The sequence below is a fragment of the Rhyacophila brunnea genome, unplaced genomic scaffold (genome assembly GCF_057557595.1).
Source record: "Rhyacophila brunnea isolate RB1 unplaced genomic scaffold, BYU_Rbru_1.0 scaffold_14, whole genome shotgun sequence".
NCBI lineage: Eukaryota > Metazoa > Arthropoda > Insecta > Trichoptera > Rhyacophilidae > Rhyacophila > Rhyacophila brunnea.
Genome location: NW_028232796.1, coordinates 22,049,380 through 22,193,558, shown reverse-complemented (window position 1 = coordinate 22,193,558; position 144,179 = coordinate 22,049,380). Strand labels below are relative to the sequence as shown.

General features: G+C 33.6%; 2 protein-coding genes across 4 annotated transcripts; one reads left to right on the top strand and one right to left on the bottom strand.

Annotated features, from left to right (window-relative positions):
- The first annotated feature begins 5,869 nt into the window (after positions 1-5,869).
- On the top strand, positions 5,870-8,012 carry LOC147075718 (uncharacterized). The gene is made up of 2 exons (XM_085941790.1): positions 5,870-5,924; positions 6,989-8,012. The coding sequence occupies exons 1-2, from the start codon at positions 5,913-5,915 to the stop codon at positions 7,796-7,798; spliced, it is 822 nt and encodes a 273-aa protein (XP_085797916.1). The 5' UTR covers positions 5,870-5,912; the 3' UTR covers positions 7,799-8,012.
- A 22,582-nt stretch (positions 8,013-30,594) lies between these two features.
- LOC147075717 (uncharacterized) lies at positions 30,595-139,474 on the bottom strand. Of its 3 annotated transcripts, XM_085942042.1 has the most exons (7): positions 139,416-139,474; positions 133,761-133,795; positions 133,147-133,344; positions 32,793-33,031; positions 31,972-32,308; positions 31,413-31,540; positions 30,595-30,916 (listed from the first exon to the last, which is right to left on the bottom strand). In XM_085942042.1, the coding sequence occupies exons 3-7, from the start codon at positions 133,230-133,232 to the stop codon at positions 30,735-30,737; spliced, it is 972 nt and encodes a 323-aa protein (XP_085798168.1). In that variant the 5' UTR covers positions 133,233-133,344; positions 133,761-133,795; positions 139,416-139,474; the 3' UTR covers positions 30,595-30,734. The 3 variants fall into 3 exon arrangements, with proteins under 3 accessions (XP_085798168.1, XP_085798169.1, XP_085798170.1); XM_085942043.1 differs by lacking the exons at positions 133,147-133,344; positions 133,761-133,795; positions 139,416-139,474 and adding an exon at positions 111,024-111,190; XM_085942044.1 differs by lacking the exons at positions 133,147-133,344; positions 133,761-133,795; positions 139,416-139,474 and adding an exon at positions 34,133-34,405.
- Between the last annotated feature and the right edge of the window lie 4,705 nt (positions 139,475-144,179).

Below are 144,179 nucleotides of genomic sequence, written 5' to 3'. Positions count from 1 at the left end.
CTCAAAGAATTGTATGGGTCATTTTCTTAATATAATAACATACTTACCTACATATCATACGGTTTTTCAAAAATGTAATAATTCTTTGTATGGCAAAGAGCGCCACTAGTTTTTCTGAGAGATAATCTATGAAAGAATAATCATTTGTATTCTGTTAACTGCTATTTTTTAAGTTAATTTATTTTCTTTGTAGTAGGTACTTGTGAATATAATATATATTAAAAATTTTCAATTCAAATAAAAATAGAAATTAGCTTATATTGTTGTATTATTAAATCAAATATATAGCTAGAATTCACTTATGCATTGTCACGTTGCAAATATACCTAATCCAAAACTAGGTAAAGGGAGCATATATAGTCTATACGACTAAAACAAGAGACTGATTTTCTCTTTCTGTTATGATAAGTCAAGAAAATAAAATGCAATTTTACATTTCATATCACCAACCATGCTATCATTTTTTCAGTAGTTTGGATTGAATAAATGGAAAATCTCACAAAACTTAATAATAAAGATTGCCAATCTTTCACCTATCATTGATTTACCAATAACCACTGAAGTAAAAAAGCATTTTTCGTGACCCTATCCAAACTACCAAAGCCCAAGCGAAACTATCCATATATATATAGTAAAACAATATGTCGCTTTTAATTACTGTTATAATCAACAATTATACATGATATATTATATTGAATGTTTGACATAAAATTGAAAATCTTATTAGAATTAGGTACTTTCGACTTTTCGATTTGTGTATTTGTAATGTTTTATACTTGGAAATTATACTGCAAATATCAGCTTTATCACAAATTCATTATATACGAGTAGTAAATTAATATTGTCACATATTTACTACACATGAATCAACAAACTTTAAACCAAAAATCGATAATGATAAAAATAATGATCTCGAGATTATTTCACCTCATCTATCTCACAACACATCTCGTATTTCATTAAAATAAATGGGTCAATTTCAACACCTCTTCGTAACACAATCCTGGCAGAAGCCTTGTAGTAATTACGTACATTTTTCGACCGTTAATGAAGAAAAAAAACTTAATGACCGGTTGTCTATACCTACATTAAAAAAACGTATATATTGGCACTCTGTTAACGATACAAATAGTTATAATTTTGGGGGGAATACAAAGTGACCTCTTGTGCGGTCATTAGTTTACTAAATGCGCGAGAAAATTCTTTGTTATCAACAAACAGATAATATTATTTTGAGCGAAAAAGTAAAAGTGCAAATTTTGCGCCAGCACCGAAACAGGTGTTGTTACGTACAGTATGTAAACGGTTTTAACATACCAGTCAAAGCATTCGTCAAAATACAATAATTATTATTATTTGAAATGTATGTATTTATTCAACTCCTGGCACACTTGTTTTATATCACGAGAAATATAATAATTGCATTATTATACCTACTACTTATAACACTATGGAATACAGAATCGAAATTGTAATTGAAAATCGGTACAGATTAAATTTAAAACGTAACCATTTATACTCGGGTTTATTTAACGATTTATATACGATATTGCAATGCCTAAGTTATATTATTTCGAAAAGTAAATCAAAGATACGTATATTCAATGTATTAAATAATATTTAAAACTTTCACGGTTGCTTGTTATCGTAATAGACTTCTTCTTTCCACGACGTTTCGGGCTTATTGCAAAGGTTTTTTCTCATGATATAATATATCGAAGTGTACTGTAAGATATTCTATGTTTCACAACAATAGATTTATTAACAAAAAGACGCTTAACTATGGCCTAATGTTAATATCCCGTAAATTGTGCAGGAAGCTAAAAAACTAATTATTTAATATCCCGTATCTGACTGTTGTAACTACATTCTTTTTCTTTCGATCATGTCCGATCCTAATATGATCATAAATGGACCTCCACAGAGTAGAGGTTTGTATTAACTACATAGCATGCCAATAACCCGTTACGTAACAAATGGTAAAGCAAAGCACATAATGCCCGATATACTAACATCCAATAAAATGTGACATAATATATATAAAGATAAACATCCAAATTTGTTATATTACTTACTGTTTTACCTTTTAAATAATTCGAAAGTGACATTTTGAAGCTGCATTCTACACACGTCATGCAACACGCTTGACGGCTTAGACTATTGGTTCCCAAAGTTGACTGGGCTCCGACCCATCTAACAAAAATTTCCAATCTTGGGACCCACCTCTTAGCTGTCTTAGAGAAAAGAGGGCATACATATTGGTAATGTTCAGATTCCCTAGTGGCGAGTCGTTAATGCTGTCTTATTTGTTCTAATTGAAATAAAAAAAATATGTTTTATAAGTGTTACCAATATGAATGAAAGACTGTTGAAATAAGAAACGCAACTTAAAAAAATATATATTACTTAAATACCTACACCTGCAAAGTTCTTTTACAAAGTTATTTCAATGGGAAGGATGTATTTGTTTCTTATTTTTCTTCATTGCAGTTTTAGCATCAACTTCAACTTTAGTTACTTTTAATCGCAGTGAGTTTGATATATCCAATTTATTTCGGTATTTAGTTTTAATGTTAACCATAGCCGAAAATCCGACCTCACATAGATATGAGGTAGTAAAGAGGAGGAGGACTTTCATAGCTTCATCGAACAGGCAAGGATAATTATCAGCAACTGAGAGCCAGAATTTCGTTAACTATTTACCATTGAAACTATTTTTCGACGTATCTTCTGATAAAGCTAATGAGATACGAGGCATATACAGCATTTTCATTAATATTAACGAAAAGGGAAACAATATTTGTTGAAGATTTCATATTCAGCAATTGTGCTGCCATCTGTAGTGCATTGGCAATTCAAATTATTATTATTTTATCACAATATTTTCCGTAACTTAAGTTTATTTCATTTTTTAGGAATTATGAATACATAGCTGAATGAAATATCAAATTTATCACTTCCTATTTTTTTAATTCATGTATACAGTGGCGAGGGCCCACTCAATATTCGCTCGCGACCCATAGTTTGGGAAACCATGGCTTAGAGGCAAGATATGGGCTATTACAGATTTATTCCTGCAATTTTCACATTCGGGAAATTACTATAACGGCTGTATCGTTTTTGTAAAAATAACTACATATACGCTAATTTCGCAGTCGATGGGCAGTATTTTTGTTGATTTTAGTTCATTAAAAAGTCATTTTAGTCATATAGGTCAGATACGGGAGCAAATTTTTAGGTATCAAATTTTAATTAACTCGGTATACGGGAAATTGGCTATAAAGCTTTTTGAGTGAAACAGAAAAACATTGCAGATTTTAACTTATCTTTTCATATTATAGAATAGATTATAAATATTATATTGTTACGTACCATCTCCGTTCATGGATGGAGTACCTATATTATAGAATGTATAGCTGTTCACAGTATCAGTGATATTTTCATAGACTTTTTAGATGATTCCTGGTCAACCGTCCGCACTCTATACACAGACAGGAAAAAGTATTAGTTTGAATACACAATTGTATTTTTTACACATCCAGCTGAATTAAATCCCATGATTGATCTACCAGACCTGAAACGCATTAAAAACACAGGATTTTTATACAACATTAAACATAGAAATGGTCGATACTATAGTTACTAGAATTCAATATTGATAAATGCAATCTTTTGTCGTTTACCAGAGCCTCAAAAGTGTTGTTTTTCCAATACTCGATGCATGGCAGAGTTCTGTCACGAATATCATCTGTAAGGGATCTTGGCATTACGCTTGAGAGTAAACTAACATTTATTAGCCATATAGTCACCATTTGTAACAAGGCGCTTAAAATGTTGGGCTTCGTCATGCGTACTTCCCGGGTGTTTTCGGATGTTACCCACCACCATATTCCACCTACGTGAGAATGAGTATAGGTGGACGTTGTTTTATAAATTCTTAAAATAGGGTCTGCTTAACTCATCCGGTGTACTTCCTTGTACCTATCTAATTTATATTTTTGTATGTACACATTTCTACTTTTTAATAACTTACTATATAATATGTATATTTCTGATCTATCTCTTTTTTATGTAATACTGTTTTATATTTCTTTGTTTATAAATGTCATGTTGTGAACGTCTTAAACTTATAATTTGTAATGTCCACAATATGTTAAAAATAAATTAATTAAACAAATAATTTATTGTGGCTGACGGTACTAAGCTACAAGATCGATCTACGCGCTAAACACAGACTGTGACGCTAGACTGGGGACAAATGTGTGATCTTGTGGTTGCTCAATGACTCAAAACTGAAGATTTATAAAGTTCATGTATGCATTTGAATAGAAAATTAAAAAAAATGTATTTTGGTAATTTTGTACCGTCATAATTAAACACAATTCTATGATTGAATGAAAGGAACGGACATTGCATGAATGCTGTTATCTTCATATGCAATCATTGGGCAAAGTTAATTATGGTTATCTAATCGTTCGGCAAATTTAACTGATATTAATCCACTTCAAGTGTTTATATTTTGTTTGCTATAAGTAGAAACCCCAACCGATTTTAATACCTACATACATATAATTATTAATATATGCATCATATTATATAGTTATACGTAAATGTGAACATGTTATATAATGACTGTCTAATTACAGTTTTTGTATGACTTGTTCAGTATTGTAAAGATTACTATACCGATCGATAGGGATTAATCTATCCACTGCTGAGTGAAAGCCTCCATTAGCTTATTCTATTCATCTCCTCTTTACTACAATTTTCACAAATAATAATTCTTAAAATTAGCTGCTTTTGGGGCGACCGTTCAATACTATTTCCCAATTCCAATAACAAATAAGCAATTTAGGTTGGCAATTCCTGATAGTTTATTGCTTGTAAATAAATAACGGGATATTTATAAATTGTCTTATTTGAAAATGGAAAATACCTCATTACTTACGAATATATTTCGATAGCATTCAAAAACCTTTCCTATCCTCACCCATGTATACCTTATTGTTTTTTTGATATTTTCGGCAAGCAGAGCCAATGGCCATTTACACAACGATTATAGTAATAGATATTTTACGAGGATTGGTTGTTAACAATTTTCCCGAACCATTGGGTCCTTTCACTGGATTATACACACATTTAATAATCAGAAAAAAAACAAAGAAAACAGATGTGGGATCAAACATGACGTACACTGTTATATTGAATTCATTGACCTGACAGGAAAACTTATTTCACTTGTTTCGAGTGTTCTATATTTAAAATTTGTTTTTATTTTTTCCGATTCGTTTGCCTCACAATCAAATACCTGTTCAAGTATCATGCCTCCTTGATACTCGTGATGAATTTTAGTCTCACATTTCTTTCCTGCTGATGATTTGACGTTGCCGTGGCTACTAATATCATTACTTATTATAAATATAATTTACCATTTCGTCGATTATAAATGTAAGCATTTTTATAAATAAAAAATGTCATTATCATTCATGCAGTCCTCACAGAAAATAAAAATAATCGAAATGCATTTCGGAGAGAATACAAGATATCTTACAGAACACTTAATTAACATGTATCTTGGGAAAGGTATGTACTTTTAAAAAACACCTTAGTAGTTAATTGTGTCTACTCGCGGGCCACGTGTTGTTCTCGCATGGAGAGGTGTCAAAGCCAGATCACGTGTATGCATTCAACCATCGGCAAGTGGATGTGTTTTTCGGCTTCCTACGTGCATGCGACTCCCCTTCTCGTGGAAACTTCTAGACATGGCTGCTCCACAAGAGATCCTCGGAGGAGAGGGCAAAAACCCGTCCCACTGAATATTAGACTGGCATCTCAAACAGTATAAAAGCTTTACACTTCGACCATCAGGTATCATTGTATCGTGATCTATAATACCTTACAAAAATCTCAAAATGGCATTCAAGGTATACCTATAACATATATTTATATACATAATAAGGCAATTTACTATTTCGATGCAGTGTTTATTAGCATTCTGTTTTTCTTTTTCAGTATCGGATAAAAGTGTTTGTGAAAAAAATAATCCACAGTTTCTATTCAACAGAACGACACGTTGAATATTAACTAATTTAATAGTGTTAGTCTTCAATTTTTAGCAGAAAGAGAATATTTTATAAAATAAAACAAAATATACGTCTTATAGTACTTTTTAACATATTGTTCTAAAGATCAGAAGAATATTTTCAACTGTTAAACAACATAAAGAATCCATTCTTCAGGCTAATTATTGTCTGGGATAATTAAATTATTTGGATATTGTTAATTACACATTCTCGATGGAAATAAATTATAACACAAAATTAAAACAATATTTATAGTAAAATACACTATGGAATAATAATTTAATAAAGGTCATTACCATTTTTTCGTTTGCTCGGCTGTGCTAGGAATCTTTATTTAAAACAATAATGAAAGTAGTCCAAATCATCGTTAGAAAAAATGACTATGTAATTAGCTTTTTTTTTAATTATTTGAATCGTACAATCGTTGGAGTAATTTTTTAAACAATACGTATTTATTTAGTTGAACAGTCAACAAAATTCACAGCTAATAGATTTATGTTATGTAAAAGTTATGCAATATACTTACGACTAATTAACAAGTTTATTTATTCGGTGGACAGGTAATTTTTAAAGTTGTTAAGTAATGTATCTGTCCAATAATAATTCATTAACTTTTCAATATATTGTTTTACAATAAATCTTTAAAATAATAACACTGAATTTATAAATTAATATTTGGAGTATTTATCAACAGATTTTATTTAAATAAATTCAATGAAAATTTAAGAAATGTAGTTTTTAAAATTGTTACAATTATATTTTTCAATTTAGATAAAAAATACCGTTTTTTATCCATTTTATAAATAAGTAGTATCTAGCTAGTAAATAGACGTGTCATTTATAATTTAATTAACAATTTAATAAAAAAAAACAATGTCTTATTTAAATATTTTTTTGATCCCCAGCTGATCGTCCTTTTCGCCGCCCTGGCTACAGCCCAGGCTGGTCTATTAGCTGCTCCAGCATACCAATCGTATGCCGCTCCAGCTCTGGGCCACTATTCAGCCGCCCCTGCCGTGTCCTCGGTCTACTCTTCAGTAGCTTCCCATGGACCCTCATACGCATCATACGCCGCCCCATCATATGCATCATACGCCGCTCCGTCGTACGCATCTTACGCCGCCCCAGTCGTAGCTAAGGCCGCCTATGCCGCTCCCGCCTACGCATCTTATGCCGCCCCATCTTATGCATCCTACGCCGCCCCGGTCGTAGCTAAAGCCGCCTATGCCGCTCCTGCCTACGCATCTTATGCCGCCCCATCTTACGCATCTTATGCCGCTCCAGTCGTAGCTAAAGCCGCGTACGCCGCCCCTGCTGTGTCTTATTCCTCAGTTTCTACCCCAATCGTCGCTAAGGCCGCATACGCCAGTTATGCCCCAGCCGTCGCTTCTTACGCTCATGCTGCCCCAGCTCTGAGCTACGCCGCTCCAGCCATCGCTTCTTATGCTCATGCCGCTCCAGCTCTGAGCTACGCCGCCCCTGTTGTAGCTAAGAGCTACGCCTCCCCTCTGCTCTCGAGCTACGCCAGCCCAGCTTACGCTTCATACGGACATGCCGCTCCAGCCGTCAGCTACGCCGCCCCAGCCTACGCTTCTTATGGACATGCCGCCCCCGCCTACGCTGCCCCCATCGTCAAATCAGCAGTGGCTTATTCCCCAGCCGTAGCCGTCTCTCACGCCACATACTCCGGACTTGGAGCCAACTACGCCTGGTAAACGGTGATGTTATGTTAGCGGCGGCCCAGCTGATGATTGACTGACTTCTTCACGGCTTCAGACCACTAGCTGACTCTTCGCAGTACCTTCGAAACAACGCAGAGACCGAGGCGGCGATTTGTTCTCACTTACTGGGAGGACAGTCTGCCTTGTGTGCTATTTTGTTAATTTATACTCATTATACATTTTAAGTAATAAAAAATCGCTATTATTTACTTGTCTCTTTTATTTTCTAAATCACATCAACATATTTCCACAAGTGCATCAATGTAAAAACATAACGAACGACGATCAATTTATTTTCAAATCAACCAATCGTATTGACTGCAATTAGACAAAAAAAAATCTTTATCATTTAAGTAAGTATCATTACTGATTACCATACAATTAACAATAATATATATAACTGTATTATTCTGTCACGTGATATAATATTTATGATGTAACTTTTTAAACACTTTCTATCACCGTAATCCAATTTGGTTTATTAAAAGTAAATTAATTATAATAAATAGTTATTTGGAAATTTAACCATGTCAGTTACCAATGTCTTCAACCATTTCATAACTCATTGACTACACAATACAAACAATTAAATAATATCAATAGCATTAAATAATGACAATCAATCTAAAGTTATATATGTAATTAATTGCACATAAAGACATCATTTATTATTACGTAATTTTTATTAAGCACAGCTAATATTATGCTAAATATAAACCAATAATTATATCTCTACTACCCTAAATTTGATGTCGATTTGTTGGGCCAGTAGGTACTTACCTTTACTTCACATGTGTTCAGTAATAATTCAAAAATATTATGTAAATCATTAGAATCACTACAGATATTCAGTTGGTATCCTACTGTGTATTTACTGTCATTAAACACAATAGTATATTCATAGACATGTCGACAGGTCATTAGACAGACACTGAAAGATAATAAATGTGACCGTAATATATTAAAGACAGTCCAACCTCTTTGGGTCGTATAGTACTGACATAAAATTCATGTCTAAATAAAACACGGTTCTTATCGGTTTACACTTTATAGGAAGCCAGCAGCAAACAAATTTTGAAAATAGCCGATATACTGGATTATTTGTTATGTTATGTTAGGTTTTCATTCTTGAATTCATGAATTTTGCCAAAATCATCTATGAAAATTGAATTAATGTTCATATTGAATCTAATACAATTGGAGACCGTATAGTATACGGTCACCTCTTTCCGATAGAAAGCTTACGGCAAACTGTGCCACGGTAAAATGTTTTACGTACAATTTACATGTAACCCTCAATTACACGATCCAAATATAAAGGATAATTCATACTACAATACACCAGTGGGTCTATTCTATGCTTATCGACCGCTAAAGTGATAAAGTGATAAATATTATCAAACTTAGGGTAGGTTTGTATCAAAATATTAGCACTTATTGTAACAATTACACGAAATTGGTTTTTATTGTTGCAATAAGTGCTATATTTTAACAGCACATATCTTGCTGCTGTTAAAATATCGCACTTATTGCAACAATAAAAACCAGCTTCGTGTAATTGTTACAATAAGTGCTAATATTTTGATACAAACCTACCCTAAGTTTGATACTATTTATTAATTTAGTGTTCAATAAGTATAGAATAGACCCACAGACATGTCTAACGCATGGATGGATGGATTTTTGTCTATCCATAGTTGTGAACAGCCGTCGAAATGGACCGGAGCAAATTTTTTAAAATTATATTCCCATTCATGAATTATTAATAAAATATTAAATTCATTTACATTACACAATTTCGAAACGGTTAGTAGGTACTTATATAACAGGAAAATCGAACACATTTTAATGTATTCTGAAAAATATCGAGCTCTATGGTTCATAACATTTTCTATTTTGAGCGCAGGACGTGCACATGTAAAAATCGTTTAAAAACCAAATTTAAACCAATGAAAACTTACCTTATAATCTGACCTTACCCGATTACTTTGTAGTACCATATCTCTTCTGACAATCACATGCACGTGGCCGATCTAACGCAGTCTATAGATTTTCATATTTCACGTGATCCCCCCCCCCCCCCCCATTAAGTGTGTACATGTCCTTATTGTCAATGGACACTATAGGCCCATTTTACAGCTTTAAATAATCATCTCAGCACTCTCCTTTCAAAGATATCCATCTTTCTCTCGTCTTTTTTGCTAATTGTCCGGCATTCTGATCCATACATACTATATTATAGTTGTTTTGGTGTTCTATGAGGACCATACTTTATAATAACTCTGACAGACATCATGGCATAATATTAATATTATGTCCGTTATGCTAATCCAAAATAAGTCGTATTACGAAATGCATACATACGTTATTCAAGGTTGATATTTCACATGAAACTAAAATATCTATAGAGTATATCATTAGTACCTAAGAATAATATGAATATTTATTATTTTTAAACCGGCAACATAAAAATTCAAAGCATGATCTTCACTAATAGTGTTTACATACTATTCAGTAGAGCGCTGTTTCATAAATTTCCAGACATCTAAGAAATTTGGCACCTAGCCTTGGTATATTTTTAACACAAAAGAATAATATTATTTTCTTTCGGAAAAAATCATGCGCTAGAAATTACAGATAATGCTGGAATATCGTTGAACGATTGATTGGTAGATAAAGTCTTGGAGCTCCAATCTAATTTCCTGTTGGCAGAAAGATCTTTGATATCAACTGATAATAACTTTATAATATTTTTTGCCATCAAACGCTTCATATTGCTTTCCTATGAATTTATCTTCCATTTTCTCTACTAACGGTGAAAAATCTGATTCAAATTAAATTATTTATTCAATTTATTTATTTTTTAACATATTGTGGACATTACAAATTATAAGTTTAAGACGTTCACAACATGACATTTAGAAACAAAGATATATAAAACAGTATTACATAAGAAAAAGAGATCAGTAGATAAATTAGACAGGTACAAGTAAGTACACCGGATGAGTTAAGCAGACCCTATTTTAAGAATTTATTAAACAACGTCCACCTATACTCATCCTCACGTAGGTGGAATATATCAACACCCGAAGCAATTTCGTTGAACATAGTTATCACCCTCCCAATTGGCATTACCAGTGGCAGGTTGGTTCTGCACCTTGGGAGAATAAACAACTGATGATTACGATGAGATAGTTATCAGTGACACACAGGTCAACACTGCCCAGAATGGCAGAGTTCTCATTTATACCTCGTATAAGTATATAAATATATTTATATATGACTGCGCTTTTTAGTGAACTGTAATTTGGGATGATTGTAGATGTGGATGCTGGGGGAGGTCGGTTTAAACGGGTGTCGATCCAGGCACCTGAATGATGTTGTTCGGCTGTCTGACTGGAACAGGTCCCGGGTCATGCCCTCACACACTAGTATGCAAATGGTTCTGTTTATCACACGCACGGTACACTGGGGTTTTGGGGTTAATGATCACACTCGAAATATATTAGTTTGAAGAACCACCCTGTATGCGTTTACGGCAAGAGCCGGTATCACGGTTACACTTATGAATGTGAATGATGATGACGAGTTTGTATGAATCATGAAGATTGTACAGATGTATTTTGTATGAGGCACCTGTGCCACGCTTGATAGGTGGTGACTGGTGACTGAGTTCTTAATGAGCCTCGAATTGAATTATCGCTTGGACGACGGTCACACTGTATCAAGTTGACACGGTCGCGGTTTACGAATTTATCAATCACGGTCGACTGATGACCCGTGACTGCGTTGATCGCCTGGACTTGCGATAATAATTTGGATTATAGGTAGAAGATAAATTTTGAGATTGGCGCCTATATATATAAATAAACATATTGAACAGTACATACAGTGATGCCACAGGATGCGTGAAACTCCACAAACGGTCATGTAAATTCCCCATTAACAAAGGTGTCCGGCAAGGTGATACCATTTCACCTAAATTATTCACCGCTACTCTTGAGGACTTATTTACTTTTTAATTTACTTTATAGGATTGACGAACTGGTAAAGTTCGGCTGAAATACGTGGCAGCGAATGACACAGGACTGAGAGAGTTGGAAGAAGCTTGGGGAGGCCTTCATCCATCAGTGGATTGACCCCGGCTGATGATGATGATGATATACCTACTTATGTAATAGTACATAACAAAATTTTGCTTTTTCCCGTAGAGAAAATAAAGTCTCCTTTATTTGGCACTGTCATTCATTGAGACAGTTATTGATGTAACGTAGCCAAGAGAATCTTCTTTTACCCATATATTTGCTTCCATCAACCTACCTAGTAACGTCTCGTGGGCGGGTCATGCTTTACTTAGGGCGGCAAATTAAGGAAAGTATATGAATAATACAACTATCTAGATCTAGAATATATTTTAAGTATTCTGCAAAGACGATTTTTTACTGCGGCACTGACGGCTACTAACTGACTTTCAATTTTAGTTGGCATTATTAAAATAATGCAATTTAGTAAGGAAATAATTACATAAATATTGAAACGAAACGTTGGGTGCAAGTATTCAAGACTGCATAGGGGCGGTAATTTACCCTCTGACATCACTGCTTCTACCTTACTCAACATTCTGAGTTGAAGTAAATTATAAATTGTGGTAAATATGGTTGAAGTATGCAGATTCTCTACGCTGAATGATAGCTATAAGCTCGCTTGGCATATTGGTTGATCTTAAAACCTCCCAATTGCTAATGTAATCATCTCAGAAAATCCTCACGGCACGCTGTTACAGCCAAATCTCAAAAGTCTACAATCTTCTTATGGTCCATTCCATCATACTCCAGGTTTCGACTCTATATACCAGTGTGGATAACTATCATGTAGATTTTAGTGGACCTCTATTGAGTGCCCAGACGTCTCGGTTACAATAATGAAATGTTTCGTTTTCTCGAAAATATTTCAAGCTATAATATAAACTTATAAACATGATTATTTCCATTCTTTTCTTTATTTTTCATCTCCTGAAAATGTGCGATCCTTACGGTCGAGATACACCAGCCGCAAAACGAGGTCTATACTGACCAGAACATGATCACTATCGACTGACTGCCATTTTCATATATTTTTTTCTCTGCGAATACATGGCCAGTGCCGTCCGTCTAGATCAGGGAACTCAGAAATAATATTATCTATTCTGTGGTCTAGATAGAGAAGGGCAATGTAGGTGTATTACCCTTTAAAGACAAGACAACGCGGACGGCACAATCGGATAATAGGGATCTTAATAATTATAACAGTTGTTCATCGCTAGATTCTAAGTGATGAGTGTCTGGGTAATGGTTATGTACTCGGAAAAGTGTGGGAGTCCGCCGTTGAAACGACGAGAAGCTATAAGAACTATGCGAGATACAGCTGGAAGTTAGGACAAATGCTAAAAGACTACCATATATTATTTAGTCCAAGACTTGAATTTGAATTTTGTTCATCTTCAGTATTTTACTGAACAAAAAATATTATAATTTTATAATAGATGTTTCATGAAAAAAAGACAACAGGCACCAAAATAGGTATAAAAAGTAATACTCAACCGGGCTAGAGATTCTACTGTCTTGGTAATTCAGCGTTTTGTCGAAGGGACCGTTTTGCGTCGAACCCAGCACGAAAAAATAATGAATATAATATAAACAAAAGTACCTACATCACTATGTACGTCTATATGCGTGAAACCAAATTATTTGGTGCCTTTATTATATTAAGTATAGTGTAAAAACCTGTAAAAGAAAAACCTGTAAAAATCCTAAAATCAGTGTAAAAACAGACAAATTCCAAAAAAATATGATTTTTTTTTTATTCATGTAAGAAGACAAACAAAATAAGTAGGAAAACAAAAATAATTCAAAACATTACTTATTAAAAAAAATTTTCAAAAAACACAGACTGTCAATCGCTGCGTCTGACAATCGCGTACGCTTTTGAGACACAAAATACCCTGATGTTGCAATATTTTCGCTCATTTTGAGTCGACGTTGAATTAATTGTATTAAATGCACCGATCGGTCTTTGAACGTTTTGTGTTTTCTGTCCACCTTTTTCATATATAAAATCGTTTTTACAATCATTATTTGATAATAAAGAAATCCCGAATCCCGAGGACAGATTCTTGGATCCGGGATTTCCCGAAATGTTAAAAATTTCAATTCTCGAGATTTCGGGATGGAAAATCTCGAAAATTTCTCGAGAATTTCCGTCGGGAAATTCCCGAAACCCATCTCTAGCTATGAGGTATTAATCATTTTTATTAAGATGATATGCTTTAAATAATTTTCTAGTATGGAGGCTTCGCCACTGGTATATAGATACTTCCAAATAGAATAATATAATTGAATATATTGCCATAAAACTAATATTCTATTATAAACTATTACATAGATACAGCTTTTTCATGAAACACAGCGAGTTCCATATACGGATCAGAACAGATCAGTTAAATTGAACATTCAGTTACACCATTTGATTTATGGCGAACGTATTTTATATAGCATTAATATCACATCGCTTGTACCACGTCTAGTTTACAATTTTCAGCTTTCGATGTGAGGCCGTAGGGAATGCATAACCGAATGAATATATTATCAATACCGGTATTTTTTAATGAATACCGGTATTCGTGAAAACATAGAAAAAAAGTATTTATCAATAAATTTTAATATCCTTATTAAAATCTATTTAAAATATTATTTTATAGCAACCTACAGTACCCACCTACATTTGTTATGTTGACCTTCATAAATATGTATAAGTAGATCATAATGTGTAGAACTGCTGATTTTTACAAATACTATATAATTAATACTAATAAATCCGGGTGCAGGAAAATCTCTCTCAAATTCAACCGACGCTTAATTATTGTAAATATTTGCCAAGTATGTTTTCTTTTTCGAAATAAATATTAATTCATCGCGAAAATTTCATAAGTATATTTGAGGGATTTTGTTTTATTATTTTCTTACAACGTTTTTATTAGCTCGTATTCTTATTTGTCCGGTGGTTGTTTGTCCAGTACAAATTTGCAATCGATTTTTAACTAACTTCCCGACTAGCTAGACATTTGAAACTTTTAGAATATACCAGAACACGATGCCAATGCATTCTTTTAATACGTTTAGCCATCTTTAAGTAGAATTGAATTCATTTTCAGTTAATTCTGTTTTGTATGAAAAGTTATTTCGGAAGAAATCCGTAATCCAATCCACTATTATTGGTTCCTAAATGGGTGGTCCTAGCAACTAAATTATTAATATATACGTGCATTACTATGGAAATCAAAATGAAATGTCAAAATAACATCTCAGTATTCTATATTATGGTTTGTTTGTTTGTTTTTTATTTACTTCATATCAAGTACAAGTTTGAGCATATTGAGCATAATAATTCAACAGAAAATTTAAAGACGTTGTGTATACAAAGTTATTTTTATCTTGTAATTATTTTTATTTAACTTTTGTTGCTTTTAGTCAATATATTTTTGTTTTGGCAGCATAAAACTTGTGCACTAAATATAAAATACCATATTATAGTAGTAAATAATAGAAAAATACCATTAAATTCATTTTCGAAAAACATAAACGTGTATGATTTCCTAATACCGGTATTATGGTTTTATGAAACCGGTATTTTTGTATCGGTAAATAATTGAATACCTGTATTGCAATCCCTATGTGAGGGTACGAAAAATGCTGTTTTGTAGTATAAATTGTGTACTAATTAAAAATGCTTACAGCGACATAGTATACGAGTTTAAAGCTGACTTTACAGAATCATACATTTCACACGTATGTCCAGTGTTGCCAATTGTCATTCACAAAAATATGCCATATAGGGTAAGGAATCAAGCTAGATGACAGAAAAATTCTAGATTTAAAAAAAAAAGAAAAAGTGAACAGAAATTACTATATATACTATTATAAATTTTGTTTGTTACAACTAATGTCATAGAATTAAAAATGAATCCAAGTACTTATGTAGCATTTAGTTTATGAATATGAGATATAATATTACAGTAAATATATATATATATATTATTGATCTATCTGACTGTAACGCAGCGTAATACAATACAATACACAGACACACTCTCCCTCTGTCTGCGCATTGAAAACATTGAACGCAACGACAAGAATTTTGACAGGTGGCATTGCCATCAGGTACTTGGCCCACTTCACCCACTTGATTCATATACAGCACTCTACAAACATAATCTCTTCTTCATGGATAAAAAATATTGGAGTTTATTCATATAAATAATATAGTTATGATTAGCGAATCCAATCCCGAGCCAAAATTCTGATCCCGGGATTTCAGGATTACAATTTGACAATCACGGGATAGACATTTTTTTTCATTGTTAATATAAAAATTTTATATTTACAAATAATATTGATAAAATTGGTCATAAATAAATCTAGTATAATTTATACTGTTTAAGACATTTATCGTTAAGACGGTACTTCAGTGAAACGGCAAATAATTTTCAACTATAGGTGCGACGAAATTTCGGACTGACTGGCAATCGGAGAGCGAAAGCCGAGCTGTGAACACGTCAATTTCTTTTGTGATGGCGACGAGGGAATTGATTCTTAAATCGTGTAAATATGACTAAAAAATGTTACCCATTTACTTGAAAAAGAAAACATGTCAATGAATATATTATTATTATTAGTAATAGAACAATAAACATAACATTAAATGGATGCATGTTGACTTTTTATGACAAATTATGTTTTGTTCTGCAGGTGTCATTTGCACAATCTTCACGTCGCGTAGTTACAATCGTTGTTGACCGTGCCCCAGCTGAAGTATAGCCTTAATATTGTATACGTTCAATCTTGGAAATTCATAAGTTTAATGGAGTAAATAATATTGTAATATAAATAATAATGTGAATTTAATATGAGATTGCTGTTTCTGATAGTAAAGACTTAATGAATGGGTAGCGCACCGCCATCTTTATATTAATAAAGCCTGAGCATAAATTTTTGCACAAGCAACGAGTGGTCCACTGCCATACTATTTATTGATAACGTACTTGCAAGCAGAGTTTGGTATTCTATAATGACCGAAGAGTATAAATAAGTTATTAGTTATTGTCGTTTAGAATCGACTGTCACATTGACAAACGTCCTCGTGCATTATGATATTATTATACACAGAAGAAGTTTACTTACTTTGATCGTCACTTCCAATTATTAATAACACATAACCACTAAATCAGATGAACTCCAAGGTCTCCAAGATACGTTAAAATAATCTGAAAGAAATCTGAAACTAAGAATACTCCGACAAGCGAACACGACAGACGCGTCAGTATGAGCACTCTATAGACAATGTCAGGTCATCCATAGACAACGGGAGGGGCGAAAAGTAGGACCAGCCGTGTAATGTATCGGCTTCCTTCTTCAGTGGGCAATAGTTAGCGAGATTTAAAATAGTAAAGCAAATCATGGTGTACTTATGGCCTTTCCGCTTCATAAATCTAATTAGTCAGCCAAATGTGAAACTGCCGTAAAATGTATGAGATCATGGTGGAATTACTTTGTTAATAGTGCGAAGCATTGTTTTTTTCCAATCTTTCTCATTATTTATTAATTATATATATTATTATTTATTATGTGAAAAAATAAAATGAATCGGCAACTTATTTGTTATTAAAAGTATTTTTCTGTTATATTTTCGTTTTTATTTTATTTTCCATAAAAATTGATAAAAACATCAATCCCGAAAGTTTCGCGATTATGTTTATCAATCCCGGGATTCATAGGTATCGAAAATAGCTCGGGATCCCGGGATTGGAATCCCTAGTTATGATAGTATAAGTCATATTAAATATTATTAAAATTTAGTTATCAATTTTTCCTCATACAGATTTTTGACGAGAAGATGACCATAAAATATAATGTAATAATAACGCAACTGTGTATGTAAATATGTAACAAATTCACATTTTTTTTTTACAATAATTATTATAAGTCTATCTTTGACTTAAAATAAAAAATATTTTTCTTTTTAATGTTTATTAATTACATTTATTTATTATACAGTTGAAAACGTGAATTATCGAAATAATGTCTCAAATTGCAAGCTTCGTATTTTTCCGCAAGGTGCCTCTGGTAGGTAGAAGCATCCCCCTTAAAACACACATTTAAAATAAAAAGCACACAGATATTACTGTTTCAATATGTTTCCTATTTTGGGCCAATGATTCCACCAGGACCAAAGTCACCGCACATTACGGTAAGGTAATAACAACACATTCCTGATACGATACATTACACTCACGGTGGGTACAATCCACTGGAATACAATGGAATAAAGCCACAAATAGGGGTTTCTTGAATTTTTAGAAAATGTCTCAAGGGTTCCGTTAAACAAAAAAATTTTAAATCATTGGTCTATGGAGCCAACAGATAACATATTAATTTTCCGACCACTACCAATTCAACCACAATAAAACATTACTGTCATCAAGTGTTGTAATACAAAGTAATACAAAAATGTTGACCCTTTGTTGTTAAATGTCGTGCTTTTCTAGTGGACACAATTTATTGTAATATCATTCTTCTTCATCTCTTGTGACGTTAAAACCCAGGATGGGCCTTGGCTACATCATCTATTCTGTTTGGTCTTCGTTCTTCTTCTTTAGCTCTTGCTCCCACGATATCTGTCTAAGATAACTACAATAAGAACAGTCTTAAACTATAGATTAAGAAATAAGATTAGATATTGTCCAGCTATGTGCGGCTGTTTTCTATGGGTATTTCTTACTTAAGCTGGCACTGCAGACCATTCAGGTCCATAGTCAACTGCACAACCGTCCAGGAATCTCGAATCCGAGCTCTCTCTCTTTCTATCTCTCTTTCTTCTGACACATTCAGCCTATCTGCATCCTTCTTGTTCTTGACATTATCCGCCCATACCGGGGTCGGCTAAGGGGTCGAATGCCTACTGTTGCCATTCTCTTGCTCTCTTTCAATTCGAAAGCAGCTCTTCTCCTGTAATCCAGATAGGATTCTGCGAGTGAGGCCGATTCTTTATAATATTATGGCGAATATTATATTGTATAGATCTACCATCATAAATTGGCATTTCAGTGAGGGCGCTAGTATGACATTGAGAATTTTACCATAACTAACAAAAAAATGGTAATTTATAATTTTTTATTGGTAGTAGATTTCTGTACAAATATTATGCAATCCATAATTCGAGAAACATGTTGTAAAATTAAATGGCATTTATAACAAATTTATCCTCGATAGACAATTTTAGTTTCAAATTCGACCGGCTGCCAACTTACGATGGTAGATCTTTATTACAAAATATTAATAAATAATTATTAATTTATTACATCCTAAGCGACATCTATGGTACCTTTGCATAACTAATATTATGCTATTGTGTGTTTAGTGTACTATTTTATTCAAAAGATGTCGTTATACATAATTATACAACAAAAAACAATAGAAAATTTAAAAGAAAATCTGTGTGAAGCTCAGCAAGTAAAAATCAACTTTAACTCTCGTAATAATAATAAATTTAAATATAAATCAATGAATTTTTCATATACAGTACTCTCTCAGTAATCCGCCACCCCAAAAACCAGACAAGTGTCCAACATAAAGACAATGAGACAACATAAAGTGCATACATAAAAAATATGGTAAGAATTAAGACAGGTATTTCGTAAAAATAGTTTTTTTGAGAAATTTGTACTGGCAAATTACGGTTTTATCAATAATAATAATCAAAGTACGTATTTACTAAATTATACATATTTATAAACTAAGTTTATTAAGGCCGTACATCAGTTGAGGCACGGTCTAAAAAGATCGTTGCTAGGCGATGCGCGGATTGCGGGTCGCGGGTGCAAATGACGCCTGTCAAACGATATATTATTTGTCATATAAATCCAACATACGTCCATTTTATGTTCTGTTTATTGTTCTATTAGTAACAATAATAATATATTCATTGACATGTTTTCTTTTTAAAGTAAATGGGTAACGTTTTTAGTCATCTTTACACGATTTAAGAATAAATTGGCCCGTCGCCATCACGAAGCAAAGTGACGTGTTTCTAGCTCGACGTTTTCTCACTGAATGCGAGCGAGTCCAAAATTTCGTCGCGCCTACATTTGAAAATTATTTGCCGTTTCACTGATGCGTCACCTTAACTAAATCTCTCTTCTTGGTCGTGCACTCATGGCTGAGGATCGTGACCACATTTAAATTTCGCCATCCTTTGAGCGACCAAGACTTCTGAATTACTATTGACTGACTATTGAATAAAAATTATTGAACAAAATTTTTCGTGTGATATGGGCTGTCTTGTTTTAAAGCCGAAGATAAACGACATAATTCGAACCTGCATTTGGGCTGAAAGCGATTCAAGCCGTCGTTCTGGTTCACGAAGAAAAAATATGTACCTATTGCTATTTCACGCGACAGATGAACATTTTTGCTGTTTCACACTTTCTCATTGCAAAGCATTAATCGAAATTAGATTACTGGGCGCTTTGGGACGAGGGCCATGGGATGGCGCTCCCATGAACGTATAATATAATAAGTATTTAAAATACCAAGTTAAAAACACATATTAAAAATTGTTTTTGTATATGAATTAATGACTACCGTAATAGATCAGAACACTTTTAATAAATCAAATATAAATGAAATATCTTCTTTTCGCAGTGGGTTTTCATCGCTCAAACGCTCCCAAGAGAGCTCCAAAGTGCTTTTCGATTTTCCACTTATCTAATCAAACTCAAAAGACATCGTACAATTTGTCACGAACGAAAATTTGCCACGACAAGTGCGCAAAGATTGAGGCCGCCATATACATTTTACCCTGTCGTATTTGGCTGAACACATTTGAATATATTATAAAACAAATTTGAAGATCATGTTGGCTGTTGCAGCCAGGCTGCGGGAGCCTGGCTGCCTAGTGTACGGCCAGCCTAAGATTTTAGAGGGTGATTTTTTAATCTATTCACCTTTACCCAATGACATTAATATGGACGAAGCATCTAGAAAATAAAATGACACTCACTTTGTGTCGGGTCTGCCGGATGGCGAAATTCATATTTTAATATCGGTACGCTCAAATAAACATTCTGCTTGCAAGCGGTCTGGCGACACCGCTGGGTCTGCCCATACAAAATTTCTGACTGTCAGGTTTCGACTCCACCGTTATTATTGTGTTACAAAATGCCAATGTGCCTAGTTAAAAATTGTAAAAAAATCTACTAAACACTCCAAGAAAGATGGGATATCACTTTGCATGTGTTAGTATTATTTATTATTTATAAAATGCCATTTTAAGATATTGATGAATGTTTATTCAATGCAAACAGGAACCATTGGACAGTCAGTCGCGTGTGATTCGCTCGGCTCACTTGCGTCTAATCTCCGAGAAGTCGTAAGTAACCGAGAATCTGTTTCTAACGCAATGAGTCATGACTAAAGGCCGGATCTTTCGAGTCTTTAACCGTCAACCCATAAAAAAACACATTAAAATGGTGGACGAATCCAATATCCGAAGGAGACTTTTGCCCAAATGATTCTTAGTATGGATTTCTACAATTAGTCAGTTGTTTTTTCTGGCAGCTCAGGTGCGATGATAATTATTGTAATTAAAATAATCGTCTTGCCAATATTATAATGCGAAGTGTGGCCACTTCAAACGAATTCAAATTCGCAAATCGCAATTAAAAAGATCGCATTACAAAATTGATGTTTTGTTTTATTGCAGGTAAGTAATGGTAAACCATTTTTATAAACTGCGTGTAGAATATGTTTTTCATAATTAAATATCGAATAGCTTTTGCGTACCTACCATTAATATAAATACAAATATTGAAAGATTTTGTCCGCTGACCCGTTTTATGTTCTAAATGTATCATATTGATACCTATTAGTATTACCAAGTGACAATACCGATATCGCAAAAGTACCTACATATCTTTTATTTTGTTAACTGTTAATTCATGGTGGAACTGCATTGTATAATTGTTTAATTTAATAAAACGCAATTTTTTGTAGTACTTGTACCACTTTTAATCAATAAATTAGGACCGGTTTCGTCCGCCTCAGAGGGAAATGAGTTCAGCCTTTATGCCTTCAGTTGAAAATGTCCCTCTGAGGCGGACGAAACCGGTCCTAATTTATTGATTAAAAATGGAATAAGTACTACAAAAAAATGCGTTTTATTAAATTAAACAACAATACCTACATATCGATAAAAAAGTCATATACTTATTTATTTATTTAGATATTTAAGTATTTTGAGGATGCTCTGCCCAATCTGGTCTATTTGATTATAAACTATTGACATTGAAGAATTTCATCAAATTGATCGTAAGAAATTTCCTCTTCAAAATACCAGTGGCGTACGGTCTATAGAATACATATGTAGATGCGAGACATCCCTGGAAATATCCGTTTGAATAATTAAAATACCTACTATTATAATATTGTGTATTGCATAAGCCGTAATTGCATTTTTCTAAAAGGTTTGCAGTATAATATTACTTCAGATTTTCACTTATTGAATAGGTTTATTATAAATATTACGTATTACGTTAATATATTTAGATTTAGAATATTCCAGAGCTACTAATCCGCAATGCCACACACTAAACTACTCACCGTGATTAAATTAGTTATAAGACCTTGAGTAGATAAAATGCATGCTACAGACCTACAAACTTATCTGAAGAATGGGATGGGGGAGCCATTGTTGAAAACTACCCAATCAAGACTCGTAATTGGACAAAATCTGACATTTTTCAAATTTTGACCAATTTTCAAAATGGCGTCCTATGGTAGTTCGTAGTTCCATTTTTGGCCATTCTACAGGTAAGTTTGTAGGTGTGTAACGTTAAAAAAAAGTCCCGCCGTCCCATTTAATACTTCAGATTTTCACTTAGTGATTGTATTGCGTTAATATTTATTGTTGTTTAATTAAAAAAACGCTTTTTTTTGTAGTACTTATTCCACTTTTAATCAATAAATTAGGACCGGTTTCGTTCGCATCAGAGGGATATTTTCAACTGAACAAGGGAAGATTCAGTTGAAAATGTCCCTCTGAGGCGGACGAAACCGGTCCTAATTTATTGATTAAAAGTGGAATATGTACTACAAAAAAAAAATGGAGCCATTGTCGAAAACTACCCAATCAAGACTAGTAACTGGATAAAATCTGACATTCGAATGAAATTTTCAAAATGGCGTCCTATGGTAATTCGTAGTTCCATTTTGGCAATTCTACAGGTAAGTTTGTAGGTGTGTAATGTTAAAAAAAGTCCCGCCATCCCATTTAATTCATTGTACGCTAAAGGCGCGCCGATTAGGTGGCCATTCGACATAATTAGCATTATATTTAAATGTTGTTATTAAAAAGTAATTATCTGATATATGATTATATTATGTATTTGATTTAAATACTTACATATTATAAAGTGTAAAGAACTATTCATCACATAAAACGACTAGTACCTAGAATCTAGATACATATTTCATTAAAACACTTTATATGTACTTTCGTACTTTTTCCACATTTATTCCATAATGTTGATATTCAACCGATTTTATCCTAATGGACATTTTCAATTGAATAACAGTACAAAATATAGGTAGGTACATATTATTGCATAAAAAGTCAATTAAGTATAGAGGACGTGGGAGTCGATTGTTTACTTGAACTAACTTGTTGGTGATATTTGTCCTTATTTATTAAATGACTGATTTATATACATTAAGAAATAGCGTAACTTCAAAACTGTGAAAAATTTGCTGTGTTTAAAATTCCACATAGGTGTATGTATCAAAAAAGGTTCCCGACCAATGACAAAAACTTGAAGACGATTTTATTGCTTTTGTCGCATGATACGTACAAGAAGTCCACAACTTAAAAATGAATTATTTTCCATACGATAGTATGTATCATCATCAGCTGTAGTATATACCAATATTGTATATAAATTTATGTTTACATTTTAGATATAATAGTGCAACCATCTATAATACCGTGGATTTACAAGAATAAAATTACAAAGCAAAGGATAATCTTTGCAATGTGCTTTTAAAACAATATGAACGGCAGGTTTACATAGGTCGTAAGTGCATTTGCTAGTCACGCAGCCTTCGCTATCGAGGCTTGATAATTATATATTATATACTTACACAATATTATATATGTGACATATTATAATATTTATTAATATTATATTTCATCCATTGTTGTTATTTTTAAGTTAATAAGTCAAAAGAATAATATCAACTAAGATTTAATAACAATAAACAAAAATGCAAAATGTACAAAGTGTTTAAAAGTACCTTATATACCTTCTAGAGGAAAGTGGTATAATGGTCCCTATATCTAACGGGTACGAGTGGCAAAAATATTAATCAATAAATTCTAATTGATTTATGTTTTGTACTAGGTATTCTATTAGTCATTATTTACGACCGGGTTATGCCTTCTGGCTTCTTCGTGCACTATGCGCATCACCGATCGTAAATGCACATTGACATAATAAAAGATTGTTAAAACCTTCTTACCTATTAGTAAAGGATCAAGTAAAAAACAAATTTTGATTATCTGAAGTGTTTGTGAAAACTCGTAATGAATATATTACATACTATTAATACATTCAATAGGTAAGCCCGTTAAAACGTCATTTCCCGTAAACAATGGAACCAGCTAATGTGAAATATCACGAAATATACCTACTCACTAAATAAAAACAAATAAACAATTTTAAGCTATAATCCATAATCGTCAAAACTGAAGTGATCTCGGATTTTAAGAAAATACGTAGATCAGTTAACAAACGCGCAGGTTAAGTTTTTTTTGTTTTTTCTACCATATTACTATAACATCAAATTATAGTTTCATGTGTGAACTCCCAGATTGGATAAAGCAATGAACTATTAGAACCAAGGTCAACTTGTTAAGGCAAATGGTAGGCACTGCAACTGTGTTATACCTATTTATATCTAATATTTTCTTGATAAAATAATTTATTATCAATGGTATTAGGTACTATATATATACAATGTATCAATGTCGACTAATTATGATTGTATCATTTTGATAACTTCCGAAATAAATAATTATATCGGGTTTATATATTTCATTGAAATAATACTATGATATATAATTTATAGTATTAGGGAGTAGCAATTAACAGAAAACGCATGTACTTACATATTTTGCATGATGAATATAAAGTGTTTGAAAATGGCCTATAAAAATGTCAAAAAAAACATTACAACATCAGTACCTACCTATATATTAAAATTGAATATCTCAATATGTCCAACCACTTGCTTGAAACACAAAAGTACGATTTGAAGTATCTTTCGTACGAAACTTTTTCTAAAGGGTTTCATTAACCACGTAGGTCCGATATTCCCCATTTTACCTATCCATAAATCCATATAATATAATAATATGTTTTCATATTATATATTTTCGTAGTATCAACGTAATATACGAAATCATTCAGATTTGGTACGATTTTAATAATACACTAGCTGTCAGGTCCTTCTCATTATGGGAGCAAGTGTGATTTGTTATTTGATAGTGAAAATAAAAGTAGTTTAGTAGAAATTTTAAACTTTGATTTCAATAATAGGTATATAAAAAGTGGAATATTATTAAATATTATAGATATTACTATTAACAACTAATTCTTCCACTCTATACGTAAGCGCTTCATTAATTTCTCTAAATAGTATAGTATATCTACTAATAGCAGCGTTTCTATATAATTAAGTATCGATAAAGTCTCTTGCACATATTATCAATATCATTTATTTCATATTTCATTGTACCTACTACATCGTACAACTTATTTTTCTGAAAAACATAGGTTCCATAAATTATTAACGCATTTTTTAATTAAAAAATGTTGTAATATTCGAGTCCGTCCCAAAAAAAAAAGGACTCCAGATGTCCGGTGTCTAGTCATGACACTAATATGCCATTACAATAAAGGTTATATATTATTACTATAAATTATCGAAGCTTGTATCGCATAATGGAAACGGATACGTCAATGGTCACGTGACATCTACCTATACATCTGTGAATGACTTTCATGCACAATTTCTTGTGCGCGCCGGGTATGAAGTGAGTCGTCCATTTAATATGTCATTGCGCGTTGGCGTATTGTACCGTGTAAAACTGCCGTGATTGCTGAGCGGCAACACAACGCCATCTCTATCAGTCAAATGGTGGTGCATGCGTGCTTGTTAAATTATTTTTCATTATCATATATATTTTAGTTACTGTGTACATTAGTTATTTTTTAAATTGCACTGTTTGATGTCGAATACATAAAAAAACATTCTAATACTTTTGAAGAACGCCTTCATATTAAAAATAGCGGTAGACCTGTGCCTAACCTAAAATTAAAACAATGCGTTTCAAAAACTAAAAAGTACGAAAGAACATTCAACATAAAACAATATGAACAAAATTCATGGCTATGTGGATTATGGATGTGACAAATTAAATGCACTGTTCTGTTTTCCATGTCTCGTGATTGACAAACATGTGATTGAAAAATTTGTGTCGATGAAAAACATGTAAGTACTTAAAAAAAAAAGTGAACTCCCAGTAAAATAACTCACCGATCGCCACTGCACTCTGGGATATATACAATTTGCAAAATGATTAAAAAAAATCAAAGATATAAATTATCGTTTTATGTACATACACCTCAATGTGACAAATAATTTTTCTTCGGAACTTATACAAGCTCGCATTTGAGTATCAGTTCCTATGATTGATTTTCAAACAATATCCAACAGTTTGTTAAACGACTAAGCACTGATATTCTTGGATAGTTAAAAAAGATTCCGGGTGTTTTTTAAGATCTTTAATGTAACTTTCAAATAAACCTTTTGAGTTGGTTGGTAAATGAACCAAAATACAATTCCTTATTGACTTTCTCTATGCATCTGATTCTTAGTGGATAGCTATGTATTTGAAGAGTGCCAAACCATAATGTTTCAAGTGCCAGAAAATCAATTGTTCAGGAGAGACTTAAAACTGTTTAAATAAATAAATAATGCATAAATTCATTCTTGCAATATTTATTATTGAACTTTCATTCTTTTGTGAGGTATTATAATCATTCAATGAGCAATCAATGAATCGTAGATAATAGAAAAATAAATTTAAAAAAACAAGATGAACAAAACGTTTTAAGTGCCATCACAAGTGCAAGTCATAACGTTGTATGTACCACTTTCCTTACACAACAGTAAGGTGAGTGGGGTGAATAAAATAGCCTGTTTCCTCTGGATAAATAAGGCAACATGGCAGCAATATCTTTCTTTTTCTCCGCAGACAAAGGTATAGGCGTTTCCTTTGCTGCAATTTCCATGTTTTGGAAACTCAGCTTAGTGACCCCTGGTTTCAGCACTGAAGTTGTAAGCCATGGACTCATTTAGCTATAAGGCCCTTTTGTTTGAATTTTACCAAAACTCTCAGATATTACCCTGATCATCATGGCTGTGGATGGATGGGGCATGGATCAGCATCAGCTTTTTGGTGTTAATCATCTCTTTAGAAATATCTATACAGTTAAAGAATGTCATAGTACTCACTACCAAGAACGGATTTTTCTTTCCAGCATTTGCAACAAGCTCAATTAGGTCTGCCGGAACAATAAGAGCTGCACGTCTTTTCTGCTTTTCAATAACCGCAAAATCCCGATCACAATATGACAAAAAGGTATGCCCTTTCACGGGTAATTTATGAGTGATTTCCGAAAAGTATCCTTTGGCAACTAAAGTTAACAGCATTTTAAGTCAGCCTGGTTTTTGTTTTGGCCTGCACAATTATCAGATCACACGACCAGTTTTGGTTTGTGAGTAATGTATCCTATCTCATTACACGTAAAAACTTGTACAAACAGGAAGCTATTTCATTGGATCCCCTTTGAACAACAGTTTCATTCCACAGAAACAATAACTCCCTTTCCTTCGTCATCCAAATGAATTCCCATATTGATGCAAGCAAGCTGTCGGCTATAATACATTTGGGTATGAGTTAACGTGGGGAGATACATCGCTTGTTGCCCGAGTCGAGGCGAGTCGAGCCCTCTTGATTTAATGCCACCTCTACTCATTTCATTTCTTGCAGCTTCAGCTGCCGGTGATGAAATTCCAATTCCTGCTCGGTACGGCGCTTTGTTTCTTCTGTTGAGGTGGTATCAATTTTGATTTTAAGGGAGTCACGTGTAAGACATGTATCAACTCTATCTAAGGTTTGTATCTTTCAACCTGAAAGAAACAAATCAAACTAAACCATAGACAATATACGTGCAAATTGTATGAGTAGAAAGTAGACCGGAAATGGTTTGAGATTTGACGTTTGGTTCAGTGTATCATTGAAAATCAAACCGTTCTCGGACCATCAGAAATGGTTTGACGTTTTACGTCAAACCAATTCGGACGATCCATAGACTAATGGCAATCTGTCAAAATGTTGATAAGCATTATTCGGCATTTATATATCGTGAGGTGTTCAAATTAATATTTTAGCCATTTACACAATAGTAGTTCACTTGAATTATGTATATTATAGATTAATAATCAATACATAATATTCATAAGTAACCATACGCGAACATGGCGCCGCTTTCGGTCTAATTATCTCAAAATCCAGCCATATTTTCTATGCATAGTTTGATTTAATATCATTACTATAATAATTATGTCAGACCAAGAATTTATTTTCATTTTATTTATATTTTGTAACGGAGATTCTAAACTACAAACTGTGTTAAATCAACCCGGAATGATCTTTATATTACCTAACGAATTTTATCAATTTAATAGGTTCGATTATCGTCTAAGTCACAATATCATACTGTCGACATGAACAAGTGGTCAATTATGAAATTTAAATTAACTAAATGGCTACCTATTCATGAAGCATTCTTTATATTTTGTACATTTAAAATGAATGAATACGACAGTTTGTTAAATTTGTATTATTGTAGACCACGATAGGAGGTTAGAATTTCATAACAAGTTGACGTTTCATTAAATATGTTCCTGTTTTAGAGACTAATGTTATGAATTAATTTTAAGTACTGGCAACATTAATTAGTTGTTAGAAAAGCGTTTCCGTGGACATTCTACCAAACGGTTCCAAATCAAACGGTGCCATTTGATTTGTTCAATTCAGGTTCAATGATACGAACCTCTAGGGGGCATGAACGAAAGGTTAAATGCCGTCAGAAATATTTCATTGAACGATTGACGAGATACAGGCAGCATATTAGTTCCACCACGGTGCTGCTTAATTCTCTATAATTTTCTGTTGGGTGAGTTGTTTCGGTAATAATGACTTTCCTGGGCTGGTATTGAGGATATAAAATCCATTATTCTTTGTCTCCATAAGCCAGAGCGTCTTTGTCTTTTTCCACTGTGACAGTGCAACTAATAAGGCACTTACAACATTATGACTTGCTACTTCAAGTTTTTATTGCTAGGAAGCGGCATTTCAAAATTATTTTAAAGGTGCAAGTAAAGGCCTGCAGATACACCGCAAATCACGAATAATACGCATTTGAGCCTATGCGGCACTTACAACGTTATGGTTTGGCACCCTTCATTTGTTCTCAAGCCATCACCAATACTATCTCTTATCATAATTAGAGGAATTTTTAAAATGAAACAATTTTTTTATCATGGTATAATTTTTAATATCTCATCACATATTTATTAGTTTCAAGAATAATTAAAAATCAAATTTAATACGAATGTCAAACATGCTTAACCATAACAATAATCATTAATATTATTAATGGAGAGGGTTTCACATTGTTTGGACAAATAATAAATAAAAGTCATACATTATATTATTATTATGCGTTAATATCATTTACAATATGTCACTGGCAATACTATAAGAGTCGTAGCCTATGAGAGAATACAAGAAAATTATCAACAATTAATTTCAAAACAAATTGTTTATCCCATTGACTTACTGAAATAAATACTTGAAATACTAAAAGGTACTCTAGATATTTATCATGAGATATAATGAATGCATTAACTATTGAGAAAAATAGACATGTTAAAGTAGTATCATTATTTTGTCTTTAAAACGAAATGTCCCTTTTAACCAGAAGTAGGACATTAACAATTTATTTCACTCACACATACATCAAAATCATTTGCCTTTTTGGACCTGCCATTTTGAATATTAAGATGTTCATATCTTACAACTAGATCATTTAAATAACTATTAATTCACATCGACCCTGCTCTCTATAAGAATGTCAAATATTTTAAATAATACCTACAATCAAGTTATTCGCAAAACTTGATAACAAATAATTAGGTTGTTATAATAATTTTATGACCTATCTAAAACATTATCATAATTCCATTTGTTATCAGTTCGAATATAACTTTCCGAGGGCAACAAAGGGAATTTACATCCACAATTAATATTAGACTATCCGGAATAATTTGCGTGTCGAATCAATACTATAATCTTTAAAGCCGGATTCGATTGCCAAATTTAATAATTAAGATTGATTCACACCCATCGATGGTAATAATTTATATATAAAAATACATAAATGAGTTCTTTTAAAATATATTAGTATATTTTCTTTGAATTTAAATTAAAATAAAGCTGAATACCGAGTTCATAATTTGTCACGCTCAGATATAAATAACACATTCATTTTCAACTTCACGCAGCATTCAGCTCATCTCGAAAATAGCATAAATCATTTTTGCATTTCACATAAAATTTCTCCTCAAATTCCTTAAATAATTAACTATTTACAATACTGCATACTATTAGTTAATAAGATCAATATGTAATATCTAGTGAGGGCGTAGCTCGTTCACATAGACGTGGGAGACCAGAAATTCATTTCTCGAAGCTCTGAAGGTTTAGGCCGGTAAACTTGAGATTTAGCCGCCGCCGCCGCGTCTTGATTGCTGGAGAATTGCTGGGCTAATTTCGTTGCGTCAGCATTTGATGTGACACCCGCCGCCAAACTTTCAACGGAAGCCGCAAGGGAAGCTATAAAAAAACAAAACCGGTCATTTAATTATTACAAAAAACACAAGGACCTATCTAACTATATTAAACACTGAAATGTTTGGATGCCATCCATATTCACATAAGTCATAAACACAATAAACCATGTACCAAGAAATAATGTCATGAATTATCCAATATGAAAAATGTTAATAACATATTTTGTCGAAAACTAACCAAAAGATTCATGAGAATGTAGGTATACTTATTACAAACTTTTAACTGAATATGTAAAAAAAAATCATTAAAGATTATTTCTTTTTATTATCTTTCTGTGCTAGAAACAAATGATGGGGTTAAATTAATATTCACTTTCCTCTCAACAATTGGATCTAACCCGAGCACTGAACACAATATTTTCAAAAACTTTCTAAACCAAGAAATAAAATTTTTATTCTTATTAATTGACCAAATTAGCTTGAGTAGGGCTGTAAACAATTCATTTCCAAAAATAAATTAAAATATAATGTGAACATACCGTGGTCTTCCTCGTTGATGGTAATAGATGAGGAGTAAGCTTCTCTCTGTTGTCCGAGCAATCCAGCGAGAATCCAAGACCGATTTCCAGATACATCTGCTGGAACTTCGAAGGGGCTGGTGAAAAACCTGTTAATATAAATTTTGTCTTATTATTGAACATCAATTAATATAGTTTATTAAGAATTACGAAAGAATAATTTATTATCTAATGACAACGACAATGTTAGCTAACTCTTTCTTACAATCTCTCTTTTCATTTTTTTAGTTTTCAATGGTAGGTGAAGATACCTACATGATATGTTAAAAAAACGAAAAATAAAAAGGTCAGAACTGAAGTCCTATGACCGTCCTAAGATGATAATATTATGAATAAAAGAAGCATTACATTTTCAAGAAATCTTTGGTTTGAAATATACTCGGATACAGTTGATCTCAAAGCATATGAACATATGAGGATATTATAAAGGACGTAAAATGAACATTGTCATGTTTCAACAACTATCCGCAATCATGTTTTCATTATGGTTAAATTGGTATAGAAATAGAAATCAACCCACCTATTGACAATATTCTTATTCTTCCTCTTAGAGCCAGGACTGCCGGGGGGAGAACTGAGTGGAGTGGCCGGTAAACTTTTGCTCCCGCGTCTCATGTTGAGGTATGCGGGGCTGGGGGCTAGAGAATCAGTTTTGGTGGCGGCGGCCGCATCAGCGCCTTTGGTGAATTGAAGAGTTCCATCCTCGCTGATGGGCTCCACAGACATTCCTCTTGAATTGCTACCCCGACTGGATATCATCTGGTGTGCCACCCTCACAATAGACGACCCGCACGCCGCTCCGTCTCCCTTGAAGCCATCATCTGTGCCGGCCGGTTTAGGTTTTACGGATGGGGGACCTGCATATTAAACAAATGATTTGTTAACACTTTTAGCATTACAATAGACACACATACAAGCTTCTAAGAGACCGCACATGAAAATTAATATAAACCCAAAGTTATTTGACCATTTGATAAGAGTTCTGTTTTGCACGTTTAATTATCTCCACCAAAGTTAATGCATTTTTACAACAATTCACATAAATTTAGTATTTCTAAATTAAATTTGAAGTATCCAAGTACTTTTACACATTTATATTAATTTTTAAATAACTATTTTAAGCATTTCATGTAACAACTACTAGTTTAAATCGTTGTAATTTAATAAGATGCCCGTAGCTCAATTGGAAAAGTATACTGGCGCGAATTCAGCAGATACAGGTGGTTCAAGTCCCGTCGGGTGTTGTATTTTTTTTTATGCATGAGAAGTTTTCAAATTATGTAGGTATATTAAATTTTTAGTTGCAAAGACTATTTACAGACTACATAATGTCAGACGTACATTTGCTAAGTGCCCCAAAGGGTACTCCCGTGATAAACTGTTGGCAGGGCTGAGTGTGTCTGGACCAATCAGGGCCCTCCCTCTTGGAGTCGGCCTGCGGAGCGGGCTGCGACACCCTGACTCCGCCGGTCTCCTGGGTTTTGGCCCCCGAATTGAATAGCGACCCCGTGTTTGGGTAGCGGATCAGGAAGAAGGAATCATCGTGGGCAGGCGGTGAAGCAAACTGCGCATCAAAATCACTGCAAATAAAGAGAGAGAAAATTACATTCAATGAAACAAATACCTTTGCTTTAATTAACCACACCTGTACCTATATTCTTAAGTTTAAATCATTGGCCTATAGAATTGATTTGTTCATGTTTATATGTTATTAAAGTGGTATTTCTTATAATATGGTCAGTTTTTATGCCAGGATATAGATATGTTTTCATATAAAATGTCAATATTAAAACCAACACATTAGAATAATAGATAGGAGCAATTAATGATGAATTTTCAATAATCACACTCATTGCAATGTAGGAAAAGTTCATTTTTTATGATGTCTCCTTTATTTTGTGCTATGATCTGCAACTGATGTTGAAAGAAGATCTCATAAAAACTACAAAATGATGTTCTGAAAAAACATGTTTTATACCTAGCCATTATCCACAACAATTTAGGTAGGTACCAAATTCATTTAAAAATAAAACATTATGGAAATAATGTCATTGTAGGTAGGTACTATCCTAGTTATTAGAATTTAAGTAGTATTCTGCAATACCAGTTTTATAACAAAAACATTATCACTCTAAATCATAAAAAGTCCATTCCTAAGCACCTATTTTACGAATTTAAAATTGGAACATAGTATACCATAGATAAAATAAAATATTAGTTTAATATGACATGGTACATAGTCACAATGTAGACAAAGTACCTAATTCTATGAAGCGAATTTAAAATAAATTGAAATTATTTTTTAATTAAAAATCGGCTAATATTTCACGAATCACGAAAGTGAAGAGTAACAGCATTTTGTCTGGATGCCTGTATGTAGATTACGTACTCAACTCCCAGCTGTCATTTTCTCACTAACCTCAATCCCAAATAGAAATTCGCGAAATGTTTATTCTGAGTAATAACTGACATTATAATCAGGTGGTCGTGTAAAATTACAAACACCTACATTATGGTATATTTAGTAATAGATTCTAACAAAGAGTAACCGTAATTTCTAAAATAATCTCGAACATTATCGAAAAAACTCGAAAGCATTACTTTGAAAAAACAACTTCCAATAATGAATTAACCTCTGAAAAAGACAAATCGTAATAAAGCAATATTAAGCAAATACACACCGTATAAATCTGCCCATATTTTCTTAATTTAATATCACTTTCTTATAAAATAAATCACAGTTAAAATTTCAGTCGACTGCAGACTTAAAATTATTATTTGACCACAAATTTCTGATGTCGACGTTTTGCACAATTTAGTATTCAACTATTAACACAAAAGAACGGCAATTCTCTTTCACAATTATTCACTAAACGTCAAAACCAACCGAACTATTTCAATAAAATACTTGCAACAAACTATTTTAACGCAGTCACCAACGGCCCGTTTATATCGACTGAAATTTTGTTATCACCGATTACGCATTCGACAGTCGCCGGGAAGAACACACCTAGCGTTCGGATTTGAAAGCACACCAGAGGGAGGCAGCGATATCTATATACATACACTAATTACGGGTGAGCGAGAGAGAGAGAGAGACACTCAATTAGATAAGATTTTCTGAGAAATTTGCACACATTAATATTACAAGGATGAAAATTCGTCCTATTTTGAAAATGTTTGTGACGAAACATATTTTTGTTTTACATTGAATGACGTAGAAATACAATATTTTTCAGAAATGGGTCATCGGGCAAAGTGATAAATTTATAACGACACGAATAAAGATATTTTTGTGATACCAACCAATAATATAAAACATAATACCTACCTATAAGTAGGTAGGTATGTACCGACTACTATAAGCACAACACTTTTACATATAATTTATAAAAAAAATATTATGCAACCTTGATTGCATAAGCACATAAACCATATTGATCCAAACAACATTAAATGTCGAGGACAGGTTTTATAAATATAAAATAAGCCGGTATTTACCTGTATTTCATCAAAATAGCAATGTAACAAGAACTTCAATATTTTATATTATATAGTAAAAATTATTGCCCATATTCTATCAAATCGTATTACAATAGATAATAACGTTAATGTACCTACAATTTTCTTTAAATATAATATATTTTTTTGATTATGTTTCCTGTTATTTCGATGTTCGGTGTTGTCAAATTTTAAATGAAGGAACCACAATCACAATGTTGCCACTTGCCAGAGAGGGTTGCTAACGACGATGATAAAAAATATTGACGTTAGAAAAATTCGCTATAGAAAGGTTTTACCATAAAAACTGAATATTATTATTATTATGTGTATATTATTTTATTATTAATTATACCAGGCTGGCTAGTCTGGGCGTTTTACTGATTTATTTTATCTACCTAATGTAAATTATATTGAGAAGATTTTGAAGTCGGAATAGTGGGGTATAAATATTTACCTTCTTTTCTGTAAAATAAAAGCAAGAGTAGGTACCAAAATAAGCTAATTATGTTTTTTTTTAATAAGTTTAACTACGGCTGCTAAATAATATAATACAAATTATCTCAGATTCATTCAACCGGAAACGTGACGCATGACTGTATTCCGGCATCATGAATCGAAGATGACGTAGTGGAAAGTAGAACTAACTATCTATTTACATAGATACTTGAAAAAACAACATTGGAAAGACGCATGACGGAATTATGTCACATCCCCCATCATCAAAACGGTGCCACGCCTGTTATAATATACTTCTTATTATTAATTATTACATGAGATAATTAAATAGTAAGTAGGTATTAGAATATTATTATGAAAAACATAACAAACTACAAAATAACAATATTATTAATTAATATTCTGTAGTAAGTATGACTTAAATCAGCATGTTTAACTACGTAGGTACGGAGTTGATACAATACATTGGCCTGAAAATTATTTTATTCTACCATTTCTACCCTGTAAGAGTGAAAGGAATGCAAAAAAATCAAAATAAAATTAGTGTTTTTTTTTATGAAAAGTTGGCAACATAAATGTTTCTTTTATCTAGGTAAACATTATTATCATTTTTTGTTGTACATACGTTATCTAGCTAAAAAGCATGTAGGTCGCAAGCACGGCTTACCTCTTCAGTATGGTTGCAATAAAAAAACTATATTGGAAAACCATTTCATTTTGAGATTACCAAAAAATAATCCATAAATATGTAGTGCTGCCAGATAATGGTAAAGATATCAATGTCCCGCCCCTGGACAGTTTAGCTATGCGGTTTCCAGTTAACTAACAATACAGCCTACCTGAGGCCTGATGCCTAATGCCTCGTCGTGCCCATTACTTTTCGCCAAAATAAGCCATCATTATCTTTCCGGAGACCCAGGACGATGTATCTATAGTCTATGCCCAGGACCTATTGTTTGTACTCAATTCTATTCAGCATTCTGAGCATATTAGGATGCATTACTTACCCGAATCCAGACATAGGTACCTACTTGTCTGGCCGTAGAAATAATTCCTTAAGTAAATTGCCGCCACTGTTATAAAGTAACTAACATGTTTGAATAAACGTGGGCTGCACAGTCAATTACCGGGTTTTTTATTTTAATAATCTGTGTCTTGCTCATTTGTATCCTCAGTGCCTGTTCTAGCAAATCAAATCTGTTCAAATAGCTACTTGCCCCCCCCCCCCCTTCTTCATGAAATGCCGGGGACAAAGGGGGGGTTAAACAGTATCTTTATTTCTTATTGTCTGGCAGGTAATAAATTAACTAAAAACAAACGAATATTCAAATTTAAGGGTCATTCACACCCACCCGTGTTAAATAATTCATTTTAATTCTTGTTATTAACAAAGACGCCACAATAAAATAACGATAGGTACAGTATTTTAAAAAATAAGAGTGCATTGACTAATTAATTTATATCTACAACTTATGTTAGAATATTACAGTGATATTTACTATATGTCTCCAGCCATAACAAAACATTAGTGTTTTTTAAACTGTCTAATTAGTTTGTTGGTGTGACGATCTCTTAAAATATAAGAATTGCACACGTCGATAATTGGTATATAAAAATTCAAAATGGCAAACGCTAATTTGATATGCACATACGAAACGAGTCGCGTGATTTTGATAGTGTCATTGAATTAATTTATTTCAATAGTTAGGTGAGTATCTTGCCAAAGGAATGGTAACGATGGGGTAAAATAAAATTTATAATAATGTGTTAAGTTTAATTCTACAGCAATATATACCTAGGTACTTATTGTTTTAGTGTTACTAGGTAGGTACCTATTATTTATTTTAATGACATTCCCACATAAAGCCGGCACTCTACCAATTAATAGGTACCTAGGTAAGTATACAAATTAAGCTGCTCAGAAAATAGGTAGGTAGGTAGGTACCTATGTACATGATTAGGGGACGTAAAACGAAAAAAATTGAAAACCACTTGACTGTACCTACTATTGATCAAAATAAATTAATCACACATATTTAGAAAACCCTACATGTGTTTCTATTAAACATTGCAAATTTATATTTATATAAAATAATAATAGGTAGGTACCTATATTTTTCAATAGCTCGGAACGACGGAACAAAGGAATATGTAGGTAATTTAATGTATTTTCAAAATGGTAGACATACTTATATAAGTACATAAAGTATTATAAATCACGATCTAGTAGGTAAAATGAGAGATAGTGTAAATATAGGTTTTTTATATTACTTTGCGTCAAAGATAAGAATTTTCGATATATAAAATAGGTACATACCTACCTACCTACAAAAAATGATATTATAAAACACGTTTCAATATTTTTTTAATATTATGAATAATATTGCCATCTTCTTTCATAATATTATGACCTGTAATATTCCGAACAATCAGTGAAAGGTTAACCTCATTGGAGTCAAACGTAATGAAATGACTAATGATTAAAATATTATTACCTATTATATTTTTTTGTATTTTATGACTATTTGTTTTTAATTATGATGAATTTATGAGTGTAAAACATTTACAATAGAGAAAGACTAGATTGTTTTTCTTAACTGGTGTTTTATAAAAAAAATGTCTAAATAAATACCACCAACGGGCAAAATGCCAACATAATAATAAAAAAAGAAATCGCAAAGAATTGGCATGCTAACTATTCAGCCATATAAAAAAGTACGTTCTTTTTCCGCGAATTTTTCACCGGCCACGGGGTCACGCGGCGGTGACGTCACGAGCGGCTTATCCAATCGTAGGCCGCTGAAAGGCACGCCGGCGAACCAATCAGGAGGACGGATAGCGCCAGGCCTCCGATCAAACAGAACCTGTCTGGCAAATTTGTATTTCATTTTCGCGGCCGAACTTGAAAAACATGCTGGGATATAATTATGTATGACTTCATACGTCCATCTGCAGTATCTCGCTGCAAATTTATTATCCATGTAGGTACCTACATGCTACAGATTCTCAGTACTACAATACAACGGACGTCAACAATAGCATTAAATTTGCTACGGGGTTCTCGGAAATTAGATACAAAATTACTCACTGGGGTTTTCCTGTTCTATAAATCAACAGGAAATGAAAACCTTCTTAACAAAACTTAAACACCAAAATGCGAATACATTTTAAATGTACGGTAAAGCTGGGATAGCCATACGGGTGACAGTTTGGACATGTTTTTCTTGCCAGATCTAATATTTTTGAATAGACAAAATACGTATCAGGCATATGGAATTAAATCTAATATTTTCGACACAGCAAGCAGGTTATAAACAAGTAGTTGCTATAAAATATATGACAGAACGGTCCGGACCAAAGATGTTGAAAACCTCCTACTATAGAGATAGAGCCTAAATGTATGTAAAGTGAAGCAAATAATTACAAGATAAAAAGAACTTTTTATATACTTACAACGTTTTTAAATTTTCTGTTCAATTATTAAGCTCATTATGCTCAAACTTGTACTTGATAATATGAATTAAATAAATAAACAAATAAACAAACAAACAAATATACCTATAATACTGAAATGTCATTTTGATTTCCATAGTAACGCACGTATATATTAATAATTTACTTGCTAGGACCACCCACTTAGCAACCAATAATAGTGGATTGGATTACGGATTTCTTCCGAAATAACTTTTCATACAAAACAGAATTAACTGAAAATGAATTCAATTCTACTTAAATATGGCTAAAAGTATTAAAAGAATGCATTGGCATCATGTTCTGATATATTCTAAAAGTTTCAAATGTCTAGCTAGTCGGGAAGTTAGTTACAAATCGATTGCAAGATTTGTACTGGATATACAACCCCCGGACAAATAAGAATACGAGCTAATAAAAACGTTGTAAAAAGGGCCGTTGGTCCACATATGAAATTAGCTACAAGGAACTTCGCGTTGTAGGTTAATTTGCAGAGAACTTCACATTACTGCTATAACATTCATTTGTCAGTTTGTGGGACGTGTAAAAAGACAATCCGTTACGATGAGTAGATAAACGGTCAATTATACTACACTTCGGTATTATTATTCAGTTGAAAATGTGTATAAAACTGTTTGTAACTGCACTCGAGTAAATAAATCGGAATGGCAACTGAGCAATCTTAATATTTGTGGAGTTTACCAACTTAACCATGCTTCATGGGCTTGCGAAATAATTTTGGTACTGTTCGGTTATACCGGAGGCAGCGGAAAACGCATTTTGAAAATAGCCGATAAACTGGATTATTTGTTAGGTTAACCTAACCAAACCTAACCTAACCTAACCTAACCTAACCTAACCTAACCTAACCCAACCTAACCGAACCTAAACTAACCCAAACTAACAAATAATCCAGTTTATCGGCTATTTTCAAAATGCGTTTTCCGCTGCCTCCGGTATAACCGAACAGTACCATAATTTTACATAACAGAAGGCGTCTTCTATTAATAGTCCAAATTATTTGATTCGGACCGTCCACATAATTTGTGCTGTGAAAATAATAATTTCAATAAGTAACTAGAATAAAATTATTATATTATGCTATGATTGCGAAATGTACTCCCACAGAACTTTGAATTCTTCGATTGGATGAAAACGTTTTGTCAATTTTAATGTGTGCAATTGTCTGGATTTGAAAATGTTGTCAACGTGATAAATTAAACGTCTGAAAAATAATAAAATCTAATGGCAATTTTATTTTGTCTCTACTGACGTGAATCAACGCGAATATTTTCCTCGCGTAGGTGTAGTTAGAATGTAGATTATCCGCACGAAAATAAAAACTCAAAGAGGATTTAGCTTAATATATTAAATTTTAAAACTAAGACATAATAATATACCTAGTAGCAGAAATTTAGCTCGGGAAGAATTAATAGTGGAGGAATCGCAGAAGAAAGAATGTTATGGTGGAGGAGGTTGTTCCAGGGTGAACACTGTTTTGGTAAATTCATTTATTGACACAGTATTAATTACAAATATGGTAGGTATACAATGTTATGTTTAGCGGGTGGATGTTATTTGGTCGCTTTGTAGATTGACTTTAAGCTTGATAATGAAGTGATAAATTAGCTATTGGCTAAAAAACTAATTTGTGGATATTTAAAAAGACTCATGTGTTTACATGGTGGATGGTAGGTTTCATGGTGTTTACAATTATGCGTATATTCTGTCGTATAAATTTGATGCACAATATGGGTTAATACTATTACAACAGAAAATAATCACATGAAAACTAATACCGGTAGGTATACATGTTGGGAATAGTGGATTGTTTTGAGGATCGTAAATAAGCAACGTAGTTTTAATATACGATTAACTTTATTTAGATTAAACTGCATGAATATCATTATACAGAAAGATTACATTTTATATGCGCGCGTTATCAAATAACCGAAGAGAACTAACTAGTATCACGCCGCACACACAGGTGCGGCGTAAGAGTGGGAAGAAGAATCTGTCTCCCTCTTACTAACAATAATCGGTATCTAGCAGCGTCGCACAGCGAGCGCTAGATGTAAACACGTACTTCTTTATTCTTATATTATTAATTATATTATTTAATTATATTGTTATATTAGACGGCTATATATCAACACGCCTCTTAGCAATTAAAAACAAATATTGTAGGTATCGCTTGTTGACTTGATATACCGACTACCTACATGCACTTAGATACATTTTGACAAAACTAGAAGTTACAAGCTTGTCTTGATGCATTGTCTTAAAATAATGGGTTTTCTACTTAGCTCTAAATTTCGACGAAAACAACCACTTCACGTAATACTAAAAAGAGCGAATCGTCTGTCTCTATAATGAAGCTGTTTTCTTTGCCTATGAAACACAATAGAACCTCGATTTTATTATTATTAACTTACCTATGAATGGTTCGTTATTCCATTATCTTGCTTCTTATTACGGCTACCACATTTAAATACAACACGGTGAGCCGTATTTTCTACTAAATTAACTAAAAATATTTAACACTAATTTTATATTTTACACAAAAACTTTAAATTTCCGCAACATGTACTCACAGTGTTTGTACTAAGGGCAGCCGTTAAACTAATATTTAGGGCGTCACGTTCTAAAACCTAAATCCTTTATTCGTGTCTTATTGCATTTTGCGGAGATTATCAGGGCTCCGAATAGTTGTTATTTTTACGTTTCGGTTTGCATTCCGGTGCAAGTAAAAATATATAATTTATTGGTTCGGTTCCGGTTTTCGTTTCAAAAAAATGACGGTTTTTCCGGTTTTCGGCTCAGCTCCAAGTGATTAATTTTTAAATGTTTTTATTTGTATTAAACATTTATTTAATAACCATAATTTAGAACATTATTTTATGGTAATTGTTTGATAGCCTGACACCACACTCCGAAACCAATTGTCATGCTGCACCGCACGGCCGTAGCCATATATATACCTATATAATATATATATTATATATTTTTAATATTATAAGTATTATAAATTATGAGAATTATGTCGAGATTCGTCACGACACTGAATGACAAATGATGTGGGGAGTAATATCATGTTAACACGCGTGTTTGAAAGTTCGAAAAAACGATGTTTTTTTCAGTTCGGTTCCGGTTTTCACTCCGAGAAAAATAACGGATTTTCCTGTTTCCAGTTTCGTTCCGGTTCGACGCCCTGGAGATTATACGAGTGCCGAACGGTTTCCGAGTGTTTATTCAGGACTTGCTCCAGACTCCAAATATTATGCTATTGAGCCTTAAAATTGGAAGCGGGTCACATTGGCGGGAGACAATGCCGTTAAAAACAATAATAATTAGAGACTTTTTGGCAACGGATGTACAAAAACACGACAAGCATGTTTATGTTCCGAGAAAATGACGTCAAACCATTAAATTTCTTTTCAGTTCAAAATTGAAAAGAGTGTGCCAAATTGACAACGCTAAAAATCTCGTGACTTCAATATAAAATTGCCAATAAAATACAAAAGAAATTCCAAAATATCATTGTTGATTATAATGAACTGTTATGAGTTATGAGTAATACCCATATGCCGCCATCTTCAAAAATAGGAATGGATTTATTATGATTATTTTTTTTAAAGTCATAAGGAGCGCACTAGACGGGCCCATTTTGCGGTAGTGACCGGTGTCTCTCTTTTAAAGCTGCTGTTGAGTGTGTGTAGTGGTACCAGCCTCAGAGTAGGTGCACTGATACCATGCCTTTCCGTACGCAAGTGGGCGGGTTTAATTTCGTTACTCGAATGCAAAAGTATTCTAAGCCACACTTAACATATTTTATATTGTCCGACGGCAAAGCTCGGAAAATCAGAATAGGCATTTTTTTATCTTAGGAGTATTTGTTTAATATTCAGCAAAATTTAGCCAGAAGACCTTAGATTAAAAAGTGGCAAATAAAATTTAATTTCTATACAACCTATAATTGATTTTCAGTTTGGAGAAGTATTTTATGTTTCGGCTCCCTCACCTATATGAATTACCATACCTAATTAATTATTAAATGGCAACACGTTCATAGACCTGTTTTGACCATAAAATACCACCAGTGTGCGGCAGATATAAGCATGCATAAATAAAAATATATTTACGGACACGACTGTCGATTCTCATCGTATCTCATTAAAAATTATATGAGTCAAAATAGTTGTATTTATACAAAACAGGATATCACAAAAATACACATTACGTATGTAGGCAATGACGGTAAAAATTGCTAAAATTAAAACGAGAATCGAAATACAATAATGTCAACAAATAATGTAACAAATAATAATTGTAATTTGGGTATAGTTATGGAATAATAACGTTGGAAAACGAAGCAATTGAATACTGCTAGTAGAAATATAAATTAAATATTGTAAAATGGATAAATTTTAAATACCAAACATATACTTAAGTAGATAATAATGTTTTTTTGAGAAAATTGCGGATTGAGCACAATATTGTCAGTGTGTTGATTTCATAAAATTTTAACCCTTTTTAATGTCAGTTTGACGAAAGTCTCTTGATCTAGCTTGTAACCAAGCCCTCCGCAATAGCCGCTTTTAGTGAGTCATGTTTTAGCAAGTGCATAGCCAACACGCCACAAAAACGGCAGTCAGTCGATAAACTGACATTGTGCCGACAACATCTACACAAAAATCAGAAAATATGCCATCTTGTTCTATAAAACGATGCCAAAATACATCTAGGAACCAAAAAAGGGGACATGGGATTACTTTCCACTTATAAGTACTTCATAAACAGTGATTAATCTATATTAATCTGTAATCTGAAATCATTTCCTTGCTTAGGTAACATTTCGTTGCGTACACGCCAGAATTCTGCAAGCTTGTAACCTTAGATCTTGTAACATTTATTTCACAATATGAAACAATTTTATACATAAACTAAGTACCTACACTAATACCACATTTAATTTGCGAGTTTCTGATTGAAAAAAAATAAATAACATTCATTGTAACATAAGATTAGCAGCAAAACTTAGTTACAATGAACAAGTTCATCTTTGATTGCCACTTTGTATTATATTACCATCAAAGCTTCTAAGAATCAATACATGTAGCTATTTCCTGCTCGCAAATCTAATATATAAAAAAACGAACGCATGTACATTATAAACATTACGACATTAGAAGGTAACCGAGAAGTGTGTTCGCAAGGTTAGGATCGGTTGATGACTTTCCCGCGAATATACTACACCGCCAAAGACAATATATAATACTAGTTTATTACTAATACAGTCGCCTACACATAATATAAGAGTGCATACAAGATAATCAAACACGACATACTGAAATCAAACGTCAAAATTTGTTAAGACCCACCTTTCTATAGCGCTCGAAGGCTATTTCCGTACTTTGCGAGCGGGCCTGCCGTAACGCAAAAATTTGATCTCACTTGCTTATTATAAATAGCTTAGAGGAGAGAATTTACAAAATAATAGCGGTAAATTTCATTACGGTTAGGGTCAATAATGGTACGTGTAATTTAAAAACAATGAAGACAATCCAGTGATTGTTGAACCCCATTGTCGACCGGTCTCCGGCATTCAAGTTGACAGCAACCACGAGACAGAAGAAAGAATAGCAGTGTTTTCACACGTGGTTGCAGCAACCAGCCAGTTGCCGGCGACAGAGAAAACACGACCTCGGCGACTAGAGTAGATAATACTAAAATATATCAATATGTACAATTATTACTAATAGCAATGCAGTGAAGTTTATCGTATGGGAGAAAAGTAAAACCAAACTCAACTGCGAGAACACGTGCGAAGTTTTGATTGTGAAAGGGGTTGAAATTTTATTAACCTAATCAAAACTAAGAAACAGGCTACGTGATATTCATTTGGCCATGCTAATGAGAGTTGAAAACTCTGTTTGCTGATAATACGTATATGTACTGGAATAACAGAAGTTCAAGGATTGAAGTGGGGGAAATATGTGATATTTTCAATGTGTAGACCTTTTACGCGCAGATTCAACATAAAATTAGAGAAAACATTGGTCGAAACATAGGCATAACTGATTTTTGTATAATTTTCTCTTAGCGAAAATTTTATGGTTGCGTTTTCCTATCTGCATCGACCGCGATTTGCGACTAATGTGCCACTGCCCTTAGAATATCGTGTTACAACTAGACAACATATAATGACGTTTTTGAAGTTCGGGTGGGTTCGCAAGTTTTCGGTCAGTTACGAAAACGGCAACCCGTAATACACGTAGCAAATCGTTAAAATGACTTTCAATATGTTGTATTATTAAATTACTAACAATATAAATCACGCAATACTATGACACCCTATCTGATTCACTGTTCTGTTCTGAAAATAATAATCATCGCTGTCATCCAACTCCGCACCAATGTTATATATCAAGTTTTTCATAATAATATGTATGTCTATTTCCAAATCACTTGCCCTATAAGAATTTTTAATTTTTATATTGTGCTCACAGTATTTTTTTCCCATTTATCCGGAGTATAATTAAGGAATAACCGATTAATAATTTTATGTTACGTCATATCTATCGATATTTTGCCTTCCCGTGTTACTTACTTCAGAATGGTGCTAATAAGTACGCCAATTGCTCCGTTCGCCGATTTAACAATATTATATTTCAAATTGTACTGTTTTTTTTCACATTAAAAACAATAATTTCTCGTGCTTGTATCGGGGTATTCATTGTAAAACTGTAAATATACTATTGTATCGTGTAAAACAGACACATACGCAGCGTTGACACACCTACCTTATGCGCACGAAAGCAAGTGTGCTTCTGCGCAGGTCTGTGCTTAAGTTGTTTAGCTATCTATAACAATGCGATACAGCTAACGAGTAACGATATGGAGAGAAATTTAAATAATGACGTGCAACATATCCGTTGTTGACATAACATTGCAGTTAATTTGGTATTCTAAACTAAATATTATTCTTCAAAACACCTAGTAAATTCATTATTTACTATTCTAAGAACCGTATTGGTATATATGTCTGTAGGTAGGTACGTACTTGATACTTGCATTACTTTAATACTAAAGTAAACACTTTATATTCAAAATATGTTTGTCAAATACCAATAATAATTATAATGAATGCACTTCAGTGAGTCAATACTAAGATTGTGTTTACTTGAATAATAATGATCCCTTAGGCTTAGTTATTAATTATTGACTGCGAAATTCACACAAATATTATTGCAATTATATCGATAATTTATTACAATATCAACTATTGTATAAACATTAAATACGGAGTATGTGGCAATTTTATTCTAGAAAGATCTTAAATCTCATACCTTTTCATCGAGAAGTCGAAAGGCTCCGTCTAGTTATAAACCTTCGAAGACAGTGTATGAAAATATTCGTTATATATCAACCCAACCACCTACGTGTCTAATTGAAAATACAATTAAATTACTACATCTTATATCATGCAAAGCCTCAATCATGGTGAAGTGAAGACTAACCATTTTTAAACAACGATTAGGTATTTATTAGCTACATTATGTCAATACTATTACATATTTCAAATTTAACTTCTGCATGTACCTCCGTAGCAGTGACTTTTTGAAGTAGGCAAACTCTGGCAACCATCAGCATCGCCCTCTCAACTCTGACAGGGCTCTAGCCTAGGGGCCGGGATGAAAGGGGGCCCGGCGTGCACCTCAAATTTGTTGTAATATTGTGATGCAATTAAATGTAATATGATTGATATAATTAAATGACAATGTAAAATTTTATTTTTAATTACTTTTAGTGTATTTCCTGACTAATAACAATGGTTATTCATCCACTATGGCGAAGGTTTGCATGTTACTTGACTACCACAAGCGGAGGTCGTGATCACTGCTTCATAATAATATGATGCCAAGTGCCGACAACTCAATAATTATTGTAGATTTAATACAAAAATACAAAGTATAGCTAAAAATGGACGAAATACTCCTAATTTTACCTCGCAGAACCTTGGGTTTCAACGGAATTCTTGCTTATCAAAAAAATAGCTATACTTTTCGTTCGTTATGACGACCCTTCTTACTGGACATAATAAGAAAATAAATTATGATATTGTTACTAATGAATACCTAGATAGGTGCACACCAATGTCAACGTAGAATAATATAATAGAATTTAAAAAAAAAGTATGGTGTTTATATTCAAATTTTTATAGCGTGTCACTTGACGAAACGAGTATTCTATCTCTAATACATATATATCTAATATTATAAGTATCTTATTGTTTACGTCCATTGATAGTATGTCGGACAATCCGTGGAGGGAAAGCGATAATTATATTCGTGTTGCAGTCCAGACGAGTTTAGATGTGCGTCCCGGCTTACAATCCTCAACCGGGAGGAATATATAATAATAATATTAATAATATACCAACGATATTCATTTAATTGGTAAGTCGACACTGACGCGTGTGCAAAGTGATATGACGTATTTTACAATGGGTTAATTTTTGGTTTACGTTTAAAATGCTTATTCTATTATTTATTCAACTTATTCTGTGTTTGATAATTTATTTTTATCTGAATATTGGTTTGGACTAGGCGACTAGAGCTTTAGGCATAAAGCCCATTGACGCAGCGAGTGCGGCGCTCGCGCAAAATTTCTACAAGTGGCGCGTAAATCATCAAAAATACAACGTAATCAAATACGCCAGCGCCCACTGGACTTAACGATGCCTTGCGCGCCGCCTGCCGCATGAGTCACCGTTTTTCGCTTCTCGGCGATACGATTTAATGAAAATACAAAGAAGTCCATTCATTGAACACGGCTACCAAAATTACGCTGCTTGAGGCGTTGTCGATCGACGGGCCAAAAGCAATTATTTAATAACAGAGAACCCATTGTTTTATTTTATTCCGTGTCATTATATTTCGCTGGTTGAATAATGTCGTCGTAAATATTTATTACAAGCCCCGAAATAATATAATATTTTTATTGCTTTGTTATGAGAGACGCTGTAAAAATAATTGTTTTGTGCTGCTTGGGCCGCTTATTACATAGGTGAAGGGTAATGCGCGGCGAGAGACGTGTGATTATGGTTATGAATACGCCGACTTCGCCCGCTCGACGCGTTCTGTGGGCACCATCGCTTAGAGAGATACCGAATCAAAATACCGTTGGCCTACAACAATAGTTTGTAACGTAGTAACTGTAATTGATAGAACCTACTTACAACATCCCGTGACTCATTCAATAAAACGCCATTCATTATCTCCATGTGATGTTTAGTTTGTTTGATAAAATAGAAAAAAAATACTACGCCGAAAAATTCAGCGCGGTTAGAATACTCAATACATACATAATGTAGGTATTATATTATTATAATATTTATAATACAACCAAAATTGAATGCGTCAATGTGTCAATAAAGCCCTGAAAGTTGTACGGCTGAATGTATTGATTTGGTTCTCCATTTTATGGGATCGATAACCTCCCGTTCGCAGGATATTAGCGTATGTTTGTGTATCGAGAGGTTGTTGCATCCTTCCACTAACAAGGTTGTATGGGGCAGCGCGGATTACATTTGTTATTAAGGTGATGTCTCTAGGTAAAGTTGTTATCGAAAAATAGCTAGAAAAGTTTATTAATCGGTAAATATATATTCAAAAGTAATGAGAAAAATAAAATAAAAAATTAAGAAGTATCATGGAGTTCTATATACCAAAAATAAGTGTCAAATTCGGTACATTTCTATCGGGTGGTAAGAATGAATGACATAAGATTTATTATCAAAATTACGATAAAAATGTACGTAAATCTATTACCCAGGGAAACGCTAAGCGAAAATTGGAATTTATTATATCCTTATATCTCTTTTTTCAAATTTAAAAAACATCGATTTAGAGGTTAGAAAGCACGCAATTAAAATCGAAAAATCTCGGCTTACACGCAGTTTATCGCGAATAACGCTTAGCGTTTCTATTAAAAATATTATTTATTAATTTTTACGGCAGTTATTTAAATTTAATCTTGTATTTTTGTATATTAACGAATCGATAGAAATCGAAACCATAATAATTGGTCGAATTGGCAACATGCTGACAACACTTCGCCGACGCTTGGCCGTATAGTGCTGCCGTCGTGGAATTATTTGGAAACAAAATACCTTCATACAAAATACACACACAACCATAACATGACGTTGAAAATGAAACTCACACATAGACAAGACAAAAGGTAACATTTTTCTCTGAAGATTTGCAAAAATCAGTTTGTGTTAAACTTCTATGCGAAATTGCCATATGAATAAAAATAACTTAACAAATTAAAATTACAATATTTACTTAATATACGTAGGAACCTGCCTATATTCAAAATTTGATACTGAAAATTATTTTCAATTAGTATTTGCTTAAATTACAACTATTTTATACCATTATTTATGATAAAAATAAACAAATCTCGCATTTTGACATGGCAGCACCATCAATAATCACCACGCGTTTTCGCAAACCGCCAATCAATTTTTTCTTTTTATTAATTAATTGTAATAATTGTAATTAATTATAAATTAATTGACTAATCAGTAACATTTTCGTTACTAAGTAGGTCGTGTGATTATTGATTGATTTTTGGTGAAGAAATCACACATTGTATGATTTTCTGCAACCAAAATTATTTTATTAGGTTATGTTGTAGCTACTGACGTTTGGCGTGTTGTTATTCTTGTTTTATGCATTTTTATATAATTTATGTTACTCAGTGCAAATTACGTGATATTGTTGTGATAAATTATATTGTGAGTGTTTAAATTACATCTCATATTCAGTGTAGTTTAATTAAATAGTGAATACCAGAGGTGTGTGATAAGTGAATATAAATCTTTGTTACATATTGATCTAGTACCTATATTTTATTAATAATTATGGATGTGCCATGTGTAAGTGTTAAAAAATATAAGTCCTACACTAGAAAAAATACAAAACTATCTAAAACTACCAAAATATTGATGGAAAGTCGTGATGAATACTTTAGGAAACGGAAGTTAGTATCATCCAACACAGCCGTTGCTTGTGAACCAATTCCGGTGATAAATAGTGATGTATCCATCTCGGATGACCCAGACAATCTTCCAGTATTGACAGATGAGCACAATTATTGTGTAAGACTTGAGAGTTGTGAAGACATTCAGAGCTGTTGGCCGAAAAAATTGAAAACGTATTCGAAAACGACTGGACCTAAACCATCGGTTATCGAACCTGTTCCGGTAATATATAATGATTTGGATATAACCATCACAGATGATTCGGACAATCTACCACCTTTAGTCGTTGAGTACAATTGTGTCGACGAAGACATCCAGAGCTCTATGCCTTCTGGCAGACGCATCGTCGACATTGGATACCTGTTTAAACAGATGGAACAAGTCTTTAGTCATCCGTTAAAATGCACTGGAGGAAAAATGGTCCTAAAAAGAGAAACAAGAGACGGTATTAAGTCAACATTGCATTTTGAATGCAGGTGTTGTGAGAAAACAGCGTCAGTATTAACTGAACCCCAAACGTCTACGATTAATACATCATTTGTTTGGGGATCTTTAAATATCGGGATTGGTTACAGTCAGGCACAGGAATTATGCGGTATTGTGGGAATTCCATTCATGTCTTCGGGAACGTTCCAAAGGCATGAAAAAAAAGTTGGCCAGTCATGGAAAACTCATTTGTGTGATCAAATGTCGAAGGATATAGAGATCGAGAAACAGTTGGCTATAGAAAATAATGAAATTGATGAAAAACACCCCTATATAACGGTCATTGTTGACGGAGGTTGGTCAAGAAGGAGTTATGGCCATAGTTTTTCTGCCAAATCCGGAGTGGCATGCATCATCGGAAAACGAACAGGAAAACTTCTTTACCTAGGTGTTAAGAACAAATATTGCCACATTTGTACCATCGCAGCCAATGAAAAAAAACCAGCTAAGAAACATGAGTGTAATATATCTTTTTCTGGACCATCGACAGGCATGGAGCAAACCATTGTAGTTGAGGGACTAAATTATATTTTTGACAAACATCAATTATGGGTAAAATTTTTAATAGGGGATGGTGATTCAAGTGTATTTGCTAGGGTGCGTGAGAGAGCACCGTTTGGGTATAAAATTAAAAAAATGGAATGCGCGAATCACATGGTCAAATGCTACACTAGCAAACTTTATACGATGGTTAATAACGTAAAATACGATACGAAAAGCCGAAGTTTATTGCGGAAGGAGATTAAACGTCTCAAAAGTGCTGCACGATGCGCTATAAAACGATGCGAAGGCAATATCACTCAGTTAAAGTTGGATTTGAAAAATGGACCCAATCATGTATTTGGCGAACACTCTGAGTGCCGTGCAGATTACTGCAAGAAGACACATCCTGATATAAACAATGTACCATATTTGGAAAAATCTTTGATGATGAAAGGTATACGCCTCCATCTAGACGGAATAATTCAAAAAGCTGATAGACTGGTAACGAATGTTACCACAAACTCGGCAGAAAATTATATGTCATTGGTGAGCAAATTGACAGGTGGAAAAAGAGTTGATTTCTCCAGAGGCAGTAGTTATAAGGGTAGATGTTATGGTGCTGGACTAGCTCATTCGCTGGGGTCAGCACATATTTTAGGTATGCATAAAAATATAACCGGTATGTCTCCTAGTCGAATAATTAAAAGTGTTGTTATTAGTCGGCTAAATCGTCAAAATCGTCTTAAGGCGAGACGTTTAGATTTAACTTCCAGGTATAAAAAACCAACTGTCCCTGTAAGCAACCAAGCTGACTGTGAATATGGCCCGCATGCTGCCGATTCAGATATTCCACAGTTGGACTTACAGGAGAAAATGAAAGAAATTATGGAATCTTTACAGGCTGGGGTTTCTTGCGATACAGATTGTAAGCAATTGCAGTTGGCGACAGTAGGGCAAAGTGAAAATTATTTGTGGATTGATGCCAGGCATAAACGTTTGACAGCATCTAAGTTTGGGAATATTTTCAAAATGAGAAATACGACACCACGGCATAATACTGTTAAAAATATGCTTTTCCCAAGTGATATTGTGACAAAGGATATAATGTATGGCAGGAAGAATGAACGCACTGCTATTGCCTTATATGAAGCAAAAAACAAAGTCACTGTTATGCCTTGTGGTCTTTTTGTAAGAACGGAATTCCCATTTTTAGGAGCAAGCCCCGACGGTTTAATTGGGGAAAATGGGTTGATAGAAGTTAAATGTCTTCCGTCCATCGGTTCCAAACCAATTTTAGAGGCAGCATTACAAAACAATATATTATGTTTAACTATTGTGAACTCCGTACTTCACTTAAAAGAATCACATAATTATTGGTTTCAAATACAGGGACAGTTGTACATTGCGAAGAAGGAATACTGTGATTTAATTGTATATGCCGACAGTGGAATCGAAATCATACGACTTTTGCCAGATCCACAGTTTGAGACACGTGTTCTACCGCGTTTGATAAGTTTTTATAATGATTGCCTTCTTCCAGAATTAGCTGATAGCCGTATCCAACGGGGTATGAGAATTCGCGAACCTGAGTTTATATTAAATAATTTGCAAACTAAAGCGAAGAAAATAAAAAAGTAATTTATGTTGACTTCTGATATAATTCTCGCAATATGTCATAGTTTTCCTTGACATTTGGACATGGAATTTCGCGTATCCATAAAACTGATAGACTACGTAGTGCGCTCTTAGAAATCACAAAGGCCTACCGATCAACTTCAACGGACGCGCTTCCGGTCCTGGCCGCATTCTTCCACTTGACCTGCACATACAGGTCAGCGGTCCGTCAACGAAGCTCCTCAAAGGTGAGGAGGCCGTTGTTGGTGACTTTCACCTTGCCCTGAATACCTTGTTGCTGAAAAAGTAACCTGACTATACGTCTATTGACGCTTGACGCGGCATAGAAGACCTGGCAGTGACGGTGGAATGAATCAACCAAGGGCCGGCACACATTTTAACTTTTTCCAGACATTAAATGGCGATTGGAGATAACCAAATATCTGACTCCTGACCATCAAACCGATCAATTTGTGATTGGACACGGTGGGTTCGCTGGCAAGCTCTTTGAGCTTGGACTTGTAAGCCGTCCGACATGTCCATGCGGAGGGGTAATTCAGGATGCCAACCACATCCTCTGGGAATGTCTTAGAATGTGCTCCCGAACGGGAGGAGATGCTCAGGTCGGTCCAACCAGCTGTTGGGCCCATCGGGCCGTCCGACTTGGTTGCTACTAAGGCCAATTATCCTGCATTTAAAAAATTTGCGGCGTCTTACTGCGGGCGTGAAGATCTCTACACGTAATTTTTGCTGTTCGTATGATTAGCTTCATTATTTTTTTATATATACAATAGAATTATTTTTATTTTAATAATTTCCTTGCGCTCTTCTCTCCCCGGAACTTTGCATTAGAAAGTAACTTCTTTAAACTCAGTCAGAGCTCACTTTGAGCGTAGCAACCTTAGTCCTGGGTATCTTTTCCTAGGGCATTCCCAGCCTAAAACTGAACTAGATGCTTCACATCAACCAATGTAGGGCCACGTGATGGCTCGTGGGTTAACTTCAATAATATTGCTTATTATATATACTTCATTAGAATAAACAACTTCTTTTGTAGCTGTTTATGCATGCCATGCTTGTTTCGTGGATTTTCACGATGGTTTTCAGATTTTTCGTGTTCTATGCTTATAACGATATCTCATAATTATTATTAATTTACAATGCTATACAATGTAACCAATGATTTATATTCTAAAATGTTTTAATGAAAATAACTAGTGGAACTTTTTTATATAATTATATACCATATATAGTTAGTTTATTTAGTGGTTATTTTGGTTTCTTTGGCAATTCTTCCAGAATATATTCCTAGAATTGTCGGACTTGAGCGATAATAAAAAGCATTTCTAATCTACGCATGCGTTTTACTATTTATTATACATGTTTTCCTGATATCGTCGCCTTGGAAGTGAATAGAGCTTCACGGATGTCATTTGTGTATTAGATTGTTTAGCAAATTTGATGGAAATACATGTTCCTGTAAAAAAATCAGTTATTTTTCTTCACCATAATAATAATTATAACCAATAAGTATTTCAAAAATTGTTTGGTCAAATAAAAACGTTTTTGAATTTTGTGTGGATTACCTCTATTCACTTCCAAGGTGAAGATATTCACCAAGATTTATTTTCAACACGTCTAGTATTCTCAATACTTTCTATAACCTGATTCCTAAACCTAAACAATTTTTCACAAACATGTGTTTGGATCCAGCGTGTCTATTCCTTAGACTATGTACGCAAGACGCTTCCCGCTGCTATCTAAGGAAGGTTTGTATCCAATTGTTGTAATTGTTACAATAAGTGCTATGTTTTAACAGCACTTTTCTTGGCAAAGCTAAACTTTCGAGCGAGATGACTGTTTAGACCAAGGGTTCCCAACCTCGGAACGCGACGGGTTTTCTGTGGGGTCGCCAGCTTATAAAGCTAAAAAAAAATTCACTATAATGCAATTTTTATTTTGGGCAGAGAGGTGGTGGCGTTCTCATTGCTGTACGCTCCGACCGACCAGACAGTATATCTGTTGTTGACTGTCACTTTGCTGCAGCTATTGACGTCGTTATTATTCGATTACGGTGAAATGGGTCATTTTTCACTGTTAGGTGTATTTTCCACCGCGATCGTCTCGCGATGCATATAATTCGTTCTTTTCATACTTTGAAAACTTGCCAGTTGATAATTGTATAACCATCATTGGTGATTTCAATTTGTATTCATCTCATTTCTTATCCTGTATGAATCTCAAGCAGTTTTCAGAGATAAGAAATTGAGATACACGGGGTTCCAGGCTAGCTCAGGTGTCCATCGAACCCCGGATTCACAAAAAAAAGATAAAAAAAGGATTTATATATGTTGGTAAAATTAAATAAAACACTAAGTCTTTCTCGTGCGGTCTTAGCGTTATATATTTTAATATTTGGTTGGACAACGTTACTTTATAGTCCATTACATATTTTGTTTTTACAATTAGTTACACAGGTCCGTACATGGTTTACAAAGGACGCTTACTAACTTTCTTTTTCAAATTCCCCGTACCCACGCCGTACAGCAAAAAGGACTCTCGTGATTGGACATACGATTAAAGCACTTGCATCACAAAAAATGGAAGAAAGCGAAGTGTCTTAGCGATTATATTATATTTTATTTTCTTATATCATATCACGTGTATTATATCAAATCTTGTGACATTGTCAATGTTATCAATGGAATCCAGTTTTTACTCTTGGCAGACGATTTAAAATTATATGCGTCAATTCACAGTGAATTAGATTGTCACATATTACAAAATAACTAGTAGAACTTTTTTATATTATAATAAGTGAAGGTAATTCCATAAACAACGTTTTTTGTGTAATTGAATTTGATCAAATTATATACCTACAATATATTATAATATACTATCATAAAAATGTCAATACGATATAATAAAATATTGTACTTATTTAAAAAAAATAATAATTATTTGAATAAGTATATATATATATAATAATATTATAGTAAGTAGAATATATTATATTCTTATAATATGTAAATGAATTTTTGTCTAGCGTTTTTTTTCATCTGGCAATTTCATTATTAACTTATTATGGTAACTTACTGCCATCTGGTTGGAATCGACCAAAGTTTTTAGTAACAGATTTTTAGAAATTCATGGTAGATGCCTGTAAATATAAATAGATGGCGTGAAAGTCACATTATATGTGTAATTTAGGCCAAAGACATCGCCTTAAAGAATACACATTAAGATTTGGCGACCATCTTTTGTGCGAATACGATGTCTCTGACGTCACTGAAAAAACATGTATACGTACCTACAAATATAAGGTCAGATTACAGGCATTATGAGGCACACAACCTTCACTCAATGAATGGCACTCTTTACGCCGAATTTCAGCAAAAAATATTTAAAATGATCCATCCCATTGCCATGTCATCTGCTTATTAACGACCTCTATCAAATTGTGATAATATGTATATTCAGTAATATATTTTTTTAAATTTATCCTCCTACTTATTCTTACTTCGTATTTTTCATGTAAATATCCTATTACTAAGTATGTACTTATTAAATCGTAACATATTTCGAAGATTAGGCCGGAACTGACTTCTGACAGTCTTATATCTAGGATTTGGGTGCAATTTATAATAATCATAAGATGTTTCTGTACAGATTTGATTAGCTTAAAGAACTGTAAAATATTTTTAAATACTTATATAAATACCTATATAAGTACATAAGTAATATATATTATATTCTCTTTAACACTATAACAGACTATGAGGCCCAAGGCCTGAACAAAAACGATGCATGAGTGCGAGTGAGAAAGTATTCGGCACCCTTACAATCTCTGCGACACGCGTTAGAGGAAGATAAAAGGTCTACATATGTGTGAGCTAGTTTCCAAAAGTATCGCCGGAAAATCGGGGCGAAACGCTTCACATAGCGTCGATAACCTGAGAGCTCGTGTTGCTAAAATTGCTATTTTTGTGTTAAACATAAAGTCAGTGGTAAATATTTTTAGTTAATTAAGTAGAAAAGATGGTTCTGTGTGTTGTCTTAAAATGTGGTAGCCGTACTGATAAGCAAGAAGATGGTATTACGTTTCATAGGTAAGTTGATACATGTTCGTGATAATTTATTTGAATATTATTATATATTTTAATATCAGTGACCTAGTGTTTCTTTAAAATAACTTAAATTATGGATATCTTTATCTAATGGTTGCATTTTGACCGCTTAAAAATACTATATAACGTAAAAAAATAGAAAATTATATTTTAATTCTGAGCGTCTAGTGCTAGCACTTTGGGCGAGCACTAGCGAAATGGTCTATGGTCTCGAACATTTGTAGACGAATGCGTTCGCTCGCCCACAAACCAAACGCAAGGCACGCGGCTTCATTTAGCAATGCAACGGGTGGCGTCTAGATGTATCTATAGTCTAAGATGAGGCCCAATATCACAGTAGTGAAGTGAAACATTAAAATTTAACAGGCTACCTACTTGCCGGCACAAAATGTTCTTCCAGTGAGCCGTTTTTTATAATGACACACGAAACGTCCGCCACAACGACTTCAGATAAAGCCATCAATGAAAGAAGATGAGATATCGGCACTTGCCGCTCGCCATAAAAGGAATCAGGACAGACTAACGTTAACATTAATGTTTGCCTAGTTTAATTAATATAGGTAAGTAATTGAATATTGTAAACTGTAAAATGTCGGTAATCGTTGTCTGACTACTATAAACCGTAATGCACGCAGTTGTTGATTCTTTATTGGATTTGCCACCCCTAGCTTTAACGTTATATCTGTATATTATTAATAAGTATTTTTTATTATAAAATGTAATTAAGAGCGTACATCAGTGAAACGGCAAATAATTTTCAACTATAGGTGCAACGAAATTTTGGACTCGCTGGCAATCGGAGAGCGAAAGTCGAGCTGTGAACACATCAATTTGTTTCGTGATGGCGACGGGGGTATTAATTCTTAAATCGTGTAAAGATTACTAAAAACGTTACCCATTTACTTGAAAAAGAAGACATGTCAATGAATATATTATATTGTTACTAATAGAACAATAAACATAACATTAATGGACGCATGTTGAATTTTTATGACAAATTATGTTTTGTTCTGCAGGCGTCGTTTGCACAATCTTCGTGTCGCGTAGTCACGATCATTTTAGATCGTGCCCCAGCTGAAGTATAGCCTTCTTAAGTATACTTATTGGTTTTTATATCATACATTTTTTTAATTGCGTGCAAAGTGTAAATAAATAAATGATACTTATTTTAATTGCCACTTGCAAACCCTTTCAAAAAGGTTTCGCGCAACAATTATCTTAGTAAAGCTAGATATTATTACAATGGTCACTAAAAACATAAAAAGAAATGGAGGTTTCTATAATTTGTAATGGAAACACTGCTGAAGTATCACGCGAAGAAAGCTTGCCACACAACGAAAATGTGGAAAATCTTTACGTATATCTAGGTAGTCATAGAAGATTCTCGTTGTGTAGGTCGCGCTAGCTTTTCATTGTTCAAGAGCGCCTACTGGTATTGATCCACCGGTCATAAAGGACGATAGGTCAACAATTTTCTCAGTAATAAAGGTAGGCGTCTAAATGACTCGAATATAATATATTCGATTCCATATTATGGCGGCCACAAAAAGAGACCGACGCATATTTTATCTTCAGTAAACGTTAGGTATTAGTGGTACTACGATTAACATGAGTAATTGAAGAAAGGTTTGAAAAGAAAAAAAAAACATAATATGCACCTATCTACGTAATTTATAAAATTGGTAATAATATTATGTACCCATGTAGGTATAATTGAAAATTTTTAACAAATCTACTAGAACATTCATTGTGTATGTATCTATAATTTAAACCTTCCACACCTGTATTGAATTATTGATGAGTACGATGGTTCCTAAACGTACAATATGCCAGTAGGTACCCCTTGAAAGACGTACATTTTATCGGCGAACCCACACTTTTTAGTACGGAAATGAAAAACTATAGTACTTTTGACGTACTTCAAATACCTAATAAGTACACAGACCAATTTATTAGTACACATGAACGTTGGTACGGGTTCAAGGACTGCGCGAATCATTGATAAATCATATATTATATCAACGTAAGAAAAAAGCCTCGCGTACCACAGTTTGGGAAACACCGGATTAGTGCATACAGTGTTGTATTAAATTTCTTCCAAGAATTCGATGATTTCTATTAACGTCGACTTCACCAAGGTGACAAAAATTGATCAACAGAGATCGTAACTGATACCAATTCAATCGACACGTTTTGTGTATTTTACAAAAACAAAAAGTATTCGATTTCATTCTCTGTCGATAAAATAGGGTGCGTATACACATAATCACGTAATAACGTGATAGGGAGATATGCCTGCAATATGATAGAGATAATCGATTCCGGTAAAATACATTCCATGAAATTGACGATTAGGTTAACTAGCAATTATACAAATCAACAAAATAATTAATGAAAATCAATCAAATTTATTACGACCCCACAGTGTTGATATTCATTATAGTTCAAAAATCATTAAACTTTCTTAAAATATATATATATATTGTGAACAACCAGGGTTCCCAAAATAGTCGTAAATCATTTTCACTACAAACTTTAGAGTAGTTTAGTTCCGACAATTTTATTATTGGTGTTAACTGTCAATTCTTGGCGGAAGACAAATTGCATTAATTAAAATAAAACACAACCAATTGTATCATTTTTTGCGACTGTGCAGTGTGCTTTGGCCCTTAGAAAATATCGACATCTAAGTTTTAAAATTAATCAAAGCATAAAAACCGTAACTAATATTGTATTATAATGGCCGTTTATTTTTCCATATGGGTGTCTTCAAACCTGTCAGCGCCACATACGTCCACGTAGCTAAAACCGCCGCTATTTGAGAGTAAGTTTCGTGGAGATAATATAATTTTTAGTACGTAAATTTTAAATATTTTTGGTGTACCTATTTGTCTGTTACGATAGCCGAAAATAAATACATAATAAAACAGGTGAGTACAGAAATAGCCATTTTGTAGTAAAAGGGAAAAGTAAAATGGCATTCTAAGTTTGCGTAAGGGCGGCACTTTGCCTAGGGACGTCACTGATTGTGTGGGGGTTTTTGAATCTTACTTTAATCAAAATTAAAAACGTATTTTATTGTAAATCTTTTCGTCAAATGTGTAGAGCAAGGAAGTTCTATTAACAAACTAGTGAAGTAGGCAAGGTAACTGGTGTTTTTGCTTATCTTCTTACTTTCTTTAATGGTTGGTATATGCACGGCATACGAACGACTCCATTGACGTTGCAGTGATGATCGGGAGTGGGTTCCAAAAAAAGTGGAGCCTGATCGTTTATATTTTCAAATGGATATCAGGCCTATTTTTCATATTATAAATTTATATTATTCTGACAATATTTCACCCTTTCTTCCCCTTTTAAATATGTAATGAAAAAATTATTAAATACCATACGTACGTTAACCGAGAATAAGAGAATAACCGAGAGAACTTTAAAACCTTCCATGATAATTCCTATACCAAATACCGTATCACACCATCGACTGATGACATCGATTCGCTAGACGGGAAGTAATTAATATTCATTCATCCCTTATCACTTTTAATTATATGTAACAATCGCAAGCTAACCAAAGCAGTGTAACTTTTGTCAAGAACCTAATACCAACTATTCCTAACTTCTTCTTCTTCTTATTGTGCCATCCCCTAGCGGAGGTCGGCCACCATCATGGCGATCTTATCTTTGTCGACTGCTACCCGGAACAGTTCAGTGGAGCTGCACTCGTACCAATCACGGAGGTTCGTAAGCCACGAAATGCGGCGCCGTCCTCTGCTACGCTTCCCATTGATCTTTCGTTGAATGGCAAGTTTGGGAATGCTGTATTTTTGTCCTCTCATAATGTGGCCGAGGTACTGTAGTTTCCTGGTTTTGATACTACGTAGAACTTCTCGGTCCTTCCCCATTCGATTGAGAACTTCAACATTTGTCACCCGGTCAGTCCAAGGAATTTTGAGGATGCGTCTATATAGCCACATCTCGAAAGCTTCAAGTCTCCGTGACATCTCTTGGTTTAGCGTCCAATTTATTCCTAACTAAATATTCTAATCATAACTTCTAACTTTATAGGTACTGATTGTTTGATTAAAATACTTATAGGTACACTTAAACTTTTTTATAAATCAATATTGTTTTTAATATCCGCAAACCCATATCAGCGATTATTATCTCAGAACAGGCGAAATCAAGATTAATAGGGTGTTCATCCAAAATTTTCGAATGCGATTTTACGCCAGGTATATAATACGCCCGTATAATTGCGTTCATCCAAATTTTGTATATAAGCATCTCGCCGAATCCGTACACCGAATGCCCCTCTACCATAAGTTGAGCGAACCGATTGCTAAATTTGTCAGAGTCGATGTTTGACAGATCAACTAACAGCCCGCGTTTGTTGATAATTGTCATACCTAGGTACTTGTTTTCTTCCGTATTTCATTATGATTCAGTGAATTATTTTGATTATTGTCTAATGGTATTATCTATTTTACAATTGATCCTATAATTGGTGCTTCATTTTATTCAATCATGAATGCTTTATTTATAGGTACTAAACTTTGCTTTCGTAGATGAAGCTAATCTAGCGCAGATTCATGAAAATCAAATAAATATAATACAATATTTTTAACAACACAATTCACATCATGCTGGAATCGATTTATGCATAATAATTATAGGGTAGGTAGGCATACTATCACGATAGGTAACCATTTCCTTTCATTTGTTTATATTGTAATGATTATATTTATTTTTAATAACGTTTATTCAGCATTCGGATTATCCGGCCATAATGTACATAGTATTAATCGAAAAATAAAAGAAATAATATAAAATTATGTAATAGCGACAATGACATTAATGTCATTGAATAGCGAGTTCAAAATATGTGGACTACTAGGGCTACCTAGCGGCAAAATGTGAAAAAATATCGTTTGTTTGACAGTTAAGTGCACATAGACATCAAAAACTGACCATAGAGAAAAAATATGTTTCTGTTTTAATATAAGGAATACTTGTTTTACATAGACGTGCATATACAAACACCGTTATTTGAATGCAGCATACTGTGAGCATAATAGAACACCGCGGCAACCGAGTATACAAAGCCGAAGACAAGTCAGTGAACACTCGACAAGTTTTATTGCGGCAATAAACGGTTCCGGCGTAAGGTGAGACCGTCATAAACCATTCGGTTTTGCTAATTCCATGGATAGCCTATAATCGTGAGCGCAAACATGAACCACCGAATGCAGAGTTTGAGCCCCGCTCGCCTGTCCTTACTCATAGGCGTGGAAGCCGGTCTGCTCGCGCTGGAAGACACATTTTAATAATGTAAAACAATGATAAACACATCGTACATAGGTACGTCACCATCATAGACGAGGGTGTGTTCTTCGGCCATTACAATATCAGTGAATATTATGATATAACGTTGTGACATGTAGGTATACTAATGTAATTCCAAATAATAAGTTATTACAAGATAAAAAAAAAACTTTTTATATACAACGTTTTTAAATTTTCTGTTAAATTATTATGCTCAATATGCTCAAACTTGTACTTGATATGAAGTAAATAAAAAACAAACAAATATAGAATACTGAAATGTCATTTTGATTTCCATAGTAACGCACGTATATATTAATAATTTAGTTACTGGGACCACCTCCTTAGCAACCAATAATAGTGGATTGGATTACGGATTTCTTCCGAAATAACTTTTCATACAAAACAGAATTAACTGAAAATGGATTCAATTCTACTTAAAGATGGCTAAAAATATTAAAAGACTGCATTGGCATCGTGTTCTGATATAGGTATTCTAAAAGTTTCAAATGTCTAGCTAGTCGGGAAGTTAGTTAAAAATCGATTGCAAGATTTGTACTGGATAAACAACCACCGGACAAATAAGAATACGAGCTAATAAAAACGTTGTAAAATGCAACAATGTTTTATCACATGTATTCGACACTGATACAATAAGCAAAGAAAACGCCCTCCAGCCATAAGACCAAAAATTATTTACACCTAGCGGAGCTTGATTGTTTTTTTGATAATAGTTAGTACTAAAATTATCTATAATTATTAGTAATTAACATAAATATAGGAAACTCATATTACAATAAATGTCTGAATTGATTATGTGTGTTAAATAGAAATATCACATCATTTTTCGATGTTTTCTCCGATTTCCGCAAATTCTAAATTTGAAAATGAACTGACACGACAAAAATAATAATAAAGGAGTCGATTGTAATCGGGTCTCCAAAGAAAACAAAATATGAAAATAATTATAATATTAGTGTGACAGATAAGTACCAGTGTTGTTTTTTCCCATTATATTTTCGTAGTAATTTGTAGGGAAATATCCCGATTTTTCTGCTATTTTTTTATAAGTACCAATAATTGTGATTTGTGATAATTATCGTGTGTATAAGTACCTATGTCAAGTATGGTGTCTGATAGAAAACGCATTTTAAAATGTATGTACCTATCTCTTAAAATGTGAATTTCTTTAAAATGATGCTCGATTCAAATCGAAGTAATTTCGGGGCTGCAAAAATCGAAGTGAAAATACTAAAAAATCAACAATCTGGCGTATTGATAGTATTAGATGATTAATTAATAAATTCTGTGTTTATGAAAATAATAATATACTTACTGCTATCTGCAGCAATGCGGCTCTTATCTTATTAATAGTCTTGTGATTATAAATATTGTGACTATTATTATAAATTACAGCCCAGCTTAATTACTAATGAAAATCACTTGTTGATCTTTGATTACTGTTCAACGATCATTAATAATTTCGAAAAAATACTTCTTGTAACAAAAATATTTAGCTGGGTGCATGTGCATATCGCAGTGATGTAAATATTATCTGTATTAATCGACTTTAGTAAGGTACCTATTCAAAGAAGTTATTAAAAATAAAATGAAAAGACATCGTGGAAATTACGTGCCGACACACCTCCAAGAAAACAACTGATAATGGAAATGATAAAAAAAGCAAATACTTAACAAAAAAATTGTGAAATGTTTACATGATTGTACATGTTTCGTTGGTTTTACAGCTGATAAAAATGCCGGTGTTATCGTTCAAATGACAATGCAATAATTCGCGAAACAATAGAAGTGTTACATTGATCCGAGTGTAGGCGAAGAATAGCGAATAAATTTACACCTTGCAAAAATAGAAGAGTGGAATGACAATGTCAGTCGTATCGGTTAAGGTCATGTCATGTCACGTGAACTACTTATGTGGATTTATTTTTACGCTACTTAGTTTGTAATAAGTAGAATTATGAAATATAATAAATCGATAGAACATACATAATTTGCAACCACCTTGAAAAATATACGGGACTCGAACCCGCATCCATCGGATTCCGACCCAAAGTGTTTTACCGATTGAACCACACGCGTCCTACATAGGTATTACGAATTACGATAGAATTAACTAGTATTTATACAACTGAAACGCTTCTCAAATTTCGTTAATAACATCGGCTTTTGTGGTCTGAATCAATGTACCAATAACAGGTACCAACTTACACACTGGTTCCTAACAGATGTGAGATCTCTCTAAAATTTGATCTTAGCATACTTGCACTTGATAATAATTTGTTTTCAAATTGTATATGTACAATAAATTTTAATAATGTTAGATTCTCAAAGTTTTCGTCGAATAGAAACTACTTAGTTTATTAAACTGTTGAACAATTTTATTGTAACACAATATAGTAGGTATAATGTCCATTAAAAATAGAAAATCATAACGTAAAATAAATTAAATAATATAATTTCCCAATAAGTAGTGTGTAATTAGCATGCCACTGGTGTAAGACCACAACTTTTATGGCCACCCAAAAATAAAAAATGTGAAAGATGAAAATCATAACGAATCGACAGCATAAAGAAGAAAAAACAGTTGAATTTGCCAAAAAAATGAATGCCAAGAAATTATTGTGAGAGGGGGGTTTTCAAGAATGGACCAAGCTGATGAATGAGATGCTGATTTTTTAAATCGTAAATTCTTGAGAATCTCAAATCTATACCGCTGTATACACACACATACTTATTATAGTGGTGTATGGTGTGAGCAAGAATTATGTGGGACAAATAATGTGTTAATAAAATAATTGTCTGTGGTCGCACTCACATGACAGTGATTACATCGCGCATGTTATTTCGCTTTGTCTCACTAGAAGACCGTCTCACCATTTCTTTTGTCCCGGCTAAACTATAATGCCTGACGTTTCGATTCGTTTAGTCAACATTAGTAGGTATAATATGTAGTTCAATTTACGGCCATCCCAACCGAGATGGGCGTTGCTTCCAAATAATGTTTCAATGTTGTCAATTATTGATTCACGCGTCCTGATCAGAAAGCTTGGACCCTTGCCTCTTATTTTAAGCACGAGTTAGGGAATCCATTCCCGAGCCAAAATTCTGATCCCGGGATTTCGGGATTACAATTTGACAATCCCGGGATTGGCATTTTTTTCGATTGTTAATATAAAAATTTTATATTTACAAATAACATTGATAAAATTGGTCAAAAATAAATCTAGTATAATTTATACTATTTAAGACATTTATTGTTAATATTGTATACGTTCAATCTTGGAAATACATAAGTTTATAGAAGTAAATAATATTGTAATATAAATAATAATGTAATAAGAGATTGCTGTTTCTGATAGTAAAGATTTAATGAATGGGTTAGCGAGATTTAAAATAGTAAAGCAAATCATGGTGTACTTATGGCCTTTCCGCTTCATAAATCTAATCAGTCAGCCAAATATGAAACTGCCGTAAAACGTATGAGATCACGGTGGAATTACTTTGTTAATAGTGCGTAGCATTGTTTTTTCCAATCTTTCTCACTTTTATTAATTTATGTGAAAAAATAAAATGAATCGGCAACTTACACATGAGTATAAATCAAACTTCATTCAAACTCAGTTTATTTCTAATGTAGTTATTTGTTATTAAAAGTTTTTTTCTGTTATACCTATTTTTGTTTTTATTTTATTTTCCATAAAAAAATCAATCCCGAAAGTTTCGGGATTATGTTTATCAATCCCGGGATTCATAGGTATCGAAAATAGCTCGGGATCCCGGGATTAGAATCCCTAAGCACGACTGACAGAAAACTACCCAACACTGCTACAGATTTCACCTACGGTTTCTTACTTCAGCTCAGTGGCGCACCCAGGGGGTGGGCCAGGGGGCCCTGGCACCCCCCAAAATAAAAATTATCAGAATGTAATTATTCACCAGCACACTTATAGAAAAATTTCTTAGATTTTAATTTCTAACACAAAAATTTCGAAAATGTCGGGTTTTTTTAGAAACCCAATCCCTAATGGAACTGTCAAAAAATTCTCGGTGTCCACTCGAATTCCGGACTGGTGTACACCGAGTACAATAGACAAAAGACCGATAAACGAGAAATTAGGCTGTATTGTGTTGAAGAGGTTTGTGTATAAGTTAAATGCAATAATACTTTTTTTTGTCCATTGTCAATTAATATTTTGGAACCTCAATATTAAAAAATCGACAATAAAAATTCGGCGAAAAGAACGACTAAAACCACCACAGTCGGCGGTGGTGTAAATCAAAAGAACATTTTTTTTTTTTGAATTTGGCATACATATTGTAGCTCTTGAGTCTAGACCAGTGCTTGTCAAACTTTTTCATACCACGGGCCCCCGAAATCAGAAAATAAAAATTCAAGGCTCAACTCCCCAAAAATTTTAGTCTTTAGTGACCAACAGTCAGTGGCGCACCCAGGGGGGGCAAGGGGCCCTGGCACCCCATTTTAAAACATTTTAAACTTTTACCAAACTTTAACAAACCCCCGTTTTAAACATTGAAATTTAAAGCCAATAAACTATACCTTTGGGCTTAGACAAATAAAAAATTCTTAGATTTTAATTTCTAACACAAAATTTTGAAATACTAATGTCGGGTTTTTTTAGAAACCCAATCCCTTATGGAACTGTCAAAAAATTCTCCGTGTCCACCCGAATTCCGGAGTGGTGTAGGTCATAGCTTGGGAGGGCTGACAGGGCTCTAGCCTGGGGGCCCGGGTTATGGGGGGCCCGGCGTGTCGGGTTGACCAGATAAGTGAGATAAACACACATCATAAATTAACTTTAATAGTAAAAAAAGTCGCCTGCGGCGCTATTATTCTTCATGGCCATGACCATTTTCAATTACTTATATAATTGTGCAATATATTTTTTTTATTATTATATGTCGATAGTACCCTTAATTTGAACTAAAACACAATTTGGAAAACGTTAATTTAGTGTTTCACACTGCCTTTAATCTTAGCGGTAGGTAGGGGGACCACCAAATATCCCAGCCTGAGGGCCCGTTTCAGGATGTTAGGACCATGGTGTAGGTACACCGAGTGCAATAGACAAAAGACCGATAAACGAGAAATTAGGCTGTGAAGAAGAAAAAGAGCCTATGGGACTAATTTACATTCTCCTCCTTGGGCCCCCCCCCCAATATTATATCCTGGGTGCGCCACTGCTTCAGCTACATCACCCAACAGAGTTATGTCAGCCAAGAACACAACGTCCGTGGGAACTGACTTACCCTACCGAGTGTGGTAAAACAGGGCATGGATCTCGACTATAATACGTTTGTTCAAGTTGAAGAATGTCAATAGAAGAGTATGTTAGACACTGCCTGTTTTCATGCTGTATTTTCATGTTAAATTCTCAAGACTGATATAATAAGGTTTTCCTCTTCCCCTCATTATTAATTGTATGATAATCGTTAGCGAACTGTCCACTAGAATCTTGTAATCCTAAAGTGACGATCTCCATATCCAGCGGCCGGTGACTTTTACTGGGTTTCTTCCATATAAGATTTTTCTTCATAATTTTTAATGAACACACTTTCATAAATTTTAAAAATACGTCATGAATTAAGAATGATGAGGTGTTGACACTCGTCCCATGCACAGGTTAGTGAAGTGCAAATGATACAGTATACATCACAATATTCACCCACGCGGTTTTGCCAATGTGACTTGCAGCATTATAACGCCAAGCCAAATAATAAATTGGCTTATTATGGAGCTTATGTCACTCTATATTGCCGAATATTCACGGTTTATAATGCATAATATTTTCATCATAGTTACAAGAGGGAAGCTGTGTTTAATTTGTTTAGTAAAGGTTTAAAAATCTCAATATTTACATACTACCTATGTATTTACATTGGAACCTACATAAGAATACCTGCCTGAAAGAATACCAAACAGCATTTTCACTGCGATGTGTGATGGTTGAAGACAAGAGTTGTTTAATTTGTAATGGTCCCAGTCAGTCCCAGTGTCTTGAATAAAACATTAGAACACGTTGGTTCAGATTGAAAAATTACAATGGGAGAGTGTGGTATTATATTCAAGCAGTTTTGATACTGACTATACAGAATTTGATACAACTTACTTAAAGTTGTACAGGCATGTTATAGAAGTATAGACTGTCACACGAATAGCCAGTACAAGGCCTAAAAGTGAGTAGAGTTTTAACTTTCAAAATTGTACTATTTATAATAAATTAAGTTCGTTTTTTTTTCAAAACCTGTCAATTTAAATTTTGTCTTGCAATAATCCTGCAGAATAAACTGTGAGACTTGAGTATCTTCGGTTCCATTATTGGCGGTATTAATTGAATATTTCAAATTCGCTCATTAAATCCATGACACATCGCCATGTTCATAATAAGTATAAGATATATTATAGGTTTTCCAGATTCTTTTTCAAAATCGTGGCAAATATATTATAATATTATGAATGCCATTTCCCCTTCAACCTACGGACCACTTTTCCTCCCTTTCCTTCCCCGTCCAGGCTTAAAGTCGAAAATTTTGTTGTGCTTCTCCCTCGAAAGAAAATTCCATCCAATCAACTATTTTATTAGGTAACCAGGTTGAGAAACCATGGAATAATGAACGAAGTGCTTCGTAGAATATAGAAAAAATGTTCACATGTTTTCAGTATGAGATTAATTTTTAAACAAGAGTTTCCAAATTCGTTAATGGCATTTTAATAACAAGTACGTAACACAACTTCGAAGTTTTTTTAGAAAAAATCGATCATTATAACAGAACAAAACATATTATAATAATATCATATTTTCTAGAATAAAATAATGGATTATTTAAAAGAAACTGTTTACGTAACGGTAAGCATCACCTGTAAAGCATTTTATATCAGCAATATTATACCTAACGTCATGCGCCTTGTGTATGTATAATAAATGATAATAATGTTATTACCTACTCTTACCTACTTACCTTGTATTTTTTAAACATTTTATTATATTAAAAAAATCAATAATAAAATTCTGTGACGTATAAAGGTCAGTGAAGTATAACTTTACCTGGAAAATGACGGAATTCACTAGAAAAAAGAATCTTTACGTTTATATAGCATCTAGTAACAATCAAAGTTTAAAAAGCAGCCTGCAACTAAAATGTCATAAAAAATACACATTTGTATAAGCACATGTCATAATAATATTAACAATTTTTTTCATACATGAATAATAAAGTCTCGTCACAACTCTATGAGTAAATAAAACAGAGATGGACCAAACGACTGTGCCATCAAGCTTTTAAATACAAAATTGGGAAAGGTTTCACCCGGAAACCCAACACGGCAACGCTAAGGTCACAGGAACGCTGCATGCCAAGTACTGCGGCAATAAATGAACGCACAATGACATGGTCAAAACTGTTTAATCGCAAGTTACCTTAACATTCGTTTCAATCTGTAGTTTAATTAGTTATTTAATTGTGTAAATCGACAATCATCCCAGGCGTTCCGGCAGACACGCTACCCGGATATCAACATAGGGATATTCCGAACAATGGGCTAACAGATTTATATTTTGTGAGAGCCTTTAGGCCTTTCGCTCATGGAGAAACTAAAATACGACGAACTGGCTGCTGATGGAACTCATAAACTAGCCAATGGCTGATGCTTCGCGCACGGCGCTACCGAAACCCACTTGCAATAATAATCTCAAACCCATTGTTTTTCCTACATCATTCTAAGCCTTTTCCGTAATACCTTCACGGGAATATTCTGGCAACCTGTAATTATACAGACAGGAGTATTTCTCAACTTCTGCCACAAATTTTAAGTTAATTAAAAATCGGTTCGCCCATCTTTAACTTTTGACGTCTTGACTTGTTATTGTTTGTTCAGTTCAGTGCTACCAATTTTGGTAAGAAAATATGATTTTTCATCGAATCTACTGATATTGGCACCACTGTTTTATGGGAGACTAGCATGTCGCGTCTTTTCAGTTTAGTAGCGAACGTTTTGAAACTGAGAGATTCCAGTCTTGCCATGAGCGAGCCACCATTGAAATACATTAGCTAGATACTGGCTTGAATTTTAGTTTCAGTCTCGTCTTTTTTGAGTATTCTCGTGAGCGGAAGGCCTTACTCAGTAAAGGTTAAGGTTTACTGGGTGATTTTGATGCTCCTTTAAAAGTACAACTGATAAAATGGTTTGGCTCAGCGTTAATAAATGATACTTAACATAACTAATTAACTTATAATAGGTAAAATAAGCTACATAATGCCAGTAAAATCACCAAAGCGTCTCCCACTATGATAGGAGTCAGTCTTGGGTACCGAGCATGGAAAGTCAACTAACTAAATTCTGGAGCGACATCGTATACCTAGCTATTGGAGGCCCGACACGAGATAATAAGATATTACGCGAGGGATTAGTTCTCACCAAGCGATAAACCTAGTGTGATTAAACTAATGAGCCTATTTATAAATCTCAAACAATGTTTTATCCGGTCTAATACAGAGTGTGTACAATGTACGTGTATTCAGTTGTTAAAGTGGAAGATAACCGTAAGTATTTAAGTACGCAAGTGTACCTACATCACTACACCACCCACCAATAGGTACGAATGCGTAAACACAAATTATTAAGTGTGAAAATGTAACACTTCCTAGATGTAAACAAATAATATTTGCTCACCTAATTATCTGGTGAAAATATTGTTAAGATAATATCACCGGCGCTCTTATTACACTGGTCGAAATTATTGCGTCATTGGTCTTGATTGGTAATTGTTATTATTAAAATTAAATTAGGTATTGATAAAACTTAAAACTTGAACAAATATTATTTTATGAATATTTTTAGTGTGACGACAAACGAAATAATTACTTTTAAATTGTAGATAAAGTTTGTTTTAAATATTATCCAAACATGTAGGTATCCTATCAATCAGCCTCTACATTATCCATACAGATAGTTTCCAAGATCAATATGTAAAAGTCAATGAGATAAGAACATCTCATTAGCAAATTAAATATATAATATATCAGTGACTGCTAATCTGGGCTCGGGGTAAATATAAATAAACTATTTACATATCGAACAGTTAGTTATTGCGAGTGATGTTATGGGCTAACTACTACAGAAGAGTGTAGATACTAGTTACAATGAATATAGTAAAAATGCAGGATTCCCAGTTTAACTATACTAAAAAAATCCCGAAAAACATGGATTCATAGAAACATTCGCAAGAAATTTCGAGACGAAAAATCTCGATCATATCCTCTAGGTACCTCGTTGCCAAGACAATAGGCACACGTCTGAATTTTTTTTGGAGATACAGGATATTATTAAGTGACAAGATCTTTGGATAAAAGTAAGAATCTACCCATCTATAGTAGTTTATATTGGATGAAACCGAATGAGATTAAATTCAGCGCAGCATGATAATGGAAGGATATACAGTGTTACACTCACGCAGTGTTATGTTTAAAAAAAATATTATTATGTACATAAAAGTATGAAAATGTTACACCACAATATTTTTTCAATACCAGATCCGAATAAAAAAGTAATAGGTAAAAGTAATAACCTATTTAATAAATGCCGACTCGGAATTTTCAGTTTAATCCAGAAATATCCACAAATCGGAACCCATACCAAACAACCCTTGTACATTTTGAGCCCTACTGCATATCGCAGTAACGTATTGAATAATTTACAATGATTTCAAGGTGTTTTTTTAATATACTTATATTATGAATAACCGTGTCCTTGTTTTTTCTTACAATGTGGTTGTTAATAATATCATTTCGAAGCGAACGAAGCCGGTCCTAAATTAATTGCTAACACTATTAAACTAATACTATATAATATAGTGTCTTATTTTAATTAATATTATACTATGCAGGAAGCAATCCTTGATAAATTCATGTAATGTTTTTAATACCACCTTTCGATCATAATCCATAACACATTGACGGCATGTTGGTTTTATTTAATAATGTGACAATAAAAATATATTTGTGCAGCTGTTTAGCAGCGTATCGATACAATAAAAGTGTCTCATATCTTACCAGATTAGCTCGTTTGTTTTCCATATATTCAATTATTAATCTAGTTAGCAAGGCATGCAGCTATCAATCAATATGACATACAAATGATACCTAAACATACGAACAAGAGACGAAAAGTCACGCACGATATTGATAATTATTGTAGATCCCCAAAATAATAAAACAAAATATATCCAAATACTCTTTCAGCAGCTAGTTCTACGTTGGGAGTAAGAGTAAATAATTATTTTTTCAATTGCTCAACCGCAGTGGCAATTACGAGCGCATTTTGAGGTCGATTCGAGCACAAAATGCAATCATGAATCAGTGTGTTACTAACCTAAAAAACTACTCACTGACGAGAATCAAAAGTCTCAGGTAAATATGTAATTTTTAATATGACGTACCTGCTCACAGAACCGACAAAAAGTGAATATGTTATAGGCCTTTGCTGCTAGTTTTAGTGCATTTCCAATGATGAACATTTATAGACAGTTATCAATTACATGGATGAATATTTCACATTTTTTTAAGTTCCAGAGATTCGTTCGTATTAAAACACGCTTTAGGCAAGGTTAGAGGCCACTGATTTAAATTTAAATAGTCTTACGCCGTGGTGATATAAAACCTCATTGGCTGCATACTGGCCAATAGCAATAATAGACTGACCAACGGATGCCCCCGATTGCGTTACGAAATGTCAAAAACAATGTGCACGTCTAACTTAACCAAATTTAACTAAAAATCCTACCTACTATAATCAATTTTAATATTGTATATTGAATTGATCCTCGTCAAAAACCGTTGTATCGTAGTATATTCTTGGGTTTTCACCGTGTCTCCTTCTTCCTTCTTTACTCGACGTTTACCTACACCACATTTCATCATAAAACATATCTCTTGATAATGGCCTCTGCAACGAGCCCGAAACGTCGAGTAAAGAAGGAAGAAGGAGACACGGTGAAAACCCAAGAATATACTACGATAAAAAACAACCGTGAAAGCCTCAAACATTATATAACAAACCGTTGTATGTTTATTGTAATAAAACTTGTATTGCGATAAACTTAAATATATTTGCAGGGGACATGAATATTAATACAAATATATTATTATGAAAATATGATTAGATTAAATTGTCATTTAGAGATGTTGCCTACATGGGACGGGATTAAGTCAGCCAATGTTTATTTTGTTGTTTTCTGATTAGTGGCGATATCTATAAAAATATGTTATTAATATATTCAAAAGAATGTACTTAGGTATACATATTATCTACCGCTAGTTAAGTGGGACGTCCATAAATGACGTCACACAGTTTTCGGTATTTTTACTGATCCCATCGACTCAAAATCTTTCACCCCTTCTCTAAATTACGTCGCATTTGAAAATGAATGATTTCAATGTCAGGCAGTCAACAACGCGCCTCAAAAGTTAGCTTTACCTTTCTCCACCACACAATACTTCTAAGTTTCCGCAAAGGTTTAAGCATGTTAATAAAACTCCATGCGATATCGAACACACACTGAATTACAAGCGTGGAAAATGTAGTAGCGGTGAAAATGGTGACGTAGAGACTCAATATGAAAGTCGCACTGTATATAATATGTTTTTGTTACTCCTATGAACGTCTATGCCGCAGTGGTGGCCAAACCGTGGCGGATTGGATGATTACAAGTGGCGTATTGCATCTTTGCGCCTACTTATACTTTTAAAGTAGGCGCCATAACTGAATCCATCTTCATAATATTTTCAACACCTGAGTGCTCTCAGTTCAAGTCATACTTGCAGCATCAGTCCCGTGCGGCTCCATCTCGGGACGGAATGAGCACTTAAAATCACTTCTTTCAGACACGTTTAAAGCGTCATGGAAAACGGCCGTACATATTCACGGCTGTACATATATGACGGGAACTTTAACGTAGCCTTACTCATGGGTTCGTCCAATTTTTTTGACAGTTTACAATTGTTACAAAAAGTTATATATGTCGCTTTGGATCGACATACAGATGTGAATAAGCATTTTCATCCATGAAATTGATTAAAAGCAAAACAAGGTCGCGAATAACTGATTCAAATTTGAAGAATTCTCTGCTGCTCTCAGTAACAAATTTAACACCAAACATTGAAAGACTAGCGAAATCCGGCAGCTGTAGCACCATCAGCGGGGTCCACGACAGCGATCACGCTCTCGTCCAAGAAATCATTTGACTATTGTAGATTGGTGCTCCAATAAACGTGTGTTTTTTGAACTGGCATAAATCAATTAATTTAATTGCGTGTTTGAGTTATTCCTTTTCCTCCCCTAAGCGAAGCAGATCCTACCCTATCCCTATTTTCAAGTCCCAACCGTGAACGTAACAAGGTAGAAAAGGTGCTCGAGTTGTATGGCGCATCTGAACTCGTCTGTGAAAAAAATTGGCACATGGTATGCAAAGGGTTGGCCACCCCTGGTCTATGGCATATAACGTGTGTCAAAATAAACCCCTGACATGCGCACCTCCATATCAATATGTGTATAATCGGTATTGTTGTTTTTATTTAATAAAACGCAATTTTTATGTAGTACTTATTCCACTTTTAATCGAGAGATTAGGACCGGTTTCGTCCGCACCAGAGGGACATTTTCTACTGAGTTTGAGATTGAGTTGAAAATGTTCCTCTGAGGCGGACGAAACCGGTCCTAATATCTTGATTAAAAGTGGAATAAGTATCTACTACATAAAAATTGCGTTTTATTAAATAAAAACAACAATACAATGCAGTTCCACCATGAATTGACAGTTAACAAAATAAAAGAAAGTATAATCGGTATCTTCACAACAATAAGTAATTCAGTGTCTGGGTAGAAAAATATGGACAATGAAACAATTCAAAATTAATCAGGTGGTTAGATAGCTGAAGTTTTTAAACGGATGTAAATAAAAATAAGTGGTATAATGGAAAGTAAAATCACACGACATAGTGTGATGCAACATCGTTTGACTTGTATGTCAGCAGCATCTCGGCGAGGGCCGCCGCTTGACACTTGCGCTGTGCCCCCCGCGAACGATAGATAACATAATTATTATATTTATTATTAATATTCAAGACCTCAAGGGGGGCTGTAATCTTCAAGAACGGTCGGCAAACAAACCAATAATAATAATGATTTATTATAAATAAATAATAATAATATTTATGTCGTTTATGAAGCGTTCGGGTCGGTGAAGCTGAAAGGTTACACAGATAAGTTCAAAAAGTACCCACTTCAATGTGATTAAATTGCAAACATTATGTTAGCAGTTGGCAAATGTGTAATAATTTATATTTGAAGATAAATACTTGTTTGAATATTATCACATGGGTGCTGTGTTTCTAATGTGTAGAAGTTTTAGTACCAACGACATTGGCAAACCTATAATGCCCAATTACACGAACAGCTTTGCCGAATCGACAACCACCACCGACCGTTTGGCTCGATCAAGAAATATCACTTTGAATCGTGCAAGTTATATAATTATTTATATAAGTCCGATCGCACATAGAAAATCGTCTCGACTGGGATATGCTCATAAATCAAAAATGTGGGCAATGTTGCATCTCTCTTCTGCGCGCACAAGCAAGACCATACCGTAACAATGACAGAAAATGAACGAAAGACCAGTAAAAATGTTGCACATCGTTGACACATTTTGCTCTAGGTATACTACATACGCGTCGTGTCAACTGAAATTATTGTTACATGCGATAAGCAGACGTTTTTTTCTACCAAAAATGTCACACCGAGCAATGTGCGGCAGTACATTACGTTACATGTGTTTTGTGAATGACAACAAAATCATATTAATATCCACAAATTCGACATGTTGCATTTAAGACGAGTTTCTATAAGTATACGACTGGGCCAATAGGCTTACTCGACGACCAGAGTGAAAGATTGCTCGTAGGGTCCGCCTACGGACGTATGCGGCGCACCGTCTTTACGCTGTCACCTTGACGTTTGAAATTCGCCGGACTCAGTGCATTATTTTAACAGACAATAATAATATGCCATTAAATACAATCATCAACCTGTTAACTTGACCAAATACAATCTACAAATAGTTTGCGTTGGTGACATATAAAGGAAGAAAATATGAGGAAAGCCTGTTTCAGCCACCAAGCTGACGACCTCTTACGATATATTTAGACACAATCAGCGGCGGCTGCTCTAATACAATGCAAGTGCTACGCACTGCCTGCATTTTTGATGACATCGCTCAACTTTTCATTGTTATTGATATGTGTATCACTCACTTCGCGAAGTAGAACACGTAGCAGTATTATGAACAATACTCCGTTCATGGGCGCAAAGCGATTGCGATCTAAATAGATTTTCAGTTTGCACAGGATTACAGTGAGGTCATTGTATACCTACTGCTTAAACGGTGGTCGAATGTTACTGTAGTGGCGTTTTGTGTAGAATTTTTTACACAGTTTTAGATCGGCGCACGAAACGAAGGACTCTAGAAACAAAAACGCCAGTTTCTGTTTTATAACAATGTTGGCGAGTTCATTTTTAACAATTTTACAGTTAACATTTTTAATGAATCGCCAACATTTTACGAAAATATAAACTGCAGCGTTTATTTCTAAACCACTCAAATACATTCAAAATAATAAAAAACCACATCAGCCGGTTATTTATTTGGCTGACGCATTGTTCGCTAGGAGCGTAAAGCCATAAACTGCGACATTTATATTTCTTTATTGATATTAAATCATTCTAGCTGTTCAAAAACTTTTTTGAAAAATAGTATAAATAAACAAAGACATATTTAATTTACCTTCTGAGAAGTCGGTAGGAGAACACGGCAGCCTTCGGTGATTGAGGTAATCATGAAAAGACGCTTTACGACCTTACGTGGCTAGGACACGTGTTCCGGATGCCGCCAAAGAGTGTGACACTTCGTACCCTTATGGCACAGCCTCAAGGGTTCTGTCACCATGGCCGGCCCTCCCTCGCCCTGCAGCGGTACCACAAAAGCGACCTACGTGCTGCAGGTCTGACATAGCGTTAGGCGCAAGAGTTGGCGATGGACCCAGGGAAGTGGCGCGAACTTGCGCTTGCCCTATGCCCCAATGCTGGGTTGTGACAGGGTGAAAGAAGAAGATCTTCTCTTTATAGAAAGTAAACCATTGCGCACTACCAGAAAATGCTATTCTGAAGACCACCGGCCGCCACTGGACACAATATGTACAGATATATTATTATGTCGTCATAATATTACGGTACCGTCTGGGATCGAATTGATGTATTTAATTGTAAACATTAGATGTGCAAATGACAAACAAAATAAATATTAAGTTCCTTATTATGTGTTAATTATGAACACAATGACTACACAACTTTTTTTTATCGAATTTCTATAAAAAGTCAACAATGCAATTAAAACATATCGCGAATGAATTGCATGGTTGAATTCGCGTTAATAGAAAAAATATATCAAACAAAATATAAATCTCAATAGGTACCACACATGTAGAAAAGGAGACATTAAAAAATGTTACAAAAGGTTATCGGTGACGTTAGAAGAAGGATTTTATTATTCTGTGACAAGGAATGAGATCAATAATTGAAATGGCAAACGATGCCACCACAGAATGTGCAAAACCTACTGGAACCAGTAAAAAGTCTTTGGAGCCATAAACAAAGTAGAAATCTAAAATTTGGTAGGTACATTAAGGAATTTCTTGTGGATGATAGCAGGGTTTGCAGGTGGGCAGGTTGCACCAGAGCTTCTCAAACTCCTGGTTTTAATTAATAAATTAACGCGATACTTTTCAAAATCATTTTATATTTCGTTTGACGTGTATAAGTATTGTATTATTATTTTAATCATCTACCTATATAAAAAAAAATCTCTACTTATGTAATTATATCGTCAATTACAATTAAAGGTAGCTACTTATTAAGTTTTTTTTCAAAGTATTTTTTCTTATAAATATTATTATTTCTAATAATGTCCCTAAGTATATTTTTTAAAATCGTATTACTTGATGGTAGGTAATTATGAAAAAAATACCTAATTGGGTATTTAACGTAGAAAATAGAGACATGACATGTAATAAAGTAAGTTTTAATTTGAAAGACGTAATTTTACGCTGCAGCCACCCAAATAACATGATTCTCTGTGTTTTTTTGTTATATAGTTTCTTTATTTAATTACTTTTACTTAATTATATTGTTATTGTCAATAAAAGATTTGACAAATGAGATTTTTGTTTATTAGAGGCAAAATTACACGAGCAACCACAAAATCATGAGGCTAAATAAAATAAGAATAAAATGATTTTAAAAATATATCGTTAATAAGTTGAGCAAAATGAGAAAGTTTGAGAAGCTTTTGCGTAGTCCACACCGGAAACAATGCAACACCGAATATTATCGATCTACAAGCGAAGACATTTTTATTATGTGTGCAAAAATTTCAGCTTGGGATACTGATCATTTTGAGTGATCAATTTTGGGCCTTCCTTTACTGACCTATATTACAAAATCAACAGTGATTATGTTAGCAGTATATTAATATTGGGGGGGGGGGCAAGGAGGATAATGTAAATTAGTCCCATAGGATCTTTTTCTTCTTCACAGCCTAATTTCTCGTTTATCGGCCTTTTGTCTATTGCACTCGGTGTACCTACACCATGGTCCCCACATCCTGAAACGGGCCCTCAGGATAGGATATTTGGCGGGCCCCCTACCTATCGCGAAGATTAAAGGCAGTGTGAAACACTACATTAACGTTTTTCAAATTGTGTTTTAGTTCAAATTAAGGGTACTCATACAGTGAATTATTGGCGATTTTTATTACATCTACTTTAATAATGGAGCTGTCGAGTATCGACACATAATAATCAAAAAATATATTGCACAATTATATAATTGAAAATGTTCATGGCCATGAAGTATAATAGCGCCGCAGGCGACTTTTTTTTACTGTTAAAGCTAATGTATGATGTGTGTTTATCTCACTTATCTGGTTAACCCGACACGCCGGGCCCCCAGGCTAGAGCCCTGTCAGCCCTCCCCAGCCATTACCTACACCACTCCGGAATTCGGGTGGACACCGAGAATTTTTCGACAGTTCCATTAGGGATTGGGTTTCTAAAAAAACCTGACATAAGTGTTTCGAAATTTTTGTGTTAGAAATTAAAATCTAAGAAATTTTTCTAAAAAAGGTGCTAAATAAAAAATCATTTTTTTGCCGTGTTTTTATTTGTCTAAGCCCAAAAGTATAGTTTATCGGCTTTCAATTGCAATGTTTAAAATCATTCTGATAATTTTGGGGGGTGCCAGGGCCCCTTGCCCCCCCCCCCCCCCTGGGTGCGCCACTGTTACTAAGGCACGATAAGATATCTATAAACCAGGAAACAGAATGGCTTGATTCTAGCATTATGTAATTATTTTAATGCCTATATTATAATTTATGAAATTTAAAAGTTGCTAAATTTCAACCCTGTGATTCTCAACAGTTGTGCCGCAGGATTTCGGTCAATTTCGTTTATAAATCTGATAAAAAGTAATATTTCCATCCACTTCTCACATTTTTTTTACTCCTATATAACTTAAGTACAAAAAGGCCACAACATAATATTATTTATGTAATTTTCTTACAGCATGGGTATTTGTGATTATTTCACTTCGATTACTAAATACACAATAATTGTTTCACTACGTTTTTGTTACTAGGCCCTCGTGGCTTGTTATAGTATTAAAAAGAATATATATATATATATGTTTTCGATTGTTATTTTATCGTTAGTTTATCTCTTTGTGTGGACTGTGGTTAATTACATTTTATGTTTAAAATTACCTAATTTTGTGGAATATTATTACATAAATCTTATTCGGCAATTACTGACTGCCGGAATGTACACAGCATACCTATTGCTTAGGTATGTTGATAAACGATCTTAAAAAAATGCAAGAAACAGTATTTCATCGGCGGCTCTCGTGGTGTAGTGCATAGGGCTCTTGCCTTCCGCCCGAGAGTACCTGGGTTCGATTCCGGTCAGGACACACAATATTTATGTGTTTTTCTCAAAGCCTGGGTGTTTGTGTAATACTATAGATGTATACTATATACTAATAATGACAGAATAAGTTGCCATCTTTCAATGTGTTAACGTAGGTACTTTTTCATTCAAATTCAAATTCAAAACGTTATGGAATCGCCATTAAATAGAATACAAAAAAATCACTTGATTCCATCTAGTTCTAATGTTAACTGTTTGATCCGGTTATTTTTTTCAAGTGAAATGCACAAAATATAATAAGTAATATGTATAAGAATCTGAAAATAGTGATGGGTGTATAATGGGTGTGGCGCGAAAATTTTATAATTTGAAAAGTGTGCCGTTACGCGAAAAAGATTTGGAATCACTGCTATACCGAGTTGAAATAAAATTTTCTCAATCAACAAAAAATAAAAAAAAACGTACGAAAACATTGCCACCTGTAGTATAATAAAATAATACTTAGAAAATGCATTTTAATAAGTCAATTTATTATCAAGGATATCCGTTTTACTGTGCAATCAATGCGCGTGACCTTTATTTAGGGCACAGCATTCGAAACTGTGCATACCTACCAGGTGATAAAATAATAAAGATGATGAAACAAAATTATCTATTACGGAATTTTTAAAAAACCGTAGCCGACGGACTCTTGGTAGTTAGGACACTTATATTTACGTACAAAATACGTATGATAAACGATAACAAATATTATTAATAATAAGAAGTATGTAATTCACTTCTTCACTATATTATATAATAACTGCCTACAAATAATACCTAACCTGGTAGGTATATTATTCCAATGGTTTTCGAACTGGGCGGCGCGATATAATTCATTATTTGAAAACAAAGTAATAATCTACCTTAAAAAAAATATTAAGTATAATTTTTACAAAAACCCGTAAAATTAAATAATTTCGTGATGTATAACAATCATAAAAAAAAACATTTTAAAAGGGTGTAAATTTTAAAAGTATGATATTAAAACATTATTATTTTTTTAATTTAGTGTCATAGGTCATAAACACAACCATAACATAAAAAAATTACTCAGTAAATAATAAGGTCATCCGTTATATACATAACAATTTATTATGTCTGTGCTCCATTTGGTTTAAAAAATTCATACCTACATAATTACTAAATAAAGATAAAACATTTATATAAGTTCTTTTATGATAAGATAAATCGACGCATGTAATATTTTTATAAATATAGTGTAATTTTCACTTTTTAAATGCACCGACTTTAGCACAAAATACAAAATTCTAGGAGGATCACAATATAACAGTGGATGTAGGCTGTTGAGATCCGACATAAATAGTGCACACTAAACTTTGTCCAGTCATACATATTTATTTCATTGAACTAAGAATACAAATTGTAGTCGGTGCTGTTTTTTAAATTCAATTAAACCCTGCCTAACCAAATCATCATAGTGGAGGTAGGCTGTCAAAACATCATTTATATGTCAGAAGTATAGATAATATACCATCATAAATCGTCCGGTGTTCGAATTTAGAACTAAGCGCATCACAGTATAAAAAATATTGAATGATATGTCAGATGTTAGCATATTATACAACTTATACTGGTACATCTATAACTGAACTGAGTTATGTAGGTATTACCGTATAATTATATATTCATCTTGAATTATTTCTAGCGGATGAGAGAAAACATATACTTACATAAATATAGACAACAGAGACTTGCAACATTACGAGAAGTTATGATGTTATGATTTATGGTCATATTGGTGTCGAGTCGAATTTCAGCGCCTAATAGAGACATGAATCCCCCTGTAATACGGTTTCCTAAAAATGTTGATTTATTCTCTACGGACAATTGCGTATACGTTGAAATTAGCAATTGTATACATTATTTAAAATCACCTAGTATTCAATTCAGTTAGCCTTAAAGTGACTAATCATAATTTATTAATTATATAAAATAATTTATTCCCAGTAGAATACATACTTAAATAGTTTATTCCCAGTAAGAATATATTGGAAATAGAATGAATCATTTATTAGTTTATTACTATTGTTATGATATCTGTGTTATCAATTCAACTCCCACTACTTGTGTGTGTTGTACCTACGTGACGCGGGATTGATGAAATAATGAGCACGTGCTCGAGCAAGAGTGCACAAACGATATTCGGGTGACCTACATAATCTGCAACGTGAGTCAGCTGATGTAGCCCATTCCTATTTCGCCGCGCACCTGACTGGCCCACTAACCGAGAAATCTCCCACGGTTACATAGTATTTATTGTCATTATTTTTCGCTTTTGAAAAACGCAGAAATGCAATTATTGCAATAACGAAATTGATTATGCAGTTTACTATCGAATTATTTATTCCTTTACATCTCATATTACAACTCGGTATCACGAGGCCTTGTAAAACATCAGCAGTTTTTTACACCTGGGAATGCCTTAGAAGCAGATACCAAGACTAAGGTCGCCATGCACTGAAGTGTGCTTTGAGTGATTTTACAATCATTTTTAAAGCGCCAGTGGGAGAGAGGAGTACATAGAACTACGAAAAAGAATTCTCTAAGCTCTAATTTATTTATATATTAATTTGATACCCCCAGTTCAATAGGGGAACTCATAAAACCTTGTTCCAAGATAATGGCGTTTGAATTTTTTGCAGTAATTCTCATTTTAATTTTAAAGCCTTGATTTCGATGAAAGTGTATGTTTTTTTATATTTAATTTAGTGGAATTCATCAATGCACAATGAAATTGTACATTTAATGAAGAATTAACTAATAAATTTGATTACAGTATAACCCCTATTTTACGTTTTTTAAGTGACTGGAAAAAAAAACCTAATTGGAGGGAAAATGTAAAAGGGGGGTATTGAAAAAAAGAACATTAAAATTTTATGTTTCTAAAAAAATAACGTTTTATTAAAAAACAACATTCAATTTAAATTTTTATTGAAAAAATCATGTACATAATATGTATATTAGTTTTTTGCATTTTTGTTTTTTTGTTATGTAATTCTCTGTCAACACTCTATAAACATTTAAAAGTGTCATCTTGGATATCAGCAAAGTTTGTAAAGTAGGTTTTTAAACCCTCGGTGAACCTCCTTGCTTCTTCTTTTGTTGGAATATCAACCTCATCTTCATCAGACAGTTCTTCAGAAGCGCTCGTAACTTGCATATTTTGAATATTTCCGACGTAAATCGCGGAAAGAAAAACGTAAATGCGGGTATTAAATGTACTGAAATACATCGGGACCGAAAAAATTACACGCAATTGCCGGGAAAACGTGAATACCGGGCACGTAAAAACGAGGTTATACTGTATATAACGGAATTACTGATTAATCTCAGAAAGGGTTATTCGATTTTATGACACATTAAAGAAATTTTTGATTGTGTTTTTTGCTGAATTATAAAGGGAAAATTATTCTACATCGAATGGCATTCTTAACTCAAAACCTTTAAATTTTGAGTTGTTCCCCTATTGAACTGGAGTATCGTTATGTATGTATTATTAAACAACAATAAACAAAGTTAAAAGAATACTGACAGATAAGACTATTGTGAATAGACCTTCACGTCCGCAGTAATGTTGGCCTTTGTGGCAAACACGTTGAATGGCCCTAGCAGAGAGTTGGACCGACTTGATCACCTCTTTCTTCCCTGTCCGTATACTTTTCCGATGACAATAATTGTATGCGCAAAGAGCTATATTTTGAGACGTAACTCTACAATAGCCAGAAAGGATTTGATACCAATAATAATTAATGGTGATAAACGCGGATATAATTAATAATCATAGTACTTTGTAGCATCGTTACTTTTCTTCCGTATCTACAATACAATATCGGTACCTATACCAAGTATCGACATTTTTTTCTTCCAATATGTCATCCCTGGTGACTAAATATCAATCACAGTGACTGACACTGTACAAAAATGTGGCAAACATCCAAATTTAAATATTATTATTATTATACAACGTAGAATTACTAAGTACATGTGATTAGGCCGTTCACCATTCTAGCATGCGCCAAGAAAACGGAAGCAAATAACTTCACATAAAGATGTAATAATACCTAGTAAATATTGTGTATTGTTTACATTTTCAACTACTTAGTTATAATCACTGAGATAAAATCTGTCGAGACGATTTTATAGACATGCAAATTATACAATATTGAGAACACAAGTACAAAGGTTGACCCATCATCAATATTGTAATAATGTAATATAATTATATCATAAGAATTTATGTAAGCTTATGATGCTGATTGAGCTATTTATGCAATTCAGATCAGCTTAGCCAACAGTACAATTAAATGACATGTAATTGAAGGTACAGCCATATTAGGAATAGTCGCGATACATTGTTTGGAAAAACAAAAACATCTTGTTGTCGGTAGACCGTTTGATGTGTTATATTTGGATTTTTTTTAGATTTTTATGAGATGACCACTAGGTGGGTCTTCCGTGCAACACGATATGTGGGATCCTAGCCTTGCCACCCTTTCTACATGTGCATACCAGAATGTTTTGTCAATATTGCCAAAGAGCAAATTAATAAATTTACGTTCGCTGATGAGAGGTTGACCAGGTCTTCGTTTGCTTATCTGCTTCCCGAATATGAGTTTCTTCGTCATGCGTGACTGGACTAGTGTACCTGTGTACATGGATCAACCATCTACGGCGGCCCAATTTGATGGACTATAATATGTGCGGGCTTCGAGTACAAAGCATACAGCTTGTTATTGTAAGTATATCCATCTCCACACCAATTGTGTCATTGATAGGTACACTGAACAGATTAATAAGATAGAAATACGAAGCCAGTCTCCAGAGACCACGACTTTGACGCCGAATTTTGTTTATGACTTCAGGTCAGGTCTGTCAGGTAATGCATACAGACGTAACTATTGAAAATAACATATATGTATTATTCTATGTGTTCAAGTTTAGCCCATAATTCGCATACTCAAGAATTATATCGTCTTACTAGGTACCAGAAAGTACGCATTCACATTATTTTTGTGTTCCCTGATGTGAAAAACAAAGATTTTGGAATGCAAGCATGAAAATCATGGTCGAAATTAGGATTAGGGTCCCACCCATTATGTTGTACGGAAGTTCTACTAACTGTCATCCTCCTTGCAGACAGTTATCCCAAAAGATGTAGAAAAATCTAAACAATATAGGTCGAAAGGTCTACAACGAGAATAAGAATAGTTTCTGTTAAAATGACTATAGATCAATGTGAAATTAGTCTCAAGATCTTAACAAAATAAAACTGAGCTGTATTTTTATGTGGAAGTAACTGAATAACACCAGTTAGTTCATATGAATTCGATATTTAACAGGCAACTGTAATTAATAACTAAATGTTTTACAAGCTGACTTCCAGCAAATTATTGTGGAAAATACAGGCGGTTTACCACAGCAGTAAAGTTAAGAAAAGAAGACAGATTAAAGTTTATTATAATACAATTATTGTTTCAAAATTTCTGCAAAGACGCCTGTATTACCGCCATAGTAACAGTGATACGAAATGTGATAACGATAACTTTTAGCCCGTATAGAATATAGATACAGACGAAAGTAACTGAATTTTATTAAAATTGAACGAATTTGTTTTTGTCGATATACCAACTAAGTAAATAACAGGTAGTACCAATAATAAATGTACACACTGAAAGAGTACATAATAGTAAAGAACATGTGCGAATGAATTACTTATGACGTGAATGTCGATATAATATTATTATTATGTCCCCCGGCACACGACATAATAATATGTTTGGTAGGTGACTGTGACCGACAATGATCTCGTAATTACCGGCAAACAAGTCGACATTCAATGCATTACTATCTATTCCAATTTACAAAACTGTGCTAAAACCAAATATAATGTATAAATCGCAGCCGGAAACGGAACCGGAACTGAACCCGGGAAAACTTTAATTAATATGGAACCGGAACCCTTTATTCCTCATCTTTAGAACTCAAACAAAGCTGGAACTCCAGAGGTTCCGTTGGTTCTTATTTGAATTCAGTTACTTTTGGTCATCATGTAAACATGCTGGAGCCAGTTATTTATCTAAAACGATCGCCGCAAGGTTCACAAAGTTAAATAATGAATTTCAACTAAAACGAATACACCTAAAGTACAAGGTGACCCGCCGCGCGAGTGCCTAAATCAACCCAACAATAAACATTTCTAACAAGTGTTTGACTGAGTGACCCAGCGTCCAAGAGTCCCACCATCAAATTGAATAAATAAATTTGAAAAGGTTAGTGCCTGGAATCAATCCCTCTATCCACCCTACTCCACCCAAACGTATTCAAATACAGTCCATTTAAATTATTGCCACTAGGTAGTCTGGTATAACTGGTAGGTAAATGTAGACTGCGGCAAGTTTAACGTGAAGCGTGACCGTTTCGAGAACTACAATGCCGACAATCCTTTCATAATATTATATCGCAGCGCCACGAAGGCGGCCATGACACTTTTACTTATAATTTTCGCACTCTAGGTAGGTTGCACTATTGGTTTTTAAAGAACCGAAATCGAACCCCAGAATTGACGCTCAAATAATTCCAGATTTCTCCATTATAATCTAAACAGGAACCGAGATTTTTGTTTAAATTGGCGTTCTAACAGCTATGGTATAAATAAATGTGATGGATTTTAACGTGTATCCTAGGGTACAACTTCATCTATCCACCAAGCTTATGAAAATACTTCTTGGCAGTGTGGTTTCGTATTTGTGACTGCAGTTATATTGCCGGATTACCCTGTCTAAATACCTACGAGTGAATTAATCGAATTAATCGGCGATGTACGTTCACCATAAATCAGAGGGTAGAAGACAGGCATCTTGTACCAAGGATTGCAGGTTCATTTCAGAGACCCGAGTTAAATTTTATATATTTTTTCCTTCATAGTTGTGTCTGCAATATACACCCACTGCGTGATATATGGCGGTTCGGCAAATATCTATAAACATCTTTTTAGGTTCACATACCTAATGAATGATATTATATTATATTTGTGATATAGTGAGCATATTGGAATGTAATTAGAATATACTATTAACTGGAAATTGACGTAGATACGTAATCAATTATCATTTTCGGGAAATAAAATTATTATTTTATCACGTAATTGTAGCATCAAGCCAGAGTGCAATCAACGCGTGGAATCGAGTTTATCAGCAGTAGACGAGTCATTAAAAGCTATTATTTGATAAACGGGCACCCCACAGTAATTGAGAGGCGTCATTTGCAGAAGTATCTAGCATATTTGAATATTATGTAACTATTGTAACCGATGTTATGGATCAGCGTCTACAACATAAAAGTATTTACGTATAGGTCGCGCAATGAAAGTTGAGGCGAACACAGATACGAAAGATTTTGTGAATTGGTGCATTTCTGAGGCAACGGGCATTGCACAATCTCGTCTGTCTACGAGAAACAGCTATTTGTCTTGCTTACGCCTACTTATTGCGCTTATAGCGAAAAGAGGACAACATGCGTATAAGATGACATCGATTTAAAAATTTGAAACATCCTATTCGTAAACAATGCGTCTGTGTGAGTATTGCTTCGCCCCAACTCTTGTTAACACCTATGTTAAAAGCCTAGCGCTAGAGAGCTTGTGATTTCTCGAGATTCGAGCATTCGCTAAATCAAGAACATTTGTTTTCTCAAGAGTTTGAGATATATTCTCAAGAATTCTCGAGAAATTGACACATTGCCAATGAAAGTCGAGACCGGTTTTTGTGGCCCTTCCGGAGCGCGTTTACGTGAAAAACTTTAAAGTACTGCGACTTATCGACAGGGATACACACTACACAGAGAGCAGAGGAAAAGTTGGTAAGTCTCGAAATCATGACATTATGGAGTAATTGCAATTTTGAAAGTTTGACATGCCCTCTAAAATCATGCTAATTTCTTTGTACTTGGTGTGCATGTTCTATATCTATAGGCATATCGGATGACTTTCATTTTTTTCTAGCATACATACTAGCATATATATAGACACATAATCCGTTGTTCTCTGCTCTAACTAACTCTAAATACCTAAATCATCATATTACCAATTTTTGGCGGCAACACTATGATAATATATTCGAAGAATCGCAACAACGCGATACAACCTGAGTACTCATAATTATAGGTAACTATAAGAAAAGGAAAATGTCTTCAGACACAATAAAACCAAAGATGTTGAATATTCTTTCAGGTGGAGTATTTTTGTGATAAAAACTCGAAATATACCTAGTTTATCATAACTACGTACCAACGTAAGAAATAAGAAGTACCTATGATAATTATTATGAATTTGAGATTCGGCTGCTGTGTAAATGCCAAGTAAATGCGTACTTAGACCGCCGAATGTTATATTGCGCCGGAGAATTATGTCATTTGACTGAAATTTATTGTTTTCGTTAGGAATTAGGTATGTACTGTTGTACTCTGTTAATTAAATGTCATAATTTCAATTGATGTCTACATGCGATAAAAAAAAACATTCTGGGAATCCAGATGACCCCTGTCGTCATTAAAATGGTAGACAAAATTGGATAGGTTTTTTTTAAGGAAAACAACAAACATATTAAAACAAACTTAACTGCGTATCAATGTTAACCAGCTGACTAGAACGAAAAATTAAGAACAGGAAACATTCAATAATAATATAATATGTTTCGTTATATAAGTTATAATACAAAATATGACTAAACTTCATCACTATTGTCGATAGGAGAGCCGTAGACGATGTTTAGTAGACACGTTGTAACCTTAAAATCGATTTCTATTAAAAACCATTAGTTGATACAGGTACGTATTTAATACATAAGTTGCAGTTAGTCAATCCATAAGTATCTAGATTATAATATTATCTAGTCTTTAATATTCCCTCTTAGGTTGTGATTATATTGAGATGCACGTCGCACACTTTCACGCTGTCACGGCGACAAATTTAGTATATGGTTTCGACATTTTGCAGAATATTCTGAACGATCACCATCTCTGTAAATTCAATGATGGAGAGTGCCAATTCTAATGTATTAGTATTTTGAATTATTATTCAAGCTAATTTCAATTAATTTTACACAGTTCCACGTTACATGCGATATTACATATATTGATAATATTTTGAATAGAACCCAACCTGTAGACCCTAGATCCTAGATAATGCACAACATTCTTATAGAAAATACATGGTTCCAACCGCTAAAAACAAAGAACACGCTATTTAGACATGAGTCGAAAATGTGTAGGCATGTAGAAAATGATAAAAAAAACGTTCATTGAGTCATGCGGGTGTCGATGCAGTGCGGTACGCGTGAGGGGACCCCATTGTTGTTCTGGTGATGTCGGCAGATTTTGCTAACTGGCAATCTTCGTTCAAAGGTTGAAAATGTGCTACGGGATGGGTGCATCAGTCTGATAACAGGGGATTAAGAGCCAAAGTGCTGTGTGAAGGTCGAAAATTAATTAAGAATTTTCACTACATTTGTAATCTGTTGACTTTGTACGAAAGACGTATATTACATTTTGAGACATTCGCTTCATTAACAAGTAACATTTCATGGCATCATAAAATATATTAATATCTACAGTAAAAGAGTATTAATTATTGTAAAAATGATGTCGTGTTAAAATCGATAATGAAGCCATGATTTGTATATCCGATGTTCATGGTCAAAACACCTTTTCACGTTATTAGTTTGTCAATACGTGCATCATAATATTTTCAATTTTATTGTAAAACCAGGGAACACAGAATCTATTAATCTGTTCTGAGGTAAAATATATTCGTTTATTTTTTCAACGGAGTTTGTAATTGAATTGGTGAATTTGAAACACATTCCGTTCTGTATTTATAACATAGCAAATACAGTGACTAAAACCAGTGCTCCGCAACCGGTGTGCCGTGAGACGATGCTAGGTGTGCCGCGGTGCAATAGCCAAATTTGCGTACATGGCTGGTAATATATTTGAGCACCTGCATGAACTTAATAAAACAATGCAAGGTCAGAATGAAAATATATTGACGTGCTCTGATAAATTAGCAGAATTCAAAAATAAACTCGAACTTTGGCAGAAGGAGTTAAGACAAGGATCTCTACAAATGTTGCAAACGATAAGACCACCATTGAAAACAAGCAATCAATTTTGGGTCCGTCTCAAAAACATTTAACTTTGCTGCAAAAGAAATTTCATCAGTACTTTCATACAATCAATGCTACTGGATACGAAACCTTTTTGCAACCAATGCCGAAAATTCTATAGAAGCGCTTTTCCTATAAATTCGAGAGGAATTTGTTGAATTGATAAATGACGGGACGCTAAAACTGAACTTCGCCGATGTTCCATTGATTATTTTCTGGATTTCGGTTAATAAAAAATATCCCCGGATTTCCGACAAAACTATAGCAGTTCAGCTCCCATTTTCGAGTCAAAAAAGTCGCATATTTTACTACGCTAGTATTAATATTTGAAAACATCTTATTGTAGGATACAATTTATTATTATTGTGTCAATACTCGACAAATAATTATTCCTAACCCGACAACTAACCATAATTATATTCATATAATATAACCGTACGCAAAATTGCTAAACATAAAATCAATACCATTAATTTTACCTCGAACACTATTTTAAAAATGCTATTTTAGAGTATCACGCTGTCTTCAACCTAGCTATAGGTAGAGGGGCCCGCTAAAGATCTTGGCCTGGGATCCCCCTTTGGGATGTGGGGTCCATGTTTTCATGTATAAATTGTTTTACGTGTGGTGTGCCGCGGAATTCTGGGAAGACCTTTGGTGTGCCGTGGGTGGGAAAAGGTTGCAGAGCACTTACTAAAACTACCACTGCACATTAACACGTATATTATTATGTATGCAAAATGATCCTAAAATTACTAGCTAATTGAAAGTTCTACCGAATATATTTTGAACACAGAACAGAGTTCTGTGTTTCTGAGTTCACTGATTTCAAGAAATATGTAGGTAAGTAATAAAAATAATGTGTAGCTATTAAATTTCACGATAATTATCATATGACCATAAATTATTTTAATCGAAGTTTAATGAGGTTGACAGCAACTTCTTGCCAATGTGGACACCGCTTAATGCGCGTGTCGACCAGTGTCGCCATATTTTTCTGTACAGATTATAGCACCTACGTAAGTGTAAAAATTATAGTAGAAATACTAAAAAAGGGAATCTTGAATAATTCAAAATTATAGTGTTTTTGGCATATTTGACGTAAAATTATCTATGATAAAAAATCTATAACCACAGATATCTTATGATTTATTAATTCTCAATTCAAGTCGAAAACTTTTAAAATAGTTGATTCGCATTATAAGAAAAGATTAGACATCATAATGACATAAATATATTTCCTACATAGTTAACCGATTATTCAGGGTTAGATATCACTGACATATCTCAAAATTGTAAATTTTCGACCACCACACGGTACTTGGGTCCTTAATAGTGGGGAACTAATTCTCAGTCTGATAGTTCTGCATTAATTGGGCTAAAAATACTCATTTTAGCACCATATATTATATTCTAATAACGTTTTATTTTACGATGTGAATTTTGCCTTCAAATAACAGTGACTAATCTGTACCCGGTACGGCTTAACTGCATAGAAATCAAGATTCATTCTGGACCGATCCACCATAATCGAGAAAGCGAAAACGGTAAGCGATATTTATTCATGACACAATAGCCTTGCATGCACAAACCATACAGTTTTGCCGACGTATTTATTATGCATCGTAATATTAATCTATTCATAGTTGAAATTTATTCATAATTTAGATGTATTCAAAATTTTTATTTATTCATCATTTCAATTTATTCGCGATATAAATTAAAAATTCACGATAGTAATACTAGATGGGCAAAAAATATACAAGAAATATTATGTGAATGACAAAGCAATTAAAAAAATAATGAGTAGGTACTGTGGCAGTGTATTATACGCTTCATAACTTTTCACTCCGGCTCTAGGATGAAAATGATGTACTTAATATATTCTAAATATAGATTTTTTACATATATTATCTATTTATTTAGTTATTTATTACAACATATATTTAACCCAATGTTTACGGGCTCTTTCAATTAATTTTTTAATTAACGTGTTAATTTGCATTTGAAAAGCAATTAGCAAAAACACAATTTTGTGCGGCCCGTAAGCATTGGGTTAATACAAGTGAAAATCATTTGATTTAATTTTATGCGACGTAATCAGGCAGAGCCGTATCAGTGTAGTAAAAAGTGCAAAGTTATAAAACGTATAGGTAGGTACCTACTCTATTATTGCAATAATATAAGTTTAGAAAAAACAAATTGATTGATATTTTTAAATAAAATGTTAGGTACTTACATGATATTTTTCAGTCTTCTTCCAAAGGTTTTGTTGTATATCAAACTGATTTCGTCAATTGAAAATATAAATTATATTAATTTTTACATGATGTATTTCCGTTGTAACACCGTTATTGGTGATTGCGATGACACGTCTTACCAACATATGCAAGGATCGGGGAATTTTAATAACCACGAAAATTATGCTTGTGCAAACATTAGTGTTCTCCATATTTTTGTTCGGTACCGAATCATGGGCCCTGAGGGTAAGATAGCGGACGGCAATTGATGTCGTTGTATTGGTGCCACAGGACGAATCAGTCAATCATCCGGATACTACAGATAAAAGAACGGTTCTCGACAATACGTTTGAAACTCATTCTGCAGTTTTTTGTCATATTATTCAGCGCGAACGGGATAACCTGGAGAGACTGGTGGTTTTGGGTAGCCTCTAGGGAAGGCGAAGCAGAGGAAGAGCATCGGCGCGCTGGAGCGACCAAGTGAAGGAGCTGACTGAGGAACCCTTTCACTCTGCCCTGAGAGAAGCAGATGGTCGAGAGGGGTGAAAATCCTTGGTCACTCAAAATATGACAGAATTGCATAGTGGTACGACCTAGGGACGGCAGGTTATATGAAAGTATGGTGAGGCAGGCTGGTAATCAAGTTATGGTAGCACTTCAACGTGCGTCACATTGACGCTCAGTTTGCATTGGTAAGTCAACGTGAAAGGTTCACAACAGTTCAGCAACAAACACAATCGTTGAATTTCATACATTTTTTGTCAATCTACCGATATTTTAAAGAAAAAATCAAATAATCTACTGAATTTTGAAAATTTTAGTTGGCAACACTGGCTCAGTCGGCGACAGCGCAGCGAACGAAACACATGTCGTGAGCCCGTCCCTAGCGAAACGTCCCGAGCAATACGGATGTCTATTGTTTTTGCGAAGTTCATTTCTAGTAATGAAGAAACAAATACATCCTTCCCATTGAAATAACTTTGTAAAAAAACCATGCAGGTGTAGGTATTTAAGTAATATTTTTTTTTTATTTAAGTTGTGTTTCTTATTTCAACAATCTTTCATTCATATTGGTAACACTTATAAAAAATATTTTTTTTTATTTCAATTAGAACAAATAAGACAGCATTAAGTAGTTACATGACTCGCCACTAGGGAATCTGAGCATTACCAAAATGTATACCCTCTTTTCTCTAAGACAGCTAAGAGGTGGGTCCCAAGATTGGAAATTTTTGTTAGATGGGTCGGAGTCCAGTCAACTTTGGGAACCACTGATCTAGACTGCACAACGCGTGCTTAAATTCGTTCCGTATTACTCTGTTTACACAGCAGCCGTGTATGTATTGCTCAGGACCGCATTTAAGTGAACGCATTGATTATTAATATTATAATTGAATATAAGAAACACATTTTGATTTTATCGTATATTTGAGAATTGCTATATCATTGTATGCGTTGATACTTTGATATTATTCTCTGTTAATTCTTCGTGGAATCACAGTACACAATATTTTTTAAGATTGTGAATAACGTTCTATATAATACAATATATTTATTTTGTTTACCATATTAATTGATTATGCGACGTGTTTGTGTTCAGATATTTATAATTCAAATACCTATAGATATGTACGTACTACTTATATTATGTTTTTGTATATCCGTGTTTCTACATGTACATTCTACAGTACATCTATGGGTACGACCAAGAAGAAGAATATTAACATTTGTAAAATATAGACCAATTAAATGATGATTCAATTACTTAAAGTATGTTGAAAATATCTTAAGTGTTTAAGTTTTAGTGCAACAAAATGTTGATAAATGAAAAAAAATGAATACTTGTCTTATTTACTTATTTATTTAACAATTAATTATAATTTCAATAATTGTTTGCTTAGGTAATTCCTGATCAAAAGCCAGCTGGAGCCCCTGTTCGCTCGTGTGTTGGCAATATAACGTAGATTTCGAAAAATAATTATCAATTTCGAAAAAAATACAGTTTTAACTATATAACGTGCTCCTCCAACACAAAACTCCCACGGAAGATTAAAAATTACACATCTAATCTAATGTTAGATTAGGGTCTTAACAGAAAATCTACGTAAAATATACAAAAATTATGTCATATTTGTTATTACAACGTCCTTCATGTCTATATAGACCTGTACATACCACTCAGCATTACAAGTGTGACCCGCTTCGATATGTTTGGTTTTCAAAACAAATCGGGGTAGTGGAAACGATTGTCAGAAAGTTCTTCAATCATAACTTAGACAATGACTCTTGTAATGTATTGATTTCATTTGTATAAATAGCGAGGACGATCCAGACGATTAGACGGGCATTAGTTCAATGCAACATTACATTTTATCACTATTTACACAAATATCATAGACATAATAATATGTAAGTACATAGTAGAAAGTGTATTTATTATATACAAATATTGTTGATTATATCGACAAAATGTATTGACTATGCCCAATTAAATGTGGTATAAATTACCGCATGATATGAAAACAATGATTTTGGAGAAACGAAAAAACCTCATAGCATTTACGATACTGATATTGGTATGACAATGACAAGCAAAAAAAAAACAAACCTTATTTATAATGAAAAACGGTGTAAAAGATGAATAATTAAATTTAAAAATTATAAATGTTGGCTCGTTAAATTAAGTAATAATTATAAATAAAAAAAAAAATTACAATCACAGAGAGTAAAATAAACATTAATTATATTCTTATTGATTTAGGTTTTATTCTATTCCATTTGAGTCAGTTTTTGCGATCTGGGATTCGCATTTCGGCATCTTCAGACACTATACGCACTCACCAATTTCAAAATGCACACTATCGATGAATACAGTTCGTCCCCTCAATACTACAACTAGATAACTTCTTGATGTTCACTGTTTTTGATATTGAATATGATTTTACATTTACTTCTTTACAAAATGATAAAACTAGTTAAGTCAGAAGTTAACGGGAACTGTATTAGTTTTGTGTTTGAAAATATAATATATCTTATAAATGCATTAAATAAATAAAATAATATATCTACAATATTTGTTCATACAATTGAACATTATTTAATTGTTCCCAATTAGACAAGCACAATTTTCCATTTTTTATTTAAAATAATAATAATAGCTTAGATTTATGTTAGTCAAGTAAAGTTTAAATTTCATTTTCCCCACAATGACAAAATCAGAGTTATATAGTTGTAGTATTGAGGTGAAGAGTAAATTCTCTTAAAAAAAAATACAATAAAATGACGCCGTATTACTAAATAAAGGAGCAAGTATAAAAACTAACACTGGCAATTTAAAATGTTTGTTAAAAACAACCCGTATTAGGCACATTAGATACCTTCTCACTATTAATAAATTCTGTAAGTACATCAAAATGTCATTGTTCATAAACAATGGATGGTGGGAATTTAATAAACTTAGCTGTGCTTAGATTAAAAATAAAAAGCAAATACGTTCTATGTATGTTTATTATGTAAAACCGTGATGAACCTATGGCTGATACATTATCATTACCTGTCTTATAGATGTAACATCTTCCTTTCCGAATTACATCAGTGTCACCTTAACATAATACTATGACGTTGTAGGATTTATCAGTAGAGGCAGGTTTACAAAACTACGAGTAATCGGATCAACCTAACCGCTAACCATCCCTTTACGATGCTAATAAATTCCATCCGTTCGGGTGATATCACCTTGGGTACTGTATGAGATCGAAAATATTACAATAGGTAAAAGAGAAATGCATGCAACTGGTACGTTGCCCATCAGGTGTCCATTAGATATAATTAGGATGTTATTTAAATGTGGTAATGAAATATTAATTAAAATGTCCGCAGTAAACAGGTTAAATAAGTTTAATAAGGTTTCACCATCATTACCTGCTATTTTATTTGTCTATAAAATGATAAAAAATGAATGAAAACTCAATTACAATCTTTATTTACAAGTATTTCTATACATTCTTATAGCTTACAAGTCATTATAATATCATCTTCTAACCCCCTTACTTTCATATTTCTCTCTCACAATTGAGTAGGTATGTCTTTCTTTATCGCATATAATTTATTCGCATGTACTTATTATACCTACACTGTAATGGAATGCGACGCTCTGTTTGCAATTTGCATTTATAATTTATGACAGGTAAATGAAATCTAACGGATATATATCAATTATGTGTATATACTGGATAACAATAACATTTTAATTAGATGCAATATTGACGATTCTACGAATAGCCGAAATATGAAGATGGCTAAGCGTATATTAACTGAAATATTTGCAGTTTAATGGGCTGGGTAACATAAGGTGACATTATAGTAACGGGAGTGTTAATCTCATCATTAAAATCAACAAAAATTGTTGTTAATTACTATTTATTATAAAGTGTTGGAGATACATACTAATATGTAATTAAATAATTATGGGAGGGTACGAACTGCTAAGCTAAACTGTCCCTTGTAGAATATAAATGTTACGCCGAATGTACGAAATTGACTATTACATGAAATGGGCAAAATTTTGGCTAATTCATGTAATAGTCAAGCCTGTTGCCTTATTCATGATTTAGGTAAATATTCTGCGGAGTACGTGAATTCGCCAGGGTATGGATTCTTAAACTGTCAACATGACAGTAGAAAAAGTAAATTTAATACGGATGGTTTTATTAGTTATAATTGGACATAATATAATATTATTATTATTAGGTTAGGTTGGGTTAAGTTAGGTTAGGTTAGGTTTTGTAATTCTGAATTATTCAACTGAATGTCCATTTTGACTTTTGAGGTTAGCTAACAAGTGTCAACAAACTATCACAAACATACAATCGACCATTGCACGATTGATACCCAAGCACGAATCAAATCGCGAAAATACCTTTCAATAAAATTCTTCCGTTATCATATTATAGTTCTAGATTTTTTTTGCGCAAGTAAATGGATATGAACGTCATTGTAGTTATTGATTGGTATATTTTTATATTATAATCAATGACATTTGACACATTTGGTTAGTTTGATTAGTTGCAAAAAACACCACCGGAGCGCGACCATCTATTTTGACCATAGATAATATACGTACTTTTTGACCAATGCATGAACTAGCCAGCAAAAATTACTGCCAAATTCACGCACTCCCCAGATCTTTTGTCTAATTTATGAATAAGGCAACGGGCTTGCATTTTTCATGATTTAGGCAACATTTTGCCGATTTCATGTAATAGTCAATTTTGCACATTCGGCGTAACATATTATACAATACGTCTAAATTTCACATATCTATTAAAACAGAATAAAGACGTCTTCGTCAATGAGTTTGTTTAACAATAATGAATAAAATTGTCATTGTGACGTATAACAATGAGTTTTGTGTATCAATAAACATAATTAATTAAAAAAATTATAATATGCACTCACTGTAACATTTGTTTAGCGAGGTTTTCAATCATTGCGATCGCAGTGTTATCCACAAAAACAGAATGTTAATTTACAACACTATTTACGTAAACACTCAGATTTGAGTGAATACTGAATTCACAATGCATACTACAGTAGTTATTCTACAAAAATGCATCAACGCATTCCCTTGGAGATATCATTTGTCACTGACCGGGAGTTCAAACTTCAGCAAGACCGCGTGGTCATTATTTATCAGCGCTTTTAAACTTGGCCTGCTAAAATGATTAAGTATAACGTTTTGTGTAGCTATTTAAATATTTGTTAACTATTAACAGTCATGAGTGACATTTCTAATGGATATAACAATCGATACAAAAATCTCCGATTCATCAAAGATAATTCTTACGATGTCGGTTTTTTTTAACAGGATTAAAGAGCATTCCAGTTCAGTCCATTTCAATCCGTAAACACAGGGAACACGAAGAAAAATACAAAGCTTGCAGTTTTAGACAATTTTTTTGAGAGTTCACATTTTAAGTGTTTTGTAAATAATAAATACGTATCTAAAACATTATAAAATAAAAAAAACATCTTAAGATAAAATTATTAGAGGCATTTGTATTCCATATTCCTCTGCCGTTTCTGTGTTATTTTGGTAATTCAATCTTTCATGTAAGTACACCATGGCCCCCACAAGGGGGGGGGGGCTGACAGGGCTCAAGCCTGGGGGCCCTGGCTTATGGGGGGCCCGGCGTGGCGAGTCGACCAAATTAGTGAGATAAACACCCATTACACATTTAAAATAGGTACCTAAGAGTAAAAAAGGTGCCTGCGGCGCTATTTTCCTTTGCGTGATTATTGTGTCATCACATACTTGATAACTCCTTAATTCAAGTGGATGTAAATATTAAAAGTACCCTAAATACCCGTAATTTTACCGTTAACATCATTTGGAAAATGCTACTGTAGAGCATTTTCCAAATGATGTTAACGGTAACTGCCTTTAGCTTGGCACACTACCTTGGAGATAGATAGGGGGGCCCGACAAAGATCCTAGCCTTGGGGCCCGCTTCAGGATGTGGGGGCCATGAAGTACACACATTGAACAAAATACATATATTCTGTATATTTACTATCACGTGTCAACGTTCTTTCCTCCAGACCCCGGTCCCATGTAGTGTTTAATTTCGTTAAAAATATGAAAATACGGGACGTAGTGCAACCCTAATAGTGTTGTTTAGTATTTGATGAGGGCTTCGGAGGTTAATATAGTAATAATTGTGGTATCTGCATAGACCTTTGAGACCCCAACGCTCCTTTTATAGTTATTAAGGGTAAGCTCTACAGAATTGCCCTTGAGAATTGAAAATATGATTTTTTTATATGTGGTCCGGAATTGTTGGTCTACTAGCAATATACAAAGGTCGCCGACAATGCTTGTGTCAAATGTAAATGGTCTCTAAATTAAATTTAAATCATAAACACTGTCGACGTGAAGACAGAATGGGGTGACCAAAAAATAATATCTTCTAATATAGGTAGGTACGTAAATGTTACTAAATTCAATTTGTTAATCAACTGTTTGGGAGAAAGTATTGCAACCAATATGATGGTGACATTTTCAATTATGTGGTTGCCACAATATAAACTTAATAATATATTAATAACTTTTTAACCTGAAATTGTCCGAGAATTAAACATACGAAGGATGTTGAAATGCATATCTACCTACATTTTTATTTCATGTGCTATCCAAAAAACATTAATAATGAATAGTGTTTATTTGTAATGTTTAGTACCTACGTATTAAAAATAATAGGTATTGTTTAATTCTAATGCATATTTTTTAAAACGTAGAATTTAGTGTCTGCCTATTATAAAAAGAAAGTGACTTTTTATTGACTGCGCAACTTCACTTTTATACTAGTGAAACAAGTGGTAGGTAGAACCATTATTGCATGTAAAGGCAATGGGCGAAATAATTTATATCATGAGTGCCTAAAAATAATTATTAACATACAGTCACTAGATACATTATTTTTTTATTAGACCATCCGACTGGCGGGCGACGCCAGGGCTGTCGACGCAATTAATTATATTGTACTTTTTAAATTTTATTTATAATATATTTTATTCAAGTTTTGTGCATCTAATGCCGGGTCCACACTGGCAACATGTCGCGCGACAACCTCGATAAATTTTACGATAATTATCATAATGGCTTAAGAAATTTTACGATAATTATCATACTTATCGTAAAATTTAACGAGGTTGCCGGCGACATGTTGCCAATGTGGACCCTGCATAATATCCACTGTGGTTCACGTAGTGGAATGGACCTGTTGTTTCTGGGGTCAACTAATTCAAGAAGTAAACACCCATGATAGAATTTTTCTAGCTTTAGTTGCATTATATTCCAAAACTCATTTTGGATTTTATAAATGGAAATTTCTTGGTGTACATAGTAAACAAACCTACGAATAAAAAAAGACAGGAAGGAACATACTGATTCATCACCATAAAAACTGGCAACCAAATTCGCCATTTTGGAAAGCGATGACTTTGCGAAAACAAATATCGTGTGGTCTGCACGTGTGCGGTAAACTTAAATAGGTAATTTTGTGTATTTTATGTTTGTGTATCATGCATTGTTGGCCATATTTTCCGGTCTTTCTTGATTGCCGTGACACAATATGTTCCTTCCAGTCTTTTTTATTCATAGAAAAAAACAGTATGTTGTATTAGTTACATAACGTATTATGAATCTTTAATAAAATAATACACAATTAAAATATTTTCAAATTGAAAAAAACACATTTTCGTAGCTTTGAGCCGTGCTCACTCATGAATGTCGAATATTCTTCATTTAGGTAAGTATATACAAATTTTGATGTTATCTTGAAAATTAAACAGGTATCTGACCTTTTCACTATATTATACATGTACCTACATGCAAATGTATTGTTTTCAAATAATTGATATGGATTATATATCATCGTATTATTTTCTCGAAATCATAAACATACTATAATAGTATTTGAGTATCAACCTACGCTCAATTTGAATTAGGTAATAATAATACTATGACGAAATTAACATTTTAAAAATATTAATGGATATAATATTTTGACAGCCCTGTTTTCTGATCGGCGGACACGTGCAGTTGTTTATCAAATAATAATGTGTAAGACTGCCGACAATGCCAATAATATATATTTTTTTTTAAATAAAATCTCCGATGATTAGTGGTTTTTGCGAAAATATCGATTTAAATTAACGTCCTAACGACGCCGATGTCCTTTTGATACTAGATTATATTTCAATCTCCTCCTCTTGAGCCCCCTCTTAATGACATGCCACACTGTTTGAGAAGTGTTGCACATCACATGGACAACGGTCACCGTCCCTAAGTTTGAATATTTTTAGATAGGCTCTTAGTACATCGTGGCATGTTAATATAATATGAGTGTTGTTTGTATGTTCCTCGTAAAAGTGTTAGGGGTAATATAAAACTTGTAATCTAAATATACTAATATATAAAGTTTTAATATCTCCCACCTACTAGGTATAACTATATTTAAAAAAAAAAGACCCAAATATCTATGAATTCATATTCTGTAGTTGCGACCGGCATTTTACATCAACAGGAACAGAACAAATCGACGCAAATCCTATTTTGAAAATGTGTATCTACAGTAAAAACAAAATAATGATTCGGTTGATCGATGGGGTGCGTGCGGATGGGGAGCCGTACTAAATATCTGGAGATGATGAGTGCGCATTCGTAGGTATTCGTACGCATACAATCCATGAACCGAATCATTGTTTTATTTTTACTGTACCTACAGTAGTAAGAACTAGACGAAATAAGTTTAGAATCTTTTCCGCGGGGGGTACTTAACAATAATCAAGTGTGAACATAGCGGAAGACGGACATACCACAGAACAATCGTAAATACCCCACAAACTCTTTGTTCTAGCTAGAATAATTAAAACTATTACAACAAACAATGCAGCAGTGAAGGGAACGTAAATGCAAATTATTTACTAGCAGTAGCGGAATCTACATACGAGTAGACCATGGTCAATAATATACATTTATCTACGTACAAGCATGTATACACGCCATGACAATATGATAAAAATCTTACTTTGTAGGTTATGTGTACAACCGTACACTGTAATACAGAAAGCGAACGCTTCCTGGATTATTAATATTAAAATATTATCAGGTTCCGTTTTGAATGTCGTGACAAAACTAATCAATATTAATTATGCATTAAATTGTGATTCCCAAACTTTTGTGGTTGGAGGAACCCTTGCAAGATTTATTAAAATCTCGGAAACCCTTACATGGCTGACTTTTTATTTAACCTTACCAGTCATACACAGTGTGAATATATCAAGGATGCGAAACCCAAACCCCATAAATTCTACACACAATGACATGGCAAAAAATTAGTACCCAACCGTATTAACAATATTTATATAAAAATCAAGTAAATTAAAAGAATAAACAAAATGAATTATTTATCAGATTATATTGTTTAGAATGTTTAGATTTCGCGACTGAGTTACTACTATATTTCGGTTGGGTGGTCAGTAAAAACAGTGCTTTTGAGAGTGTCAACAATTTCGTATACCTACCTACCTGTAGTCCTCCATTGACAATGACAGTAGCCTAGAAATCTAAATTAAGAGTAGAACTGTGATTGTTAACAAATAATATCGCTAATGCATGGGCTACGTTCCAAGGCATTGAACAGACAGTTGAAATGCATTTAGTTATGTAACTACCTACCTACTAGTACATACATGACTAAAACTATGAAAAGGCTATTGGACTCATCTGAGCGGAGCGTGCTACGCAGTATCTTCGGACCCATCCAGGGAAAGCGTAAATAATGGGAAGTACGTTACCTTCCGGGTGTGGTAGTAAAAAAGTGGAGAGTGTGGAGAAATATGGAATAGGTACTGTTAAACACGTGTTGAAGAATATGTTATTTTCAATAGTTACTGTCTGTAAGTATTAAAGTTTGTCACGTAACCTTTCAATATTGGTAACATTTAAAGACATTCCGGACTCCGTAGGCTTTGTATTTGACTGTTATTAAGTCATGAACAAAGTTCAGCTATAAAATCTTGAGTCTCTGGCGACTGGCTTTTTCTTCTGTCTTACTAATTTATTCTTTGCACCTATCAATGACACACAATCGGGGTGGAGACGGGCATACAATAACGAGCTGTACCTACCTACGCTTTATACGTACAGTTCATCAAATTGGGCCGCCTTAGATAACTGAGCCATGTACACGGGATGGATGAATCACGCATGACAAAGAAACCGACATTCTGGAAGCAGGTAGCCCCAAACGAAGACCTGATCGACCTCTTTCAAGATTGAGGGATAGTGTCGAGTTGGATTTAAATACTTTGGGTACGCCAGGAAAAACTTTGGTAAAAATACATGACGAAACAACTAAATTCCATATTTCAAATTGCTCTCATTAAAGTAGCCGATTGTCAATAAGACCTTTTTGGCTTAGTGAACTCACTTTGGTATTACTTTATTAGTATTACCTACGGTTTAATGTTAATGTGTTACATAAGTTAAGTAGTATTTTAAAAAACGCATTAAATGCGTAATGCATCTCTGGATCGAAAAATGCACATGCACTTTTTATGTAACTGCATGAACTGTACAAAACGATTGCATTGCGAGAGTGAATAAGATGCACATCAGCTGTCTCGCTCGGGTGACTCAATAATCTGGTCGAGACAATCATCAGTAGTAGAGGCTATTTCAGAAAGTGATTCCGCTGGCAGAATGAAAATACTAACGGCATATACATTTTGGTTAGGTTGCAGGCATTGCAGGTGATGTTTTATAGTACAGAGGTAATAAGATAGACCTAATTTGATTTTGAAAATAATTAGGAAGAATATACTTACGAACATATTAATGGATTTATTTGAGTCACAATATGGATAACAATGTGAGTGACATTAATCGTTTAGTAAAACGGATTTTACGGGTCGAATTTAATTCTAAATAAAAACATTACATTTCGTCAGGATATAGAAGATAAAAAAATCATAATAAAATGGATGAAATTTCAATCAACAAAAATAAACAATGATGAATGATTACAAGGTACGTTTTTATGTACGAATGAGTCTTACTTAATAATATAAGAAAATATTCATTGTATGAAAGAAACTCTCATTCGGGATCAAAATGTCGACATTTACTATGAACTAAGTAAATAATAAATGCATTGAAACGAATGAAGAGGAGATGAGAAATTCAGTGACCAGTGCTATTTTTGTAATATGTAAATGGGTAAACGAACACATAAATTTGAAAATGTGTGCTGAAAAAACTGCTCTCTATCCACAACGCAACGACGTTGTTAGCTTTAACAAAGATAGTTTTATATTCTAGCATTTTTTTAGTTAAATTTAACCATAACCAATCTACTAAACTAGGTATACTACCAATGTTCCTTCTAAGGTATGCGCGCGCACACCAACCAAAATGTGTCCGCACATATGTTTTCATCCCCGCACAGTCCTCAAACTTACAAAATATTGTAAGAGAAAGTTTCCTTTGCCAGATTTTAGTAATAATTACAGGTTACATAATTACAAATAAGAAGAAATCCTGCGATAAATTTAATTTAGAATGACTCTCTGAAATCGTCGAAACAATGCATTCGCAAAAAAAAGAATTGTGTGATATATTTATTTATTCGGAAACAGATGATTGTGTCCAATACATCATATTATGCTCCGCAGCAAATATGCAAAGGAGAATTCACGTCTCGAAAGAAGTGGATTGAATGGAGGTTATTTAAAAAAGGCATTTAAGTGAAAAATTTGAGTGGAAAGAGGTGGAATTTTGAAAATAATGACGGAACTACGCAAGAGCGTTGAGCGCAAAAAATCTGTTTGCGATCTAGTCAAAGTGTTAATTGATAACGGACTATTGGTTATAAAAATAAATGCGTCTATGCTTTATGTACAAGATATTCATAATCATGTTAACGAACACAGATATTCCCGAAAGCTGGCGATTTGACGAATTACGGAAGTCTCGGTTTCATATATTAATTTGTTGATGAAAATACTGATACTGATATATCTGCGGAAAAATGCTAATTTTGTAAGTAAATTACGAAATTAATAAATACCTTAAAAATATAATTTTTAATGGAAAATTGTATGTGTGTGTGGGAGGACGGGGGTGTAAATTTACCGCACCGGATGGCGAGTGACACTGCTCAGACGCGTTGATATCCGCACACACAATAGAAAAATTAGAGGGAACGTTGTATAATACTACTACCTTTTGCATCGTTATTCCAGCGATTATTTATTAATCAGAGATAACACCGATAACTCTCGGATGAATTATGTTTACATGGCAGTAATCTAAATTGCAAGCTAACACTTAAAACATGCGCCATGCCGCAGACATTTTTGATATTCGGTTAACCTAAAAAAGAATTACAATTATGTATGCCGTATACCTCGGTAAGTAATTTATATCGCGGTTATAATATTATGTTACATTATATTATGTTCTACGTTTTATACAAAAAGACGTTGCATTGTACATGACAGCCTGCGAGCGTGTAATTCTGTAATACGACAACTGTGACTTGACATGTCGTGCAGTGGCGCTAGTGTCATGATGTAAGTATTATTTTTTAGTGAAGTATTAATTTTTAGTGAAGTGATGTAAGTATTAATTATTTTTCGAGTTAAGATTATCTCCACCATATCGCTCTATCCACCTACCGCGGCTGTCGAATGAGACATAGCATATGAATCACTTCTTTATTGATTTTCGAGTTAATATAAGTATTATGCTGGAATATCCCAGCTGCAAAAGTTTTGTAACTGAAACCCGAAACTGCAATGGAATAATTAGGAGACAAGATCAAAGCACATGGGTCGCAAGGTGTTTTCAAAGCCGTTAATAACTAAGTAGAACTGGAAAAAAAACATTGACTATGGGACAATTCAATATCAAAATTAGTTCATTGTCGGTGTGTCGATGGTCGAATATACATACACAATTTTCTGACGGAATTTCATTTTTTTATATTGTATGTGAAATGTATTAATGTTCTATACATCTATAAGACACTGGACTATTATCGTCAACCGAAGATCCGAGAATATGACTGAAGGTGCGAACAAACAGTTTCAGCACAGATAAAAAGAAAGAGCACGAACAATAATATAAAAACAGTCCAAGAGACTATAAAAGTTTAATACCTATCTGACAGTAAACAAACGCAGGCTGGTTAAGCGAAATCAATTTATTGTACATGTTGCTAGTTGAAAAGTAAAAGCAGATGCGATGAGAAAAATTCGTATGTTTGACAGTAAACAAATACAGCGGTATATTTTACCACTTAAAAAAACAAAATTTATTTCGAATTCACTTGTAAACATAGACAAAGTCAGAAAGAATGTGATGATTGATAATGTACGGGATAAATAATAAAAGTTTTCTTGTCTATTCTGTGTGTGAAGAATGGATGAAAATAAAGGACTAATAATAATAGTCTTATATTAGGTTCAGCAAGTGACTAACATCCATTTCTCGTAAAACAAAAATATTTTAATAAAACACCACTCTGTGGAGGCCCATTTATGATCTTCTTAGAATCAGACATGGTAAAAAAATAGTCAATGTTTTTTTCCAGCAAAGCTTTCGATTGATAATAACAGTTATTTCTCACAAATAGGTCCTCTTTGGAAAGCCATAAGACACTCAAGAAGGGGGGACGAACATACGTTACACCTTTAGTTCAAATAAATACCTTTAGGACAATGGTGTACAATGTATTTGAAAGAAGGGCCAATTTATCCATTTTCTAATTTTACACGGGCCGCAGTGGGTAAGTGTTGAAAAATAATGATAACAATAACGAAACATACATTATATTATTTTTAATTAAATAGTTACATAATATTATCAGCTACTCCAATCACTCTCCACTCTGCATTACGTACATAATAAATTATGTATTTGCACGATAGAACTTAGAATATAGGAAATTATAATTTTGTCGTATTCAATAAATAATTTTGTGATGAAGTACTTGTTATTTTAGGACACAACAAATGCCAGTTTATGCATCACTACTTTAGCAGGATGGAATATCAAAACCAATTAATTTATAGTAAGTACATTAAATACTATTTGACTGTTCGCTGAATTTAAAAAAATAATATTGTTAGACAATATGCACCGTATTAGTCACGTTAATACGGTTGTAATACAATACAGCATGTAAGCCATATTTTTCGGAAAATGCTAGAAGTAGTAATCGTAAGGGGAATAATATATTATGTTGTATAGGTACGCATCCTTCGTAAGTGAACAAATGCATTGGTATTTGTTCCCTGCTTATAATATGAGTATAACAAAAATTGTGACATATTTTATTATCTATATTATAATAATATCATTCTGAATTATACTGTAAAGCATCTTAAATCAATATATGTATCGATGGATAGGATGGATGGATCGAATAATATTTAATGATAACGAATAAAATTGCATTAGACCTATACATTTTTGTTTATCATAAAGTTAATTTTATTTAGTTGAATAGATAACAAACAATCAATGACATCATTAAAAATGTGTTTTTTTTACACTTTTGCCGCCCTCTGAATTCTACCGCCCGGGTGTTTCGTACCCCTAACACCCCCGTTAGGCGCGCCCCTGTGACTAGCTCATACCGATATAACAAGACGACTAAATTAGATGCAATGAAAAACATTAATAGATACCTAGATACGGAAAGAAGCGCTGGGAACTTCTCCAGGTAAGTCACCTCGCATATTCAAATGAAAATAATGTAAGTGACCTATTTAAACAAATAATATTAGTTTAAGGGATTACGACAAGATAACACGATATAAAACTACGCTTTAAATAAATTCGTTAAATAACGTATTGAATTGTAGCAAAAGTTTACCTGTGGATATGTATAATTAAGTCGCAGTTACACAGAATTTATATACGTATTGGAATAATCAACCGACAACGGATTTTTAATCGGATGTACAATGTATCCATCGAGGGATAAAGTTTGGTCGATTATTTCGGAAATTTAATACATGTGTATATTCAGAGTTGTAGTATAATAGGATTTCTTACTTATTTTGAAATATAACGTGAAAAATATACCATTACTAACCAGTGTTGACAAAAACATGCTAGACGGGGTACGAAAACAAGCTATTAGGAAAGTGAATTTACTAAACTTATTCTACCAAGAACGAAGTCAATACATTTCCTTTCATGTACCGAAAAAATGTCTATACGTCGTGTAAAAACCACACATTTTAACAAAAATATATTTCATAATTGACAACAAATGCCTATATTTTATCAAGTTTCGTTGCATTTCATTCCGATAATCTTGATAAACTGATAGTCAGAAATTTGATGCGCATGACAATTCATAAACTAAATATCTAGCGTATTTTCATCACATTTAAAGTTGTTGGAAGCATAAAAAATGCTAGTAAAAACGCCACAAGCCAGATGTGTTTTTTGCAAGCTATCAAAATCTGGCAAGAAAAACGCTAAATAATTGGCAACGCTGTTCCTAACCTGAAGAGGCCCACGTGACCTCGTCGCGTCACATCTCGCAATTTCCCCTTACAATCCTAACCATCCCCATAGTGATATAATATTAGAATATTAGATCATCCCATTATGACGTAACGTCAAATGTGAATATCTCAATCGCTTTATTTGTATTATATATACCTATATACGTAAAACAGTGCCATAGTTTTGTTGCGAATGTCGTGATACATTTACTTGTAGGTACTCTTCTTGTACTGAGAGAAAACTGAGTAATTCAATGTCACGTGTCTTCCCAATGCGTCAGAATTTTCCACATGAATAATGCGGATCAACAATTTATTATAAATAACATAACTGTCTGTAAATCTTTGGCAATGCAATTTTATCTCATATGCATTATATCCAGCAAGAGCGTTTCAGTTAGCGCTGAACAAACATCGATTATGTTTGCATTAGGCCGCAGATTAAATATTTGATGACAAATATGTGCACCCGCTAGATTATCGAAAGAGCGTTATGCTGCGATTACATTATGACACGTCACGTGCTGTCACATGCTGGTAAGGCGACAAATTTAGTCTATGGTTTCGTCATTCCGCAGAATATTTTCAATAGTCACTATCTCTATGCAATTATCTATAATTCAATTATGGAAAGTGCCAAACCCAATTTATTAGTATTTCTCGAATTCAATATGTAAAAAAATACCTTTTTCTGTAGATTTTGACGATCTTTATTTCATCTCAGAATATATTTTCTGTAGAGCTAACGGTTTTAGAAATATGACCTAAAAACCGTTTTTGGCCGCCATTTTACTAAGACGGCGTCGTTTTCCCAAGGTTGCCCAAGCGACATCCGGCACAATCGTAATTAGCGGAAAAAAGTAATTCAGAATCAATTAAATAAACTTTGTCCCTCGACTATACAGGTCCTCGCTCTGACGATTAGACGATAATACAGTATGTAGGTATATTATAATATATAGCAGGGGTAGTCAACCTTTTTATACCTACCGCCCACTTTTGTATCTCAGTGAGAAGTAAAATTTTCTAACCGCCCACCGGTACCACAGTAATGGTGGTTTATAAAGTAGGGAAGTAGCTTTATAAAATTTATAAAGCAGAGTTACAGAAAGTTAAGGCATATACCTAATAATAATTACTTACCAAATACTTTATGTCAGACTTTCGTTAAGTTTGGCAGAGTAAATCTTTATAAAACAACTTTTTTTCGACCATGTCCGATCCTGATAGGATCATATGGGCCTCCACAGAGTGGAGGTTTGTATTGACAGATTTTGTTTTTTACGAGAAATGGATGTCAGCCACTTGCTCAACCTATTAGGTCCATACCCTGACACACACAAATTGAAAAACAATATGTGTACTTGTCAGACCCAGTATTCGAACCTGGGACCCACGGCTTTATAGTCCAACGCTTATTATTATAGTACAACTTACTGTAGTTAAATCTATTACTAGCTACTAATATTAAATTATTAATGAGATCCCTGATGGTGATGATTCTCTGAAATTTAAATTGTCACGGGGATTTTATGAAAACATAATGAAAATGTTTTTAAAACCTCTACTGCCCACCATGAAAGCAGGAATGCCCACTAGTGGGCGGTAGGGACCAAGTCGACTACCCCTGTATATGATACAGTATGGGCATGTAGTGCGCTCGACCAAAACCTATCCCGTGATCGACCGCTCGATCGCAATTGACGCGTTGGACATGCCTGACCTACACAATAGCAAAAAAACAGAACTATGTTACGCAAATAGAGAATAATTCTTATTGTTTGCGTGGAAATCAATATCAAATTTGGAGCAAGGCATCGTTAAGATAAAAGAATCTAGACCTTAACGATTATCTGATATTATATACACATAAGTTTTCAATGTGGTAAATACACACGATATTATTATATTTCAAATATAATTAAAAAATAAAAACTTCATTATTTATCAAAGTAACATCTAGTGACAAAAAAAGAAAAATTGATAGAGAAAACTTATTATTTAGACGAGTTCAATATTATTGTCCAAAAGTGACTGTGAGTATCCCTCCTGGAAAGCGTTCCATTTCCAAGAATACCATGAAAAGGCAAGGGGGCTCCAGTCCCGAAATTATTCGAGTATCATAGTAAATCGAGGAATGCTTAACCAATTTTGATCGAGAATCACTACATCAATGTCATTGCACTACATAGTCAAACAGGTACAATTTGTATCATTAGTTGAGGAGTTGAGAATCAAAGGAAACCAGGTGCATAATATGTCGGCAAGTTGACTACATTTACGTCAAAGATAGTGCTATACAGGCAGCAGTTTTTACAGTTACGTACATGTGTGAATATTTTTTATGCAAAAAGTGCTTCTCGTTAATTGTGTAGGTACATATCTAAATGTCACTTGTATCCCTTTAATCCTCATTTATTATAGATAGTACTTACAATTGGAAAAGGGATCCGTATAAGTTATGTATCAACATACCTATTGACGAAAACTTTTCACTCTTCAGTATTTTCACGAAAATTCTTATTTAATTAGAATAATTGTCTTTTAAATAATAAAAGTAAGAGACAGTGCGTCCAAAAAAATGTTACTTCGACACACTTTCCAATAAATCACCGAAAAAACACGTGAAAACTCAATTGAGAAAAAAAACCAGTGACGTAGAATAGATTACGTGGCGGTAAAAAATATACGTGCACGAGTATATTTTGTATGGGAGTCGAATTTATTCCTGTTGAACCAACGGGAAGACGCAGCTGGACTGACCCTTCGGCGGTACGCACGCCAAAAAAACTACGGCGCGAGCGGCTGGCATCAAAATAGACGCTGACCGCTTTACTGCAGATAGGTACGTACCACGTGAGTCGTTGAGTACCTACCAATATCACGCGTCTACTCTGCGTCGTTTCAATTTTTCCTACTTTCACCCGATATTATTGCATTTTTAGCATATTCATAATTTTTCATATCGATTTACAGTGGAACCCCGATCTACCGTTCTAGCATAAATCGTTTTCCCGCACAGATCGTTCATTTTTGAAAGTCCCGCCAAACACCCATAAGAACAATGTTAAATAATCCCGCATTAACCGTTCCCCGATTTATCGCTTTCCTCGATTTATCGTCTCTAACTAAATAATATGGTCCCGTCACAAATATTATCCCGGTTGACCGTTTTTGCCGAATATTTTTCATTTCGCTTTCGTAGAATTATTTATGATACATACTATTACAGACCTTTCAGTCGCGTCGCTTTGTTTGCACAGGTCGGTCGACGCTCAGGCTTGCCTCGCATCTCGTATCACGATTTTTTATAAGTCGCAACTAAAATGCCCCCCATGAAGAAAGAACTCTAGCTGAGAAACTGAAAATAATTCAAGACGTCGAAAAAATCCAGGAGAAAAACGAGATTTTTTAATTGTAGGTATATACCGCATTTATCGTTTTTTTTTCGAGGGTCCCTTGAAAATCGTAGAATCGGGGTTTCACTGTGGTTAGTGTTGAGGGCACGGAGCATCGTTTCCGCCGTTTTTCTTGTCAGATCTAGCATTTCTCGATAGGCATCTACCTTGATGCCTTCAAAAGCTTTAAATGTGCTGAAAATAAGCTAGATTTTTAGTTTATTTATTCAGATATTTAATGAAGGTATGTCGGCACTTGAGAAATAAAACAATGCAATGAAACAATAGAATATTCTTGGAATTATAGTGATATATTGGTATCAAATATTATAATTTAATGTGTGCTTAGGCATGTGGCATCGGATACATGATTATCGGAGATTCCACTCTGTGGTATCTTCTTTCCACCATGTTCAACCCTCAGTGGCGCACCCAGGATTTAATATTGGGGGGGGGGGCAAGGAGGAGAATGTAAGTTAGTCCCGTAGGCTCTTTTTCTTCTTCACAGCCTAATTTATCGTTTATCGGTCATTTGTCTATTGCACTCGGTGTACCTACACCATGGTCCCCACATCCTGAAACAGGCCCTCAGGCTAGGATATTTGGCGGGCCCCCTACCTACCGCTAAGATTAAAGGCAGTGTGAAACACTACATTAACGTTTTTCAAATTGTGTTTTAGTTCAAATTATGGGTACCTACATATACAGTGAATTATTATCGATTTTTAATACATCTACTTTAATAATGGAGCTGTCGAATCAGAAAATATATTGCATAATTATTTAATTTTAAATGTTCATGGTCATGAAGTATAATAGCGCCGAAGGCGACTTTTTTTACTATTAAAGCTAATTTATGATGTGTGTTTATCTCACTTATCTGGTCAACCCGACAAGCCGGGCCCCCAGGCTAGAGCCCTGTCAGCCCTCCCCAGCCATGACCTTCACCACTCCGGAATTCGGGTGGACACCGAGAATTTTTTGACAGTTCCATTAGGGATTGGGTTTCTAAAAAAACCCATTAGTGATTCGAAATTTTTGTGTTAGAAATTAAAATCTAAGATTTTTTCTAAAAAGGGTGCTGGGAATTACAAATCATTTTTTGCCGTGTTTTTATTTGTCTGAGCCCAATGTATAAATAGTTTATTGGCTTTCAATTTCAATGTTTAAAATCATTATGATAATTTTTATGTTTGGGGGTGCTAGGTCCATACTCTGACGTATACACAAATTGAAAAACAATATGTGTACTTGCTAGACCCAGGATTCGAACCTGGGACTCACGACGCAATAGGCTAATTGCATTCTTCTTCTTATTGTGCCATCCCCTAGCGGAGGTCGGCCTCCATCAAGGCAATCTTATCTTTGTCGTCTGCTACCCGGAACAGTTCAGTGAAGCTGTACTCGTATCTACCAATCACGGAGGTTCTTAAACCACGAAATGCGGCGCCGTCCTCTGCTACGCTTCCCATTGATCTTTCCTTGAATGACAAGTTGGGGAATGCTGTATTTTTGTCCTCTCATAATGTGGCCGATGTACTGTAGTTTCCTGGTTTTGATACTATGTAGAACTTCTCGGTCCTTCCCAATTCGATTGAGAACTTCAACATTTGTCACCCGGTCCGTCCAGGGAATTTTGAGGATGCGTCTATATAGCCACATCTCGAAAGCTTCAAGTCTCCGTAACATCTCTTGGTTTAGCGTCCATACTTCCATACCATAGGAAAGAATTGAGAGAACACAACAACGTACCATACGCAGTCTCAGACCTAGGTTAAGATCTCGATTGCTAAGGAGGCGTCTCATTTTGTTAGATTAATGAATTATTTTTGTCATAATATTAACACTATCGACCGAAGGTACTTGAAATTTGAATTTAAATCCATTAGAATTTATTTTTTGTCAATTTTGAAAAGAGTTTCTGGGAAAATGTAGAGTGATTTTTACATGTATACACATTTTTTTCAATCAGCAAAAACAGGTACCTACTTAGTGAAATTTTATTTTCTCAAAATCTTTTTCACTGACAGTTGGCAACACTGGCATGGAGACTCAAGATGGAAACGGTCACGTTATTAGATGTATACAACAGATTAATGTTCCCTAATTAACACACACTTTACAGGGATTAATAGGTAATATTTTAGCTGGAATGGCAAAGATGTCAAAAGATATACACATAAATGAAGAATACCTGAGTCATCTACGTTTTGGCGATGATATAGCAATTTTCTTGCAAGACTCGTTCTAAGCAGAAAACAGGAACTTGCTGAAGTATTAAATAGCAAATTGGGCAAAGACGAAAGTAATGTTCAACCGATATGCTGACCAAAAAGAGTTCTAATAACACATAGATCGTGATAAATTACATATATCTTGGACAACAAAATAAGTTAATGTATGATGTACCAGTGTACATATACCTACTGGATGAAATTGTTCGCGGGAGTGCTTTTGATCGCCTGAACGCCCTGAACAATGTCTTAAAAGTAACATCCCATTGTAATGTAACTAAAACACAGCGTTTAACCCAGGAAACCCACAATTAATGGGGACCATCTTACCTACTGGGTGCAGTATAACAGGCTAACAGGCAGGTGTTGAAAAATATGGGATAAACGTACACACATGTTAAATAATATGTTATTTTCAATAGTTTACGTCATTAAAGTTTGTCACGTAAATGTAACGTGCATTTAATATTCAGTACGCTCGTCGAGTCGGCACACTTTGCTGTCCTTGTGTTTTATGACCTGGCCGTCATAAAGTACCCTGCTTCAATACCCTGTTCCATGGCGATGGTTTTTACATTTATACATATCAATCTCTTATATGGTTTAACCTTTAACCAGTATCTACTTACAGGAATCACATGTGAGCGAAATATGGGCGTCTCATAAAAGAGATTCAGAAACTAGTAGCACACCGTGGTATGGGTGAGGTACATGCTAGCCATAGCGTGGTAGAACAATGAAACAACATGGAAAACCACCACTGGATGTCACTGTAGGTACCTAACCACTTGAAAATGTATGATTATTAAGTACCTATGTACCTAATTGAACAAAAATATTACTTTATGTTTAATCTCGTGTTGTTAAAAAGAATGACAGTTAACTCCACGTAGGTACCGCCACTGTACGAAGTTGATATTTCTGATACCGCAATAATTATTTTCACATTTATTTTAAATTGTTGTACATTTTTTTTATTTTAATCTAAATGGAACATCATTGTTTTCAAGTAAATATTTCATCTCAAATGAACGCTACTTATTTTTAAAAGTTGTATCAATTAGGTACCACTTTTCTCTTCGACAAATAGGTCGGTAGTTACCCAGCTGATCGATGAAAATTCCATCGGCGCGATGGTTTCAAATTCAACCGATTTCAAATACCTTCATACAAAATTACATGTAGGTACAGTAAAAACGAAACAATAATGCGGTCGGTCGATAGTGTGCGTGCGTATGGGGAGCCGTCATAAATGCCTGGCAGCCAATGACATTATTAATGGACAACGCACTCAGTACAGTAGCTAGCAAGTAAATTCGCGCATAGAGACATTCACACATGTATAGGTAGACGTCACGCAATTTCCATTAAGCGATATCACGCATCGGGAATTTATAGCAATATCGCCTTTATTATAATGGCGTTAGAACAGTGTCTCTAGTTTCAATGTTCATTTGAGCGAAACCGTTCAAACCGAACCATTCGGCAGACCCGACAAAAAGCATCGGGAATTTATAGCAACATCACCTTTATTATAAAATGGCGTTAGAACAGATTATGCCATTCGGCAGACCCGACAAAAAAGTGAGTAATTTTTTTCCAGATGCTTCGCCAATATGAATGTCATTGCTGGCAGCCGATGACCGCGTACTCGTACGCATACGTACATATACCAGTGGCGAAGACTCCATACTAGGCGATTATTTAAAGCCTACCTTTTTAAGAAAAATATTTTTATCTAATGATTTTTGAAGGGTATACATGTTTTGAAAAATACGTAATTTAAACACATCGCTCATTTTTATGTCGTCAATGAGTTTTCGAAGTTTCATTGAATTAGTGTGTCGTTGTCATTTACTAGTGTGTACCTATTCATTAATAGTAAATATCGTACAATTCTCGTAAGTATACCTGACAAGTGTGCTCTTTTTATCAGATCTCCACAGCCTACCTCTTTCCAAAAGTCACCCTTCGCCACTGACATATACAATCGACGAACCGCATCATTGTTTCGTTTTTACTGTACCCACATACGTAACCCGAATGGACACCAGACAACACAAATGCAAAATAGCTTTACCTATATTAAATTACAATAATTCAATCCTGAGAATGAAATCTACACTTACTACTCGTACTACAGAATGTGTAATATAATAATATGTTGATTTTGTTTATAATTAATTATAATATTAACTACAAAAACGGTACCTAACTATCTTTAGACGAAATTTAAAACACATTATAATCAGAATTAAGTAAGATTGGAGAAAATAAGGCACTTGGGTCAATCGCTCAATGGTTCGAGCCCTTGCCAAACAAACGAATGACAATAAATGTGTTCGAAGTCACCAGATCAAAGTGTTTTTATACGATTTATTTAATTTTAATAGACATGTACATTACTATTTTATTGTTTCAGAGACTCTTCAAAAGTACTTTTATATACAAGAAATGAAAATATAATTAATATTAAATTCTACAGGTTTTTAAAAGGTTTGTCGATAGCTATTTCGGTTGTAACACCAATATCAAGACTAGTCTTTATAATGGTGTTACAACCGAAATAGCTATCGACAAACCTTTTAAAAACCTGTAGAATTTAATATTAATTATATTTTCATTTCTTGTAAAATGGAATTCTACCAAGTAAATGCTAACTCAATTAATACTTTTATATAATTATTAATAAAGAATTAATACATTGTTAAATCTTGTGTATTGAATTGAATTTTAAAAACACAAAAATCACAAACAATATGTTAATTACGATAATGTTGTACCGAGGTATTTTTTTACTTTACTTATTATGTAATATATGTACACAATTAAACCAAAGTTGTCATATAAAAATCTATTCTTTTTAAGACATATATATTATGGTATCGATTTAATTGATTTAATTATACTTTTTTTAAAGTATGAAGCGAAATTATCGTTATGTTTTTATTCTGGGTCAAAATTTATGATTTAGAACTTAACAAAATCAGTTATTTTAGAGTTTTTTTTCACTTTTTTTTGGGAGAAGTGACTTACCTTTATAACTAGTATAAAGAAAATTTATATTTAAAAAAAAATATATGTGGCAGTCGAAGTTTTATATTTTTATAGAATCGATTTTTATTAATTAAATCCAATCGATTCGATATTCGATCTTTTTACAAAAATTGCACATCCCTACATAAATCGGAGGAGATTTTGTGGATTAGTTAGATTAGTGAATGCATTTCATAACTCTTGCGTAGCTAGTTATATATTAAGAAGATTTCCACAAGTTTAAATTTAACTCTTGAACAAACGAACCCAACAGAACACTTTATGATATTATTTTATGAATATAAATACATACTATCGAAATACACAATTTCTGTATGCAAATTTATTCTTCAAAACATAAGAAAGTACCCCTGCATGTTGCCACCCTAATAAAATATAGGTAAGTATTTAATCTACGGGTAGGTAGGTACCTTATTTTAATACATTTTTCTTCGATGGTGCTATTATACAACCCAAATCGATTTATGGCGTCCTCAGTTATTCACATCCACGACACGACAAAGCTTTTTAGCTAATCCCAAAAAACTTCGCCCTGAATATATAAAATATTTTTTTAAAAAATACCAGTCTTCATGAAAATTTTGAATTATAGACGACAGCGATTTTTTTGAATTATTTAGAGTAATTACAAGCATATCCATTACAAGCAGATCCAAACAGAGGATGATCGACCATGGTGGCACTATGAAAATAAAAGCAGAAAACGCTGGGCTGCAAATAAACCAGTCATAAACTAAGTATATGGTCAGCACACGCGATCAGGTACCACTGCAGAATATAGACATAGGGCAGTATGCATATGAAGGGTGGACAAGTTCACGTATCTCGGATCCAGCCTAAATACCCAAAATAAGACAGCAGAGGAGATAAAAATCCGCCTTCTCTCCGGGAATAAATGCTGGCATGCCTGCAAGCGACTGGTGGGGTCAAAAATTCTAGGCCGAAGAAGTAAACTTCTAATGTATAAAACAATTATAAGGCCAGTGGTCACTTGTGGCTGTGAGACTTGGTGCTTAACTCAAAACGAGGAAAACAAATTAGCTGTCTTCGAGCGCAAAATACTCCGAAAAATCTTTGGATTGGGAATTGGTTGGAAAATGGGAACTACAGAATAAAAATGAACCACGAGTTGGAAAAGCTGATTGAACAGCAAACAATCATAAGATACTGTAAGTCCCAAAGACTACGATGGGCGGGACATGTGGAGAGAATGCCTGAAGTTAGAGCGCCAAGGATCATGACGAAGTGGCTACCCCAACGGAAGAGACCCAGAGGCCGTCCAAGAAGGAGATGGGCTGACCCGGTAACTGGAGAAGTGTGGCGAGAGACCAGAGTGAGTGGAGAGCGGTTGTGGAGGAGGCCAAATCCTACCCCGGGATGTAGCGCCGTGAAAGAAGAAGAAGAAGCGATTTTTTTACTTTTCCATATTACAATCGGTTTCCATACTTTCAGAATCTTACGTTTTTCATATACGAGGTGTTTTTTGTCCAGGAAGGAGATTCTCGTAGAACCCCCTGGAATAATGAGGACGTCCCGTTAGTTTTAATCCAAACCTGACAGCACTCCTGTTTCCTGCCATGTCCAGGTCAGTGACCGAGTGTGTGTTTCATTGCCAGAATAATCGTCCACGTCCGGTAACAATATGGAAACGAATTAGAAGAAGAAGATTCAATCCAGATGTTTATGGTGAATTGATTACACAATTCAGTGATGACTCACATTAGCCGACTGAATATCACGGCACCCGTTGGTAGAACCATAATGTTATTGCATATCAGCGCCACTGATTCGTTAAAACCGGTCTGGGAAGTTTCACGATGTTTTTTACATGTCCAAATAATGTTATTCAAAAGAAGTTTATTTCTAGAATCGCTTCGAATCTTGTTATTGGTCGACCGCAGACACACCTCGCAAACAAACACGAGCGTCACGCATATTGATGTGAAAATAAATTGTTGCTAAACAAAATTACCAAACCTGATATCAAAGTCATATTGACATTAACAATTTAGATTGTTATGTGTTTTTTTTGTTGGTTTATGTCTGTTTTTTATTAAGTAAGTACATATTATATTATTTTTTTGGGAAATAAGAATCAACTACTTTAGCCTACATTCACGGCGCTTAGCGGATATTCAAACCCATGCTGAATAAATTAATAATAATATTTCTAGCTCTAAATAATTATAATTTATTATTATCATTAGTACGACATACAAAAAATGGTCTATTAATGCCATCTACCGATAAAAGCTTTAATTAAAAAAATGAACAGGCAAAATATCGGCCGATGTTAATTTGAGAAAGTTTTAAATCTAGCGATTTTATGCCGACTGCATACGTCATATTATTATTTAATAAAATACGTGGAAATGTAGCCCAACTAATCATTAGTCATAAAGGCGTTTTTCCTTTCGTTTAAAATTTGTACAAACCAGTAAATAATTTTATACAAAATAATCTCTCAATAATTATGTAGGTATTCGATTAGTTGGTCATTTGACATAATAATGTTTACATACATAATATTTACGACTGGTTTTCATATGTATTTCAGCAGGCCTATTCTAACATAATATCATATCACTTAACAAAAAGAGCTAATTGTGATAAATATATCACATTTATCACTTTCAGGCGGTTAATTATGTAAATAAGTTAACCGTCTGAACCGTCAAAAAGTCCTATTTTTTAACAGCCCCTCTCTTGGCTGTGTTAACTTGTAGAGCGAGACAGAGTACGTCAATTTTACATATTGAGAATTGAGATGCAAGATCCGACTGTTTTGGTGGTTACGTTTACGTTTAGCCAGTTGAAATATACCTAGCCATACTCGCTACAATAAATTAGTCTTTGGATTATTCGATTTCGATATTCGAATTACTCAATTGGTTTGGAGATTCAAGCTCGCCCAGTTATTCATGATGTAAATTAACAATAAGTATACAAACTTTCTATAAATGTCAAACGGCCGCGTAAATTTTAACAGATCTGATGCTCGCTAGGTTTGACAGCTGACAGCTCAGTTTTTTTGACGTAAAATTGCGCGGGAATGCGTTCAGTGTAGCCACCAATCTAAGAAATATCTAGTTTTCACTGAACCTATATTTTTAATAATAGCAACACTATTATTATTTTAAACCAATCAAATCAAGGACCAACGAGATTGAATCGTTGCGTGTAATTGCAAATAGCTGGCGACGACGGTCGGCGTCGATCGTTGGATCGGGTTGGGTCTGTGCGTCTGCCAATGTAATTAAGCCTTTAGTAACATAATATTTGTTTTACTGCAATTACATTTTGTGCTGCAATCGCAATGACATGACTAATAAAATTGTAGGTTACCTATGTTGATTGATATATCTGGCGTGTCAATACAAAATTATTGGATTAGGACGTATCCGCTTGGGTTTCGGTGTATCCGACAGCACGAACATACCCGAACTTGACTGACATGTCTACCAACCTAAATTTTCGCCGTATTACAAATTTACCAACTATTGGAGATAGCCGCCGATAACTGATTTGTGTATAGAATGCCTCCCGTGTTAATTTGGACCAATGAAAATAATGGAAACTGTTAAGAATAGACCCGCAGGTGCCTATTGGTATAAATCGGTGTGCAACTAACTAAGAGCGCGATGCTCAATCGTCTGTCATAATTACAACAAAATTACAACAAAACACTATCCAGAAAGCCTTTCATAGTTATGATCGAGTTGTCTATGGTCCACCAAATCTGCAATAGCTTCGTTCTGTTTTTCTATTGAAAATATTACCATATATAAAAATTCTCTTTTTCATAATTTAGGTAAATTATTTTGTGATTGTTAAACGATGACAAAAATATGAAAAATATACAAAATAAATTCAATAACTATAAATACACAATTAATATTTAATTAAAATGATTAAATGTCTCCGCAATTAGTGAATAATATAAGTTATTTTTTGACCCATGTTTTTCCCGATACGGTAACACTTGCCGTTGAAATGTCAGATTTTGTCATTTACAATTATTACAAATATGCCATAATATGAATAATTATATAGAGTGATTAAAACTAATATTACCATGTTGGTGTGTAGGTAACTAAGTACTTATATATTTTAACTACCTATCTATTGGTTTAATATTACATAAATATCTAAATCCGAATAAGAAAAGTTAATTCATAATTCATTGACACTGACATTTCAATTCGATAATCGGTTTTACTAAATTAAGACATGTACAGAATCAACGAAAGTAAAGGAAAATATGTCGTATTAAATGTCACGGATATTTAATAGTTGTTCAATACCCATATTGAGATCAATTGTTAAATGAATTTGAGTGTATGGGCTGTTTATAGACACGTAAATTTATTTTGACAGCAGCTGTCAGTGGTAAATGGTAAACAGAAGGGGGCGAGTTCATAACAAAAGTAGTCTATGGTTAAGGATTCCTTATCTCTATAATCTATAGTTAACAGATGGATTTCGGCTATTTACCAATTTTACTGTAAGTTTGTGGTAAGTACGAATTGAGCATTACGCCCTTAGTGTATGACCAAACTGACAGTGGTTAAGTACGACTTTGTGCAAATGGACGTCACCAGAATCACATTCACATGCTCGATCACAAAATTGTCTAAAATATCATGCATATTATTAAATTTTATGTGTTATTAATATTATATTCAAAATCCACACGATGTTTATTCGAATAATAATCATACCGATATTACATACAGGTCAAAAAAATATCATAATTATTATTGCAAGTAAAAGATAATAAGTAAGTATAGTATGTTCATAAACCAACTAATATACTTACTGTAAATCATTGTGCAAATAAGGTGAATAATAAATTCATGGCATACTTTGTTATTTCAGTTGTTTTGGTTGATTGTTATTTATTTTTTTGCGCCCAGTGATAATAATAATATGTGAAAAATTATCACGATAAGATTGCAGCGGATTTGTTTTTAATATCATACTAGGTAGATATATACGGCGGCATTCATATTTTCTTTGAAAGACTTTAAAGGTTATCTCCCAAAATAGTATGATCAGCCACAATGATACTGTAATCGATACTCACTATGGCACTCAAATGATAACTCAATAATATTTCAGACCAATTTATCAGATGTTTATTAGATTCAATGCTGCGGTAATGATATCAATTGTCTCTTTCGGCTAATAGTTTATAATTAATACATAAATGATATACATATAAAAAAGCCTGAAATACGCATGCGTCTTCTTATTATGCACACTATTTTGAAGTCATAATGTATCCGATAGTCATAAATTTGATGCGCATGAAGAAACTACATAAATTAAATATCTAGCGTTTTTTCAGCACATTTAAAGCTGTCGGAGGTATCAAAAACACTAGTAAAAACGCCACAAGCCAGATGCCTATCGAAAAATGTTAAATCTGGGAAGAAAAACGCTAAATTGGCAACACTGGTTTAGTCATTGTTTTGCACTTTTACAGAATACGAAATGCCTACATGCAAATGACTGAAAAACGTGCTATCTATAATATAAATTGAGAATACGTAATAATGATGATATCAGTTATCATCACCCAAACATACCATATAATTATTATGTCTAACTCTATCCCGTCTGTCGTATGTCTAACTGACTTCAATGACAGTCAGTGATGCCAACCGTACTATAATTATAGTACAATACTATAATTTTAATTCTGCGAAAAATGTAAAATACTATAATTTTACGCCAAATATACCAAAATCCTATAATTTTAAAGGATTCAAGACAAAAAATGTTCCTGTATTTTTCAGAAATACTATAATTTTTACGCCTTTGTACTATAATCAGCATAGAAAAAGGTGGCAACACTGATCACAGTACTTGATTCGAAGTATTTATAGAGGGGCTCATTCATCCAAATAGGTACACTAGAGTGAATCCGGGTTTTCCCAAAAGTCAAACGAGAAGTTTATCACAAGTCGCTTGTGATGTCGAGGTGAAATGACACACAAATTTTTATATTTGACGTTTTCCTCTCGGTAGTCAGTACCATGGCCCCCACAAGGGGGGGTCTGACAGGGCTCTAGCCTAGGGGCCTGGGCTCAGGGGGGGGGCGGCGTGGCGGGTCAATCAGATATGTGAAATAAACACACTTCACAAATGTGATCATCACACTCTAATAGTAAAAGAAGTCGTCTGCGACGCTTTAACAGAAAGGGTTGTTAACATTTAAAAAATGAGGTTGTAAAATGCAATTGTTGATTATTTTGTACACCACTCGACAACTCCATAATTCAAGTAGATGTATTAAAACTCCACTAAATCGCTAAATATAAACTGAAAGCCCTTACTTTTACCTCTAACACAATTTTTGAAAACGCTTATGTTGGGCATCACACATGCTATTAAACTAAGCGATAGGTACGGGGCCCGCCTAAGATCCTGGCAGGAGGACCCGCTTTATGATGTGGGGGCCATGGTCAGTACATATACTAAAATAATCATGAATAATAATCAAATAATCGCAAAATAGTTAAGATCAAAAATGTCTGGATTTGGCAAGATAAACATTGAGACTGATATAAATTATAGTTGATGATAATAATGATTAGGAGTACCTACCTGACTCTTGATAAGGAATGGAAAATAATTAAGATAATACTATGTACTAACTGTCAAACGTAAACAAGAGCGTTTTTCAATTATTGCAAAATACCTACTAGGTAGGTATGTAGTAATTGCAGGTTTATATTAGTAATACTAATAATAATAAACAAGTGACTGAATTTAAATAATTATAATATTATATGGCTAGAATAATAATAAGATTTTGTGCCGAGTTGGGGAAAAAAGTTTCTACAAGGTGATCCCGAAAAACAGTGCCAATTGGGAGGGCAATAACCACAGAACAGATAATAAATAGAATACCGACAGGCTATATTCAATACGCCGCATGTTGATGCCGGGTTTTGAATGTGTGAGTGTCCTACGAAAATGAAGCACGCATTATGCACGTGCAATAGTGTGTGTAATACACCAACATTAAATGAGCGTAAATGCATAAACCGAGAGCAGTTTTCAGTATTCGAAGTAAAACGTATTCTTGACACGTGTGTAAGTTTAACCCGGATTCTTCCTTACTCGATTCGGTTACCTGCTATCGCCTTACCCGTTATGTATTTCAGTTCCCATTATTTCTGAGTTCCCTGGCAATAACTCTGTTCAACCAAATCGCTTCGAATGTTGATATATTCCACCTACCTGAGGATGAGTACCTACAGGTGGGCGTTGTTTTATAAATTCTTAAAATACGGTCCACTTAGCTCATTCGGTGTGTTTCCATGCTTTATAAGTTTATAATTTTTATATTTTTTGTACCTTTTACTTACTTTTCATACTATTTTTGTAATACTGCATATATTTATTTCTTCTTTACACGGTTTAATACTATTTCTTTGTTTTTAAATGTCATCTTGTGAATGTCTTAAATTTATAATTTGCAATGTTCGCCGTATGTGACATTAAAAAAAAGTGTCGGTTTACAGTAGCGTTTTCCAAATGGTGTTCCAGGTAAAATTAAGGGTATTCAGTGTATTTTTATAAATCTACTTGAAGTTGCCGAGTATCGACACACGCGACAAAAATTACATTGCACAACTACATGTTTTAAAATGCTCAAATGTCGCAAGTGAAATAGCGCCGCAAGCGATTTTTTTTAATATTAGAGCTAATCTCTGAAGTTTGTTTATCTCACTTATCTGGTCGATCCGTCACCACCTATCGTCTCTACTCTTTCTTGTTGTAGCCCAAACTCTTTGGCACACCGCGTTGTGACGGGGGAATGCTTTGTCTTATATTGCATTATAATAGTATAACACTCGCCGGCCTTGAATAGCACGTTCACCACGAATAAATTATGCAATTTAACTATTTCACGTCATAAAATAATAATATATTATTAGTATCTTTTCCTAGATGTAGTTGGCACACCAGCACGAAAATATTTCGTGCAAATTTTAAACACGTCGCGTTCGTGTGAAAGCGTCCTTATTGCAAATACTTCCGATGCGTTATTAATTTGGCAACGTTTCCTCGCTGTTTCGCTCAGTGCCGGAGTATAGGCAGGAGTATATACAGATGCCTAGAGCGCGTATTTTGTAGGGACACGTATGAGACATAATAAAAATCGTATGGCTACTATCCAATTGACTCTCTCTTAAGTAATGCTTAGGTACCTACATACTGCAGTAAAAATATTTTTATTTGGCTACCTACATATTTTTCTCCAATTTATTCGACGTATAAACCTCTGCTATTCTTGATGGTATTGACATGTGCACACCCCAGGTGACTATTTTATAAATCGAGAGCATCAATTTCTTATTCCAAGGTGCAAGACTAACATGTCATTGCTAATCCCAATTTCGAGGGCGAAAGCTGTGTCCATATCACCATGAGATAACCCTTGTCTACTTAGCTCACTCTATATACTTCATTGTACTTAGGTAGGTATTTCATTTTGTATATTTATTTTTAATCACACTGTAACAAATAAAATCTTAGTAGGTTAGCAACCATATACTCGTGAAATGCTCCAAGAACAACGCACTAATTTTTGATCGCAATGCTATACGACCATCTGTTTCCGGGACAACAGCTCACGGTGAACTACATACGTACAGTTTACATGTAACCGACTTTTTGTGATATTATTGTCTAATGTCTCTTTCTTTATTGAGGAGGGTTTGTATCGAGAAAATGATTTTGCATATAGATTGACACGAGATAAAAAAAACTATTCATTCAAACTATTCAAACCCGATTCAGAATACATAGAAAGATTTCAATTGGCTTAACTTAGAAAATGCCTCCAATCCGACTCTCAAGAGAAAATTAAGTTTTCAAATAACTTCTCAGAGCAATAAAGGACTTGTAATTTATCGAAGAGGGAGAAGAGAGTCCATTACTTTTTTCCATGGTCACAGAAAACAAATATTATAATATTCTTATTTGTAGGGGCCTGGATTTAATTAAAGATCCTCAATCAGGGCCTGGTTTTCTTACATAAAGATAGAGATTACGTCTTACGATAAACTGCTGTAACTGACTGTAAAGTTATAAGTAGGTATAGGTATAAATATATTATTTTCCCGCCAATGCACTGCAAGTTCTGGGGTGAAAATGTCTTACGGGTCTGGAAAAGAGTTGCCACTTTGCCAAAAAAATAAATGAACAAAAAGTTTTTTATACACATCTTATTTGTTACAATACCATTAAAAGGGCACTGCTGTGGACCGCCATATTTCTGCACTATCTTACGTTAGATAATCATGTTTTGCCACACTCAGCCAGATTATATTATAATCTCCAATAGGTGACAAATTTTTAAATAAGAAAATACGAGGAAAGACTACTTAGTGGCAGCCAGGAAGTTGCCCACAAGATATTATTTTTTTCACTAGCAACAAAGCTGGATATTTAGAAACCTAATTGAAATTTAAATAATAAAGCGGGATTTGTGGCTTACTTCCTTTTTACATAACGTGTATTTAGTTATATTATACCTATATTGTGAATATCAAATAGTTTGACCCCTTTTGCATAAACAGAATCGATACTATGGGACAACAATAATAAACGTTAAGACGATCCAATTGGTATCTGAATTGTAGCGTGTAATAGTTATATAGGTGCGATTGTTAATTCCGTTCGACAAACATTGTGAATCTGCGACTATTACATGTAATTTACCTATTAGGCATGTCAAACGAATATATTCTAATAACAGTAATACTATTAAATACGTTGAATGTTCTGTGGGTTCCCTATAAGAATGGATGAAACAAGTTTCAGATTGACGTAAGTGCCATTTTTGTATGAAAGAAATAAACAATTATATGGTGAACACTGAGTTTTTATGAGAGGTCCCAGAGCCCCATTTTTGTTTCAATTTTACGCGTTTATTAATCGTTATAAATAAAGATTTTTTAACATCTTTGAATAGTAAGTACATATATTTAACCCTTTATAGGTCATAAGCGAAAAACGGATAGTTTTGAGACCGGCAACATTAAGGTCTATATTTCTATAATTTTACAAGTTATAAACACCCTTATGGGTTTTAATCATTCTCAGATAATGCACAGAGGTCTTGAATCTGACCAATCGCCCTGAAGTTCGCACATATTGAGTATATTACGAAAAATGTGTCCCGGTCAGTTATCTGACCGGTGTCCATTTAGCGACATGATAGCTGCCAGTTTTTCAACAACAGTGTTTTTAAGTTCTTGTTTTTTGAAAATTGTGACTTGTTTACTGAAAACAAAGTATGGACATTTATACTATACATACAAATATATAGTTTTTTGTATTTCACCTATAAATTGTATGTGTTATAGTAAAATAATATCAAATTATTGAGTGGCATGTCAAAAATCTAACCTCAAATTGTATAATTTGGATCCTTTTTGATTTACATAATATAAACACTAAAAATAATTTCTAAACCACAATACATCTAATTTCATATAACAATATAGTGAACTTTTACAATTACTAGTTAGTTTTTGTGGATAATTAGTCGCTATCGAGTTATTTGATGATATGTGTCATTCTTTGAAAAAATGTTTTCCATAAAAATCGCGGGTAAAAATAATTGTTTTTGTTTTCATTCAAACTGTAATAATTTTTTGAAATACATATCTCAGAATGAAATAAAATAGTTATGGAATATTATATGTATAAGTAGAAGCCTATATTGCCGAACAAAATTTTGTTTTTATTGTCTGAGGATGGAAAATGGGAGAAGCGGAGGTTTTAGTACGAAAGACCTTGAAGACATGGGTAAAGACGTATCCCTGAGATTATTTGAAGGAATAACAGAATACCAATGTGTGTTGGATAATGAAAAAAAACCTATTACACATCTTCACTTTAGAAACAAGTTGGCCGATCAGCTGATAGGATCTTTTACTTCACGAAAAAGGGTTGGTCGACCTCCATTTCCTGACGATATCAATTCAAATCATTATCCAGAAAAATGTACACTTCGTAGATGTGGTTATTGCAGCACTATGCTGAAAGTGATACGAAGCTCAGTAACAAATTGCAAAGTATCCCTTTGCATACCGTGTTTTATGCCATATCAATTATCTGAACAAAAGAAAAAGCCAACAAGGCCTTAGAAATGTTTATTATTTTGAGAAATTTCTATAAAATTGATAAAGTAATTATTATTGTTACAGAAATAAATGAAATTATAATTTTTTCCTAAAAAAAATTATTAAAAAAAAATTTTGTGAACAAATATTTTTTTTACCTAAATGGACACCGGTCAGAAAACTGACCGCTGGGAAATAGATAATTACGAAAAAACTATATACATTTCAAAAAAAAAATATTTTTTCTGTTCATCAAAATGAATATAGAATACATAAAAAAAATAATTAAGCACATATCTTTAAAAAAAAAAAGTTGTCCTATAAAGGGTTAAAGGACCCTTTGAAAACAGGCCAGGGACGCGTTTGACGGTTTAAATATACGGATTTAGCCGAAAAAATCTTATATTCTGTATCATTTATTTTGTGGACAAATTAGGTGTAAGAATTGTAACATAAACTACCCGTCTCGGCTGCTCAGTTCCGACAAGGAAGCCGGGCAGTGCTACTGTTACTTTTAAGATATCTGGGTAATTCGGATTCAGCCTATATTCGTAATTGTCACAATCACAAGTCGGCAGAGCGCTCCCGCAGACTTGTTAGTACCGAGGTATATAGTTACTAAATAGTTGATTAATTGGACTGTATTGAGGAATAGTTTGCCTTTTAATGTAATTACGCATTATACAGGTTAAAAATATTAATTTTGAAACACAACTGATTTCTATATTTTATTAAAAGTGTGACCATTTTTTCAATATCTCACCAGCTTACCCCCTTCTATTCATTAAATAACTCATTTGTTGTCAATCCCTGGAGCAATACATATGATCAAAATAGGCTACTACTGTAGCTTTTGGTTCATTGTTTTGTTTTTCAAATAATTTAATAAAAACAATGTAAATTGTGTTACAAACATGCGATAACACATTATAATGTTGGAGGGGGGCATTTTTGGCATGGATACTGCAATGACATTTATATGGACGAATCATGTGGAAAATAAAATGACACTCACTTTGTGTCGGGTCTGCCGGATGGCGAAATTCATATTTTAATATCGGTATCCTTCGCTCAAATGAACATTCCGCTTGCAAGCGGTCTGGCGACACCGCTGGGTCTGCCCATACAAAATATCGATGCAATTCAATGACAGAACAATTTGACAGAAATGGCCGAACATTTTTACGCAGGCAGCGATGATTTCTCCGTTCCTATAAGGGCTCAACGCACAAATGGTGATTTATAAATTTGGTCCGTATTGTAATGACAGTAAGGTATATATTCGTTCAATTTTTCAAATATGGTAGTACTGTTTGCACCGTACTTCAGCTAATTGATTTGCATGAACGGACTGGTAATATTATTTTCAATTTATTATATGTAATTAAACATATTTTTTGACATCGTTTGTTTAATTTAAAATACTTTTTGTCGCGAAATCGATAAATGTATTGTGAAGTATATATTTTTATAATTGAATCGCTACAAATTAAAAAGTGAAATAATGAAGAAGGGAGAATAGTAGTATTATGTCAATGGATTTAGCGGTTTTATTGTCATTATTATATCTCATTAAATTTTAGAGTTCCTCGCAAAGCAGAAAGGCGATTACATTGGACATATATACTTAGAGTATTAAGATGCGATCCATGTTGGACACCATCGGATGAATGTGTAATATGTTCTGATCATTTTGATAGAAAATATTTCATCACGACAAGGAATGGAGTTCGTCGATTAACAAAAGATAATAATCTCATATCATGTGCTCCATTTACTTTTTATGAATATTTCTATTTACTTTCTGTTGTTTTCTCTGTTTGCTTGCTCTCTGAATTATTAAAACATGCACCTATAATATAACGTTAATCGTGTATTTTTTATAACTTCATTCTTGATTTTATTGTCATTTCTTGTTGTGATTCTATAATATTTAAATAAATAGTAATAGAATTGGTATCATTTTCATGCTGAAATAATATTTTCTCCAATAAACTGATACTGGTTTTGTCATTAAAACATTTTCAACGGATCAATTTTCAGTTTCAAAATATTCTTATTAAACGCCGCTTCAAATTATACCAAATTATTATATTGCAATTCAATAACCATCATAATATGTTATTGTTTAATCTCAAACATCTTAAGCAAAGCAATATGATCAAAACATGAAAATCTAATTACATATTCGTTGATATTTATTTGTACACTGTATGGTTTGTTAGCGCCGTAGCAAAGAATATTTTGTTTAGACAAACAACTTTTCTCAAAACTACGTAATATTCGTATTTCTTCCATAATTTGCCGCCCCTCATAATGTGGCGCCCCTAAGCAACGTTTGGTCTGCTTATCGTGTATTTTTTATAACTTGTTTCTTGATATTTTTTTGTTTTGATTGTTTATGTCATAATAATTAAATTAACAATACCATTGTTATCATTACCATGATTTTATAATATACGGGTATCGTTGTTATAACATTTTCCACGGATCAACTTTCAGTTGAAAATGTCGTAATGATGAAACTGGTATCGCCTGTTTGAAAATAAATGTACGAAGATACATAAGTCAAACATACAATAATAATATATTTTTATAACTTTAATTGTGTTTGACTATTTTTTTTTGTTATATTTATCTACCTCCGTTCTCTTGTATTATTATCATAGGTACCTACTTTCTTCTGTATTCATACTTCGAAACTGTGTTATTAATTGATAAAAGGCATGTATTTATTATACACACAACAAAAAGAATAATAATATAAATAACGAGTTACAAAAATATTTAAAGTTATTAATTAAGGGCAGAATTCCCAGTTTGCGTCTGGAATCGTTTCGCTGAATGCCTGGAAGCGTTTCGCTGAATCTCCGGAAGACGTAAGTAACCCGAGAATTCTAACGCGATGACATTAATACGCCGTTACAATAAAGGCTATATTACTCTAAATTCTCGAAGCTTGATATCGTATAATGGAAATGCAACGTCATATGATCACGTGATGTCTACCTATACATCTGTGAATAAGTTTCGTGCACTATTTCTCGAGCTCGCCGATATGAAATGAGTTGTCCATTTAATACGTCATTGGGATACTGCGATAACAAATAATTGATGCAGGTGTCACTAAATAAGTTTTATTTTATATTTAAAAAAAAAATATTAAAATAACGTAATTTTGTTATGTTTGATGATAAGTGGTGTTTTCAAAATAAACCCAAAAATAATGATTGACAAGTCGGTTTCAGTGAAGTATATTATTTTCTTATCAAAATATACAATATATCGCTATTATTTGACATTAATTACACAAAAATATTGTTACAGCTTACCTACCACTAACAATAATATTTGTGTATTTAAATTAGTAGAATTTGGCAAACGTGAATCGGAATATATTGATAAAATGTTTTAAAAATCCTATTTTAAGTTTCAAATATTCTTGGCGTTTATATTTCGAAGTGAGGGGGTGGAAAATACGGGTGTGATGTTTATACTTACTGTAAAATCTACAATCTGAAATTACCGGCATCCAACTTTTCACTCCACTTGCAAGAAAACCTTTTTTTTATCTAAAGAGAATGAGTCTAACAGTATGAAGGTGAAGTTGAGAAAATGTTATTAAAATAATTTTATTTTCCACAAGGGGGGGCTGACAGGGCTCTAGCCTGGGGGCACGGGCTTTAAAGGGGCCCTGCGTGACGGACAGACCAGCCAAGTGAGTAAACACACATCAAAAAATTGCACTAATAGTAAAAAATGTTGCCTGCGGCGCAATTTCACACCAAGCATAATTACTAAACATTTATAAATATGTGATTGTGCCCTGAAATTTTTGGTAATTATTGTTTGTCGATATTCGATAACTTCATAATTCAAGTGGGTGTATTCAAAAATACACTGAATAACCATACGTCGCACACCATTTGGAATACGCTACTGTAGATCGTCACACTGCCTTTAATTAATCTTGGCGATAGGTGGGGGGGGGGGGGGCGCCAGTGATCCTAGCCTGGGGGGTCCGCTACAGGATGTGGGGGCCATGAATTTCACATGTCAGATTTATTTGTAGCAAATATCACCCTTATTAATCGGGCATGTATTTGCCTAGACTGCAATGGGGTAAAACGCATCGAGTAGGTATGTTGTTCCAATATTTGGTATATTCAGTTTAGATGAAGATCACAAAAAATCTCAAATAATAATAGTTATGTCAAACGTACGTAAGTATAAGAAAACTTAAAAATAGACCGCCATCTTATACACCTATTTAGAGGAAGGTACTTAACGTAGAGGCGATTCTATCAGAAGTGAAGACTGAAGTAACTCAGAGTCGTGTTTCGGGTCTAGCAAATTCATATATTGTTGTTTTTTCAATGTGTGTTTGGCCCGAATATTTTGAGCTTGTGGCTAACATCCTCTTGTTAAAAAAAACTTTTAAAACAACCTCCGCTGTGATCAAATATGGTAATTTACTTTTTAGGTACTATTGTTAAGCTAAGAAGTTGGAACAATAATGAAAAAATATCATAAACATATCGCACGATAGATCGTTTATAACAATTTTGAAGGCATTTTTTTGTTTTCTAAGAAAAACGACATAGGATATTGTGTCAGATTATTTTTATAGTACAAAATCTCTTGTTAATTACATGTTGCAAATGTTAAAACATGCCGTGGTTTTAGTCTACTATATAATATATAGTTTTTTTAACTTACCGCGGAGTGTTAGCCTCGAGCGCCTTCGTTTTCATCCACTGAGGAAGAGATCCAGAAGAAATCCTTCTAGGTTCGCCTGAATCCATCTTGCACTTTTTCACTCAGTAGGCAATTCAAAATAAATACCGCGAAACAATCACGCGTTTCAAAATAAAAAAGATTCGATTCGAAATTCGAACGAGCCGTCCAAAATGTCGGCTGTGTTCACAATGATCGGAAAATTGGAAACAGAACGTTATATTATATTTTTAAAACTGTTCTGTAGCGAATCAGAAGGATTGGCAAGATGTAAGCGAATAATTTTGTGAAGTAAAAATAATACCCGAGCTATCCGCCAACAGTCAGATACATCGAAAAGGTAAAGACTGTTGATTCAATATTATGCCAACTGTTGGATAAAAATGATAAGGCGGACCCGATAGCCTGTGTTATCTCGGCAGATTGAATAAGTATTATTCAATAAACACCAAAATAGAATTAAATTTTAAAGTGTATCTTTTAATAACATATTTTTAATTTAACTGGCTGGAAAGTGACACCGCCTAATGACTCTAATGAAGTTTGAATTTGGAATATGAAGAGGGCAGGAAAACCGCGAGACAAAACTTGACTACCATATGGTGATGGAGACACTGGACGTTTTCTTAATCTAGAAACAAATGAAAAACAAGAAATAATAAGTGCAGGCAGGTGCAAAAAATAAACATGACAGATGACAAGGGAAAAACAATAATAATAAGTGTTCAGGTGCGGATTGGCAAATGATAAATTCAGGTGGGTCGACGAGTCTCAAATGCATTTTTTGAAATCATAAACCTTGCACGTAGAGATTCCAAATATGTATGTTATCATAGACATTTTAATAGTGATTAAAATCAATAATTTTTGACACTGTTGCGTTGTGGTTATTATATTTGTATCGCTCTACGAGCCGTTCAATATTCGACACCATGAGTGACACCATTCATTTCATATTATGAATCGTTTGAATGACAGATGTATGCCACAAGCGCGTTAACACGCACAACGTCGGCCATAGAAAATGAGCATGAACGCTGCACTCATTATACTAGCCCCGGTCGACTGTTTTAAATAATTTATTAAATTATACACACACTACCATCTCTTGGAATCATAGTGAGATACTAAAGTCTTTATGATCTTTTAATATTACCAAAAAATAAATGTTTATAAGGTTTTATTAATTCATAGAAATTCGCGGCCCGCCGTGTACCTCCATGCTAATAAATCCAGGCATTTAATGATTTTAAATATAATATAATATACAATTCAACTAGGTATTTGACTGGAAAATTTACCAGGTTGATATCGAACCTCCAATCCGCCTCTGTAGGTGTTATCATAAAAAAATAAATGGTAAAAGGGAACATAATAAAACAATGGCATGACGAACTACAGGAAAAAATGATTTTGAAAACAGTGTAGGTAATATTCATTTGTATTAAGTTTTGCCTTTTTTTTATTAAATAATATGTAAGTATGTATGTATATTATACATATTATAATAATTATGCAAATCTGTAAATTGTACCATAATTTTGGTCCGCATACTTTTGTATGTTTACTTATTTTTGCCGAAATATTAATTTAATTTCTTGGACCACGTACTATAAATTGGGTGCCAAAAAGATTGCAACACTGGCTTGCCATTTGACGTCAAAACTCCTTTGCTATTTCAAATTCCCTAATATAATTATTAAATTTTACTAGCAGTTTCAAACATTTTTTTTATATGCATAACGGCTCAGTTTTACAATTTTATTATCATAGTTATCAGCATGGGTTGATCCTTTACTGGATGAAGACCCCTCCAAGCTGATTATATTTTTCTCGCTTTGGTGCGTTGCGCTGCCACATAGATTTGCCCAGCAATTTTCTGTTCTTCCGTGTGTCCTGCCCAAAGCTTGAACAAAACGATGCATAAGTGCGAGTGAGAAAGTATTCGGCACCCTTATAATCTCTGCGACATGCGCTAGAGTTAGGTAAAAGGTTTACAGATGTGTGAGATGGTTTGCTATGGTTTCGCCGCCAAATCTTAGTTTGTTGCTTAACTAAGCGTCGATAACCTGCGAGTGCGTGTTGCTAAAATTGATATTTTTTGTGTTAAACATAAAGTCAGTGGTAAATATTTTTAGTTAATTAAGTAGAAAAGATGGTTCTGTGTGTTGTATTAAAATGTGGTAGCCATACTGATAAGCAAGAAGATGGTATTACGTTTCATAGGTAAGTTGATACATGTTCATGATAATTTATTTGTATATTATTATATATTTTAATATCAAGTGACCTAGTGTTTCTTTAAAATAACTTAAATTATGGATATTTTTACCTAATGGTTGCATTTTGACCGCTTAAAAATACTATATAACGTAGAAAAAATAGAAAATTATATTTTAATTCTGAGCGCCTAGTGCAAGCACTTTGGGCGAGCACTAGCGAAATGGTCTATGGTCTCAAACATTTGTATACTAATGCGTTCGCTCGCCCACAAACCAAATGCACGGCACACAGCTTCAATTAGCAATGCGGCGTCTAGATGTATCTACAGTCTAAGGTCCTGCCCGTTTCCATTTAAGGTGTAATCTACGATATACTTATATTATTTTTAACATAGGTATTTATCTACAAACCGAACACGAAAAATCACGTCCCCCCCATAATTAAAAAAAAACCGAAAATTATTTAGGAGAATGGAATATTAGGTAGGTACCTACTTACCGCAGTGATTTTAAAAAAAGTGCTTGCTTTTAATCATGCAGCAATTTCTAAAAAACAGAACAGGCTGCGCGGACAATACAAACGGTACCTAGTAATAGTCATAACTGATCGACCACGCGTACACGATAATAGCCTGAGGATGCGACAGAATCCCACCAGTGGTCAATCAATTAAATTGAAGTCTCTTGGCATAGGAAACATACCCCGAATAGTGCGAGCGTCCGTGCTGGAAGCAACGAGGTGCAGTAAGTATTAGACGAAACGAAAGCGAAAATTTTTAACACCGGCTAGCTTTAGATAAACCACCTTATTCTTTGTAAAGAATCAACGATAACTATTAAAAATATTTTTTCGTGGACCCCTCCCAAATTTTTTTTCGGCTGATCTCTATAAAAATAAAGTTATCTTTTATTAGTTATCATAATATTGAAAATTGTTATAGAAATAAAATGGTCTATATGTAATTCCATTTCATAAAGTACCTATTACATATAAGTTCTTATAATAATTATTGCTTATTTACCTTTTGCTGGCTCATAAGTACACCTTATCTAAATAGATAAGATTAATCCAAGGAAAGATAAAATAAAATAATATGTGAAAGAATGAGTAAGATGTTGACAATGTTATTGTATATAATGTTTTTTATCTTAATGTAGATTTTAAAAGTGGAAAGTACATTTATTTATAAATACATTGAGGGGGAGTGTAAGGCTACTATAGAGCAAATTCCAGATTCAAGACAAAATATGGCTCGCAGGGAGTATGACAATCAGGGCGGATTTAACATAGAGCTGAAGCGGCTATAACCAAGGGTCTCCGAATTCGTTGGGTCCTGGAGTCTGAAATAATCTGTGAAGCAATCTAGAGGCGGGGGATGTAACTCCCTACCGTGCCAATCTCGACAAAAGTAAGAAGGTAATTTCATTAAAATATAATATTGAAATCCATTGCAGCAAAATATAGGGGTAGCAAAATATAAATAAGTAAATAAGAGATAATACATATACCAGCGGCGGCTGGTCTAACATGATACAAGTGCACTGCACTGCTTGCATTGCTATGAAATATCGTTCAACATCGTAAATCATATTTTTTCTTCATAGGTTTTTAATATTATCGCTCACTTATTGTAATGCAAACCATAAACCGATGTGCCCATATTGTCAATAGGCGATAATACAGTCACTATGCACCGTATACGTCATCCTCACTGAAATCATTTGCGCCCGGGCAATATATTTAGTTTACTTAAAATGAACCCAAAGCTTAGTATGAACTAAAGCCATTAAAAAACAACTTAAACCGTGCTAATAGTTTTCGCCATGCATAAGTTCCAGAATATCGTGCGCCGACCGGGTAAAATGACATCATATTGGTCTGAGTAGAGAGCAAATACAGATTTGAATTATGGTTTGTTATTATAGACACTGTAGCGTACTGTTCACGGTCAAATTATGTTTAGTATCATATTTAGCAATCTCGTATGTAAAATGCCTGTAAAACTAAAAACAATAGAATTCATTATTTTATAAATTTTAAATCGGTAAGAAATACAATGTCGGTAAGATATTCTGATTTATGTGTACTCCAATTTAAATCATTGGAGATAAAAATAATTTTGCTACCTACCGCATTTCTTGAAAATTAATATTTCATTATCCTGTGTGTTGACTAAACGCGAAATGATGTCAGTTATTTATAATATAGAAAATTATTAATTCATGAATTCTAGTGATGAGCTAATAAATCTTAATACTATTTCACAAAGTGCAGTTTCATAATAATCATTATTCATACAGTGTACAAATTGCTAAAGATACCTAATGTACTTATATAGAATAAGATGGCTTCCGTTAAAAGTAAGAGGTAATTATCTACTATAAGAGATACAATCGTTTCTTAAAACTAATCCAATAAAGATTTAAGTAACTCGCATCATGTTTTATTAAAAATATAAAATATACAGGTAATTTCCCAAATGTCAATAACCTTTTGTCAAATCAAAAACAACGCCGAATTGATTTCATTTTTCAATAAGGTAAGTTTCCAGCGCAATCTCAAAAATTACATTCCAAAAAATCACTGGCCGCCACTGACAATATATACTGAACTTTTTTCTCAATAAGTTGATTGTGTCACGAGCTGTATAGCATATTGCACCATTTTGTTGAAACCACATATCGTCCAGATCAAAATCATCTAATTCATGCCAGAAAGATCAGTAATCATTTTTCTACAGCGTTCTCCATTGACAGTAACTGTATTGCTATTTTCACTTTCAAAAAAATACAGTCCACTTACACCTCCAGACTATCAACCACACCAAACTGTTAATTTTTATGGATTCATTACTCCAAATGCGACAATTGTGCTTATTTGCAAATCCATTTAACTAAAAATGAGCTTCATTGCTAAAGATGAGTTTTTCATGAAATAATGGGTGTGTTTCAAGTTGCTCTAAAGCTAGGCTTACCATAATTATGAAACTCTAAACCGGGACAGGAACGGTATATATGGCATGGTATGCAAAAGGTTGGGTCAATACACTGACCGTTAGTGTATTGAGGCTAAAAATGAGTCGGTACAGTCAGTTATGGGGAAGCAAGGCGAGAACCGCGCTAATTTTCATAGCCGATTTTGGCAAAATTCATGAATTCAAGAATGAAAAGCTAACCTAACTTAACCTTACAAATAATCCAGTATATCGACTATTTTCAAAATGTGTTTGCTGCTGGCTCCCCCAAAACCGACTTGTACCAAAGAATCTAAGGACATACTTTTTATAGGTAGGCATACCTAAGTAATATATTATAATAATATTTTAGTAAATTTAAAAAAACATAAGTTAATTACAAGTTCTCTTTTAATCTGAATTAGGTAGCCACTTATGGAATCAATTTAAGTTAAAAGATAGCCATGTAGTATGATGTTTATAGATTTTTTATATTTAAAATAAATAAGATAAGACTTAAGAACAAAATTATTTATAATTTATATAGGTACCTATCTATCAGGAATAATAAACACGATAATAATATTACTATCCAAATTCTTAAGGTTTGATAAAGAGATATTTGATGGAAATTGATGAGGTTTCGTCTTACAATATCTTTGAACTTTATACATACTTAGCTAGTAAATATTATAATATTTATTTTGAAATAAACTGTATTATTATGGCTAAAATTCTCTGGAAAACTATTTCGTAAAATTTTTGCATAGAAACATTTCATCTGAGATGTCATGTAAATTGGAAAAAACATATCAACCACTTTATTAATCATAACAAAGAAGATACAGTATCTCTAAAACATGCCGACCTTATCATGGGTTATTTTGTCTTAATGTCTAATCTGACTTGGAAGTTTGAACACGTAATTGTCAAAATATTCACAATTCATAAGTAGATAATCTGACATGCGTAAATATCAACTACCAATATTTATTTTTTTCATATAAAGATCCTGGAAAATAAAAGGCAACTGCTATAATGTAATACGATATTAGAATATGGAAAATAACAATACCTGAACAATTCTCATAACTTATTAACTTTTTTCAACTTTATTATATTTATTAAGTGACAGATAACCTGTTAAACCAACAACCACAAAATGACAATTAATTGTTTACGGCAACTTTATAAAACTATTGCCACGTGTATAAATATTTCCAGAGACCAAAATAGGTACCTACTATAAATTTGAATAATATAGGAAAAAAAAAAGAGATTGGACTAATCTCAGTCTAATCTCTTTGGGAAAAAATGTATTTAAATCTTAAAGATTTAATTTTGACATTAATAAACATACGGCAGAAGTACTAATATTTCAATATTTCCGTACCTACTTTATTGATAGTTTTGAAGTACCTAGGTACTAGGTATTTCGTAATAAAAGAAAACTAATATTATGGCGAGCGAAGAAAAAAATTACTTAGGTACCTAGCTCTAAGATGTTATAACACTAACTTGAGTCGCCTATTTCCAAAATAATTCATCTTGTCCATTTTTAACCAAAAATTAACAGAATACCTATGCAGTTATATTGCTTATTCAAAAGGGCACATACATATTCTATAAACGTTTCCAATAGTAGTCTTTTGCAGCCAGTACAGCGATTGAAAATCATCGTCCAATTTCAAAATGCGTCTTGTCCATAAAACTGTGTCAAAAGTCAGGTCCATTTACCTGGATCACCCAATGTTAAAACTCCAACTTTTTTGTGTGCATTTGTTCGTGCACGATTTTTTTTCGTTTGTGCACCTATAATAACCGAAAAATTCCAATTTCAAATTGAGTGTTCCAGCTAAACGTTGGGTCACCCAATGTTGAATTTTCAACTTTTTTTTAGTGCATTCGTTTGTGCATCGTTAGTGCACGTTTGTGCACGCGTTTTTTTCGTTTGTGCACGCACATTAAGGGGGTTATTTGCATTTCAATTTGGGTGACCCAGCTAAATGCTGGATACTTGTGTCACTAAACTTGGATTTTTTTCAAAATTTAAATTGTAAACACTAGTGCGTTGATAGTGAACGTTAGTGCATGATTTTTTTTGTCTTTTCATCTGTATTCAGCGCGCTATTTAATTTTTAAGTTTGTATGCAAAACCTGACTGCGTGGGTTTAAAAATATTTCTTTTAGTAAAATCTCTTGTCGCATAGCTAATGCGCAATCCTGCATACTTTTTTTATTTTTTTCTGATATAGTGCGTGAGTTATTCGATATGATATATTTGATGAACGTTAAGTAGAACCATCCAACAAACTTTTTTAATTTTTTATTAGGTCATCAATTTGCCTATTATTAGCTTACGTTTGTGCACGTGCTTTTTTTGTTTTCGAGATTATATCGTGAGAGATATTAGTTCTCTAAATTCAGTGACTTGATACTTGAACAATTAAATTTGCTTTAAAAAAAATTTGTTAAGTGCATACGATTATGTATATTTATTTAAAATTTTAACACGATTTTTCAAATTTTTATCTTATAAATTAATCTGGAAAATTAATTTTGAGTGGCCGTCAAGTTTTAACACCAAACATTTTTTTTCCACATTTTTTAAATGCATACCTTTGAATAATTTAATTATATGATTTTTCATATATTTTTTATTGTTTTTCCATGTAAATTACGCGAAAAATTCGCATTTTTCCATTTTCACTAAGTACCCCGTCAAAATATCCCGAACAAAAACAATCGCATCCGCATGGATGGTCTGGTCAAAAGAGTTTCGCAAAACAGCCAATACGGCTCCTATCTACCTGTTTTCCATTTATACTAATTAATGATAATCAACATCTTCGTGCTTCAATTTGGAAAGCACCTGTATATATTTTTATTGGTGCGTCGTCAAAATATATATTTTGCAAAGCCATTCGCAACAGTCATAGCTGTCACCAAAAACTGTTTTCACCACTCCAATGTCACAATATAATAATATTATACTATTTATTGTTATTTATCTTACAAATTATTGATGGCTTTCACTGTATCTTTAGACCTCGTGCGTTCATAAATGTTTCGTTATGCATTAATTTATGACGAGCAAGCTTTATATCCAACGCTAGTTACTTTAAAAATCCCAATTTTAAGTACGTTTAATAATAAGACAACCAATAAACAAAATTATAAGTAGATAATATTATCCACCTTTTCGAATGACAGCGTATGAATCATGTATAATTAATAATTATTTAATATTTGTATTTTGTCATATATTGTCTATGATTATATTATGTATACTAAGTTTGTTGTCGTTGCCTATCATACGTCAAAATCTTCTGTCACATGAGATGCGCCTTTCATGTTTAGGGTACTGGAAATACTATTTAATACAAGTTTATCCGTCTATTTACCACATCCCTGCTTAAGCAATTATAGTGGATAATTATTGTTCTCCCTAGAATTTTCCCAGCACCTAGTAACTACATTGAAGTATTCTATGGTAACAATGTCACGATAACGTCGATATTTTTTTCATTTCATAATACCCATCATTTTCTACACACCCAGAGCCGTGGTCAATATTGATGGATGAGCCATTATGCACCAGCATCTATGCCACATACGCTCCACGAAAATAACTAGGATGCCATCTGAACTGAGAGAATCATACTCTGTTTAACACTGTCATGAGGCTTGTAGCTCTATAGCACACCGGTGCGCCGCTAGACGTTGGTAGGTGTTTCGCGGTGCATTGCTTGCAAAAAAACAAATAATTTTGTATATTATACGATAATTATTTAATAACCAAATTTGCGTACATATAAAAATATATGTTCGGTACTTAATATATTTTAGCACCTGCATGAACTTAATAAAACAATGCAAAGTCAGAATGAAAATAATATATTGACGTGCTCTGATAAACTAGAAGGAGTTAAGACAAGGATCGCTACAAATGTATCAAAGGACCTACCAGACCACCATTAAAAACAAGCAATTAATTTTGGATCCGTCTCAAAAACAATTAACTTTGCAGCAAAAGAAATTTCATCATTACATTCATACAATCAATACGACTGGATTCGAAACCCTTTCGCAACCAATGCCGAAAATTCTATGGAAGCGCTTTCTCTATAAATTTGAGAGGAATTAGTTGAATTGAGAAACGATGGGACTCTAAAAACTGAATTTTGCAGATGTTCCATTGGCTATTTTCTGGATTTCGGTTAAAAAAGAATATTCTTGGATTTCCGACAAGGCTATTGCAGTTCAGCTACCATATCTACGATATATGTGTGCAAAAGTTTTTCAACTCAAGTTATAATTAAAAATTTCGAGAATGTAGTACCTATAACCAAGAACTTCGGGTTGCTTTTTCAAATATCAAGTCAAAAAATATATAAAACTTTTACCTTCATTGAAAGAAGCTCAGGTATCACATTAATTTGTTATTAATACAAATACATGCAAATGTATATTTAGTTCTTCCTCGTCTGTTATGTATATTTAATTATGTATCAACTAAAAAAACATAAACTAATGTTATTTTGGTGCATGGCCCCCACAGGGTGGGGGACTGATAGGCCTCTAGCCTGGGGGACCAGGCTCAGGGGTGGGACTGCGTGGCAGGTCAACCAGATAAGTAAGATAAACATAAATTACAAATTTGCTCACATATTAAAAATAATTGACTGCAGCGCTATTTTACTACGCTGGTATTAATAATTTAAAACATTCGATTGTAGGTTACAATAATTATTTATTATTATTGTGTCAATATTCGACAAACAAATATTCTTAACCAGACAACTAACCATAATTCAAGTGGATGTATTAATAAATACAAACATTCAATACCATTAATTATACCTCAAACACCATTTTAAAAACTCTATTTTAGAGTATCACACTGTCTTTAACCTTAGCGATAGATAGGGGGGGGCAAATATCCTAGTCTGGGGTCCCCCTTCAGGATGTGGGGTCCATGTTTTGGTGTATAAATTGTTTTACATGCGGTGTGTCACTGTCTTCTGTGAAGACCTGTGGTGTGTCGTGGGTGAGAAAAGGTTGCGGGGCATTGATTTACATACCGGTGCAAGTCAGTTTACAGGAAGCCAGGCGGGAACCGCGCCAATTTTTATTGCTGATTTTGGCAAAATTCATGAATACAAAAATGAAAACCTAACCTAACAAATAATCCAGTAGGTATATCAGCTATTTTCAAAATTTGTTTGCCGCTGGCTTCCTATAAACCGACAAGAACAATATACCTACCTACTTGCACTGTTTGAAAACACCTCAGAAACATTGGTACTTAAAAAAATAAGACACCTGACAGAATTCGAACCTGTATACATTGAATTCTGGCCGATGCGCTTTACCAATTTAGTCACCAGTATTATATCCAATTACGGCATAACTAGCCGTAATGTGACTGAAGCTTTTTACAAATTATGCTAGTATTATTGACCTTTGCGGCTTGGTAAGAATACAATGGGACACAGCTGAGCAAAGGAAAGGGTGAAAAAATGAAATTCAACATTTATCATAAAACATCAATTATTTATTAAAATACTTTAAACTACCTTTCTATTATCAATCATCAATCCAAGAGGTACTTAACTGGGTGGTCGACTTAAACTTAAAAATGTAAGGAGGTGTAACGTGTAATTTCTTTGCTTGGTCTAAATATATTACAATAAATCATCAATGTTATAAAGGAAAAATCATGAAATTTATGATATAAAAATTAATCAATTTTCTGTGGGTAGGTAGTTACATAGGTAAGTATTGAAAGTAATAAACTTCTGTGACCAATCAAAACGTGGGCGGACATTCTTCCAGG

Excerpts from the sequence above, each read along its gene's own strand:
- LOC147075717 (XM_085942042.1), bottom strand. The coding sequence starts at position 133,232 with ATGGATTCAGGCGAACCTAGAAGGATTTCTTCTGGATCTCTTCCTCAG. Across the intron at positions 32,309-32,792 it reads CTTTGGGGCACTTAGCAAAT|GTCCCCCATCCGTAAAACCT; the intron begins GTACGTCTGACA and ends TTTAATATGCAG. Across the intron at positions 31,541-31,971 it reads AATAAGAATATTGTCAATAG|GTTTTTCACCAGCCCCTTCG; the intron begins GTGGGTTGATTT and ends TTATATTAACAG.